At 39.9% G+C, this 144,179-nt stretch overlaps 1 protein-coding gene across 1 annotated transcript; it reads right to left on the bottom strand.

Annotated features, from left to right (window-relative positions):
• Positions 1–32,575: 32,575 nt before the first annotated feature.
• On the bottom strand, positions 32,576–107,433 carry VIPR2 (vasoactive intestinal peptide receptor 2). The gene is made up of 14 exons (XM_075212106.1): positions 106,955–107,433; positions 95,826–95,928; positions 72,951–73,058; positions 71,916–72,016; positions 46,510–46,607; positions 44,058–44,184; positions 42,639–42,789; positions 41,174–41,234; positions 41,023–41,092; positions 39,381–39,472; positions 37,542–37,671; positions 37,408–37,449; positions 33,804–36,286; positions 32,576–33,743 (listed from the first exon to the last, which is right to left on the bottom strand). Exons 1-13 carry the CDS (start codon positions 107,003–107,005, stop codon positions 36,113–36,115), a joined length of 1,308 nt encoding a protein of 435 aa, XP_075068207.1. The 5' UTR covers positions 107,006–107,433; the 3' UTR covers positions 32,576–33,743; positions 33,804–36,112.
• Positions 107,434–144,179: the final 36,746 nt, after the last annotated feature.

Raw genomic sequence — 144,179 nt, 5'->3', positions numbered from 1 at the left:
AGGCTGCCTTTTGGATTTGATACATTGCTTTGCGCCGTGGACTTAGTCATTTTTGATTTGCTAGTTACGGCCCTGTCCATTATTACTAGGTGAGAAAGATTTGAATTGATTAAGTATGGACATATATAGGCCTAATTTATCGTTAGGAGCAAAGCAAAAAAACAAATGCATTTGTTCCAGGAGGAGCAAATTTGTTCCTTTTTTATGCTGAGCTCATAACTCTTAATGAGGCCCATAATTAAATTGCATCTGAAAAACAAATAAGCCTAGCACATTACCTAAAATTAATTGAGTTTATAATCTTCATGTTTGCAATCTTGGTGCCTGTTAAGCTGGGTACACACTACAGAAATTACGACCAACTTTTTATGCCGAGCGATTTTACATGCGATCGATGGTCCGATCGCTCGGTCCATGGACTGCATACACACTAGCCTTCTTTTAGACAATAAAGGGAAGAGCAGCTGTCCCATTAGCGACTTTTTACAGCCATGTTGTCGTGAGAAATGACTGTAATTTCGTACTCACTGTTGTGGATCGGTCGGAAGTTTATACACACTACACAACGGAAACGAGATTGGAACGAAAATATTTAACGGTACGACCAACCAAATGAGGCGACAATCGTCCATTTGGGCAGACTTTCGACCATCGTGTCACTGCACACACTGACCCGACTTTTGAACGAGTGGTCGTATGTCGGCTGTTTGAGCCGATTATTGGACGAAAACAGTGTAGTGTGTACCCAGCTTTAGTAAGTTCTATAAAAAAAAGTGATATTCACAGTTCTACCAAGTGTCCCTTCACTCACATTCACATCTTTTGAAGTACATGCTGTTAGGATTTTTAACCCATTTTCTATGCGTGTTGCTGTCATCTATCGCCCCCCTGGCCCACACCAACAATTTCTTGAACACTCCTCTGCATGGCTCCCTCACTTCTTATCTACTGATATCCCCACCATCATCATGGGTGATTTCAACATCCCTATTTCTAATCCACGTTCCAATGCTGCTTCCAAACTACTCTCTCTAACCTCCTCACTTGACCTCTCCCAGTGGATTGAATCTGCTACTCACAGGATGGCCACTGTCTTGATCTCTAGACTATGCTCAGTTTCTAATTTCCTTAACACTCCTTTCCCCCTCTCGGATCATCACCTTATTAGCTACGCGCTCACCCTCAGTTCTTTACCCTCCCTAGTGTCAAACTCTTTCAAGCCTCCTCGTACCCGCAGGAATATAAACGCTATTGATTTTCAACAGTTTTCCACCTCTCTCCAACACCTTCTCTCCCCAATTTCTACATTCTCCTCCCCTGATCGGGCAGTACCCCATTTTCATCAAACCGTAGCAACTGCCCTGGATCAAGTGGCTCCAGCGACACTACATACTTCGCGTAGAATTCGTTGCCAACCGTGGCACACTACAGTAACACGAACTCTACAAAAACTTTCTCGTAAAGCAGAACGTCACTGCCGTAAATCTTGTGCCTCTAATGATTTCATCACATATACTGATATCTACCACTCCTACAGAAATGCTCTGGACACTGCTAAACAAGCATACTACTGATCTCTCATCTATGCTCAGGCTACTAACCCCAAATGCCTCTTTAACACATTTAACTCTCTTCTGAATCCTCCTGCCCCAAATCCTCCAACTAACATCAGTGTACAGGATCTTGCTTCCTATTTCAAGGACAAAATTGATAAGATCAGGCTTCAAATGGTATCTCCCTTGACAAGCAATCTGCTCAATTCCTTTGTAGAACCCTCTGACACTCTCTCTTCATTTGATCCCACAAATGAAGAGGAAGTTTCTACTCTCTTCTCATCTTCCTACTCTACCTCCTGTCCTCTTGATCCCATTCCCTCACAAATTAGTAGGTCCCTGTCTCCTGTGCTCATTCCCCCTCTAACTAAAATCTGTAATCTCTCTCTTTCTACTGGTATTTTTCCATCTATATTCAAGCATGCAGTGATTACTCCTATTTTAAAAAAACAGAATTCTGACCCTAACTCTCTCATAAATTACCGCCCCATCTCCCAGCTCCCATGCCCCTCCAAGCTTCTCGAGAGAATTGCCTACACACGCCTCACACACTTTCTTACAGCAAACAACCTATTGGATCCTCTTCAGTCAGGCTTTCACTCTCAACACTCCACAGAGACTGCGCTGACCAAAGTTGTCAATGATTTGATCACAGCAAAAAATAATAACCAATACTCTCTTCTAATTCTCCTGGATCTCTCTGCTGCATTTGACACTGTTGACCACTCTCTCCTCATACAAACACTGCAATCCCTAGGTCTTGAAGGCACTGTCCTATCCTGGTTCTCATCCTACCTATCTAATCGCTCTTTCAGTGTTAATTTCTCTGGATCCACCTCTGCTCCGCTTCCTTTATCAGTTGGAGTTCCACAAGGCTCAGTCCTAGGTCCTCTGCTATTCTCTATCTACACCACTTCTCTTGTAAAAATAATAAGCTCCTTTGGATTTCAGTATCATCTCTATGCGGATGATACACAAATTTGTCTATCCTCTCCTGATCTTTCACCATCTGTGTTGTCTCGCGTTACTGACTGTCTTTCTGCCATTTCATCTTGGATGTCTTCTCGCCAACTCAAACTCAATCTTTCAAAAACTGAATTAATAATATTCCCACCCAAGAACAGAAGCTTCCTGCCTGACATTTCTATTTCTGTTGACAACATGACCATAAATCCCACCCCGCAAGCTTGTTGCCTAGGTGTAATCCTTGATTCACAACTGTTGTTTATTCCCCACATCAACTCTATATCTAAATCATGTTACATACACCTAAAGAACATTTCCAGAATATGCACATATCTGACACAAGACACTGCAAAAACATTAATTCATGCACTCATCATCTCCCGCATTGACTATTGCAATTCCCTCCTTACTGGTCTTCCCAAAGTCAGACTTGAACCCCTACAATCTATTTTGCACGCAGCGGCTAGACTGATTTTCCTTACAAACCGTTATTCCTCTGCTGAGCCACTCTGTCAGTCTCTACATTGGCTGCCTGTATTTCAACGAATCCAATATAAAATTCTTCTACTAACATACAAGGCCATCAACAAAATTGCACCGACATACATTTCCTCACTTGTTTCGAAATATCTCCCTACTCGAAACCTCCATTCTGCACAAGATCCACGTCTCTCCTCCACTCTCATCACATCCTCCCATTCTCGGTTACAGGATTTTTTTCGGGCTGCACCTACTTTGTGGAATTCCCTCCCTCGCACAGTAAGACTTTCCTCTAGTCTTCAAACCTTCAAGCGTTCACTGAAAACCCACCTCTTCAGACAAGGTTATGATATTCCTCAACCATCATCTTAATTTCCCTAAATTACCCTATTGCCATCCTCTACACTGCTAATGCAAGACAGCAACCTTCTGACCAACATTGCAACACACACAGCCCACTCAGTACTTTTACCTTTGCAGTCTGGCTGGTCCATTGTGCAATATGATGTAGCACATGCCCTTGTGTTTCTAACTCCCATTGTCCTATAGATTGTAAGCTTTCGAGCAGGGTTCTCTTACCTCTTTGTCTGTATGTATTACCCAGTATTGTATTATTAATGTTTGTTCCCAATTGTAAAGCGCTACGGAATTTGCTGGCGCAATATAAATAAATGTTGATGATGATGATAGTGTCTCACTATGATGGGTATATTTTTGGTAGAATAGAGAATACACCAGTAAAATGTTTTTGATCATTTACAAATGTCACTGAGAGACACTACAATGCCTGTGTAATAAATTTACACTTATTTAATAAAACATGGTACCAATTAGACTATCAAGCTGCCAATACAAACCAATGAGAACTTAGGCAGAGTGAAATGTCTGTTGTTATTTCCTTTTCAAACCTATGTACTGGTTACTGTTGGCTATACTTCACATGAACTTCCCTCCTGTCTAATAAGAGCAGAGCTGCGGACACAGCAATACTTAACATTGCAAACCTGTGGTAATATTTTTAATGACATTCTTATAAAAATGGACTGAAATCAAAATTCTTAGTGACACATGTTCTGGTTTTCCTCAAGGTTTATTTATTATTTTTTATGTAGCAAAGACTATATTATGCAGCACTGTAAATAGAAAATGTAGCCGTTCACATAAGTCCTTCCCCATTGAACTTTACAATTTAAATTCCCAGATAAGGACCTGGTTGGAATCAAACTCATGACCCCAGTACTGTGAAGACATACTTTGCATCTTCTAGTCATCAAACACACAAAAAGTGACTCATGAAATAAAGCCAGTTCCATAAATCTTCATTTAGCAAGGTTCAATCTTCTCTGCTCCTCCCTTCTCTACTCCTCAGCCAGGACAAATTGTTGCACCCCTCCCAGACATCACCATTTTGCTGATTTATTTGCTTCCCTGCTAAACCAAGTGCAACTGCACAAAAGTAGATGTGTGATTCTCTAGAATGTAAGTTCTCATGGTCAGGGTCCTCTCTACCTATTCTCTCAAGTCTGTCCATTGTCCATCTCCCTCATATTTCTTGCCATGTCTTTTGCTACATTCTGTATGAGTATCCACAGTGTTACTCACACCCATCTGTGCTAATTATGTTGACATGCTTGTATTTGTGATTTTGCTTACTGTATTAGTTTTGTCATATCTGTATTTGTATGATTGTCTAGCACTGATTAATCTGTGGCGCCTTATAAATAAATAAATAAAAATAATAATAATTTCATACGAGAGCATTTACACTGCTAGGTTACATCCACAAGACAAATGAGTATCATACTTCATTCAGATTCATAGGAGAGCACTGTGAGAAGATAAATGGATTATGGACAAGAGAACACAAACAATGACAAACATAGAATCTAGGTCTTATAACATGATTATTTTTATACAGTAATCTCTAATATTTACATTTAACAAATGCAAAGCGGAAATAACAATATAAGAGAAAATATTAGAGAAAAGCATCACATTTTGCAGTTTCCCAGGACATATGGGGTCAAATCCATTCTTATTTTTCATTACAATGTTAGCTGCCCTTTAAAATGTATCTGCATATGAAAATACGTTGAAAAAAGTTCTTTAGAGAGGTAAGTACACTAATATTCTGCAGATGAATAATACAGCAAGTAAAAAGGCCACTATGCTAAATGGGAACAATTTCCTATAAGAAACAATCTAAGAAGGAAAACAATATACTTGCTCTAATTTCAATCAATAAACTTTCACTGTAGAGTAGAATTTCCCAAATGACCAAAATATCTCAATAAGCAGTCTCCCAGGACATATTATATTTATATAGAATACATACAATAGACCTTCAAAAATATAATACGTGTGTGTGTATATATATATATATATACCGTTTGCTCCTGAGGAAGTCTTGCTGTGATCAAGACGAAACGCGTCGAGCCTTGCTGTGGATCAGCTGTGTTCCTTGAACTATATGTGAGTTCAGTGTTTATCTTTTTATTAAAATTTATATATACATTACATTCTATTCTCCTCCATTTTATTATACCGCCGTTGGAGGAGTGTGGTTCTCTATAGGAATATGGCTGTCTCCAAGGAAACATCTCCTGACTGTTACCTTTGAGGTTATTCGATTTTCAGCTATCTGGTACGCATATGATTTTTTATTCACACATAGATGTGGTGTTGCTTCTTTCTGGCTAGAATATATGCACCCGGGCTAACATTGGATATAACATATTTCAAGTTGCTGTGGTGTTTTCAAGACTCACGTGGTGTATTACCTTTAACACTACAATATTACGCTATGTTTGCCTTTTTCCACATTTCTTTATTGCTCCTGAGTTGAGATCCAGAGCTACAGTGCTCAAAGAAGATCCACTCGTTTCTATAGTTTTACAGATCAAATATGACGGTACGCATATATATACATATTTCCGTCCATTATCATCCTGGTATTACACTATGAGGCGCCCTGCCTGTGCTTTGTTTCAGTGATATATATATATATATATATATATATAAAAAAAGATTTTATATTTTGACACGGGCACACTTCAGTTGATGCACACACAATCACCTTCTTGATTGTTACTTTGCTTTTATGTCAGGATGGCAAAGTAATTCATAACATAAAGTTGCCACACACTTTCATATGACCCTAATGCTAAAGTAACAGAGACCAGCTCCCTAGACACCGGCCACTGTCTGGCATCCGTCACATTGATAAAAAGAAAAAGACAGGTTTAAATAGTTTACACTCCTCCCACAGCCCTTACTTAATGGTGAGATGACACTATCACTTTGCCTTTCAAAGGGAGTTATTTACAGGTGTTCTGTTTGATTGCAGACCCACCCTGCCAGTCTACTGCTAGCTGGGAAAAATATGCCTTTTTAAACCACTCCAAAATATGTAAGTTACATCAAACTCTTTGCTATTATTTTGTCGCACATATGTCATTCACCTGTATCTTTTTAAACTAAGTGCACTACTGTACACATATGTAACTCTGCTTACAACCTTGCAATACAGTTGTTGCATGTCACCTATATCAATGTTGGAACATTTAGATAACTATAATAACAGAGACTGCATCACTTACTTTTAGAAACCTTGCTTTTCCTTTTAGTTTCTGTCAAATTTCCATATTGTACCTTTCATGTAGTCATGGGAAAAATAAATGCTCAATTAACTAATGAGACCGATTTTTTTTATTCTACGCTTGAATTTAACAAGTCATATGAATGTATAATGCTATGTTCCTGCCAAGTCCATCACTAGCGTTCCAATACATTCTATTACTGTCGACAAAAAAATGATGCACTTTCTGAGTTTCCCTCCCAAACAAAGGTTTGCTTTGATAATGAGAGACTTTCCAATCTAAACCAGCCTGGACTTAATTACCAAAATTATTTTACAGCTAGACACTCACAGTGATTAAATAAAAAATGGCCTAATGTTTGTTTATCAGGTATTAACATGGCAAATTAAGCAATGTCTGTATTTTAAATAAAATAAACAGCTGATCTCTGAGTCAGCCAAAGTGCAGTCACTGCCCAGTTACTTACACAGGTGGTTACAAATTTCATTATAAACACGGAACATTATATTGCAAACGTAAACTCTAATTGCTGAAAGTTTCCTTGATTGCATTTGGCAGCAATTGCTAAAATGTAATCAATTTTTATTCAAGTTACAAGAGTTTTGTTTTCTATAAATATTCAGTAAATCACAATAGATTAATCTACTCTGTCTTTATAATTGCATTAATGCTTATGTTTGCATTAATTCAAATGATTTAAATCTGCCTTTCTGTTTACTTTGCCAATGTAATGCAAAATATGACATCCTGATTTTATCGAAACAGTAAAACAGTTTAAAACTGTAGAGTAAATGCTTTGTTTTATCCCCAACATAGCTCAACACAGGAGTGTATGTGGATGTCCTCAAAAATAAAAAACAACAATAGTGTAGTATATTCAAGTAAACACATATGGATAACGTAGGGATAGAGGAGACAGTTGTGTTTCTCTAAGTACATGAGATTAGCGCCATATTGCTATATCTGTTTTTTAGTTTTGTATGTTATTTAGAGGGTATCCTGGTGGAACCCCTATTGATATATGCATTGGCTGCAAATCCGTTGTGTGCGGCTAGTTACTTCCATATTTATCTATTTGCACAGCTCAACACAGGTATTATTTAACAAGACAATGGAGATATTTTTGAAAACTGTTGCACTGGAAGAGGGTCCTGTAGTTCTGTAGAGCTCATGAATATAGGTGTCTAATTGGTTACTATGGATTACATTGCTATTTTCCTGAGCATCAGTTTTCATTAACGTGCCTCTATAGCTACAGATGTCATTCCTCAGTGCTATATATATATATATATATATATATATATATATATCTAATATATAAATGCTTAGTGGCGTCTGTGTGTGTGTGTGAAAAAAAACAACCAAGTTGCAGCGCCACCTGCTGGGCAGAGTTATACACTGACCTACTAAATTCTTAGTGTGTGTGGGAAAAAAAATTCAAAAAGGGCTGAAATTTGGTAGGGCTCAAACTCATTTTCGTGAGGTAATTTTACCTCATGAACACACATGTGTAGAGGCGTGCGTTAGTGTGTGTGTGTGTGTGTGGAAAAAACTATTTTCTCAGAAAGGGCTCATTCAATTGACCTGAAATTTGGTATACTGACATTATTTGACAAAAAAATTAGAATAGTCAAGTCAGTTAACTTCCATCATCCCCCCTTCCCCCCATGGGAGGGGTAGTAAAGGCTAAATTTACGAGTTGAGGGGTCAAACTCATTTTCGTGAGGTAATTTTACCTCATGAACACACAATAAAAAGGCCGCTTGCGTCGGGAAGTAACGCTCTTCCCCTGAGGAGGCCTGGGCTAGGCCCAAATGCATGACAAGAACCTTTTTAAGACCTTAAGTAGCTTGATTTTACTAGAATGCATGAGTATCATGCACGGGTTAACTATATATATATATATATATATATATATATATATATAAATATACATGAGCCAAATGTCAATAAATATGGCACTCAGTTCGAGATTGTGCAGAAACAGTTCAGTAATAGTTCACACCAGAACACCTCCTTCGTACAAAGCTGCAGCCTCCCTTCAAACTTCAGGAGGTGAAACCAATAAGCAAATCTATAAAACAATACAGAGGGGAAAGGCGCATATGGTGTAGTATTTTAAAGGAGTATAGGTCCCAATTCAAGATGAGTGCATATGTGTGCCAGATAAATACTTGAACGTGTGCTCATCAGTACAAGATGCCTGGGTAATTCTGATGCCAGTATATGGATCCACTCCAGCCTTGTATGCTCATATAAAGGGAGGAAAAAAACAAAATAGTGCAGTACCGAAAAACAGTTATAACCAGTATGAACCCAGACACTTGGTATTGTGCGTACCACAATGTATAGGAAAGCACTTATCTGTATTATTTGCTTTATACAGCCGGAGCTCTCTTTCACTCCATCAACAGGTTCGGGACAAGCAGGCAAGGAAAAAAGTCCCATATAGTGTAGTCTTTTCAAACACAGTGCACATTTATTGACAAGGTAAACATGCACACTCACAATAAAATATATAAAATAGAGCTTATCTGTAATCCAAGTCCAATCCTTATTTCCACTTCAGTAGGCTCAGATGTCATAGGATTCTGATGATGATAATAAGCTATACAATGTAAGGAGCATATATATATATATATATATATATATATATATATATATATATATATATATATATATATATATTCCATAGTTGTTCAACAAGCGAACAGACCAGCACCAGCAATAAGAAAAATATAACATTTAATAGGAAAAAATAGAAAGCTACATCACAATAGTATGCTTTATGTGTTTATTGTGGCACAGGCACCCTTCTGGTGATGCACACATGAACAACTTCTTGCTTTCTAAATTGCTTTTATTATCAGGATGGCAAAATAATTGATAATGCAAAGTTCCACACACTTTCTTGTACCCTAATGCTAAATTAACAGAGACCAGCTCCCTAGACACCAGCCAACTTATTCGACATCAGTCGAAGCATATAATGAACAATTCAAGTTTTTATACTTTACAATCCTCCCACACCCTACCTTGATGGACAGGTGACACTTCCACTTGGCCTTTATAGAGGAGTTCTGCTTGATGAGCCTCAGTACGGACACACCCTGTTAGCTGCTTTTAGGTGTAGAAAATTGTACCTCTAAACCACTTCAAAATATGTAAGTTAAATCACACTCTTTACTATTATTTTGTCACACACATGTCCTCCACCTGTTTCTTGTTCACCTAGATGCACTACTGTACAAATGCGTAACTGTTTGCAGCCTTGCCCAGCAGGCTGTCAGCTAGATGCTTAACCCCTCCCTTAGCTCTCTTAGAAGCCTGTGGTAAGCCACTCCCTTTTTCACTATATATATATATATATATATATATATATATATATATATATATATATATATATATATATATATATATATATATATATTGTAACAAAACCGCACCCTTCTCATGGTACTTTTGTCACCTTCTGTTGCAAGACCACCCAGCAGATATCAGCAACACGAAAACCTCTTGTTTTAAATGAAATGTATTTATTGTTGGCATCACAATAAATAACACTTCTTCTGTCAGGATGACACCAGCAAGCATTCCCTTTTGCTTGCACCTCCTGGTGACCCTACAGCTACCTAAACATAGCCCAGCTCACTACTGACTGGCCAACTAGTTCAGCGTCAGTCACCTCTGACAAGAGCACAACTCCAGGTTAAATACACAGGTCTCCTCCCACAGGCTTGGATGACTGACAGGCGACACTCCCACCTTGTCTTTAAAGGAAGTCTCCTCAGGTGCTCTGTAACGCCTAATCAGCACAGCCACCCCAATCAGCTTTGCTGCTAGCTGTGGACACAAACACGTTAAAGCATGTAAGTAGTTCACATTTTACATTTATTTAATCACATGTCTCAGACCTGTACATAACTTAATGTAAGCAGAGTGCTAGACCTGTATATAACTTGGTCTGCAGCCTTTTACCTGCAGACTGTTAGCTCCACAGCTAATTCTACTCTGAGAGGCCTGTGGCAAACCACTCCCATTGCCACAATATGTATATGTATATATTGTACAGTGGTCGAAGGGGAAATTTAGAAGTGACGGTATGGAAATGTAGATGTGGAAAAATGCAATGGAATTGGACAGTTTTACAAGGAAGGCAGTATGAGAAGTGGTAGTATGACATATCACTGTATATCAACTTAAATATATATATATCTTTAGAAAATTATTTATTTACAGATTTGTGATCCTTCCTAGAAATGAATGATAGAAATATCTAGTGATAATGATATTGTTTACTATATGAGGTTTATTTTGTTACTTACAGGCTTGATATATAGATTTGAAACAAACTAATTGGTTTATCAGAGGACCTTATGATCACTTAGGGTATATTTACTAATCTGCGGGTTTGAAAAAGTGGAGATGTTGCCTATAGCAACCAATCACATTCAAGTTATCATTTGTTTAGTATATTCTACAAAATGACAGCTAAAATCTAACTGGTTGCTATAGGCAACATCTCCACCTTTTCAAACCCTCAGTTTAGTAAATATACCCCTTGGAGTTAATGGTGACTTCTATACCGATGGTCTGATACTAAGAAATGTAACATCATGCTATTGACTCAGAAAATTTTACTGATTTTAATACTTTTCAGATATTGCTTATATTTTTTATATTCATGTTATATGCAAGCGTTATTGAATTCCACTTATAAATTCAAACTCATTGCAATTTCAAACAATTAAAGAGCAGGGTAACTTCCACCCTGGGCTATTTATTAGTGATCTTCTGAACATACACACAGCATTGAAAAATTCAGCTCAGACGGACGAAACTCATCAGCAAATCATGACAGAGAACCAGTTGTGATGCTACATATACCTTGCTCAGTGCATGTTCTAATTTTGCGAAAATACAGACATATGGAGCATGAGTACAAGCTGCTTGATTTAGAAGCTGCAGGTATCTATCATAGCTTCGTTATCTGAATTTCAATTAGAGTACTCCAGTAATATTAAGCATTTTGGTGTTGTGATTTGAAAGTTTAAGACACCGTTTCAAGTTACTGGTCACAGATCTTTGTATATCTCTGGGACTCATATGTCACTTATGTATTTTGGAGAGTTATACAGTTTTTGGAGAGTTATGCAGTTGTTTTGTTATACATTCCTTTGAAAAAATATTATATGTTTGTTCTTGTGACCATGGAGGTAGAGTTGTGGTGTTTTATCTTTGCATGTATCATTTTAATTTTTAATTCTTATGTTGACTATATATAATTAAAGCCAATTCTTTGAAATTTCTTACTCTGCAACATGTGAATATATTTATAGGCTTTGGTATGTATCTATTTGAGTGTTGTCACTTTTGCATCACATTCTAGACTAAATCCAGAGCTGTGATCTTAGGTATTTTTTGGTTTAGTCAGCTTATGATAACAATGCCTCTCTTTCACAATGTATCTTGGCTGAATTTCCTTCCTCCTCTGCTTCTGGAAAACTCTTTTGCTTTCATGCTGTATGGACTCTGTTGGGATTATCCGCCAGCTCGGAGTATCATGGGTTTGGTGGGTTTTTTTGTTTCAAGCTTGCTGCTAAACAAAGATCCAGGACACTTGTTTTACATGTTTGCAGAAGTTGTGGCGGCAGCTAATACTACCAAGAAAGTAGCAGCGATCACCATATTAAGAGAAGAGATGGCAACAGCAATGGTATTTGACAGGTGTGACAGGATGGACTGCTTATATCACCCTGCTGTTGTTGCTGGGAACCATCATCATCATCAGTTACTTATATAGCGCCACTAATTCAGCAGCGCTGAACAGAGAACTCATTCACATCAATCCCTGCCCCATTGGAGCTTACAGTCTAAATTCCCTAACATACACATACACACACACTAAAGTAAGCTGGGATTGCTTTCATCATCATCATCATCACCATTTATTTATATAGCGCCACTGATTCCGCAGCGCTGTACAGAGAACTCATTCACATCATACTTTGCCACTGTTCACTTTCTTTATCCCAAATGTGCCCTCTAACCGCAGTAGGAGGAGCTTAAGCTGTTGCCACCACTGGACTACTTAGCGGCATCCAGAACCATGTTCTTCTGGGTAACTGTCGCTGCTAGTGTGCCCCCTTGCTGGTATACCTGGGCTGGTACCCCTGACCTCCTGCTTTTAGATTAGGGAGGCTGTGGATGGTACCCCTGGCCTATCACATTGGCCAGAGCTGCAGGTAGCGGGCAAAACATTGGTACTGGAAACCTGGGTCCAAACCTCAGAACAGCCAGAAACAAATTAGATTTGGGTCCAATCTGTAGGTCAGCAGGGAAGAAGTTGTCAAAGCAGGATCTTGTGTTTATTAGCTCATGTGTCCTGATGAGGACAGTTAATACTGGTTTAAAGTACCAGTGATCAGAGGGTCAGACGGAACAATAATACATTTCATTTCAAATCAGTTTTCTTTTTATACAGTTTTTGGAGGCTAGTTTGGCAGGAAGTTAGCCGTCCTCCTGTCCCTTTAACCAATCTGGACTGATTAATGCAGCCTACATGGGAATCAGCCCAGAGAGGTTAACCTTTTTACATAGAGGCTAGTGACAGGGGGGAGTGTGCTTCCTCCCTGTCTACGAGCTGCCAGGGAAAGGTGGGCTCAGCCTACTCTCCTGCCTGGTGCCTGTCTGTCTGGGGTGAGAGATTTATCTTTTAAATCTGCCGGCTAAACTTTCTTCCAGGGACCCTGCTCTGGGATCTGGCTCTGCCCCCTGGCCGAAAATAGTACCAGGGGAGAGCAGCCAGTTCCCGGGGCAGCAGTCCGTACTCTGTTGCTAGTTGAAGCTCTTTGAGCTCCAGCAAGTGACTTAGCTTTCCCCAGGAGGCGCTGCACCTCCTGGATCTACTTGCATCCGGCAGCTACTGAAGATGGCTGACGGGTGGTGAAGGATCCAGGGCCGCTCCTGCAGCCCCCGATGGACCGAGGTGAGTGTATTTTATATATTATATACATATACCCATTTCATTTTATACATTTACAGGCACATTTTACATTTAAGCTACACATAGTCACACTCCCGGTGCCAAGCGCCAGGAGTTAACACATTCATTGCTGTGCACTGGTTCTTTACCGGCACTGCAGCGCCTACACATATCCATTTTTCATTAAATACATTTAACCGCTCACTTACATAGGTGCCAGGGTTTAACCCCTTATATGCTGCAGCGCTGGGTACTACCCACCCAGTGCTGCAGCACACAGTTCAAAACACATTTTTATTTTAATTAAATACACATTTATACACAGACCGCCAAGCGCTGGTGATTTAACCCCTCCGGTGCTGGGTATTAACCCTCCCAGCGCCTGAGACCATTACGGCAGTCAGTATTCGGGACTCGGACACAACTGGGTTCAGTAGTTGAAATGTAATGCTAGTCCAGTACATCTGACAAATCAGTGGTGTGCAACAGGGAGCTTAATGGCCTCCAGCATCCTGTCGAGCCTTCAGCTGAGGCTCACCAGACGGCTTCTCACAATATTATTGGGAGAATTAGGCATGTGCTGCCAACTTTCACATCACGTGACCTTCTCTGCACAACACAGGAAGGTCACAATGCATAATGGAGGAGGAGAAAGGGTAGTGTACTCACACTCCTTCCTTTGTTCTAAATAGTGTGATAACTTTTCTTGGCACCACCTTGTAATTTCCCATTGCCTTTGCAAATTTATAACTGTTTTATATTTTTGAGAAGTTGATTATGTGGGAGATAAGGCACAGAGCTGATCTAAAGTGCAGCTATCTAACTGCCTTACACGTGCAACATAAACTAGTCTTGATAAAAATTCAGAAAAAGCTTATTCATTTTGTTATACCATTTTCATGTTTATTATGTTACATAATAAAATATGGGCTGTTCTGAACTTCAGTGCATTTACCTAGTACAAAAAATGGCCCTTCCTCTCCCAGGATGCCACCAAAACTATCATCCACGCACTCATCATCTCCCGCCTTGATTATTGCAACCTCCTTCTTACCGGCCTCCCCCATTCCCATCTCGCCCCCCTCCGCTCTATACTCAATGCGGCTGCAAGACTCATCTTACTTTCTCGCCGCTCCTCGTCTGCCTCCCCTCTCTGCCTTGCCCTACACTGGCTCCCCATTCCTTACAGAATCCTTTTCAAACTCCTGACCGTCACTTACAAGGCTCTCTCTCAGTCTACTGCTCCCTATATCTCTAACCTCCTCTCTATTCACACCCCTGCCCGCTCCCTGCGCTCGGCCAATGACCGTCGCCTCTCCTCCACTCTGATCACCTCTTCCCACTCCAGAATCCAAGACTTCTCCCGTGCTGCCCCCCTTCACTGGAACAACCTCCCTCGCTCCATCTGTCTTTCTCCCAATCTGTCCTCCTTCAAGAGGGCACTCAAAACTTACCTGTTCCTAAAGGCTTACCAACCTTCCACCTAACCTCTCCTCCACCTGTTCTTCCCCTCTCTCCTCCCGCCCCCCTGTTCTCTCCCCACTTACTTCAACTTGCTCCCTGTGTGCCTGAGATCTGTCTACCCTCCCTTAGGATGTAAGCTCATTTGAGCAGGGGCCTCTTCCCTCTGTTCTCCATACCTGCTCTTCTGCTCCGTCTTTGCTGCATTAGCCTGCCTGGAGTATCTGAAGTTTTGGTATTTTTTGTTAACCGTTTGTAATGTGTCATCTTGTTTAGTCTACTGTTTGTGCTGTGTACGGCGCTGCGGAACTCTTGTGGCGCCTAATAAATAAAGGATAATAATAATAATAATAATAATAATAATTAACTGACTACATTGTGAAGTAGAATTATATTTAGCGTATGAAATCATTTGTACAAAAAGTTGATTGATGCATTTTCCAAGGTTCTGGCAGGAGGGTTGCTTCAGTGGCTGAAATAAATGGGGAATTTCAAGCTGAAGCAAGTCCAAGTCATTCCTAGCCAATGACGGAGGCATGTAACTTAATGTAAGCAGATGAATGTGTCTAGTGATAAGCTCACACGCAGTCCTATGCTAACCTCCTCAGCATGGAAGGTAAGGTATTGTCAGGGATGAGACCCAAGCGAACATGAGAATAACATACAAATACCTCTCGGATAGCATTTTTGTCAGAATCTAACCCAACTGCTCAGTTTCACAGTAATGCTAAACACTGCGCCACCATAATGACAATTATTTAATAGTTTAATGTTTTTCACAATGAAGACAAAATGACCATGCAAACATTTATTTAAAGAGCAAGTAAAGGCACTATTCAACATTAATATATATGGAAGCATGGCTGGTACTGATGTACTATGCACCCTTGTTAAGGCTGCAGCTGGTAATCCCCCCACCCTACAGGCAGTGAGGGTGTCACCATAACATAGAATGAGTCTTAGCCTCCACCCAATAACCTCCCTCTTCATTAAGTCCAGAAATTCACTAACACTGGGTCTCCCCTTCATGCTGCGTTGTTCTGCTCCCAACTCTCCCTGTGCTTAGTACAAAGACCTGCCTGAATGGCACTATCCCCAACATCAGAACTATGATATATACGTACGTACGTACGTACGTACGAATGCATGTGTGTGGACACTTGTCCTTCAAACCCCACCACACTTTCCTGTAATTCACCCTGCCCTGCCATACCAACCTCCCCTCAATTAATTCCTCCACCACAGCCCTCTCACTTGTCTTGGGTACCATATAAAAAAAATGGGGACAATCTTTAATCAGTATTAAGATGTTCAAACAACTTTTAGGAAATACACTGATTACATACAACTGATTGTAAAAAGAGTACATAATTATTACTTCACCTGTGATGTAGGACAAAATAAGACATACATATCTCACACAAGGAACTGCCAAAACTTTAATTCATGCACTCATCTTCTCCCGCATCGACTATTGTAATTCCCTCCTTACTGGTCTTCCTAAAATCAGACTCGAGACTCTACAATCTATTTTGCATGCAGCGGCTAGATTGATTTTCCTTGCAAATCATTCTGTCAGTCTCTACATTGGTTGCCTGTTTTTCAAAGAATCCAATATAAAATTCTCCTACTAACATACAAGGCCATCAACAAAATTGCACCGACAAACATCACCTCACTTGTCTCAAAATATCTCCCAACTCAACACCTTCGGTCTGCACAAGCTCTGCATATCTCTTCGACTCTCATCCCTTCCTCCCATTCTAGGTTACAGGACTTTTTTCGGGCTGCACCCACTTTATGGAATTCACTGCCTCGCACCACAAATTGATTCAATTCAATAAATCTGTGACCTTTCTCCGCCAAGCGGCCAAGTGTTCTCTGAAAACCCACCTCTTCAGACAAGCTTATAATATTCCTCTACCATCCTCTTAATCTCCTTAGGTTACCCTATTACCACCCTCTACACAGCTAACACAGGACAACAACCCTCTGCCCAACATAGTTGTGTGTCTGAGCATACAGCCCACTAAATGCTTTGTAACCTTTGCATTCTAGCTGGACAACTATTCAATATGATGTAGCACTTACCCTTATGTAACAAACCATTTTCCCATAGATTGTAAGCTTGCGAGCAGGGCCCTCTTACCTCTTTGTATGTATTTATTACCCAATATTGTTTTATTACTCTTTGTTTGCCAATTGTAAAGCGCTACGGAATTTGCTGGCGCTATATAAATAAATGTTAATGATGATGAAGACTCAACGATAGTTGTTGATTGCATTCATTGATTAATGCAGTTAATAACAGAAGTCTACCCAAAAATTTTTTGGACAGCTGTTTTGGTTAAGTTGACTGATTCTTAAGTTTTTTGGTGCGCTGAATCCAAAAATGACAGCCGTTTTGTCCTGAGACGTCAGGTTTTCTAACAAATGGGTGGTCATCGTTTAAAAAAAAGCTCTTAACGCAAATATTTTATTTACATGAAAAATATTAACTCATTTGCACATGTAACGACAAAATTAACACCACACTCAAGTAGATTGCTTGTGAAATCGTCTTTTTTTAAACTCTTAACTTCTTTTTGAGCTTTTCCTCTTGTAGGTGGCTTCCGGAAGATCCCTGTACAACATCCAGCAGTAGTCAGCCATCATCGTAACACTCCATTTCCCTTGATACCTTCTTTCCATTTCTTTTATATCTTGAAGGAAACGTTCTCCCTGCTCTTCACTCACTGCTCCCAAATTTTCAGGAAAATAGTCAAGGTGTGAGTTGAGAAAATGGACTTTTAAGCTCGTGGAGCAACCAAGCTTGTGGAACGCTTTCAACATTGTTTCCACCATTTTCTTGTAATTTGAGTCCTTTTGGTTTCCCAAAAAGTTTTTTTATGACCACAGTAAAGGCAACCCACGCTTCTTTTTGAGTTGGAGTCATTGAACTGACGAAGTCTTTGTCGGATATGAGTTTTCTAATATCCGGGCCAACAAAAACCCCCTCTTTCAGTTTTGCCTCCGTTAAACCTGGAAACTTGGATCCCAAGTACTTGAAGCATTCGCTATCTTTGGGAAGTACCTTAAAAAAATTGCTTCATTAATCCTAATTTTATATGGAGTGGTGGTAATAAAACCTTCTCAGGGGGTATCAATGTATCTCTGAGAACATTCTTTTCACCAACAACTAGACTTCTTGGTAGCCAATTTTTTTGCTTCCAATGATTTTGCCGGTCTATACTGTCCCATAAACATAGAAAATAAGGGTATTTGGTGTACCCAGCCTGTTGTCCCAGCAGTATACACAATACTTTTAAATCCCCACATACCAACCAGTTTTGGTTTCTGCAGTTTCTGCTGCTTTTTCACCTTGAACTCTCCACAAATGAAACTGAAACTGTCAGGCGAATTTACACACTTTCTTGGAGGCATTGCACTAATTTTGAACCACACAGACAATAGCAGGATGACGACTGAAATGAAATACAAGATTGTGGAGGAATCAGAGAACAAGTTAATGCATGAAAGAACATATCCGGGCAGGCCCTAGCAAGCACACTCAACAATGCAGTGATCACTATCAGGACCAATAAACATGTATTTTCATGTTTTTGGGAGCACTGGCAGTGAAAATAAATTTGTTTTTCCGTGTTCAGTTTTTTCCCCAAGTATGATGAATTTGAAATTTAGCGGTTTCCAGCTACCTGTTTGACCAAAGCACATTTGACATCCCAGGAAAAAACGGTGGTCATTTTCGAATTCAGTGCACCAAAAAATATAAGAATCAGATAAAATTATGAAAACAGCTTTTTGGTTGCAGACCTGTGTAATTTGGATTCAATACTACTAAAAAAACTGTTAGATGGCTTAAAAGTTAAAGAGGGATGAATTGTTAATTCTTGTAATGCTATATGTTCAGTAAGCGATGCATTTTCATTAACCAAATATACTCATCATCATCATCACCATTTATTTATATAGCGCCACTTATTCTCACATCAGTCCCTGCCCCATTGGGGCTTACAGTCTAAATTCCCTAACACAGACAGACACACACACACACACACACACACACACAAACACACATACAGACACACAGACTAGGGTCAATTTGTTAACAGCCAATTAACCTACCAGTATGTTTTTGAAGTGTGGGAGAAAACGGGAGCACCTGGAGGAAACCCACGCAAACACGTGGGAGAACATGCAAACTCCTCACAGATAAGGCCATGGTCGGGAATTGAACTCATGACCCCAGTGCTGTAAGGCAGAAGTGCTAACCACTACGCCACCGTGCTGCCCCCTACTCACTTTGTTTTAAACCCCACCTATCAATCTCTGGAATAAATGTTTCCTCCAAAATGTGATTTGCAAGACTAATATTTATAGGAACATTCTAGATGTTGCCCTTTTTTTAGGTACAAATTACTTTGCAATATAGATTATTCACTGTAGGTAAATCTTTATGGAAGTGATGTATTAATTGAATGAAGCTGTACAGGGCTGTTCATCTGAGTACTCATTGAAACTACACTTTTAACTATAGTTATGGACTGTTTTTACATAACTTTATGAAACTGAGGGAAGGTGGGGAATCAGTGTGTGATTTGCTATGTGATTTTAAAAATGCCATCAATTGGATTTGAAGCATCTAGTATAACACAGTGATGGTTTTAAAACTGAAGTTCATGCAAAAACGTTCATCAGGAGTGATGTCTTGTGTATTCCATAGCGCTGAGTCAAGTTTACTTGATGATGATGACGACTGTCCCATCAATGCTCTGGATGCATCTGTATGTTATATTTAAAGTTGTACCACTAGGTTTGTGTTACAACATATTTTTGCACTTCCATTTTTGTATATTACTGTGTTCTTACTTACTGTGTTTTGAACTGTCATGTGGTTTAATGTATTTTACTATCATTTAGCTAAATGACTAATATGTAGTCATTGGAATGCTTTTGTTAATATGTTCAACTTATTCCACTTCAAGAAATGCATGAATTGTATTACTTATATTGTATAATGTAGTTTTAACATTATACTACTGTTTAGCATATCGCACCCAATCCTAACCATAACACTAATACAGTAAACATAGTAAATATACCATAGTTTATAATAATACACAAATACTGGCATGGCGGAGAGCTAGCATATATAAGGAAGATGCTAACGTCATCAAAATGTAGGATACCTCCACCCGTTCCTCTCAATCATGTTTATGCCCTTTAAAAGGACATATATGCTAAATGAAACTCTGTCCTCCCAAAAGCAGTTGCTGCCTTGATCCCTAAGGTGATCTTGATGCTTTTCTAGCAAAGTTAGAGAGAATCACAGTCCAGGGGGTAAATGTATGAACATGCGGGTTCTTCAACACCCGCGTGTTCGGCGAATAAATTTCAAGCGGCGCTGCATTGTAAAAGGAAGTTTCCCTTTACAAAGCAGCGCCGCTTGAAATTTAATCGCTGAACACGTTGTTGAAGAACCCGCATGTTCATACATTTACCCCCAGATCTGGTCACAGACTTTCTGGGTAATCCACCTGTCATCTCTGTTAATTAGGGAAGCACCAGTGATCTATGTAAATATGGTGACTGAAGACACTGCTGGTGACTATAAAAAGGTCAAGGGTGCTATTCTGGACATCCTCTCACTTTACTCATAAATTGTCAGTGCTTCAGGTAAAAGTCTGTACTGCAACCAATAGACCTTGGGCCTTTGCACAACAGGCCCAAGGTCTATTGGGCCTGTTGTGACTTATAACAGCCCAGGACTCAGACTGCCATCAAGATAGAGGAAGCCATGGTCCTATATCAATTCATTAATGTACTTTCACATCTCCTGATTCGATAAGTCTCTCGACTGTGCCATGATGTGCCTGGATTAAATATAGTTGAAAGACTCTTACATTTTAGAAAGAGAAGAAAAGACATCAGTTTGCAATCAGTTAATCCTGGTAACCTGTGTCTGGTGCTTCTCAGCTAATCCTGATATCCAGTATACAGCTATTCTTGTTACCAGTATCCTGTATCTAGAACGGCTCTTCATTTTCCGGCTTCCTTTGTTTGGATCTGCTCTGCTTCGGCTGAGATCTCATTTTACCGGTGAACACTCATCTCAATTGTCGGTCTCTTTTGGTACCCATCTAGAGAACATGACCTGCGTGGTGTAGCAGTGAAGACCAACCTCCTTTCGGGGGTCCCTGATGAAAACCTTTGCCACGCTAGTCTCGGTGCCTCTGTGGTGGGTAGAGCTAAACTAGGCAGATTGTGAGAATTCTACTGTTTCTGTGTGTTCCATGACATGTAATACCTGCCTCAGAAAGAGGTGTCCTATAAAAGTGATATTAGCATTGACTGCAATGAGAATGTTTGGTCCTACCCAAATGTACATGTTTAGGTAGAAACTGGCTAGACTTTTTGTTGTTTGTCTCAAGAAGGTATCAGATATTTCACTTGATGTTTCAGAGACCAACAGTTCCTTTCTCTCCTGATGTGTTTTTGATGAGAGGGTAAACCCGAGGAAAACTGTAGGAAAAGTATTGGATGAATTGGATCTCACAAAAGATTTTAACGGGTAAGGGGGTTGAAACACAATCTGTTTATTGGGATATTTAATTGTCCAAGCACAAGGAAGCTGTCTTAATACTTTCCCTTGTGCCACTCCTCAATCTCAGGATGACTCACGGGTGAATATTTTACTTTGGTTATGGAGTTTTTCAATGGATTTTCTGATTCTCCAGAAAAAAGCAAAATGATAGTGCACAATATCATTATGCTCAAGGGATCATGGTCTGCCAAAGACCCTCTAGGCTTCCAGAAGGCAAAAAGTACTAGTAAACAAAGAGTTTCAAGAGTTATTTAGGCTAGGAGTCATTAAGAATCATTGAGTGAATGGAGTAGTCCCATGGTCCCATGGTTCTTGTCCCAAAGCCTGAAGAAAGTATCCACTTTTGGATGGACTTTTACAGAATTAACCAATTTGATGTTTACCTGATGTCATGGGTGAATGACACCTGGCTTAAGTCCACCTTGGATCGTACAAGGATATTGGCACTGTCAAGCCATGGAAGCAAAGCACAGAACTTCCTTGACACCCGCATTGTACTACCTCAGTTTGTAACAATGCCTTTTGGTCTCCATGGGCCCCCTGCTTCTTTCTATTACCTCATGGATCAGGTAGTTCATCTTCACTGAAATTGAGCGAAAGGCTTCCTTTACAACAAAATCGCTTTCTACCTGAACTATATACTGGGCAATGGAAGATGCATTGCACAAAGTCTCCCACTCCATTGCACAGGCCCAATTGCAAGGACCCCTATTGCACTCAGAGATGACCCAATGCAGAGGTACCCAGTCATTTTACACAGTGACCCCCATATTACACAGAGTACTCTACCAGTTGCTCAGGGACATTCCCTGCTTTGCAGTCATCCCACTTCCCTCATTGCACAGGGATCAACCATTGCCGAGACACACTATCCTTGCAGAGACACCATCCATCCACTTTAAACATAGGTCTGTTCCATAACACTCAAGCCCATTATCTTTTATCTTTATGTCTAGCACTTATTTTGAGCCCACGCAGAGCTTTGAGCAGCTCTATCATCATAGAGAAGCTAATAACTCTATGAGTATCGCTCGGATTATGATGCCAATAACTATAAATTATCCCAGAGTTTCTATGCAGTCATTTGTAGGTGTTGTGCAAAAGTAGACTAACATATTGCTGGGACTCTAAACACATGGTCTCACTCACCAGCTGTTAGGTTGCAAGAGAAGGGCTTGGGTAATAGTAGTCTGGTGAGTAACAGTGGATTATGACTGCTCTGCCCCAGATGCTAAGCCACTGAATAGGATACATTCTCATGAACACTGCCTTAACTCCCAAAATAACTGTCACCAGTGTAGGAGACAATACCACTTTAAAAGAAAGAAGCAAAATAACAGATTCAGAGTATCTTTTCTTTGTTATACTGTTCAATGGTTAAATTACAATGTGCCCAAACGAGTATTGTTATGGAATAGCAGTTACCAACATTTTAAAATAGTTTACAGGAACACTTTTAGCGGTGGATCAAAGCACGTGATCTGCAATACTGAATAGGAACTTGGAGCACTGCAGTCCTCATCATGATACTTTTTTTTGGATTTCAATATAAAATTTGTCTGCATTTTAAATTCAATATCAGTGTTTCAGTTTCGGTTCCGAATTTTGAGCCCACCAAGTTGAACCAAGTCATGACTTGGTTTCTCGGACCAAATCTGGATCTGAAATCGAGGAAAAATGTAATTTCCGGTAAAATGTCAGATCTCGGTTTTGGATCAATATCTTTTATATATAGCCCTCGCCCCGGTTCTCAGCTGCCTTTTTAGAAGTTATAGCATGTGGGTAGGATGTTTGCGGCAATTCTGTTCTCAGAAATAGAGGGTTGGACAGGGTGAAAGAGGCAATGTATATTGCAATAGCTGTGATTTTACTGCACACATCTTAAAAGTTTATTTACAGAGCAGCCTGCTGGAATTGTGTGCTGATCAATTGGGTGTGAGAGAGTGAAGAGTAGACAAGCAGTGGAGCCTGGTTGTAATAGTATATAAGTAAACTTATTAAGAGTGGACAAAAAATATTATTTCTTGCTTTTAAAATCAAAGTGTTTCAATCTGGATGAAATTGTGTGAGGGGCAGTATCACATCTGAGCTACTTAGTGGACAAAATACAGGGTGCTGTTTGACTTTGAGCAGCACATAACCCCTCCCCCCATTGCTTTTATAATCCCAAATGTTTTGATCTGAAAACAATTGTGTTAGAGGTAGTATCACACCTGTACTAGTAGGCGCCCAAAAGACAGGGTGCTGTGAATGACCTGGCACGGTGTGCTCTCTCTATTATGCTGAATGGGTGAGAAGGAAGATGATGACGCTACAGGCCTGCTGCTGCTGAAGGTGATACACCTACCCAATGGGCTGTCACAGTCATGTAGTCTTTTGTTTGACAAGTACCGCTTGTACACATATCTGTAGTTAAGTGGATAGTCGGTACAATGGCATTTTCTAGGGACTGAATGACTTTTTGCTTAATCTCCATGTTTAGCTCAGGAATTGCTGTTCGGAAGAAATGGAATTGAGATGGAATTTGGTAGCGTGGACACAGGATCTCAACTAATCTGCTAAATACTGATGCATTGATGGCTGCAATTGGACACCCATCTAATGCTGACATAACTGTCATGGCTTTAGTGATCTGCTGGACCAGGATGCTGGCTGTCACACTTGCCATTGCTTGTTCCATAGACAATTGTTTAAAACTATGCTTACTCTTCTTTGCACCCTTCTTTACAGAACTATCACCCCCAGCAACAGCAGCAGTAGCGGCCGTAGTGCGCAAGGATGCCTCTTCGGCGGCATCAGGGGAGTCAGTTTGCATTTTAAATTTGGATGCTGGTCTACATACTAATAACGAAGAGGTTGATGATGAAGGTGTTGACTGTGAAGATTGCATGAGGGGTCTATTCATTCTACTGCTAGTTGATGCTGGACTGTTTGTTACTATACGTGATTTTCTACCTTATGATAAACTACTTTTGTTTTGCTCCAAATTGTAAATTGCTACGAAATTTGGTGGCGCTATATAAATAAATGATGATAATGATGATTAAGGTAGGAGGTGCCTGTCTCTACTTATTGTGCCATCTACAGATGTCTTGAGAAATTGTCACGGAATTGCAGAGATGGCCACTAACCGGTATTGGCGCAACTGAACAGGGAGGCGCGGAGTCTAACGTACCCCTGGTATTCACCAGGGATCCCCGCAAGGGAGCTTGGGCTTAGCTGCAGAGGGTACGCAGGTCGTGGTTCTCCAAGACAGTCACCGGTGTAGCGACAGTAGTAGACAGGTCAAGCCAAATAGTCTTAAATACACCTCTTCACTCAATATTACATTTAAAGCTTATAGAATAAGAGTAGCATAACATTCAGCTAAACAGGAATTTTATTGTTCAGTAGGGACATTTCCAGGAACAAGTTTTTAAATCTTTGACTGTCCCTGGAAATTAGGTACAGTCGGCATCTTGTTTTTCTTTCTATATTTAGCTAATAGGTTTTTTTTATACCTAAAGGAAGTTCAGAAAGGAATTATTTGCCGTTTGCTCATAGGTTTCATCTTATATCTTACTGGTAAAATATATTTCCATGGTGAGTGTGTGAATCTCTCTACTCTGTTTGCTTTCTGAATTCAGACAAATTAAGTGCAAGAATTAATACTGAGCTTTCATATTCATTTGATGGGAAGCAGAGCTCTACAGGCTTTATAGATTAAAACATGAACTCCCCCTAAGAATGCTAATGAAATGTTTAAGGCTTTAATGGAGAAATGATGTAAATCATTGCTGGGTGCATATTTAAATAATACAGATCACTGTGTGTTAGCGGTTCCTAGTATTTCCTTGCAATTTAAAGCTTGAAATATGGAGGTTGGGGGACTTTGTACAAGTCTTTTTTTAAAGGGAATTTGTGCTTTCTTACATGTAGTCCCAAAAAGGACATTTAAATATCTAGCAGTAATTCAAGTAGTTCCTACATACATATCTGGAGCATTTATAAAAACAGTCTATATATCTGTCATATTGCCAGTTTTAAGCTAGATTCCAATGACTAATTAGTTCCCACTTGATGCACCAGTGAGTTTGTCACAGACACCATTTTTTTGTGCTGATGACTGCTGTGTGATGGACTTCCTCCACCAATAGGGGTACATTCTCATTGCCAGTTACACTGACATGTTTCTGTAACAAGGGTTCTGTGCATTGGTGGGGATTTATCACCCAGACACACTCAATTAAAAAAGCAAAAAGTGCAGACCCTGAGTGCAGCTCAGCAGCTCTCCGTGTCACTGACGTAGAACACTAATGTAGCAAGCAAGGTCAGCAACAATTAGATCAGTTTAGATAATGCTAGGAACACACCCATCAAGGAGGTATCCAGGTTAACAGTGGCTTATATTTCTTGGGACTTTTAATGCTGCTATAGCACTGTTTACATCATCACCACATGCACAAGACCACAGTACCTTGCAGGAGCAGGCTGCAAATATGCATGCCTTTACTGCAGCAAAATGAGGTCTGCAGCTGAATATCCACAACATCTCCCAGCTCAATGCCATTTAGGTAAGTGCAATTCTGACATCCCCTTCACCCTTAAACAACAAGTAAGGAGGAACCATGAAAAAACATTCAGTATTTAACTCATACTAATTTGCACCCCTTTGCACCCCTTGCATTGTAACATGATTTTGTCCAGGAGACTTAAATAAGAAGTTTCTTAAGTTAAGATCCTTAATGACTCATGCCTCTAGTTATCATTTATTTAGTACATTCTACAAAGTGACATCTAGAATCTGATTGGTTGCTATAGGCAACATCTCCACTTTTTGAAACCCAAAGTTTAGTAAATATACCCCTTACTCTTGATAGAGATTTATTCTGCTGTTTAAAACCACTCTGATCTTTCTGGCCTTGGAGAATGTCTCCCCTTAGTCATGTCCATATTTCCTATATTACTGCTTCTTTCTGCCACATGTCTCTCAGCGACAGGTATACACCTCTCTGGCATCTTACTAGTTGTAATCACCATCATTGCTGATCCCATGTGGTCAGGATCTCCAGATTGCAGTCTGGATTCTGAGTTTGTTGTAGCTGCAGCTTTACCAGCACTTTGTTCACTGGCCCCAAAGGCTTCTCTTCAGATTGCAGCTTAGTAGGATCCACTGACACAGGCTTTATTACTTTATTAGTGCTCCCAAGGTCACGTCCACCTAACTGATATCAAATGACCCTATATCTCTAACCTCCTCTCCATTCACACTCCTGCCCGCTCCCTGCGCTCGGCCAATGACTGTCACCTCTCCTCCACTCTGATCACCTCTTCCCACTCCAGAATCCAAGACTTCTCCCGTGCAGCCCCCCTTCACTGGAACGACCTCCCTCGCTCTTTTGGTATTTTTTTGTTTGTGCACTGTGGAACTCTTGTGGCGCCTAACAAATAAAGGATAATAATGATGAAACCTGGGCTGGTTACAAACACTTGCTGTTGCAAATTTTCTGGCATAGTCTGACTTTTCAGTGGTGTTTTCCTCTGTTTTCGGTGGGAGGCACAGAAGGTGAGTTTGCTGCACATTGTTTGCCCTCCTGTACTCTTTGCAGTTTTTTGTTGTGTACTTTGGTTTATCCTGGATTTGTTGCATTTCTTCTTAAGGCGGTTGTATTTCCTTTGTTTGAAGCTGTTGCATTTGCTGTTCCATTTGTTTGCTGCTAGTTTGACTTCCCAAACTGTGTCACATTCTCTTTCTTTCCTTCATCTTTACCTTTTTTGCACATGCTCTAGCGATATTCATCAAATTACCTGGCTGTGAAATAACTTAAGGTTTTGAAGGCAGATCTGTTTGGGTCTCCAGCACAGGCCCAGAAGCCTGGGGCTTGCCTGGAGAGTTTCCCCACCCAGGGTGGCCTAGCCCTGGGCTTGCATCGGACCAGCACAACCACACTTCCTATCTGGAGTTACAGGGAGGGGTTACAATGAAGCATAGTTGCCTATTCTCCCGGAATGTCCGGGAGACTCCCAAATTTCTCGGAGTCCTCCCGGAAGAGCAGGCAATTCTCCAGTATCCCGGACAGTCCTGTAAATTTAATGGTGGGGGTGACTCAGTGCCATTGTGGCCCCACCCACTGTTTTTATTGGTCAAAAATAGTGATGTCCATTTAGGGGACGGGGCTGATAGAGTGATTCTCTGAGCCCAGCCCCTACACATCCACCTGCTCCCCCCTGGACCTTCCAGGAAACAAGTTGCCTATGTTGACAAGTATGCAATGAAGGCAGTAGGAGAAGGGGCATGCCACCGTGTACAACCCCACTTCAACCACTGGATTCCTGTATATGTCATTGACATATGTTACCTGGTTACTTTCTGCGGTTTGATACTTAAAGAGAAAGGTCTTCTCAAATATGTATATGGGAAAGTATTGCTTTAATCAGCAATATTTAAGTTATTTCGCTTTAGCAATGCATCATTTTGCCTACTTATCTTCCTACAAATCCTTATTTCTTTCCCCACAGCTCTCTTATTGGCAAACAAAAATGGCTGCTGGGCACAAGCACAGTCAGTCTGCTACACAGACATTCGCTCACAGTTCTCAGCATGTCATGCGATGACAGAGCTGGAGAAGGGGGATGTCACAGTGCAGACATAGCTCAGAGAGTCATTCCAAAGCTCCTCTGCTTACTAAATCATGTGTCATGTGACTGGTTGCCACGATAGTCCAAAACCATAAGTCATTAAAAGCAGCCTTAAGAAAAAAGTCTGGAAAAATAGTAAATAACAGCAATCTTAAAGTCTGTCATATTGATTACATTAAAAAAACACAACTCATTTGTTATGGAATTGCTGGTTTAATAAATACAAGTGTGCAGTGAAATGTGTTGTTTTGATAAAAATTACCTTATCTCACATGTTTGAGTTACATTATGCTGAATAATAAAGCAACACAAGTCTTACATATTATGGATGCTACTGTTGTTGCCATTTAAGAGCAGCCTGTATAGGACACGTTTGCATTCCCTGAAATAACCTTGTTAGCCATCACTAAAAAGTCAACAACATCTTCAGACAATTCAGGAGGTTCGTTGCAAACATTGTCAACCTTTGTATAATCAGAGAAATATAAAGTACGTCTGTATTCATACCCTTGGGTTGAGAAAGATAGAGGTTAATGCGTTTAGAAAGGATGAACTATACCCATGACATCAGCCTGTTTACTGCCACTTACTGGTGATAGTCTTGTATTCAAATTTCTATAAAATCAAGGGAAATAAAATGAACGTAAATGAACATGACCTACAGACTGTGAAAGTGTGACATCAACACCAAAACCTGCCAAAGCGCCTCTGATTCTGAATACCTAGCGTGGACAGCTGAGCTGAGGACATCTAACCCTTTGTGTAACGTTACATTTTTAATTACAAACACATTGTAGATCTATTGCTGTTTCCTCCTGTTGATTAGCACAGATATAATATTGTTGCTATCCAACGTCTCAGTTATGAAGTGTCCACATGGTGGAATATCAAAATTTGTTTAGTTACAGTAAAGCTACATATGAGGAACCATATTATGCTAAGTAATCTACAAATGTATACTAATTACTATACTGTCTGCACTACTATTCTGCACTGTCTATTCTAAACACTGTCCACACACACTAACACTACATCTACCTAGGGCTTACAACTATTTTGGACATTTCATCATCAGCTATTTATATAGCGCTACTAATTCCGCAGCGCTGTACAGAGAACTCACTCACATCAGTCCCTGCCCCATTGGAGCTTACAGTCTAAACTCCCTAACATACACACACACACACACACACACACACACACACACACTGAACATTTTTATTCGAATTGTATTTTGCATACAACCTTTTAATAAAGTGTTTCACACAGCATTTACAATAGTAATATATGTCAGGAATGACATCCAGCTTGCAGAGTAAGAGAAGTTGCACTATGCAGTCATCCATACTTATGAAACAAACCAGGGATAAAGTATTATACCCATTGTCATAGGCAAGCTACATACAAGTCGTGTGGCTCACAGGAACACTTTGTCCAACCATGGTTTAAAACCTGAGAGAGGGCAAGTAATTTACTTTGCTAACTGTTGATTGCCTCTAAATTCTTGTGCTCCCCCTGATGCATTCCTGTTAAGAGAGAGAAAGCTTTGTTTTTAGCTGCAGATGAGTGTCCATTACCAATTTATGGCACAGGTTGTAAAAGCTAAAATCTCTTGGAATCTCTGTTTAAGTTTATATCATTATCCATCAATAATATCCAACAAAAGACCCATTCCATTCTTTGTGGTTCTGTGATATATCAGGACATCTCAAATGGGTGACAGGAGGCTGAGCAGTTGGGTTAAGTTTGAATGAAGTGAAATAAAAAGAAAGGAAAATATAATATTTTGTCAAATATCATGCGTATCCATATCTGATAAGTAAATGAAGGAACAGTATGACCTGTTTTAGAACTTTCTGGGAAGAAGTTAGGCCAGCATGAAGAACCCCTTAATAAAAAACTGTTTTAAAAACTTATTTGCATTTACTGTTCATGACTAAGCCCACTGTTGTGTCTATCCACAAATGCTTGAGTTCAGTATGTAGAGAATGCAGGATGAGCTTCTAATATTTGGCAACAAGACCAGCTGTCTATGGGCCTCAACACCCTTCCATTTGTTCTCTCGATACCTCTCCTCACGATGAGGAACTCTTTCTAGCAGTGACACTTCCACTGTCTACTGTACACCCACTTGGAGGCTCTGGCCTCTCTTCACCAGTAACCTCATTGCTGTTGCTTTTTATCCAGCAGGCCATGACTTTAGGCAGATACTTCATGTATGCACTAGTTATTCCAGCAGTACCGAAAGGGCAGAATTTCTTCTGTGGCACCCTGTGAGTCAAAATTTCCTTAAAGAAGGGATAAGCCTACATCATTCGTCTGAAACATTCCTCGCATCTCTGGGACAGAAAACTCAACTCATTTCTCTTCTCCCCTCTGTAGGAATATGTAGGCAAACTTGAAAGAACATCAATATCAAAATTGATTGGCTCAGCATAATCATAAATTGCCAGGACTGCAAGCATTCTGTACGTACATGCATCGCCTGAAGACTAGAGGCCCCGCGCAAATCCAAAATACGGGTGTCATATTCTAAGCGCAGATTGAGCTCAGAATATGTGCCCTAATGAATCAGTCTCCCCATCATCTTGACCAGTTCTTCCTTGCACCAGGACATTTCTGGCTTTAGAGTTACAACCATCTTAAGTTATTGTTCTCAGTTCACTACAACCCTTCCTGCTTTTTCCTAGTACTGAGCCCCTAAGTATCTGGGAGATGGGGACTTGAGTTACTGTCTTTCAAAATAGGTCTGTCATCGGATGCTGGTTGACCTCGCCTGAGGGAATACCACATTTTCCCATAACTTTCTCCCTTTGGTGTTGCAGATCTTGGCAAGGTCCACCAGGGGTTGATTGGGGGAACTCCTGCTCGCCTCTTGACAAATGTCTTGTGACAACCCACACAAACATACTCACACCAGGAAACTGGATGAACCACTTGAGTCATAATCTGATCATTTCTGGCTGAAGTATAACAAGTTTGATCACTGATAAGCTTATAGTGGTCGTGTCCCGGCTGTTGCCAGGGTGTGCGCTCATTAATTATTCTGTCTCCTGTGTGCCCAAAGGGGCTGTGTGTATTCTGCCCCGTGATTGGTCCATGTCTGTATTTAAGGCAGGGAGGGCTTAGCCTCCCTTTCAGTTATAGCATTTGGTGCCTTTCATTAGCTGACCAGCTCTCTGTTCTTGTGGATTTCTGTCTGCCTCTGATTGATACCTGTTGTGACATTTGGCTTGTTTCTTGACCCTGCTTGCTTGCTGCTTGCCCCTAACCTTTTGGCTCTGTCTTCTGGTTTTTTCCTTGTCTGCTGCCAGCCCTGACCTGACCCACAACATCTAGTCTGATCCTGGTTATCCGTGTGCTGTGTCGCTTGTCTACCTGCCTTCTACCTCCAAGCTACTGGTTCCAGTTCATAAGCTTTTGCTACGTTTGAGTAAAGTCCTGAGGGCATCCAAGTACCTGCTAGTGCATCCAACTCTATGGGAAAGGCAGCTACTATGGATAAAGACTTCTTCCGCTAGTTCTCAAAGCTTATGCTAGGTAAGCCATAACACCCTCAATACCTTATTAATTATCCCAACACTGCTTTAAGTAAACAGTGGGCAAAGTAAAAGATTTCATTAGTTGGGCCCATTGGTATGAGCTAACGAGAAGGGTAACTAGTGTTATCTCTGGTTTTAAAGTTTGTGGTAGGCTCAGATTTAGGGCTTGGGCTAATACTAGGGCTATGTAACAGGTTGAGGTTCATGTTACTAATTTTGTTATTTGACTTAGACACCACTTTTATCAATCAACCTCGATTTTGAAACAAAGGGTCCCTTGTCTTACTAGGAGTCCAGGTGGGTGAGACACAAGTCCTTTTATACCCACTGTTATCAAGACCCCATTGCTAGGAAGTGTAATATCAGGCCCTGTCATGGGTCCCAGGGTAACTGATCTTTTACCCTTTTGTTTCAATATAATTTAAACCTTAAAAAAAGTACATCTTGGACTTAGTTAAGTGTACAAAGTGATAAAGGTCTGTGGCCTTGGTGGTAAAACTACTTTTACAGGATGGTACTTCTCAATAAAGTTAACAGGATGTAACTTGAATTATCGGTAAACTTAGTGCAGTCAATCTCAGATGGGTACAATTCCTCTTTTGTGCTTGACTAGGACTCTTCCTATTTTTTGTACTGATTCATCCCTTGTTTTTCGTCCTCCCACAGGTTAGTAGATTGGGAATTTAGAAAGACGAGAGAGCTGAAAATATCCAATATCTTCATTTATTAATCTGATGGATAGCCAAATCCTGAATTGCACTTGCTGTCCTTATAGAAGGAACATGAGGATACTAGAAAAAACACTAGAAAAAAATCAACATGTACTAAAAATACTCTATTTGTATTGGACTCTCTACCTTGATACATCCCTGGCAGAGGAATGTTGTACTTGCTTCTGATTTTACAAGTTTACAAAGTAATTGCAGAAGCTGAATATTTTACATATCAATTTATTAAAAACAGAACAGGTTTTTATAAGTTCTTAATCATTCCAAAAGACCCCTATGTTGTCAGAAACTTGTAAACACTCTTTAAGAAAAAAATACTTATTATTACAACACAAACAATAATAAAAGGCATATTTACAAAATGCTGATTGACTGTCATTTAGATAAGCACACAATAATGTTGATAGAAATCAATTAGTAGCTAATTGCATTTACCTGCAAACACAAATCTGGATTTGATATGTTACTTCCCTAATGATTTTCTTTTCTTAATTGAATATTAAAAGAGAAGTGTCAACGCTTCCTTGTTGGATTTACATTAAGTATAAGTATTGTTCAAAAAGAACCTGTCACCTTTTTATTCATGTATACATTATTTTATAAATAATTTTTCTCTTTTGTTTCAGCTCAAATGAAACATCTTGATAGCAATTACTTCTTATACTTCTTATAAATCTTGCTATCTTAGATCCAAAGAGGGGATTTGTGCTTATCACTGTTACAAAGTAACCTAGTAGCAGTAAGCATGCATGATAGCTTGATGACACAAGCCTTAGGTGCTTCAATACTTATTGGAAACATCCAACTTTTGAGTCATTAGGATAATGGTGCATACAAGGTACTGAGGCAATTGTCTCCAAGATAATTAATGTTGGCCACTCATTATTGACACCAATAAATGGTAAATTAGACCTAATATTGCTGCATGTATGGTTAAAAATTAAGTGCAATTCTGGAAAATCGTCCAATCGAAATTGATCTGATTATTTTCAGGCATGGCCATGCATCCATTTAAATAATTAATTCTGTCTACTGAAGTGTGCAACCACCTTTCAAACGTAGTAGTAGGTTCCAGGGGCAAACGCAGGATTTTTAAGGAGGGGTGTCCTCCCCCCCCCCCCCAAAAAAAAGAAAGAGCGAGAGCGAGCTGCTGCGCATGCGGCCACGCTCCATTTTGGCGATGCTGTACTGTACAGCAGCCGCGGCGCTGTCAAAGAAGGGTCCGCGGCAGTGCTGTATTGCAGTACAATACAGCACCGCCATGGACGCTTCTTAGACAGCGTCGCGGCTGCTGTACAGTACACTGCTGCAGTGTTTAGCTCCAGTTGGTCTGCGGAGGGGAGGGGTTTCTGGAGAACCAGAAACCCCCCCTGCGTGTGCCCCTGGGTTCAATGTGAGCTTTTGTACGGAACAAGTGGATCTGTCTAACTTGGCCACCCACCTGTAAGTCTAAGTATAAATGGATCCTGCTGCTCAAGCCCTTGGACTGAGTGATAAGCTTGGTCCATGTGTTGCAAACATTTATTAGTAGAATACAAAATATTACTTTAATAAGGTCATTCGCATAAGAGGGGGGATATTTATTTATGTGATGGACCTCACAGGTCCTCTTTAAGACCAAGTAACCACTCCCCAATTGCTTGCAGCCTCCAACACTATCATGTAATCATTGCTATTCCAGTAGATACAATTGTTGTTGGATACAATACAACAAACATCCAGGGGAAAAACCTTGGTGTAATATATTTTGTAAATGACCTCACAGTCTGTGTAATGCATGAAGCAATCAAACCCTTAGGAAACATGAATACATTTATTTTCTTTATGTATGAAATGCTTCTTTTCTTATTGGTAATAGTATACTCTGGCCAAGCAGTCAGATCTTAGCTATTAATGTGTGTAGCCAAATTTGAAAAATCCAGGTGCTCGCTGCTTAAGCCGAATGGTCAGATCCGAAGAGGCACCATCAGCACAGTCAGATGATTGCCACATACACAATACCTTCAGATCTGATCATTATTACACCAGATTTCACTTCTGATAGATCCTGATGAAATATTTGTTCTGGGATCTAACAGAAGTGAAGAAAGTAGACAAGTATGGTTACTACTTTTGCCATAGACAAGTTGATACCCCAAACGGGATGTAAAGAAACTATTGTATGGTAATTTGATAGTACTTGATTGAGTGCTATTTTTCCAGCTTCTACATCCTCAGACTATGCTATGTCTTAATACATTAAACAATACTTTGCTTTGATTGTCCTTTTAATGATAGACATGGTTGACTATCCGGTCATCGTATAAATGATTACCACCGGGTTGAGGTACCTACATTCAAGGCCTATGTATACTGTTTGATTCAGTGGCCCTGAAAAGTATACACTCCAGGCTATAAAAGCTAAGTGTACAGTGTGACTTTTTACACATCAAGGCAATACTTTTTGCTTTCTAACTGTAAAATACTATGCTGTCAATATATTTTATTCAAATGCAGAGGTATCTGTTTAGATTTTGCTCATGTAAATAGATGCTGATACTGTATTTTATCTACCAAGTTAGAAGAAAGGTGCAGAATCGTGGGCTGTACTATGCAGTTGGTAGCCATGGCGCAGGCATCTGTTCACATACAGGGAAAACGTGAAGAAACTGGTTACAGATCAGATTACAGGTAGTGCAGTGTGAAATTGAACTGTCGGACCCTCCACCATCATCGTACAAGCACATGCAGCCTATGATACAAATGTAACAATTATCTTTTAGTTTGGAAAATTAAAGCTGAATATTGGAAGATGCACATTGTACAGTAGATCCACAATCTCGAAAGCTTCAGATATCACCAAATAAATGCATGCAAGGCTGGCTGGCACACCTAAGTATTTCAGACAACAGAAAGTGATATTTGGGGGTAAATGTATCAAGCTGAGAGTTTTTCGGCGGGTTTGAAAAACCAATCAGATTTTAGCTATCATTTATTTAGTGCATTCTACAAAATGACAGCTAGAATCTGATTGGTTGCTATAGGCAACATCTTCACTTTTCAAACCCGCTGGAAAACTCTCAGCTTGATACATTTACCCCTTGCCCTTTTAGTGTGAATAAAATTGCTGGGTAACAAAACTATATTATTAATATGACAAACTTCAACTAATACTGTACACATTCCCACATCTCAAAAATTATAATAATAAAATCAGTTTAATTGCTAGCTATAGATATTTTTGATAAATTTGTTTCAATAAATGTTACCCAAATTTCCATAACATATATTATTTACCAATTTTCATAAGAGTCAATACAAAATAACATACTTTAATACTCAAATAACTGAATATGTTCCACAAAATGTAAATAAGATACGCTATTATAATAAATTAGATGAAAATAAATGGATGGTAGAAAAAAGCCTATAGAGCGGTAAGTGCAACTTGAAGTTCCAAAGTTCATATAAAAGTCCATTGGTCATCGGAGCTGAAATAAACCAGTCGCTGTATCTATGATACCACTTTTAGCTGCGCATAATTTTTAATAGTCCTTAAAGTAGCCATTTTTATTGTCCTGTATTTGCTTGCAGGAGTTAAATGACTGAAGTTTCAGTTTGCATAATAGAGGGTGCCCTTGAATTTCGGTGAAACTGAGGTGCACTTTCTGATCCGTTCCGTGAAATAGACAGACTGTGTAGTCGATAGTCATGGCTCAGGTATTGGTTCAGATACAGGCTCCTCCATTTTCTTTTTAACTCCCCTTGGACCTGATAGGCGAACAGAAATCACAGAATTTTGGTGTGGTAACACAAATATAGTGGCTTTATTATAGAGAAAACATGGTTTGTAAACGTTTTCTCACTGATTTGATCCACGTTTTCATGATTCGTCTGTGCAGATGCTTTACATGATATGCTACAAATGTCAGGCTGAGACTAAAATGAACAAATTGTGACAGTAGAACCATATCCTTACATAAATACAATGTTTACGTTTTACCATAGTTGTCTAAATTTTTGGGAGCTCTCCCGGACTCCCAGGAGAGCACGGCAACCTCCCGGATCCCGCCCGCTTTGTTGGTGAAGTTGGTAGGGGCGGGGCTAATCACGTCATCATACCCCCTGGTGCTATAATAGAACAAAATTGATATTGTATAGTAGAGGGCTGTGCCTAATTACGTGATTAGCATGCACACGGGCCCAAGGCAAGGCTGTAAAATGCTGTAATTTCAGCATATGGATAATATTTAAAGCTGCACTACCAAGTAGTAAAAGTTGATAGGGCCGGATTAAGGGGATGAAGGCCCCTGGGCTAAGGGGGCCTCCATTCCCCCGTGATCCGAGCCGCCCCTCCGGTGATCCGAGCCGCCCCCAAGCGACTTACTTCCTTCCCCAGCGTGCTGTATGCTCTTTACTGAGGAGATCTCGTGAGAGTGAGACTCATGAGATCTCCTCAGTAAGGTAATACAGCGCGTCAGGGAAGGACCATAGTGAAAGTGCTCAGCAGCATTGATCGCGCCGGGGGCGCCCCCGCCCCCGACCGATCAATAATGCTGCTGAGCACTTTCAAGGACCCCTGGATGCCTGAGGCCCCTGGGCTGTAGCCCAGTTAGCCCTATGGTTAATCCGGCCATGTTGATAGTGCAGGGGCTCCTACCTCCATAGCCTTATCCCGGGGCGAGATCATGTTGTTGTGCATATCCCCAAAGGCAGATGCCTAATATTCATTTGCAGGTAAAAATACAGATGGAACGCATCTCACAATGGGCATACACTGCGTTTAGGGGGACACCTGATCATGCCATATGTCCCAAATCAACGTACTTCATCTGTACCTGTTTATAAGCTCAACCATTTTTATTTTTTAGTGTCAAATATAAATAACTTACTTCTGTGTTCAAAAAGCAGTACAGAATCGCCACCACCAGTCCCTATAAGAAAAAAATATAATCATTTCCAAATGTTACATATATAGAGACAAATCATAGAAATCCCAAATATTTCTTTATTAATATCTATTTACCTGAAATGATCCAATGCAAAGTTCAAACCATATCTGACATTCCCTAAAACTGGGCATCTGGAAAACGGCGAACACCATATAGTGAACTCCAAACAACGGTATAAGCAAAAGGGTAGATTTTGTGAGTCTCCTGTTATAAAGCAAAGGTAACATATTAAAAGTGAGATTAATTAGCTTGATGAAGCTGAAATGAGTTGGCAGCAAACTGCTGCATCGCTCTGTCAGGATAGATAATAGATTTGCACATAGAAACCCTGGGTAATAGTAGTAACAAACTTTATGCTGAAATTATTGGTAGTTTATCCACATACCATTTATTAAAGCATATTTTGGCTTTGGATGATTATAATCTCAGCAGTATTATAGGGGCTGAGAGTGGTGCTGAGATGCGGTTGAGCAGGTCATGTGATCATCAATGCTGCCCAGACATAAGCCTAATTCACCCTTCCATATGTTGGTATAATAAGACAATTGCAGGGTCATTACCATACAGCCAATCACAGTTTTCCACTAGTGAGGTATTATTATATGGTATATGCCACATAGGGAATTTTCTTTAAAGTGTACTCAAAACAGTGTTGCATAATTATGCTACTACAACCCGATACTTCAAATGGGGATTCTGCTGAAATTGCCTGTTGAAACCTCAGAAACTCTTTCTTGCTGCCATTTGAATGATACATTGTGAATAACTGATCTTCCTTAGGAACATCTGTAACCATGAAAACAATGTGCATTGCACTTCTTCACTGGAGGTTCCTTCCCACTGTCTGTATTCATTTACTTTGCTAGGCGTTCATAAGAGTTATAGCCTGTCTTATGGACTTGCAATCACCAGCTTAACAAGCCAGCTTCTGCTTTATTTTGAGTCCTTTTAATTGACATTTGATACATTGTAAATAAGACATGGGGTGCAGTTTATGTTTTAATCCCACTTCAATTATTTACCCACATTTTTTAGTTATGTTCATGACTCTTGTCATTGTTGTCTTTAACAAATGTAATGTAATAATTGTGTTTTATTATAATAATAAAGCTTTTTTTTTTATTTTAAAGGAATATCATGTGGGAATTTCTTTTCCATTTGTCCACCATTACATCTACCTGTATATATTGTCTAAAGCAGCATACAGTTTTAGGCATGTTCCTATATTTAATTAAGTAGGGGTACAAAATATTATTGTGTACCTGTCACCTACAGACAGTGTAGTCAACCACTTTGGGGTTGAACCAATATCTATCCCAGCAGTTCACTAAGAACCAGTGGTATTCTGAAATTTGATGCACAATAAGTCAATTCCTGCAGGGCGACCTCAGTGCCTCACAAGTTTTAGCACAATTTTTAAAGCCGAGTTGTTCAACAGTTGTTAACTCTGCTCCAGCCTCATGACCTGTGAAAAAGAGCAGAGAGTGTCTCGGTAGGATGACTTGACATTGCGTGGCCCCTTGCGGTGGCAGCAGTTCAGCCACAAAATGCCAGGTAAACTATGGAGCATAGCCAGCATTCAGCACATAATGCCCCTTTACACCCAGCTACAGTCAGCAACAACTTACTGAGATAATCTATGTGCTTATCTGTATGAATTGCACAATATCACTTAATCAGTATCAGGATATCCCAAAGGAAAAAAATAAAGGAAATTTAAATCCGGACCTGAGTAATGGGGATTAGCAGGGAAAGAGCAATTACATTTTGACTTTAGATGCAAAATGTTAATTTTGATATGTAACACCCGGAAAAGATAAAATAATTAAATAGGAGTCGGTCATTGAAATAAATATGCAATTTACATTCAAAGCAAAATGGATATTTTGATTGTAGACAGTAATAATACCTACTTAAACTGTGACTGGTCATTGCCCCCTACATCAGGAGATCTTAGCTTTTGAAGAAGGATTCGAATTATATTAATAAATAAGCAGAAGTTTACCTGTAAAGGAGCACAAAGTGTGTTTGCATTAATACACAGTCCTACAAGTATTGCATAAAACCTTGTTTAAAGAGCACGTAAAGACATAAATATATACTAATCTAACATCCACATAATAAAATAAATCATGGGTTTTATATTAAATGCTTTACAGCCAGACCCAGACTTCCATTAGGCAACCAAGGGGTAGATTTACTAATCATTTATCTAATATCTACTATCATTTATCTAGTACATTGTAAAACATGATAGCTAGAATCTGATTGGTTGCTATGGGAAACACCACCACTTTTCCTTTTAGAGGGTTTAGTAAAGCTAACCCCAAGACTCTTGGACTCTTGCCTAGGGCCCAGTGAGCATTGAGGGGCCTGGATTACTATAACCCAGTATCTATCCTAGAGCCCAATGGAGCCTTAATCAGGCTGTCTGCTCTTTATTACAGAGAAAAGCTGACATTGCTTAGGTGCACGTTGCTTCTGCCATCACTCATGGGTAGTATAGATGCCAGGTTCAGGGCCGGATTAGGGGAATGGAGGCCCCTGGGCTAAGGGTGCTGTGAGCCCCCCCTCCCCCAAGCACTTACCTCCTTCCGTTGGTCTGTCACTCCCTGTAGTGCTTCCGCGTCACACAGTAAGCTCCTTACTGAGGAGATCTCTTGAGAGTGAGACTATGACTCATAGTCTCACTCCCATGAGATCTCCTCAGTAAGGAGATTACTGCATGCCGTGGAAGGACTACAGTGACAGCAGGCAGCTAACAGCATAACATTTGCTGTTAGCTGCCTGCCTTTTTCCATGACAGTCAGAGTCGGGGGGGTGGACACCCCCGACCTGATGAATGCCGGCGGGTTCCCCAGATGCCGGAGGCCCCTGGGCTCTAGCCCAGTGAGACCTCTGGTAAATCTGGCCCTGGCCAGGTTTGTAAGTTATAACTCTTTGTGCAGGTCCCAGATTGGAAGATCCATACAAAGGGGCATAGCCACTGATACCACAGCCAGCTTATTGGATACAATGTTGTATTCACCTTCAGATTTTTGTTCTGCACCAGATCCAGTTAGGACAGTGTCTTAAAGGTGTGGGGGGTGGATTCAGCTACCTGTAATGGAGGGGAGGGATGGGCTTGCTTAATGCTACTTTAATTGTTGGGTATGCATCCAACAGAAATGTAATTGCTGCTCCCATCCAATTCCATGCATCGTTATTAACCTGCAGACAGCACCCTGTGACTGTAGCTTGAATAGATCTACTCATAGAGATCTTTGGGAATCACACTGTCAGTATCCACTGTTATCAGTAACCATGGTCTGGTCTGTATTACCAGGAATCACTTGGCAGGAATGAGAATATATAAAAGATCTGGAAAGGACTGTGGAATATGTGTGATGCACTTTAAAAAGAATCACATTCTTAATAATAATATTAAATTATGAGAAATCACACGTTCCAATTTTACCTTGATCATAAATATTTTCTATAGATCTCAATTGATTAAAACAAATTAAATAAATATGCAGGTTATGGAAAGGAATGTTAAAGTGAAAGTTTACTCACAATGATGGAAATAATAATCGGTATTTTTATAACCCACCAAGGAACACTGTGCTCATTGGTATCCCAGCATCTACAACACAAAACATATATTAAATGTACAAGATAAATAAAGGAACAAATAATCAGATTAATAAAACCATATTCTACTTACCCAGTATCCTCTAAATAAATTCTTGTCACTAGCCACACAATAATGCATATAGTAGGAACGCCTTAATGAAAAGAAAGAATTCATGGGATTTATTGTCTACATTTTTATGCTTGGCTAAAGTCATTTTTACATTTTAGACAAATTTCATTTTAATTTATTTAATCTATATTAAATGCACACACGCATGCATGTTATTGTAGGCAAAAGTTTAGATACCCCTGGTGAATTTTTTTTTTTTAAAAGAATATCTGAGCGACTGCTAAGATAAATATAGCGAGCAACATATATGAAGTATTTTGTAACAAACATGAAGAACATATGCGTCCCACTGCGGGACAGACTTAAAGGCTGAAGCTTCAAACTCTTATGAGTAAAAAAAAAAATCTCTCTCTCTCTCTCTCCACAAAATGTAATAATTGCCTACGAGGACTGAAAATCTGGACTAATGTAAGATAAGATATTTGCAGGTGGATAAATAGGTTTTAAATGGAAATGGCCAAACTTCAATGAACCCCTTAATTACAGCCTGGGAATAGTAACATATCTGTGAATAATTGTGTTTGGTTCAGGGCCACAGGAAATCCCCTGGCTGATCTAGGTGGATTAGTTGAGGCTTTGGATGAGGTAAACACCAGCACTAATATAAGATGATATTCAATGCAGTTTACACTGAATCAATAGCTGAAACCAAATTGAGTTCATCAGACTTGGGGGGAAAAAGTGAATATAAAATATATATATATATATATATATATATATATATATATATATATAATCTCCCCCCCCAGCAATGTTTGTTTGAGAGACAATGATACCATAAACCTACACATATTAACTGCATAAAATATTATAATACCTATCGCTATATATTTTTTCCATACATTAAATGGTCATTAGGGCAGACAGCCGGTTGTTCATTTATTGGAATGCCACCACTGTGTGTGTGTGTGTGTATATATATATATATATATATATATATATATATATATATATAAGAATTCTTTCAGTAAAGTGCTAGCCACACACACATTAGGTTGGCCACACCCACTTAGATGGGGGGCGCTGGTGCCCTGTCTCGCACAGGGCACCAAAATTTCTAGTTACGGCACTGACTATAGCTGTCTTTGGTTAGACAGGGGTGGAACAGTGTATTGCCGGGTCTCATAGCAAAATTAAGATAGGGGCCGTGGTGCCGATCTTGCCTTTCGGACGCCCCACTCTCAAAAGAGCAGAGCGAGTTTCTCTTCTGAGAAAGCGTGGTCTATAGCTAGAATATATGTATGTAGAATAGGAAATGTAATTATTACATTTTAAACTAGTCAGATATAAATAATTAAATAATCACAATCTAACATACAAAATAAACTATTTACAAAATAATGTTGCGCTAATTGCAAACTAACGTTGGATGTGGATATCCCCTTTAGTAGATGTTGCGAGGAAAGAAAAAGTGAGAATGTCTTACCCCATCCAATCAGCAGATATATTGTAAAATGTCTGTTCGGAGAAAATATGACCACAAGAAGTGTGTGTAGGTAAAGTCCTTCAACCAATAACCAGTAGAAGTTTGCTGTTACACAGTAATGGAAAAATGCTAAAATAATCTTACAGCCAATCTGTAAGAAAAAGACACAAAATACACTGTTTTAATATCTCAGATATCAGCATCATAATTTTGGTTTTAAATGTTCTTCATGCAATAGAAAAGATTGATGAATAATCACAATCATCTATCTTTCTATCTATAGAACATCTCTCTCTCTCTCTCTCTCTCTCTCTCTCATATCTATTTATCTCTCTCTCTCATAGCTATGTATCTATCTCAGTGCTTCCCAAGCTCAGTCCTCCGGGACCCCTAACATTGCATGTTTTTCTCTCTGCTCAAGCACAGGTGGATTCATTACTGACTGACACATTGTAACAGATCCACAGGTGGTATAATTGTTTCACTTGTGACATGGAAAACCTGCACTGTTAGGGGCCCCTGAGGACTGGGTTTGGGATACACTGATCTATCTCTCTTTGTCATATCTATCTATCTATCATGAAAGAATTTATCCTATCAACACCAAGCCCCATATATCACTATTTTTGCATGGTTCATGCAGTGTTATTAAACTACTAAACTGAACATATTACATAGCATATTTCCACTGGTGAATGTAAAAACGAGCATTACAGAGATAGAACCTCCCAGCAGCATCAACATGTTTTGCAATGCATCCAGCAGCCTTGAGAGCAGCGGGACATAAAGGCCAAAAAGGTTGTCCCAGGGTAGGAAGTGATCCAATCAAGTGACGCTCACATCCTACCCTGGGACGACCCCTTCGACCAGCTGTCCTGCATCTCTTCATTATCCCAGCTGCATTGCAATATATGTAGTGATGTGAGGTGTTGCTAAGTCCTAACAAAGATGTCCATCAATAGCGAAGGTTTAGCTTTTAATCATATGAGAATAAGCGAGTTAATTAGTGACTTCACATTGACAACTCTAATGGTGTTGGTGTCCACTCATCTTGCATCCTAACACATTGGGCCTGAGTCATTAAGGAGAGCAAGGCAAAAAAAGTAGTAAGTTTGATCCTGGACAAACCATGTTGCAATGCAAGGGGTGCAAATTAGTTCATTATTTTATATCTAAGGACAATACTGGCTTCTTTTTCATGTAGCACACAAATAATTGATAGCTTTATTTTTACACTGAAATTTAAACTTGATCTAGGACATGCCCTACCCCAACTGTAAATCTGCCTCCACATTTTAAATTTACCTCTACCTCCAATGCAACATGGTTTTGCCAAGGTGCAAACTTACTCCTTTTTTTCTTTGCTCTCCTTAATGACTCAGGCCTATTATGTCATAACATGGTAGAAAATCTACTAACCAGAGAGTCTGGACAGGAATAATAACTTGAGTAAAGTAAATCATCCTTCACTAATACGGAGATAGCTTTCAAAATGAAAGAGAGGAACAAATTCAGATGGATGTAGTTCCTTGTACAGTGAAGTTTTCTAGATTGAAAAAAGAGGAAATAATCAAACAATCACACTGAATGACATCTATATATTCTAGGTTCCTCATTGTTAAAGCATTAAAGCACGTTGTACAATTCCACAGGCTGCAGCTGCACCTGCAGTGGTATATCTACTCATAAGTAAGGGTGTATCAAGTTATTCATAAACGAAGCACTTGCCTATATGTCTGATATTTCTGTGTTATTGCAGATTTCTCATAGTGAATGTTGCTGAAACTTCTACCAACAACTAATTTTACCTAACTTTGTCCCTGAGTAACCTAATAGTACAAAAGTGTGATGATTATTTAAATTCTTTTCTAAAGTTATGAAAAATGCAAATGCCTCCTGTGAAAAGTAATTGCCCACTTTGCCTGGTTACACCACTTTAGTAGCAGTAACTGCAAGCAGACATTTCTTTAACAAATAGTCTGTCTCTCTCTGTGAAGGGATTGTAGCCTACTCTCCCTTGCAGAACTGCTTTAACTCAGTGACATTGGTTTGATTTTTGAGCATGTACTGCTTATTTCATGTCCTGCTGCAACATCTCAGTGGGTTTTAAGTCTGAACATCGACTAGGGCATTCTAATACTCTGGTATTTCTGCTCTTAAACCATTCTGATGTAGACTGTTGTGTTTCAGATCATTGTCTTGCTGCATGACTCAGCTGAACTTCAGCTTATGGATGGGTGACCTGACATTCTCCTGTAGAATCCTCTAATACAAACAGAACAGAATTAATGGCTTCTTCAGTGTTTGCGAGTCGACCAGACACATCAAAGCATGACCAAACCATGACACTACCACCGCCATGCACTACTGGTAGTATTAATTTCTTATAGTAAAATGCAGTATTAGCGTTTCAATAAGCATAACAGAGTCATTAACAGACATGTTACATTTATGACTCAAAGGTCCATAGAATATTTTTTCCAGAATTCTTGAGGATTTTCTTTCTTGCTACTCTACCATGCATCCAGTTTTTACCTAGCATCGTTCTGATGGTGGAGTCATGAACACTGGTCATAGCCAAAATAAGTGATATGATCTTCTAGGGATCATCATAACTTCATGGACAGTTTCACACTTGTTTTTGAAGACATATTAGCAGTACGGAAACCATTGGGGAGATTGACTTCTACCCCAAACTTTCTCCATTTATACATTAGGGCTCTGAATGAGAGTTGGTGGAGCTTCAGACCTTTGGAAATTGTTTGTGGCCCTTTTCAGCCTGATAGACATATTACAAGTTTGATTGGAGTCTTTTAGAGACTTCTTCTGAAGATAACACGAGGTGTCTCTAGAACCTGAACATTGACAGCTTCACTTTGATTGTAAGGGCCAAAGATAGTCATATTTCTTTAGAAGGGCTGATAGTAGATTAAAGTATCCAAACAGCTCCCCACGATTAGCATCACAATTGAGGGGGACAATAACTTATTCATAACTGAAGATTAAAATTTGGTTACAATGCAGACCAAAAAAATTAAAAATAAAAGCACCATATTGTGGTGTTATTTTTCTCTCAAACTCTACTCTTTATATTACTGTTATCCAGGAAAACACCAAGTTTACTATGAAAAATATATAATAATGCAAAAATTCAGACAAGGGGTAATTACTTTTTTTATGGCCTGTATATTTTAAAATATGAGTTGCTCAGTTGGAAAAAGAATTAAAAGCTGTTCTAAACTTATCCGCTCAGATTGTTGTTGTTCAGATGGTGTAAAATATTTAATTGTTAACTTGCCTACGGTTATTACCTCTCGGCATGTCTGTCTCTTCTCAACCTTGAAGGACATGAAAGATAATTTGCTGCAAACTAATGTTTCCCACACAACAGGAATAGTTATTTCATAACAGTGTGTACATAGCAATGTGGAAAAGAAACTTAAGTCATCTTGTAGTTTGATTGAAAAACTATTTTTGTGTTTCTCCAACAAAATGTATTAAAATTCTCTAATGATCTATCACATTGGTAAATTTATTTAATTGAATTAAGTCATTTATTTTTTTAAATTATTTAATTGAATTAATTCATTTTTTTTTAAATTATTTAATATGATTCTCTTTCTAATAATGTGTGATGAATATATTTCTAAAAATATATTTTCTAGCGAATGCATTTGCTAAAGTCAGATTCTGGACACAATGTGAAAATCAGGGTCACATTCCTTTTGCAGTAATTCACAGTAATTGGCAAAATTTTACTGCTATATGAATTTTTGCAGTCAAACCACTTATTTCAATTTAAAAACCGAGGGAGAGTAGAATAAATATGATAGGATAGATATGAAAATATAAAACATGTTTGGACACTTACCTAAATAAACAAAGAATTGCACTTCCTATTGTGAGAGCTATAAGTGAGGCACTGTGACCAAATGTGTAGATCGCCTTGACTATTACGTAGAAAGAAAGCTGTAAATACAATGAAACTGACGTTGCATTTAAATGTACAGTATAAATGGGCCGAAATTCAAATAAAAGATAGCAGAAACATAGAAATTTTTTAAACTGAATTGTTGTTTAAGCAATATAAAACAGTTATACATGGAAACTACAGTCATCTGATTTTATTATATTAACAATTTAACTGAAAGCATTCAAAAAGGGTAGAGACCATTTAAAAGGGGGTTTCTGTCAAAGTACTATTACTCGGAGGGAGGAAATGTATTAAACTTTTTAAATAAAGGGGAAACCCTGTCTAAAGGAACACTAAACCCCAAAACAGAACATTTCACATAGGATCATTAAGGTAAAATACATTGTTCAGTGTTAACTTGATATTACACTGCAGCTATATTAAACAGTAAAATAGTATATACCTGAGGAAGGGGACACCAGGGGCTGGTTGGCAAATTTTAGCCTGGGGCAAGACTCAAGCAGCCTATTAGAAACATTTTAAAGGAAAAAAATACAGTGACCCAAGCCCAAGGTAGCCCACTATGGGACTGGGCCACGGGCAGATTCCCCCTTGTCCCCTCATCCAAGCCCTGAAGACCCCCCCCCACCCCTCAATATATTTTATCCTCACTTTTCCTAAATAAATAATAATAATAAAAAAATAGCTTATACATATTTCTCCTGGATCATCTATGAATTGTGTTAGTTCTTTACATGAACTCCTAGGTACTACTATTTATAAGCAATTATTGCATTATTTATACATCTCTATAAGTATTTCCGAATGGTCCCCACCCACAAATTAAATATTCCTGAGCTTTTATATGCTCCTCATCAATTTTATTGGAAAAAATTCATTCAAGTCAATATGGAAAATTTATTAACTTAAAGTAGTGTTAAACTTTTTACCAAACATTACCAAGAACTGTGTGGCTCCTCAGATCAGGAGAAAACCATTACTTTCAGTGAAGCTCCTTAACATGCTGAGAAACATGATTTAGCAGTGATAACAGATTTTTTTAATGGGAAAATTAATTTTATATCTGAGTAATTCAGTCATTTTTGACACTGTACCATTCACAAAAATGATAATTTTTCACCAAGTAAAGGCATATGAAAAGTCAACACTCTTTCAGAACTTTATAAATATGCTCCTTATTTTTCAATCAATATTACATTGTTATAAATGGAATCTATTGGTTTTTAATTGTACTGTAATCTATTACAAAATATCAAGGGTGAGATTGGACCACACACATTTCAACTTGAGCCTCTGAGATTTGGGGGTAAATTTATCAAGCTGCGAGTTTCCGGCTGGTTTGAAAAGTGGAGGTGTTTCCTATAGCAACCAATCAGATTCTAGGTGTCAATTGCTTTGTACATTCTACGAAATGATAGCTAGAATCTAATTGGTTGCTATAGGCAACATCTCCACTTTTCAAACCAGCCGAAAACTTGCAGCTTGATAAATTTATCCCCTGGAGCTCGTTTTTAATTAAATTAATATTTCTGTGCATAATGTATGCTATGATGTTGCATATAACAAAGCATAGTGATGTTGATGTCCAGGTATAGAAAATAGAAAGTGGCAAAATGTCACTCCGTTTCAATTTTATATATATATATATATACAAAAATATGCTTTTAGGGCATTCCGTGACTCATATGGGTACTGTAAGATCAGTAACAATGGGGCTTATTTTATGTAAGTTCTCTGCATATGATGGAATGATGATGATCTGAAAATTATGCTTTTATTTCTTATTGCTACATACAAAACATAGTGATATTAATTTTTCATATGTTTAGGCGACTTCCAGTTGATTATATAAAATTATGTAAATATTTTCTGTTCTAATGGGAAAAAGAAGCAGAAGATTTATTTTCTGGAGAATTGAAGGGTTGTTACTTCTGTGTTTGTTATTGCAATGCACCAAACATTTAAAATGCATCAATCTTCATTATAAATGAATCAGGCATTCTCGGGTACTCAATAACACCTATTAGACAAAAGTTTATTTTAGAGTGATTGGACGGACCTTCTTTATCATTCTTTATCATTATATGTATATTTTGTGCTTTAGAATTGCAGCTACAATTTATTTATTTGAAAAAGCACTTCAAATACTGTCAAAAGGAAAAAATAAAGTTTGATATCGAACTGCAGCCTCATAAAGACAAACCAGTCACCTCAATAGTTTCCATAACAGTCCCACTCTGTGGCTCATATCTGTCTACTTCTCCCGGCAACTAAATAAATCTTACATTAATTCTAAGAGTTGTCTAACCTTCTTGAAAACCACTCTCTACATGCAAAACACATGATGCTGTTTTGCTCACCCCAGCTCAGATTTGATGAAAAGCCACATACGCCCAGGAATATCATGAACAGTACACTGTCCCTTATTTAATAATCTTAGCATTTTTTTTTATTATGTATAATGGCAGCATTAAAAGCAATAATCATTTATAATTACGGACAGAAAACATTTACTTTTTTATACTGCTGGGGCATGTAGGAGCTTCTTGTATGCCATTTAGCTCTGAGGAAGGGGGCAGCAAAAGCAGCTTAGAGTGGCAAAAAGGTTAATCCTGGCGTATGCTCGCACAGTAATGCCACTTATTTGTCCAGTCTACCACCAGAACCTTCCACTCATAACTATTTTCTAAATACCTCGGCCTGTGGAATTAATTACAGCTTAGTAATATTTTTTACTCAAACAACTTACCCCATGCCATTGAAATTGGCTGCCCAGTGCCATTTTTGCTTCAATATTTAATGTTTTCCAAATCCATCCAGTGGAAGGCCCAGAACAGGCTCCCTGGGTCAAAGTTCTGGCCAGCGTATACCAACAGGAAGTCCGACCAGGGCCTCAACCCCATAGTATGTTTTCTAGGATCCAATGTTACCAGTTTTCACAAAAATACATCCAGTGGAAGGCTCAGAACAGGCTTCCCCAGTCAAAGTTCTGCCCAGCGTACACCAACGGGTGGACCAACCAGGACCCTAACCCCCTAAAAACCTGTCCAGGATCCATTTGGACCAGCTTGCGTTGGTTTTATCCCAATCGGTGCAGAGTTGTCGAAGATATTCACCTACAAACAAACAAACTTCTTTTGTATATATAATTGTTATCCAAATCCATCCAGTGGAAGGCTCAGAACAGGCTCCCCGAGTCAAAATTCTGCTCCGTATACACCAACAGGCGGTCCAACTGGTTCCTGAATCCTCCTAAAACCTGGCAAGGATCCAACTAGATCACCTCATGCTGGTTTCTTCCCAATTGATGCACGGGTGTCCGAATACATAACCGGACAGACAAACAAACCAAATCCATTCAGTGGAAGGCCCAGAACTTGCTCCCTGGGTCAAAGTTCTGGACAGCGTACACCAAAGGGAGGTCCGACAAGGACCTCAACCACTTAGTATGTTTTCTGGGATCCAATGTTACCAGTCCGTGAGGTTTTCATCCAAATCCATTTGGTGGAAGGCACAGAACAGGCTCTACACATACCTATTGCTTCAGATGCATTAGGCGTGCCCCAGGGGTTTATCCATACCTCAACTCAACGTGATCATGCCCGATGCCCCTTTGGTCCCAATTTCCAGAGCTCTAAAGTTGGGAGTTATGGAGGTGTAAGATACTGCCACAATAATTACACACAGAGCTATAATTTCACTGCAGGCAAAACTGCAACTGGGATTCACATAAGTCCCTACAAAAAGTATTTATTGGGCCATAATAATAAAACAAAAACACACATGTATACATAGGCTAAGTATTAGCTCTGTTACAGATATTTTTTAAAGATGGAATTTCAATTTAATAACATTTAGACCATTGTCCAGTTGAGAATGAATATTGTCTTTCCAGTGGGAATTAAGAATATACGTGAACATACAGTACACATCATGATTATTCAAAAGATGCCTTAAGGAACACCTGTCTCCTTTTGCTTATTTACATCCAGGGGCTGTCTGGGCTGGGGAGCAGGGGGGGAATTTGCCTCCCTGGCCAGTCCCAAATTGGGTTTCCTTGGGCTGGGTCACTGGGCTACTTGCATTTGTTTCCTTTAATGTGTCCCTAATAGGATCTTGGCATAAAATTTGACAGCCAGTCCCTGTTTACATCAGCTTTCCTATGGGTGAACCTATTACAAGACACTGCATGAATCCTTTCTAGGTTAAAATGTCAGAGTAGATGTTAACAAGGTTACCTATAATTTCACATATCAGTATAGACCATACTTGCCAACTCTGCCGAAATGTCCAGGAGACTCCTGAAATCCATGTCGGTCTCCCAGACTCCCGGGAGAGCAGGTAAGTCTTCTGCATCCCGCAATTCCCCTGCCAAAATAACGCGATTCACAAAATGACGCGATTGACCACGCCTCACCCCCTCCCACCCTTTAGCCACACCCCTCTCCCGGTCTGCACTGCCTGAAAGTAGGTGAGTATGGTATAGACCAGTGGTACACAGACTCTAAGTGCATCCATGTATCTAGCTCAGCATGTAGACTGTCATTGACGAGTTGCTGACAAAGATTTATCAACATAGGCATTATTAATGTTGCAGGCAGACTTCATAGAGCAGGCCTGGGCAACCTGTGGCTCTCCTGGTGTTGTCAAACTACAAGCCCCAGAATGCTTTGCCAGTATATAGTAACTGGCAGGGCATGAGACTTGTAGTTCCATAACACCTGAAGAGCCACAGGTCGGCCAGCTCTGTCATAAAGCATCTCAATAAACATGATTGGAGCTTGGCGTTTACACTGCTACAGTACATGTAAGCATATAGAATAAATATCCGGACACAGAAAGGGCCTGTGTGCCATTAGCCTAATGCCTATAATGGTATGGAAAATTTTACATATATTTATTTGTGAAAGTTACAAGATGGCTTTTTGTTATGGATATACTAATGCTTTAAATGTAGTGCCCTTTTAAGATGAATATATGAGTAATATAAAGAAATAATTGATGGGGTATGTGATTCTTTTATTTATAGACCAAAAAACTGCTTTCCCTCTTCCAAGATCTGAGCTTTCGAAGTACGAACAGTAATCAGCAATGTTATTATTAGAAAAGAATCTCTATATTTATTTCAGTACATTCTTAGAAGGGCAGAAATGCATTTAGGGCACTAGCTGCCCCTGAAAAAACATTTCTCACAGAAGAATGATTACAGCAAGCTTACCATACACTTTCATATTGAACTTCTGTATTCATTGCTTAACGCCGTAATTAAACAAGCTCGGCGCCTCGTCTTGTCAAGTGTTTATAAAGTGTAATTAGGCTCCATTAGATTCTTTATTTTTCTCGTATGAATAAACATTATATGAAATCCCCCTCATTTATCTGTGACAAAATATAATTTTCTTCTCATGTGTCACTTACAGTCACTTTGCACAATGATAGCAAAAGAAAGAAAAAAAGGAACGCTTATATTCGTGGTCCATGAATAAGGTAATAGTGACACAGTATAATTTGATTATTTGATGATGTGACACAACTCTTACTCTTGTGAAGCTATAATTGGAGTATGGCTGAGGGTGAGGAACTAACAAAAGTTAATACAATAGTCATGTAAACTGTTCTAGTAGGAACCCTCTACACTGTTTAGAGTCTATAGGGGCAGTGTTTACTAGTGACATGTCAAGGACAAAATTGTGATTTGCAGTAAACCATAATTAAACAAAAAAAGCAAATAAAAATAACAACACAATTTCTATGCTGCCCTTAAGAATACAAACAATGGAGGAGAGATAGCAGTGCACGATGGGGCAGTTACCTATTTAGGGTGTATTCCCTCACAATGTACACAGCTAATTCAACTAAATATAGTCCTGAACCTAATGTATACGCTTTAATCACTTAATCATGTGCTTATGCGAATATATGCTCCCATTAACCCTTGCTCCTCTCCTAATTGTCCAGTCTAGTGTCGGGACCTAATGGTAAAACTCCCTATAGTGAACATACAGTAGGTGTATGTACTCTGGCACTATGGAGAAGGATTAGTCTTTCACAACAGCACTTGTAATTGTATATAAACTATATAAGTATGAAAAATAAAGTGTATCAAAGCCTTAATCACTGTATATAGCCCTGGAGATAGATAGACAGTGATAGACGATCCAGATAACCATCACAATCTTGGGAGATGAGACCCCACTAGTCACTCATTGGCTAATCATTAGTAGTGTGTCTAACTGTAAGCCAAGAGTTCTATTCTAGGTTAAAAGCAGGAATATCCTCTTCTGGCATGTTTGTTTCAATGTGGATTACTATCAATAAGTAGTAATTGTGCAAAACCACGATATAAATGCATTAAATCTAGCATGTGCCAGGCAACATGATTTATGCACATCTGGCCACAAACTAATGCAGCCATGTGAGATATAACTAGCACTGGCACTAGATGGTACCAGTTAATGTTGTCAGGAAATGAGTGCACACACTGATAGATCCTGCAGGGACAAACGCAGGATTTGTAGAGGGGGTTTCCACACCACGCCGCCAGTGGGCGTGACCAGCATGCATGGGGGTGTGGCTATAATTTTAGACAGTGCTTGGCTTCTCTCCAACTGTTCCTATCCCCATAATATACATAGGCAATGCTGCGTGCACTACTGTTAGGCGCATACAGCTCTCCCTTTTCAAGCAGAGCTGTGTGAAGCGGGAGCAGGGTCCAGCCACCTCAATTATACAGTGCCCAAAGCTTGGATGGGGGGTTTCCAGGCACTAGGAAACACCCCCTCGGTTTGCCTATGTCTTGGTCATCGTTCAACCATATGTTCTGCTTGTCATGATTGATACTAATAAGATATTGATAGGTCATTTTGGGATCGCATATACATTAATTGGTGACCAATTCTAAGTCTAAGACAAATAAATTGTTTGCCGAATCTCTGTGTGTTTGTGCAGCTTTAGACTAGTAGACAGCAGATAATGTCATATATGAAGGGGGAAACAAAGCAAAGATGCATATCTAACTTGGCTGGGAACACTCTACCAAAATGTTCTGCTGATGTGTTATCTCGATTTTACCAACGACTGATTAAAAAAAAATTCCCGATCAGCATGCCGATTCATATGTACACACTACACATATTTAACAAGGTTTATATTCAGATCTGTGCTTTTCATCTGTCATAACCATCGACTAAAAAGATCATGACTCTGTAAACTCTATGGAGATCTTGATTGTGAGTGCATACACACTGCAGATTTGGAACAACATCATTCCATTGGTGAACAAGATTTTTAGTCCCGCTTAAAAATCAAATGAAGCGATATGATGTGCTTTGGAATGATAATCGCTCATTGTTGCAGTGTACTCACTAATGCAATATTGGCCCGAACCTTAGTGTTTGAGTGTGAGGGTGTCTGTCATGTGTACACTTTTGTGCCTGGCTACATTGAGCATGTTTACTAAACAGGTGTAGATCTGCAATTAGGCGGGGTACAGACTACAGGTTTTTCAGCCAATTATCGTGCCAATCACACGATAAACAACCGTTTGGCCCAATATCACATTAGTGTGTACGTTCCAACAATGAACGATTATCATTTTAAAGCACATCTTATCATTTGATTTGATTTTTAAACCAAACTAAAAATCTCGTTCAATGATTGAACAATGTCATTCCAATCCTTCAGTGTGTGTGCATTCACGACCGGTAGTGTCCATAAATCTCTATGGAGTGTGCATAGGTTATAATAGATGAAGAGCACAGATCTTGTACACAAGAATCGGCATGCTGATCAGGACTTTTTTTTTTTTAGTTGTTAGTAAAATCTTTAATGATATCGCATCAGGAAAATTTTATGTAGTGTGTACCCTGCCTAACACATAGCAACCAAGCAAATATTTGTTTTCATTGTCAAATTTCCACTACATAGATAAAGGAGGATTGGCTGACTCAAGTTTCTGCACATTTGAGCAATGTTAGTAAATTATAAAGTGTTCTAATTGATTGTTATTATTACAACAGGGAGAGGTATGAGAATTTGCAGTAATGTTCCTTTCTGTGCTCTTCGCATAATGGATTAGATATATATTTATTTCAGGTTTTAAGGACAATGCACTTTGCTTTTCATTCATAAAATTACACATCATTAAATAAATTACAGAATTGCCCTAAAACAAACAACTTAATCTAAATATTGATCGTACATGTTAATTAGTTTCCACTACATCAGCAGTAGCATAAGTGAAACACATATCTTACGTGAAGCTAGTTTGCTGTAGATGTTTTATAGTGCTCTATAATTAACATTATCCAGAATAGCCTTATTAACTTTAATTCAATAATGCATTTTTGTAGAGTAAAAGTAAAATAGATGTTGGGAACCAGATAGAAGTGATTAAATACACATGACAGAGAATATGTAACAAGCATAAAGAGCAGTAAATGCACACTTATTATATACCAGGGTTTATCTATTAATATTTATTATTGTGCTAAATAATATTGGCAAAAAAATTAAGTATTGATAATTAATTAAAAGTATTGTACATTAATGTATAACCCTTCTAGCTCGGCACCAGCACCCCCTGTTTTGTTTGGTGGACCTCAATGACTCCCCACCTAGGAGAGGAGGGCACTGTCATCAAGATCTGGGTTAGAGAACTAGACTTCTGCTTAGCATATAAATAGCGAATGTGGTTCCTGAATGGATAGAAGTTGGTACTACCTGTTTAAGAGCTGTTTCTCCTCCACATTTGTTAGGATGGGTAGTGTCCTGCAGTGATGACAACGCTCATCCCTACAGACTGTCAGTGCTGCATTACCAATGACTGCATTACAGCAATGCCAGGGGTCGGATGGGGGGGCATCTTCATGTAGAACAGGTGGGAGGTACGGGAAAAAGCATGACTAACTACCAATGGTTGTACAAAGGCATTCAACCCCGTAAAATCTGCAGCATGGTATTTGATTAACCTTAGAAAGCTATCTGTGGAGATGGTGAGATGTGAGTGTCTTCCATCATCCCTGAATGTGGAAGGAGTAGAGAAGGAGAGTGCACAGAAATCACCTACAGCTCTATGTACCTGAATAAAGTTCCTCACACATGCTTCAGTTTGTTTGTTTGCCATTATTGACAGACTAGGTCAGGGGTTAAATGTATCAAGTTGAGAGTTTTCCGGCGGGTTTGAAAAACCAATCAGATTCTAGCTTTTATTTATTTAGTACATTCTAAAAAAGGATAGCTACAATCTGATTGGTTGCTATAGGCAACATCTCCACTTTTTAAACCCGCCGGAAAACACTCAGCTTGATACCTTTACCCCCAAGTGTCAGTACTTTTGTATAGCAATATAACCCCACAAATATGTAGACTTTGAATATCATGAGACCACACACACAGTATTATGGTTGGTCAATTTGATCAACTCTTGTTGGTGGTAGTTGAGTAACGTTGAGTAAACTCTGATGTATACTTGTATATTGTCACATTCTAAAAACAGACACTGCATACCAGTAATCTTTTAAAACCCACTGGGCTGATGGGAAGAAATGCTAGAGAAGAACTACTGCAGACAGGTATCCAGTTGTCCTGTGAGAGCTTCAGCATTTGCCTTGTATTAGAATAACTTAAAATTAATATTTTCCTGGAAACAAGACTTGTGGCACAGCCTTATTATCTGAATGAATATAATTGTTAAGTTTCATTTAATTATGGCTAGGGTACCTATTTCATTCATTCTTTTAAACTGGAGACAAGCAGGAAGTTAAGTGGGTGGAGTTAGAACAGCCTGTACCCAATCAGAGTATTTGAATGTTAACAGTAGAACAGCATATGTCAGCTTCGCAAACGACATGTCTGTGTGTAGGCAAGTTTGAAGGGGGAAAGGTTACGCCAGCATGTAGCCAAGCAGAGTGTCTAAACAACAGCACAGAGAAGTGATGTAAAGCTCTTTTCTAACGGATGCTGGAAAATTGTTCTGTCAAGTGCACCTCTATATGAAACTTTCATAAATTCAGCTTATTATCATTCTTCATCTCCATTTGCCACGTTGTACCCTAATTTGAAGTGGACGTAAGTGAAACCATCATCACATCTTTAGAATACTCACAGCAACTCACAGTACCACAAGAGATAAATAGTTTTTCTTGTAGGAAGCCATGGCCTGTCCACTCATGTCACTAAGGCGGCCTTTATATGGAGTCATAACATTGAAATAAGGACCCCATAATTGTGAAATGAAAAACTGGGCCTCCCGTGTGAACTCAAGTTTGCTTAGTTTGTGAAATCCATTCAATACTTCCATTTGGTTGGAGATCCTGTTAATTTTGGTGTTTCAGGTGTCTGATTTAGGGGTAAACAACCATTGTAAGGTAAATAATTTGTGTCAGAAAATGGGGTCAGTTCTGAGAAAATGAGTATACATAGGAGCACTACACCCTAAGGTAACTTTCTAAAACTATTGGAAAATAAAATACAATGGGTGCATTTAAAACAAATTTTATTTTGTATATTTAAGAAAATTTTAAATGTGAAAGAGCATAAAAATGTACTAAATTATGCCATGTAACATCTCATTACTAGAGGCATTGTTAATAAAAAAAGATCTGGGTTTTGAAAAGTGAAGGTGACCTCTATTTTGTTTAAGCAGAGACATACCAGTTCACATTAAGAGATTCCTGGCAGGGAGCCCGGATCTGAGGCTACACTTGTCACTTTAAGTCACTGCATAAAAATCAGTTGTTAACTTATGAGAAATATCACACTTACAAACTTACATATACAAACTGACATATGCAAACTTACATACATACATTAATTTACATATACAAATTTACATACATAAACAAATTTACACACATACACAAACTTGTATATATAAACATACATACATACATTGACAAGTTTACATACATAAATCTAACTAAATATACAAACTTATATATATAAATAAACAAAAACAAGGCTACATAAGCAAACTTACACATATACAGAAACATACATAATCTGGCAAACACAAAATTGCATATATAGATAAACTTGCATACATGTATAAACAAACTTACATACATAAACTTACATATGCACACTTACATACACACATATAGAAACAAATTTACATAAACAAATTTACATACATACATACACACACATACATAACTTAAATACACAAACTTATATACAGAAATTTGCATACATCCGTATACTTACATTTATAAACTTACAAACATACATAAACTTACATAGACAAACTTAAAGACCTATGCAAACAGGTGTACACCGAACTCAGCATGAACCTCTCTGGGCTTGATTAATCAAGGAAAGAAAAGCAGAAATAATGAGTAACTTTGCACTTTGGCCAAACCATGTTGCATTGGAGGGGGAGTTAAATTTAAAATGTGGGGACAGATTAATAATAGGGGTATGTCCTAGATCAACTTTAAATGTCATTGTTAAAATAAAGCTATCAAGTATTTGTGTCCTACATGAAAAACCATCCAATATTTCCCTTATGTGCAAAATAAACTAATTTGCACCCCTTGCATTGTAACATGGTTTTACCAAGGTTCAAAGTTACTCATTTTTTTGCTTTCTTTTCCTTAATGAATCACTGTGTTTAAGGAAACAAGGGGTTAAGATAAAAGGAAATAGAAAGATGTATACCTTGCATTCCTACTTTCCCCTGTTGAGCTATGTTCTTGTGGTACACTATGCAGTTATCAGACACTTGCCAGGAGAAAAGAAAACCTCACTCAACTCAGAAACCATGCTTGGTTTTACTTTAGCAGTGTAGTCTCAGTTAGAAAACGATATTATTATTCTTACACTTTTGAAGTAATTATTCCAACAAATGGCTTAGAGGTACATTGTGCAATCATTTTCAATTTCAGATAAAAATTTAGTTTCAACCTCTAATGCATTATAGAGTACAATAGATTACTTTAGTGGATAATTTTATACCTAAAAGCTAAATGTTTTAAAGCCTATCCACCCTCTTTAAAGCACAATTAAAGCCATGTCTTTTATGATATGTATTGTTGTTTTTATTAGTGTTATCTAAGCTAGGGTGTATTAAATCATTTTTAAACTAGAAGTAAAAAGTTCTAAAAAGTTTTCCCCAGTCGATTCTCTCTCCTCCTGTTTATGATTTATTGAGAAATATAGGGCCCAATTCATTAAGGAGCGTAACTGGCGATTTGTTGTGTATAATGTCCACAATTACTCTGCGCATGCCCATAACCGGACCATACGCCACAGGAAGCAGCAGCTTTCAATTTATCTTTGAGCATGAAGTACACTTATTATACATATTCAGGGGCAGAACAGGGAGCGGAATGGCCGTATGCCTGTAGTCAATGTACAGTAAGGGTGTGCCAAGCTCAAGCATACACAGCAACATATAAATATAATACATATGAGATATATATATATATATATATATATATATATATATATATATATATATATATATATACACACACACATACATACATAATTACTTATCATTTGGTGCCAATATCTCATATTAACAGTACTGGGATCCAGCTGATAAATGTTATACCACACAGTAGTGCCCCAGTTCACACCATGCCTCATAATTGTGCCCCCAATTCATGTCATGCCTCATAGTTGTGCCCACAATTTATATCATGCCATATAGTTGTGCCCTCAATTCATATCATGCCTCATAGTTGTGCCCACATATGATATGAATTGTGCCCCCAATTCATGTCATGCCTCATAGTTGTGCCCACAATTTATATCATGCCACATAGTTGTGCCCTCAATTCATGTCATGCCTCATAGTTGTGCCCACAATTTATATCATGCCACATAGTTGTGCCCCCAATTCATATCTTGACACATAGTTGTCCCCCCCTAGTCATAGTATGCCACATAGTTGTCCCCCCTAGTCATAGTATGCCACATAGTTGTCCCCCCTAGTCATAGTATGCCACAGTTGCCTCCCACCATATTCATAGTATGCCCCAGTTGTCTTCCCCATATTCATAGTATGCCCCAGTTGTCCCCCCTAGTCATAGTATATCACAGTTGTCCCCCCCTTGTCATAGTATGCCCCAGTTGTCCCCCCTAGTCACAGTATGCCACACTGTGTCCCCCCTAGTCACAGTATGCCACAGTTGTCCCCCCTAGTCACAGTATGCCACAGTTGTCCCCCCTAGTCATAGTATGCCACAGTTGTCCCCCCTAGTCATAGTATGCCACAGTTGTCCTCCCTAGTCATAGTATGCCACAGTTGTCCTCCCTAGTCATAGTATGCCACAGTTGTCCTCCCTAGTCATAGTATGCCCCAGTTGTCCTCCCTAGTCATAGTATGCCACAGTTGTCCTCCCTAGTCATAGTATGCCACAGTTGTCCTCCCTAGTCATAGTATGCCACAGTTGTCCTCCCTAGTCATAGTATGCCACAGTTGTCCTCCCTAGTCATAGTATGCCACAGTTGCCCCCCTATTGATAGTATGCCACAGTTGCCCCCTCATATTCATAGTATGCCACAGTTGTCCCCCTAGTCATAGTATGCCACAGTTGTCCTCCCTAGTCATAGTATGCCACAGTTGCCCCCCTATTGATAGTATGCCACAGTTGTCCCCCTAGTCATAGTATGCCACAGTTGTCCTCCCTAGTCATAGTATGCCACAGTTGCCCCCTCATATTCATAGTATGCCACAGTTGTCCTCCCTAGTCATAGTATGCAACAGTTGTCCTCCCTAGTCATAGTATGCCACAGTTGCCCCCTCATATTCATAGTATGCCACATGGATGTGCCCCTAAAGTTTTAGTGCCACTCCTACTTAACTTTTGGAGACACGCATCTTCCTTTCCAAAAACCCGAGAGCTACTTCAGTAAAGCAGCCGATGACGGTCGAAGCGGAACTTCTGCGCATGCGCAGAAGCTCTGTTTTCTGGCCATCATTGGCTGCTTTAGTGAGACAGCTCCAGCGCCGGCGTGTCACATCTGGCATGCATGCCGGGTGTTGCCGACCCCTGCTTTAGATGTAGTTTTAATGTCATAGTTCACATTTCACACTTAAATACAGTACTACTGCAACAAATGTCTAAAGTTAGTATTGTATTTAAATGATTTCTATGAGTCTTGAGAACTATAAAAAGAGTACAGGGTGGGAAGTTTGTGCCCTAATATCCTCCGTATGAAGTGACATGAATTCAAATTTTGGCTAAAATTGGAACTAGGATCTTTGCACTGATACAGACAATTGTACAGACTCATTAATCAAAACTATTTCAACATACTTTGTGTCAGTTTGTCATTCTTTGTACTAGTATTAATTGTAATCTAGATAACCCAATATATGAGTGGAAATAGGGAATTGAGCATGCTCCCATAGTTACACATTAAGGGCCTCATTCATCAAGGGTCACAAAGAGAAAGTGATGTGCGTTTTTTTTAAATGCACATACATCTGTATACTTAAGTCTCTGTTTTTGACTGGTCGGGGAGTTATGTTTTGGATTATTTTGGTCGCTGTAAACACTTTCGGTGTTTACAGCATCGTTAAACTGACTACCAGCGGTACATCGGGCATATGCATATCCATATTCAACAAGGACTGGATCTGAAGATACGTCATTTAATGAATACGTCATCACTAGTAATTGGCACTTACACCGGACTTGTAGCTGGTGCAAGTGCGATGAGCCCAAAATCCTGAACCGACCGCCACCCATTCTCCTCCCTGTTCTACCCATTAAATTGTAGGTTGTAGTAAGCTTTGCACTCAAGATGTATTGGAAGTTTCCACATTCACTGGCATATGGTCTGGTTCCAGGCATGCACAGAGTGATTTTACGCAAAATATGGCATGTATTGGCATTTACGCTCCGTAATGAATCACAGCCTAAATGTTATTGAAGGATGTAACGCTTGTGATTTTTTGCTAGTGAAACTCTGTTGGAGCCGACAGAAATTTAGCTCAGGGGATAAAACACTACTGGGAAATACAACTCGATCAAAATCAGTGGTATCTGACAATTAAGCAATAGTTTTATACAAGCTATTACAAAAAGTTTTGCCTAATGCGCAATGAGAAGCCTGCAACTCACTAGTATAGATATATGCAAAAAAATAGTGTAAACCAGTTTACTTAATAGAAAGGAAATACAACAGAGACAGAGATGGAAGAACCACACTTGCATACTTTTTGACATAATCTGTTGCTTGGAGAAGGCTAGAAGGGATGCTCCATTTTATCTTTAATAGACTGATCACCAAAAACTGACAAGTTTTAAAATCATTCCATTATATTTTAAACTTTGTACCGTGCTCAAACCCCCTTTCTCCATGGCACCACTGAAATAGTTGTGCTGGCATGCTAATCTGTTTTATAACTGATTTATTGCCATATTGTGTAGCAAAAAATATCCCATAAACCCCATCAGGAACATAATGGAAATGTGTCATTGCTTGAACTAAATATGTCATAGTATTGTATAATTTTCTGCACATCTCCATATGAAACATTTATGTTTTATGAATTTCTTGAATAGATACATTATCCCTATAGGTTCCTTATGGGGACTGTGTATGTCATTGACACATTATTGTGTTACTTTCAGAGGTTCCTTTAAGGAATATATGTAAACAGATTGAAACAGATATAATTCTGCATGGCAAAATGGATTTTGGGCAATCTTTTAGGATCTGTGGAGCTCTTAACTGAGCAATAAAAAAAGATTGATTACTCCATACACTGCAGGATACAGTGTCTCCACCTTCCACTGTCTATCCTTATTACAGTCACACCACCGGTAGCTGCACAGAAATTCCAGTTGCCAATGGTGCTTCAATATTGGTGGATGATAATGCTTTTGCATTATAGTAGTCACACACTTTCCCCACTAACAGCTACAATGATTATTCCACTACTTTATATATCAATTGTTTCCCAAACTCTCTACCATTTGTTTCATGGCATTGTTATTTATTTGCATCATGATCTCTTCAATGTACAGCACTATGTAATATGTTATAATTAAATAATAATAATAATAATAATAATAATAATAATAATGATGATAATGAAAATGGTGAAGTATTTGTCAAGATATTATACAGAAAGAAAAGTTCTACTAAATATATATATTTATTGTTTCCGTGTAATGCCCCAACTGTATAGCCCAGTCTAGAATCAGCCACCCACATCAGCTCTGATCTATCTTTCGTTCAAACATTTGCTGTATTCTGAACTTACATGTGAATGAGTCACCATTTCCCTTTCTTCCCTCGACCCCACAGTGTTTGCCAGCCTGCTACAGACACTGTTATTCATGGTTACTGCAGTAACATCATTGTTTAGGGAAAATGTAACAAGTCATAAATACGTTTTCACTTTCATTCTTGAAAGGGGTTTGGAAAGTAAACATGTTAATGAGTTGTCTGTACTGGGTTCAGATTATCTGCATTTTGTTTTGGTAATGAGTTCAACGCTAACAGTCACTTGTTCCCATCAGATATTTTTGCATAATTTTAGGTAGAACCAATGTTAGATAGATTTAATAATTGCAATAATAATAATAATAATAATAATAATAATAAAAAATGCAATGCATTTATTCATTTACTCATACACTGCTACCTATGTGCGGGGACAGATGTTGTTCAGGATTCCCAGTTGTTTAGGATACATACAAATGGCAATTTGTTGCTACTTTGATCTAAAGCAGCCAAATTGGTCCTCCAAATTGCTGTGTGCATATGCAGCTTGAAAATAATTGACTCATCTCTACGTGCTTGATTGATCAAGTAAGTCAAATGACCACTGGCATAAATAAGAAAACCATGATAGGATAAAGAAACATTGGACAACCATTCCATCCTGAGAGAATAAAAATCGGTGACACTAATGTAATTATTATTATTATCATCATCATTATCATCATCATCATCATTTATATATCACCACCAATTCCGCAGCATTGTACAGAGAACACACTCAAATCAGTCCCTTGGAGCTTACGTCTAAACTTCCTAACATACACACACACAGACTGGGAAAGACTAAGGTCAATTTGCTAACAGTCAATTAACCTACTAGTATGTTTTTGGAGTGTGGGAGGAAACCCTCTCAAACTCAACACAGATAAGACTATGGTTGGAAATCAAACTCATGACCCCAGTACTGTGAGGCAGAAGTGCTAACCACTAACCCACCATGCTGCCCATAATTATCATGCAACAATTATCTTAAACTTTTATTACTGCATTGCTTTCTATGTCGTTTTTATAGAATAACCAATATTTCAATAAATCATGGTTAATAAAAATTTGTCAAACATTTTGGTGATTTTCCATTTTTGATCATGATTAAAAAAAGTTGTTGACAAAACTCACTTGTGTAAATTATATATTGAATAATGCACTCTCTACTGTAAATTATACTAAATGTCACAAGAGTTCCAAGACCATTTAAAAGCACAAAGATGCAGCCTGTGTGCTTTTATGCAGGCCATGGCTCTCAGATAATCTTTTTTTCCTGATGAAGACTGATTACCTAGCAGACGAAACGCGTTGAGGAGTGTCTGAGGACTTTTATTATTGTCTGGATATCGTGGTACTAGCGTGGTGGGAGTGCCGTGGAGACTCATTTACAACTGACTGAAATCCATCTATATGTCTCTGAATGCATCCCAGATGAGTACCAAAAGATACCATTATATGCTTTTTATATGTGCTTTTATGTAAGTGTATTACTTACCGTTTATTAGTAAAATTCTGATTTATACAGTATTATACTATTTGATTTTTTTATTGCTCCTATGACGCTGAGGTTCCAGTCTTAACGAGATAATTCATTTGGATGAGTGACGTCACTGGCAACATCTCTGCAGCGTTGGAGACATCGCTTTATTATATACATCTACCTTCTAGTTCTACTATCTGGTACGCAGATATATGGTTATTGGTGATCTTTTTGTGGCATTGGATACAGTGTGTTGTCACGTGTGTATATCTCTAATCACCATTCCGGTTTCATCTTTTATATTGGAGAGTTGTACCAATTCTTCAGTGTGCATCTGATTTATCACACCATATCTTCTCTCACATTATTACTCATTAGTATTGTGGTAATACACTATGTGGGGCCGTGTTTCCTTTATTCCTTTATAGATTCTCCAGACTTACCATCTGTTTTGGAACTGGCTGCCTCCTGTACATTGGACTCTGTGTAAATTAATTCTGTTCAGTGACTTTATATATAGAATTGGGTTACGCGCCCCCTTGTTTGTGGTATCTGTTGTTTGTATATATATATATATATATATATATATATATATATATATATATATGTTTATTGTAGCATAATCAGGGGAATATGTACTATCTCCACAGGGAAGATGCGGTGAACAGCAGCAGTAAACCACACAAGTCCAGAGGTTACAGGATAACAGCCACAGCTAGTTTATTCACCAGCTTGCAAACAAAACAGGAAACAAAATCCTGGCCATCTGGCTACTAGCTAATACATTTAGCAAGACTCTCTCTCAGGTGTTGGACCTTGTGTCCAAGCACGCAGTCAACATATTATTTGCTCACCACAGCAGAGTGTCTCAGGAGGCAACTTACCTCCTTCCCAGGTCTGAGACACTGATTGCCTATTCTAGCTCCTTTTTCACAGGCACCTCACAGGTGCATCTCTTGATCAGTCTCTTTTGAGACTGGCAGGCCAGAAGACCGAGACTGGGCCTTATGTATGGAGCCCACCCTTCTCTTTTTCCATAAATAACACCAGGGCCCCTTACCATGGTTTGCCACCACATGGAAACAATCTGGGGGGAAGCTTTTCCCACACATCTACATTCTCTTTGGTATTTTAAAGTACACAATTCAGGAAGCCTGGGACACATACCTCTCCCATTTAGCCACCTTTCAATGACTCTGTCACAATATATATACATATTATATATATATTAACCCCATGGCTAAATAATTTCAAGATAAGTAGCTAGACCTGCAATATCCAAATATCAAAACAATAGTGGCTAGGCATCTGTCCAGCTCATAATATCTAAAAGAGATCCACCTCCTGTAGCACCGTCATAACAAAAGTAGAAATTCTCCATCCATACCAAATCTTTTCATATTTAGTAGTCAAATTACGACTAGTATATATAAACCATTCTTGTCCTACAGTATCATTATCTGTACAGCGCTGCGGAATTAGTGGTGCTGTATAAATAAATGGTAATAATAATAATAATAGTAATAATAATAATAATAATTAACAAGATCTAGCCAGTCTTTTAGAATAAGGCTTTCTGGATCCATCCACTTCCTGGCAATGATCCCTTTTGCCAACATAAACAGGGTAGTGATAAGTAGCTTAATAAGTTTGTGTGTCCTCAGCTAGACCCAGGCCAAACAAGCATAATCTTGGATTGATGGAGGGTACTCCCACGTGCAGCTGAAACACACATTTTCCCACCTCCTGCCAGAAGGAGGATACCACTGGGCAGATCCATATCACATGCCAAAAATCACCTTTCATACTGCTACATTGGGACAATTAACTATATGTTTCTTACTGAATTTGGAGAGTCTGGAGGGAGTGAGCTAGGACCTATGTAAGAAGAAAAATTGAATTTGGCAATATCTGGTAGAGGCACTAATTTGATATGAACTTTCCAACACACTATTCCAAGCTTTATTACTAATCTCCCCTGGGTCAGCTTCCCATTTGTGTCGCAATTTCTAAATACCATCCTCGCCCTCTTTTTTAAAAAGAATTGAATATATATAGGAGACTTGATGTCTTGTGTTCAGCCTCTTTAAATGCACCCGTAGAGGGTCTTCAAGGAGATCCGGGCTGGTTCCCCTGAACTGCAAAGCCAAAGCGTGTCTAAGTTGTTGTTATCTATAGAAATAACTTCCAGGTAGTTTGTACCATCCTTGAAGTTGTTCAAAAGAGCGTAATATCCCATCTATATATAATTGTCCAAGGTGGAGGATGCCATATTAGCTCCAGCTTCAGCTTCCCCTAGCTGTACCAACATACATCTCTTCTCTTGTCTCAAAATATCTCCCAACTCGGCAACTCCGTTCTGCAAAAGATCTGCGTCTCTCATCCACCCTCATTACATCCTCCCATTCCCGGGTACAGGACTTTTTTTCGGGCTGCACCCACTCTATGGAACTCTCTCCCTCGCACAATAAGACTCTCCTCTGGTCTACAAATTTTCAAGCGTTCTCTGAAAACCTACCTATTCAGACAAGCTTATAATATTCCTCAACCACCCTCTTAACCTCACTACCCTTAGCCTGTTAGTGCCTGTTACACAATTTCACACAAGACAACTACCCCCTGACCAACATTGTTGTGTGACAGGATCATTTAGCTTATGAGTCACTTTTACCTTTGCAGTCTGGCTGGGCCAAGATGCAAAATGTATACTTAACCTCATGTGTCAATCTCCCATTGTCCCATAGATTGTAAGCTTGTGAGCAGGGCCTTCTCACCTTTTTGTCTGTTTTACCCAGTTTGTTTATTAGTTTATTATGTTTGTCCCCAATTGTAAAGCGCTACGGAATATGTTGGCGCTATATAAATAAATGATGATGATGATGATCTTTACTAGGTCACCAAAATCTGAATTATACCATAATGGGATATTAGAGTCATAACCAGAGTTACTTATAATTTTAAGTGAAGTCCACCAAATCTTTAGATTTACATATTTAAATCTCCATTCTTTGTTTACCTTACTATGACCTTCTTTTCTTCTGTCTTCTTCTGTTCTGTCTTCATCTCTTCTGTCTTCATCTCTTCTGTCTTCATCTCTTATGTCTTCTTCTGTTCTATCTTCTTCTGTTCTGTCTTCTTTTCATGTAGCGACTCCTCTCTGCACGGTTCCTCACTGACAGCGTTGGGACATGATGATGACATTACACCTTACAGTCAGTGAGAAGGAAGGAGCAGCTCTCCCATGGATACAGGAGGGGGAGAAAGACACTGACCGCCCGGTCAGACTCTACCTCGAACTGTTGCTGTGTACCGACCCCTGTCCTAGGCACTGAATTTCTGTGTAGTGTGCGGGGCGCCATCTAGATCTTGGTGAACCACCTGGCTGCCTTTGTCGATCATACCTTTTAGCAGCACTGATCATCAAAATGTAACAACAATTATGCAAATATTAGTTTACAAAAAAGTATGTCCATTAATGTGCAGTATATAAACTTTTTTCAGTAAGTTTAAGTACAATTGAAACAGAAGTAGGATTTTGTCAAATATACACAAAGTAGTGAATATCATGTGAAATCGAAATAAATATACATAAATAAACATCAATAATTTACTAAAAATTAAAAGCAGTAATGATTAAATCTAAGCGATATTCATATTACATATCTGTAAAGATACATCATCTCATAAGATTATGTTGTACTAAAACCATAGCAACCAACCAGCAATTAGCTTTTATCTGACTAGTGCAGGTCAAACAATGAAAACTAGAGTCTGTTTGGTTGCTATGATTTTAGTGTTTATGTGCTTCTTAGCAATGATAATTCCATACCTACTAACGGTCTCAATTGCAGCGGGGCAGTCTTGAGTCACAGAACCCAAAAGAGCATAAGGGCAAGCAGGTTAGTGTGTTGGGTCCCACCAAAATAAAGGTGTGATTGGCCAGAATGGATCATGTTTATGTGAAATGGGGGCTGTGTATTGCACATATCGGGCAGGGCTATTTTTGTCCTGGCTTTATTTGGGTAAATGTTGGTTATGAGCAACCATCTCTGTCTTTTTTCACCTATTTCTTAACCAACTGTACTTTATACAATAGAAATTAAACATTTATGAAAAACAATAGTATGTTTTTGTTTTTCCGTTAAATAGACAACTTTACAATGCACCTTCAATACAGCTATTGTGAGGGACAGTCAAGCAAAGATATAAAAATAGAGATTTTGCATTTATTCAGTTTGACCTCATAACCTGATAAATGAGTCACATCTAAGAAATATAGAAAGAGAAATGATCTGATTATGCACTATTTCCTTATAAACTGTAATGCTAAGAGACATCTTTATTAATGCTAATTTTACCTCCCAAATCCTCTATTTCAGTAGCTAACATCCTCCCACATAAAATTTATACTGCAGATTTGACCAGATTATTAAATTCAGTTTTCTAAATTGTATTTATCATTACATGTGATTAGGTGATTTATGGATGCTGTAGATCATTTGTTTCTATTAAGTAATTCAATTTGTGCATTATTTATCGTGTTCTATATCGTATTTATCAATATAAAAATAAATCATCGGTTTAAAATGTTGCTCTGAGTCACAAGGTCAAACACAAAACAATCAACAAAGACACAGTCAAAGCTCCGCAAATACAGTACTTTATGTTAGTTTCAATAATAATCTTACAAGGGTATTCAATTGTTAGCGCTAATGGGAAAAAACGAGGGCTCAAAAAATATTACCGTTTATACGGTAATATTGCACGTGAAAAGCGTTAATACGGTAGTTTACTCGCGGAATTTCCGTATTAGCACTAAGATTTTTTGAGTGCTCGTTTTTCCCCGTTAACGCTAACAATTGAATACCCCCCTAGTCATCTACAAAAATTACTCTCACTGGTAAATGTATCTATCTCTCGTGAGTACTAGAAAGAGAAATATATTGTAGGTATTGGCAGTCTAATCATGTATATGATCTTGTACTAAATATAAAAGTTAATTTTATGTTATCTCTATACTTTCAATAGTATATGTTCATTTGAAGAAAAATTATACTGTCATAATGTAGGAATATTTGTTACTGAACTGGATAGCAAAATAAAAGTATAATAAGTGAACATACATAGGAATTTTACACTAAAGAATTCCAGCACCCATTAGAAAAACAGTCACATGGGAATCATTACCAGGCATACTTGGGAATTAGGATTTTTCTCAAAAGGTTTTTTCCTCCTTTAAAGCACTATGCCCAAAATATACTAAACAGCACTTAAAAATTACACTGTGGTCCTGCACTAAAATATCCTCCTTTTGGGACTGGGTTAGGGATCTCATCTCCTCCCTCCTTCAGTGTCCTGTCCAGAAAGACCCGTGGTCCTCTCTCCTCTGCTGTCCCCTGACTCATGATGACAGACAATCCGCAAAATTAATTTCCCACATCCTTGCTACAGAGTGGCGCAGGCTTAACCCCCCACTATGTTGGCCATACACTTCTATATCTGGTTTATTGCCCAGAGATCACACATCATTTACACGATAAGGACAATAAATTCCACCAGATTTGGGCTCCCTGGGGTTACTTGTAACCCCTTCATCTCCCTCTAAGTGTGCCCCCACTGGTCTCCATTGGTGAGCGGCTCTTTTGTTGCCTGATCCTCAGAGTTGTGCCCAGGCGCGGGCTGGCAAATCTCAGCCTGGGGGGCGCACAGGCGGCCGCATCACATGACACGCGATGCGGCCGCATCATTGATTACGTGGCCGCATCGCCTGTCATGTGATGCGGCCACTTGTGCCCTGACGCGGCCGCACTCTGCCTCATATTCTTGGAAAATGTTCTAGTTTGAGCAATAAGTGCAACAATACTGTTTTTTCTCTCTTGTGATAATATGGTTTTTTTTCTGCTGGAATGTTTTATTCCATGTTGCTGGAGATGGTATACTTTCAACGATATACTTTTTGCACACTCCTAGTACTCTTTAGAAGGTAGAATACATTTCTAGGTGGATTTCAATCAGCGTAAAAATGTATTCAGGCAAACAAAGTAACAAATGTAGTAAAGACAGTCCCAATGTCCCATTGTTTTCGTGACTATTTTATGATGCTAAACCGAGAGGTATTTTATTTCAAACGAATGAAGGTAGAGGTCCTACGGTAGTAGAAGGCTGAACTTTGCAGCAATGTTTTACTATCTCCCCCATTAGCATTTTCAATTGTACACAAGTAGGTTAGATTAATTTTCCAGGAGCAGCTCCAAAATCCGTATTGAGGGCCTGCACTTATGGATCCGCTGGGCGATCAAATAGGAGAATTCATACTTATAAGAACATCTGTGCGCCGGGATGGTTTGCACATTAGCAAATGAGTTATGAAGGCGTCCTATTGTGATTAAATTGTTAACCCCAGCTGGGCTGGACTCAGTCTCAGGCTAAAGATGACATAACACCTCTGTCAGGTGTTACCACTAACCTCCATTACTGAGGATACATGCAGGGAATCACCAATCAACCGGCCACTATAAGAACCTGCTCAGTCCACTCCTCAGTGTCAGAGCATCAATTGTGTCCAACATCGATACTCCCACTCCAGGACTATACTATGGAGTATAGCAGCTATTCAAAGTATAGTAGCAACTCCTGTGTCCAGTCTCCCTGATAGCAGCACACCCATACCCACATTTCCATCTGCTGATGCCGCCTCCACTGTGGGCATCCCTAGTAAGGCGCTAGGCCCCCACAGATATGCTTGACACCCGCTCACCATGGTGATGTTCCTGCTCAAAATAATGAGCTGGAACAAATCTCCCAATGTTCTGAGAGTTGGGACAAACATACTGACTGGTGCCCTAAATTGGGACATTGTCAATGTCAAAATGTTCTATATTGTGATGTTATCTATGATTTATTACATACATCAGAAAGATATCAGCACCATAATGTAATGGAGTGCGATCTCCATTTCAGTACATATATACATGAAAATACCAACATTTTCCTCTGTACTATATATATATATATATATATATATATATATATATATATATACATACAAGTTAACCCGTTCATGATACTCATGCATTCTAGTCAAATCAAGCTACTTAAGGTCTTAAAAAGTTTCTTGTCATGCATTTGGGCCTAGCCCAGGCCTCCTCAGGGGAAGAGCGTTACTTCCTGACGCAAGCGCCCTTTTTAATGTGTGTTCATGAGGTAAAATTACCTCACGAAAATGAGTTTGAGCCCTCAACTCGTAAATTTAGCCTTTACTACCCCTCCCACGGGGGGAAGGGGGGATGATGGAAGTTAACTGACTTCACTATTCTAATTTTTTGTCAAATAATGTCAGTATACCAAATTTCAGGTCAATTGGATGAGCCCTTTCTGAGAAAATAGTTTTTTCCACACACACACATGCACACACACTAACACACTCCGCTATACTTTTACTTTTATATATTAGATAATGCTAAGAATTTAGTAGGTCAGTGTATAACTCCGCCCAGCAGGTGGCGCTGCAGCTTGTTTTTTTTTTTTCACACACAGACTAACACACGCCGCTAGGCTTATATATATTAGATATATATATATATATACATACAATCACTTTTTTATGTCATTGAAAACAACGAAACCCTACCTTATGAACTTGGGTTACATTTTCATTGTGTCCACAAGCATCAACAATGTCTGGATATGGATCTGTCCACCCATTCACTGTGCAGGTTCTACTAATATTTCCTGTACAAAGAATGTTTAGTCTTTTAGGTTTCACTCTTCCATAGTTCAGAAAATACAATGTTATATATAGTTCTCTTGGCTTAGGTTTTTCAAATCACGTTTAACTTAAATTGATGTGTTTTTGTATATTTTATATTATTATAATAGACAGCTAGCGATATAAATATGATGCAGGTGTGTGCTAGTGTTCTATTTTTTTTCACATACTGTAAACAAATAAGGCTGTTTGCTTGGTGTTTAATATAAGAATAATAAAGGGCAAAAGTAGAGAACTTTGCTATCTCCAAACAACTGTAAAAGTTGTTTTGGGGATAAAATGTACAGGACACAATGAGATGACCTTTTAGACTGTAGAAAATACTGGGCAGGCTCCAATCACAAGTTAATGACCAATGAGTGACAATGCAAACTACAACCTAAAAGAGACTTTGCTGCGTGTCCCATTTAAACAAACACTTTCGTCAATCTGTAAAATCAAAGAACCCAACACAGTGGCTAAAATTGAACAGAACACTTGTTAATTTCCCCCTATAAAAATATCAAGAGCAGCAACCACAAGGGAGATTGACAATGAATGTGAAGAATATGCTTATTATTGCCTTCTTTATATTGGCTAGCTACCACATGGGAGCTATTCATTATTTAACCCCCAACTCCGCAGTTAACCGTTGACTAACTTACTCTTCACTGTTCATTGCTTAGTATTACAAACTGATACATTTTATTGCAATGAAATAATGTTTATATATAATGCTTATCCATTGACCGCATAGTCTAAGGATATGGTATGCGAAGCTGTCTTACGGTTCTGTGCTTTGCATCAAACAGTATAAGCTCTTATATGTGGTCAGTGAACTAAATGTAACATCTAAGCAGATTATAACAGATGAGGATTCTAGACTCTCAATATAAATTCACAGTACGTGTCACTTACCATGCTTGCTGAAGAAATGTCTCAGCACTGAAGGGCATGTCTGAGTGACTGTTTCTCCAAATGTAGCTTCGTCCCAGCATGTTATATTATCCCACACTCCCAAACAGCCTAACAAAATAAAAGACAAGGGCAATAATTAGTGATATTGAATTTATTAATAGACCACTACATAGATTCATGCTATTGAGTTTATGCACACTGAAATATAGGTGAAATATTGCATATTTAGGGGGATTGCCTGTGTATATCTTGTATTTGTCTAATTATAAGTTCATGTGGTGTAAACTCTACAGTCACAATTTTTTAGGCTACATTTTCAGCTTAAATGGCTAACTTTCAATTCATAAACTAAAGCATTCAAATGTCTATCAGTGGCTTGTTAATCTCTAATTGCTGCCTGTACTCTACAGCAGGAATGTGTTAAAAAGGGACAAACGAATTATGCTACCTGGTAACAAATATAAAACTGAGTGTTGCTGTTTAATACATGGGAATGAGATGAGGGAGATTGGTGGGGAGAGTGTTACTCAGTTCTGTGTCATGCATTTCATATTGTCATACTCATCCCAAAATGTTCTGTTCTATAAATAGTCACATTTAAGCATCCCAGTTATCAGTCATACTAGAGACAAGCAAATGTCCAATGTTAGACTAAATAAGAATCTAAGGAAGGTGTTGCAGGAACAGTAATCCACGCAAAAATCAAAATATTTTGCTGAGAGTTTTATAAATGTATATAGTACTGCATAGACAAAAATTGTAATAGTACATTACGTGTATCATGGAAATGTAAACACAAAATTAATATAAGTACAATGGGGAAGGGGCAGATTATTATTATTATTAATTTAAAAAATATTCTAAAAGTGACCAAGTGGTAGGTGTGGCCATATTGGCAGTAGGCAGGGTCAGATGAACAGGAGGCGGGCCATGCGGGTGTCACCATACAGCCAAATGTGGGAGTAACCAACATGCAAGGACTGTAGCCTTCACTTTAGAAAGTGTTTGGCCATTCTACAACCATTTCCCTTGCAAACACACTGGCAAGGCTGCTTGCACCACTGTTAGGTTCATGTGGCTCACCCTTCAAGCAGAGCAGTGTATAGTGGGATATACCTCCCTCCCCTCTATTGTCAGGAGAGAATCCTGTGTGCATAGCCCCTGCACACTACAGCAATCAACAATCCCCTCCCAGATTACAGCAATACTCTGCCAATTCTCAACATTAACATGCTATATCAACCCCACACTACAGTACTACCACCACCCCTCGCCCCACACACTCGCCCTATACCACCTCTCTCCCTGCACTCTGCCCCAATACCACTCCTCTCCATACACACTGCACCAATACCATTCCTTTGTTCACACACTGCAACAATACCACCCCAGTGCTCACATAATGCTCCGATACTACCACTCTGCCCAAACACTACACTAAAACCACCCCTCTGTCCGCACACTGCACCAATACTACCACTCTGCCAGTACATTGCACCAATGCCATCCCTCTGCCCACACACTGCACCAATACCACCACTCTGCCCACACACTGCAACAATACCACCACTCTGTCCACACACTGCACCAATACCACCACTCTGTCCACACACTGCACCAATACCAGCCCACTGCCCACACACTGCCCTAATACCATCCTTCTGCCCACAAACTGCACTAATACCACTCCTCTGCCCACACACTGCACTAATACCATCTCTCTGCCCACACACTGCACTAATACCATTCTTCTGCCCACACACTGCACTAATACCACTCCTCTGCCCACACACTGCACTAATACAACCCCTCTGCCCACACACTGCACTAATACCATCCCTCTGCCCACATACACAGTATATACATATATACGTATGTATATTAGAGATGAGCAGTTCGGATTGGATGAAATTCGACAAGATCCGACGTTTCTGGGCATATTTGATATTCAGCGACCGCATGTAGAACATTGTGGAATGTTGTGGAAAATTTCATCTGCCATGCCATCGACTAAAGCAAGCTCGTTAGATAAATTTTTTTAGTGTAAGGTGCAAGAGATAAAAATGTTGAAACACTACACACACACTAAATTTTAAACATTACAAAGCATGCATCATGGAGATTGAAAAGGTAGTAACAATCAGATGTCATTAGATAGACAGAGGCATCAGTAAATATGTAGACAAGTAGATACACAATTGTAAAGAACTATGGAATTTGCTGTCGCTATATAAATAAATGATGATGCTGATAGATGAAGGTGGCCTGCACCCGTCCTGCAAAAATTTAAAACAGACTACGCACACAATACTTTTTTAATGGCCAGAGCATTCATCGGTAGCCAAGAGCAGGGCTTTCATACTTTGTTTTACTTATATGCTCTGTGCCATAATGCTGCCCTTCTGAATAAAACCAGGAGACTTGTATATATTTATGGGGAGGGAGGACTGAAGAATCATTACCAAAGGGGTAGCTTCGTGCAACCACATGGTAAAGGGGACTGCCCAAGACTTGCAGCGGAGGTGGTCCCCAAGACCCATGTATATAAATATGGAATGCATATAAATAATACATTTATATGTATATGTTCTATTAGTGAAATGTAAGAAATATGCAAAACCAGTGCTTTTTTTTTGTTATAGAACTCACCGGACCGGAGTTCCAGCACCGTTTTTCAACGAAGTTTTAAAAGTAACTTATGAACATTTGATGTTTGGTCCACGTGGACTTGAATCGCCCTGTCGAACGTAGCAGGTGCATGCGGGCTGCCTGTGTATCGAGTCCGATGCATACGTACTTTGTCCGCGCTGGTTGTGATGGCACTGCTCGGCTTGTGGTGCTGCTCAGCTTGTGATTGGTTGTGTGGTCGAGCGCTGATAGCTTAATGCGGGCGGCGACCGTTATGTTTCGTGTGTGTGTGTGTGGGTGTGTGTGTACAGTGATTGACTACGTAATGTGAGTTCTGGCACCTTTTTCTAACAAAAAAAGTACTGTGTAAAACAGACAGTTCAGATAGGCCAATAGTTGCCCTTCCCACACATGTAAGTATGTACAATACTCACATTTGGTTGCCCAAAACATGTATTGACAATGCAATTGAAAGTCCACAGTCTGAGAAATTAAGAAAACATATTGTGGCACTGACAAAGAATACATATAGAGATGGAGATATGATGCTTGATGATTTACACTAAGTCATGGAGTTAGGGAACCGTATATACAGATTATTTTTTTTAGAATTGAATGGGAGAAAGCAAATGCAATGATGGCAAAATGACAAAATCCTTCATTAAGACAACTCGCTGGGGACAAGACTCGATGCAGCCACCTATTAGGAATATTTAAAAGAAGGAAAAACAAATACAGGTGGCCCAGTCACCAAAACCACATCCAAAACTAAAACATGGGGGGCAATGCGCACCTCTAATATATATAAATAGATATATATACACACACACATTAAGGTCCAAGTCCCTACTTTTTCATTATCATAAAAGAGTAATCTGCTGATAAAATTAACAATCTTATCATAAATAGAAAACTGACTTTAACATAGCTTTGATAGCCGATAATTGGTCTGAGAAAGAGAGCCACATCTTTCCATAATGGGGGCAGCTCTCATCCATAATGATCATTAATTCAGTTATATATTATGATGCTTCATCATTTTATCAGTAGGCAACTGTCTAACTGAGTTTTGTAATATTGTACCCATTCTCTCTTCCCCACTTATTCTCCCCTCTGCCTTGGTGTATGAATTGGGGCTTCAGTATTTTTTGTTATAATATTGATACTTGCACTATGATATTTATTAAGTTATACTTATGGGCATGATTCATTAAGGAAAGGAAAGCAAAAAGAAAAGAGTAACTTTGCACCTTGGCAAAACCATGTTGCATTGGAGGGGGAGGTAAATGTAAAATGTAGGGACAGATTTATAGTTGGGGTAGAGCATGTCCTAGATCAACTTTAAAATTCAATTTAAAAATAATGCTATCAAGTATTTGCGTGCTACATGAAAAACAGACAGTATTTAACTTATGTGCAAAATAATAAACTAATTTGCACCCTTTGCATTGCAACATGTTTTTGTCTAGGATCAAATGTACTCCTTTTTTTTCTTTGCTCTTCTTAATGAATCAGGCTATACATGTTTAATATCTTAGTACTATATTAATAAATCTGCTCCTGTGTAGAGCAGATCGAGTGTTATTAAGAGACCACATGTCTCCTATTCCCAGCAGCTTTGCTGAACTAAACACAGGTGTGTATTAGAGATGCTCAGGCTCGGTTCCTTGGAAACCGAACACACCCGAACTTAGGGGATCCGAGTACCAAGCCGAGTCAGCTCAGAACTTTTGCGCTTTTTCGGATTCGAAAACGAGGCAAAACGTCATTGTGACATCGTTGGATCTCGGATCTCGCGAGTTTTAAAATCTATAAATACTGCCCTCCATGGCGATCTAGCGCCATTTGAGAGAGGGATACAGAAGTGGTAGCATAGAGTGTAGAGCAGTTGGACAGGCAAAGTTAGAGAATTGAAAGAGGAGGGTGGTAGCAGTGTTAAAGAAAGTAATCAGTGACAATCAGGAGAGCTCCGTAGCTCCAGTGATAAATTTAATTGCAGAAAAATACAAATACTAGTGCTGCTGGCAGGGTTGGTGTAATTCAGCAGTCCAATTCGACTGTGTTATATAGGTAACACACAAAAAGGAGAGCTGCTTTGGTAATTCTCATTGCATAAAAGTAAAAGAACTAGTACTGTCAGGGTTGGTATAATTCTGCAGTAAAATTCTACAGTGCTATATAGGTAACACAAAAAGGAGAGCTGCGTTGCTAATTGTCATTGCTGAAATACAAATACTAGTCCTTGCAGGCTTTTCTTCTGAATTGCACCAAAAAGTGTATGGTGTTATATACACCCAAAGACAAGCGCTCCATTGCTCCATTGCTAATTGTCATTGCTGAAATACAAATACTAGTCCTTGCAGACTTTTCTTCTGAATTTGCAGGCAAATTCTACTGCGTCATATAGGTATCAGACAAAGAGGAGTGCTTCATTGCTAAGAGTCATTGCTGAAATAGAAATTATAGGGCTGGCTGGCTTGGTCTAAATCTGCAGTTACATTTTACTGTACCATAGCTCACTCAGAAACAGGAGAGGTGACAGGGTTCAGTGCTCAAACAGAAATTGTTATAATAAGGCTGTCAGTGTTCTTCAAAGTCTCCAGTGACATTGTATTATGCCATAGCTCATGCAGAAACAGGAAGGGTGACATGGTTGTTGTCACTCTCCAGTCTCAGTAATGATGATACTAATCCATCTACCTCATGTGCTAAAGCCTATGTTCAAGTGCATAGTGGTTTTAAGTCAGGGAAACAAAAATGTAAATAAAAAGCTTGTACCTTTTTAAAGAAAAAAAAACCTCTCTAAAAAAGGTGAAAGTTTACTGTAGAAAAGCATAAAATTGCCAAGATACCATTCTACCCAAAATATTACCAGGCATTACAGCATCCTAGATCTACAATTGCAATTTAGTTAGCGGATTTGCTTAGTTTAATTTCATCCTTCAATTTCTCTAGCTGCTTCTCAAAAAGTATAATTAAGGCAATCACTTGACTCAAGCTAACCGTGTCTGCACTCTCTTCAGAGGTGACTGCTTCGCTGGACTAAAGTACATTCCCCCTCAAATTCTAGTCTTCTTGCAGCTGCTGCATTCTCCTACATGCTGTTGCAGAATCCCGAAAATGCCCCTTAAATTTTCGGGACGCAGACAGCATCTCCTACATGTCATTGTCATTTTTTAAAAAGTTCGGTACCACCAAGTTGATTGTGTAAGCAAAACAGGAAATGTGATGGAATTCCCCCCACTGTAATGCTCTAACAATATTGGTGGCGTTAGCAGAAATCACATATCCTCAGGAGAGTCCAAGCAGTATTAGCCATGTTGCAATGACATCCCTTAGTTTTTGTAACAGATTGTCAGCTGTATGCCTCTTAGTGAAGCCGCTGATACACAGAGTAGCCTACTTCTGAAAAATGTGACGTTCTTGGGTACATGCTGCTGCTGTTCCTGCTTGTGAATGCGAATCACCAACCCAGTGGGCTGTCACAGTCATATAATCTTTAGTTCGCCCAATTCCGCTTGTCCCCATATATGTGGTTAAGTTTACAGTGAGTAGAATGGCATTTTGTAGGCCAATTACATTTTTAGGAACCTTCTGGTAGAGGTGAGGAATAGCTTTTCTAGTAAAATGGTGTTGTGATTGAATTTGGTAACGGGAACATAAGACCTCAAGTAATTGTCTAACACCAGCTGCATTAATAGTGGATATTATACGCAGCTCTAATACTAGCATAGTCCCCATGGCGTCTGTGATCCTGTCTGGGTGACAACTTTCTTACTTTCTTCCTTTAGCAAAGGATTGTTTAACAGTCAATTGTTATAAACTACTGGTAGTCTTCTTCTGGGTTGAAGATCCACCCGCAGCAGCGAGACCAACGCTCAATAATTCTTCAGAGGAATCATGGTTAGTGGAGGAGCCATCTAGCCTTAGTAGCTTGGATGCAGGACTAACTCACTTGTGAGGATATTAATGAGGAAGGTTTTGGGGGTATAGATTGCAGGAGCTGGGATCTAGATAAGAGAAGGGAGGTAGATGATGCTGGACTGCTTGTTGTTATTTTTTTAACATAAGTTTCTGATTTTCCAAACAGCTTTCCATGAACTCGCTTCAAATGCCGTAACATGGATGAGGATCCTAGATGGTTAAGGTCCCTACCTCTACTAAGTGTGGCTTTACAAACGTTACAAGTGGTTAGACAACTGTTGTCAGGATTTGTGTACAAATAATTGCACACATAAGAGGTGGATTTTTGGTCTTAGGCCCAGGCATGACAAAGGCCTTTTTCTTATCACTGGCAAGAACTGCTGCAATCTTTGTTTGAAAGTGTATGAAAATAATATTGTGACATGTGAGGTGGTCAAAATTCACTGCAAATGATTTTAAATTAGTGTTAGTGAGGTGAATAATAATGTAGGATCAAAAAACTAGCAACATTATGTGATTTTAGCATATTTTAGCAATTTTTCTAAAAAAAATACAGATCCAAAACCAAAACACGAGGGTGATTTTGCCAAAACCAAAACCAAAACACGAAGCTAATCCAGATCCAAAACCAAAACCAAAACCACTTCACGGGGGTCAGTGAGCATCTCTAGTGTGTATATACATGATAGTGTTACAATGAAGCCAGTAGGAAAAGTATACCAGCCCCACTTCCATCACTGTGTGTGTGTGTGTGTGTGTGTGTGTATATATATATATATATATATATATATATATATATATATATATATATATGTCTACATATAGATATATACATAGTTGCCTACTCTCCCAGAATGTCCGGGAGACTCCCAAACTTCCATGGAGAACAGGGCAACCTCCCTCATCCTGTCCTCTTCGTCTGTGAAGTGGGTGGGGGCCCGGCTAAATGTGTCATAGTGCCACCCCCTGTTGTAATAGGACGGAATTGGTATGCTGTAGCAGAGGTGCACGGCCTAAAGATGCGATTCACATGGCCACGCCTCCAGGACTCACCATGGAGATCTCCCCTCCCAGACGGGCCAGACAAGAGATCTCCAAAGTAGGTAAGTATGGACATCTATCTATCTATACATATCTCTATATCTATCTATTTATCTATCTCATACTTGCCAACTCTCCTGGAATGTCCGGGAGACTCCCGTAATCCGGGTAGCTCTCCCACATAATGCAATTTGCTAGCCAAAATAACTCGGTGAATCGCGTCATTTTGACCCCACCCCCCGCAACAAAATGCCGATCCCCTCCAAGGACAGGGCCAAAATGACATAATTGCCCCATGCCCCGCCCCCTCCTGCCCACCAGCCATGCTCTCTTTCCGGGACCTCCTGAACTTCACTATGTAAAAGTCGTTAAGTATGATCTATATATATATATATATATATATATATATATATATATATATGTATATATACACATTACTTTTGCCCATGGCGCTCTGTGTACTTAGGGAAGCCCGTACTGAATTGCTCTAGGCTCGCTGTGGGGGCGGTTCTCAGGCAGTCTGCAGACCATGAACTGGAAACCGTCAAGTAAATCCCTCCATTCAGCTGTTGCAGCTAGTGACACCACTTCCTGCTCATCCAGGGCCAGAGCTAGGTAAATAAACTAGCAGCAAAGCTGCACAATGACACAGACATCCAGTGTCTATTTCTGAGACTTCAATTGCAGTTGAAGATGTCGTGTAGTCACAGGGCTGGATTAAGGGAATGGAGGCCCCTGGGCTAAGGGCGCCTCCATTCCCCCGTGAGGCCCCCAATGTGAGCCACCAACCACCCCCCGTCCCCCGTGAGGGCCCCCCCCCCCCAAGCACTTACCTGTCACTGCAGTCCTCCGTCCCCGGCGTGCTGTAAGCTCCTTACTGAGGAGATCTCGCGAGATTTCACTCGCGACATCTCCTCAGTAAGCAGAGTACTGAGCGCCGGGGACGGAGGACTGCACTGACAGTACTCAGCAGCATTGATCGGGCTGGGGGCGTCCCCGCCCTCGGACCAATCAATAATTCTGCTGAGGACTTTGAAGGGCCTCCTGGATGCCCGAGGCCCCTGGGCTATAGCCCAGTTAGACCTCGGGTTAATCCGGCCCTGTGTAGTCATAAACTGTGGCTAGTAGCTTGAGTGTAAGTAACTTTAAGTGTAATAAATCATGCTGACTTCCCTCTGTGAATATGGAAAGAGGGAGATAAATAAGCAGCAAGACTACATGGGGACAAAGGTGTTCAGCATTTCTATGAAAGGCACCTATTGCAGCTGAAAAATAATGAATGTATCCCTAGTAGAATTATTCAATCTTTGTAAATTTACTATTTAGAGCGTCTTCTAAATGTATTTGTTTTCTTTTAACTTATATTCATCATTGAATCATATCTTAATTGGACTAAAACATATTAGGACAGTTAGGTCCTTCTAGGATTGCATGCATCTACAATGTGATTTAATATTATGTTGTGCTTTATGATTAAATTAAATTATTAGTGATTGAACATTTTCTATGTAGATCAGTCTTGTCTTTATTTTCTAGCGTCTAGAGTGTAGGGGACCATTTTGTGATCAGTTTTATGTAATATAATCAATTTGCCTGTATTTTATGCTAATAATTTGCATTTGCTATAGTGATTCATGGAGGTATTCATTTTTTTATATATATTCTTATTATGGTATTTTCATACAATTAATTGTTGACCTTTAGCACTGTATTATATATCTTTTCTCTTTCTGTGCACACTATGAGGGGAGAGAACACTGACCACAAAGAAAGGATAGTACATAAGATACAGCAGGAATTAGAGGAAACATGTAAGGTGTATGGGACAAGTGTACACAGATGGGATAACCTTGTATTTAATATGTATTTGCCTTAGTGTTAAAAAGCTTCTCATAAATTCCTAGAAGCTACAGCCCCCCCCAGCTATTCACTTTCATATTACGTATCGTCACTTCGACCACTGTATATCTCTCTATCTCTATCTACTTATCTACCTCATACTTGCCAACTCTCCCGGAATGTCCGGGAGACTCCCGCATTTTGTGAGAGTCTCCCGGACTCCCGGGCGAGTGTGGCAATCTCCCGAATTCTGCCCACTTCACTAGGAAGTGCCCCACTTCCTAGTGAAGTGGGCAGAATTAGATCCCAAACGCCGCGATTCCCGGTGAATCGCGGCGTTTGGCCCCGCCCCCGCTGTCAAATGACGCAATTTGCGTCATGACGTCACAGGGGGCGGGGCCGAAATGACGCGATTTCGGCCACCCCGCCCCTTCACGCCCCCCTCCACTGGCTGGCTCCCGGAAGGGAGCTGAAGAAAGTAGGTAAGTATGATCTACCTATTTATCTATTTTGCTTGCTCTAACTGCACACCTTGCTGACTTGCCCACCCTGACATATCTGAATAAAAGTTCAGGATAATTGGTTCAGCAAAACTATGTAACGTCTGTCTGCTGTGCTTATAATGGAAGGGGGTGGGGCATGGTGAATTACATCATTTTGGCCCTGCCCCAGTGACACAATGATGCAAAAGCATTATTTTGTCGCGGGGTGGAGCAAAATGTCATGATTCACAGCAAATTGCATCATGGAGGCTACCATCTTAGTTGGTTAGCACTTCTGCCTCACAGCGCTGGGGTCATGAGTTCAATTCCCGACCTTCACTTCTGTGTGGAGTTTGTATGTTTTACTTGTGTTTGCGTGGGTTTCCTTCGGGTGCTCCGGTTCCTCCCACACTCCAAAACAAAACATACTGGTAGGTTAATTGGCTGCTATCAAAATTGACCCTAGTCTCTGTGTGTGTGTGTGTGTGTGTGTGTGTTAGGGAATTTAGACTGTAAGCCCCAATGGGGCAGGGACTGATGTGAGTTTTCTGTACAGTGCTGCGGAATCAGTGGCGCTATATAAATAAATGATGATGATGATCTTGCCATCTGGGACATCTCCCTGACATCCCAAAAGAGTTGGCAAATATGATATATTATAGTTACATATATGGATATATGTAGATAGAGAAACACATGCACACATTATATATATAATCTCCATTATATTTGTAAGACAATATTTTCAACCTGTATTGGGCTCCAGTCCACATCACACAGGTAGTGGACAAAAAAGGTGAACAGTATTCTCCCTGCACTATGAGCTGCTCAGCATTTAAAGGGTTCCCAAACCCACTTACCCCTGTTGAGCTAATGGCCACATATGCTGTCATCTCCGCTACCACTGCTCCACAGCACAGGATCAATCAGCACAATGAAGGATATTCTTACTTGCCTTTCTTTTACTCCATATTATATAATGGGATATTGACATTTTTATGCCAATTCAACCTCTTCTTGTGCTTATCAGTAAACAATGTGCGAGGTCTAGTTATCTTCACAATAAAATGCCACATTTATAGAATATACAATATTTATTTGATTTGTATTTATCTTCTGTTCATTCAATGCATTTTGTTAATTGATAAAAATAAACTATTAACGTCTATCTTTGAAAGCATTCTTACTTTGCAGCATTTTTCTCACCTAAAACCTTTGCACAGTGCTGTATGCAGGGCCGGATTAACCATAGGGCTAACTGGGCTACAGCCCAGGGGCCTCGGGCATCCAGGGGCCCTTGAAAGTGCTCAGCAGCAGTATTGATCGGTCGGGGGCGGGGGCGCCCCCAGCGCGATCAGTGCTGCTGAGCACTTTCACTGCGGTCCTTCCCCGGCATGCTGTAGTCTCCTTACTGAGGAGATCTCGTGAGTCTCACTGTCACGAGATCTCCTCAGTAAAGAGCGTACAGCGCGCCGGGGAAGGACTGCAATGCCAGGAGGAGGTAAGTGCCTTGGGGGCGGCTCGGATCACGGGGGGGGGGGGGCCCTCACGGGGGAATGGAGGCCCCCTTAGCCCAGGGGCCTCCATTCCCTTAATCCAGCCCCGGCTGTATGAAATGTATATATTTGTACTAAATCAGCTTCATCTATTAAAAAGTGGGATCTATCCTGTCTAAAGAGAATGACTTTAAAAGTCTATTTCTTAAGAAACAAATAATGTGGTAATATGTAATTCCTTAATATAAAGGATTGCACAATATGTTCTGAAACATAAACACAGTACTGCAATAATAAGACACAGCAGCAAGCTTTATTTATTTGTTTGGCTAAATTACTGTTCATATTTCCCTGAGGGCATTCACAAAACAACAATTTTGCACTTCAGCAGGTGAGCAATTACTTTAAGGCTTCTTGTGGACAAAATTGGTGAATGAAATCTATCATTATGTACAGGCTTGGAATCCAATAGACACAAAGTCTAACTGCAGGAGGTAAATAAATAAATACAATTTTGAGATCTTCTTTTGAAGAGAAAATTGATGCTGTTGACCTAGTAGAGATCATATCCCAGCAGGTGGCTCACATCCTTATTTCTTTATCGTTATCATTCATCTCTACACTGTTCAAGTTCTTTGCAGAGTCAAAAATTAAAGAGGGTTCCACCTTCAGATAACTTTTATGTAATGGCTTGTACACGTGCTCCTCCAACTTTTCCTAAATACATGACTTTATCATTCTGGTTTCTATGGGGAGATTCAATTCCCTGCATTGTTCTTTAGAACAACATGGGGTGCGCATCATTACCGCTACTACGGTAATTGATGCGCATTATTACCGTTAGTACGGTAATTTCAACAATGATAGAAATCCATGTTGAAATCCCCGTACTAACAGAAAATGATGCACACCCCATGTAGTTCTAAAGAACAATACAGGGAATTAAATCACCACCTGTGACTTTATATTATTGCTTATTTCTGATGTCCTGCAATATGATACAATACATTATTATTGTATCCAATGCAGAATGTGTTTTTTTTTGACAGGACAACAAATCCACATCAATCTGCCTGATGCTATAATGGCAATGCAATTTATACAGCAAATAGGCAAGTATAACGTGATGTACTAAAAGTTGTCTGAAGGTGAAAAACACTTAAAACTGCTCAACTGAACTTAAAACTATTCCGGATCCGCCACATATTATTCATAATAATAGGGCACCATTTTTGTGTACATTATGGTGTCATGAAGTGGAGTTATAAGCAAACAGGTTTTGACACTTTGAGATCTTCTACAAATATTGTTGGCTAAGGCTGGGTACACACCACAGTGTTTTCACCCGATTATCGGGCCAATCACACAATAAGCGACCGTTTGGCCCGATATCGCATTGGTGTGTACGCTCCAATGATGAACGAATATCATTCCAAAGCACATTGTATTGTTTCATCTGATTTCTAAACCGAACTAAAAATGTTGTTCAGTGATGGAAAGAAGTTATTCCAATTCTGCAGTGTGTACGCACTCAGGACCTGCAACGTCCATAGATCTCTATAGAGTGTGCAGAGTCACAAACTTTTCAGCCGATGGTTATGACAGATGAAAAGCACAGATCTGAAGGTAAAATGTGCTTAGTCTGTACACATGAATCTGCATGCCGATCGGGACTTTTTTTTTTTCTGTCGTTGGTAATATCATTAGAGGAGTCCCATCGGGATAAATTTTCTGTAGTGTGTACCCAGCCTTACATGATAGTACAAGTTTATTGTGAGAAATAAAGTTTAGTACAATTATCAGACAAAAAAAAAACAATTGGAAGAACAGGTGCTGATGTTAACAACAGATACTGAACATTAACATCCAGCATTTAAAATAAGGGGAATAGTACTGTCTGTTTATACATAAAGAATAAAAATGTATACAGCTAAGCCCTGAACAAGAGAGGTTGTACTGGCATCATTGTAATTTTTCTACTTTCAGAATAACTTGCGATTTTGGAGGTTACTTATGATGGTGAAAAAAGTGCGGTCATCGCCGTCTAAATTATGTTTTGTGATGTCATGTGCCTATTTTATTTATGTGACGTGTGTGGATGTGTGCATCAAGATGGCAACGAGCACAGGGGGTGTAAAGATCTTCTGATGGGAGGAGCTGAATGATAGAGAACAGCCTCACCTAACCTATTACACATATATGAAACCAATCCTTCATTTTTAATATGCTTATGTTGCAATCTTTTCATACACTTAATTGTAACCTATATACAGTATGAAGCATACCTCCCAACTGTCCTGATTTCAGTGGGACAGACCAAATTGTAGGGCTCTGTCCCGCGGGTGGGAATATTGGGGGAAGGGAAGTATTTAAAGGACAGCCTAAGCGCCCCTCTGGGAGGGAGTGATCACACCCCTGTTGCGGTGTGCCTGCGACCCCCACTGTGACGTGACTATGTACTACATGATATGATTATAATATGACATAAACCAGGTGAATGAGCTGTTGAAGGAGGGAGGCAGAGGGTGGGACTGAAGTGGTCTCATTGCTTTCAGAGGTGCTCCAGGGTCCATATGAGGTTGAATATTTGTTTTTCTAACTGCAGAGGATAGTTATCCTATATGAAAAGTAAAACCTATAATCAAGCACCAAAACAAGGGGCTTACTTTCACTTTACTGTGTCTGTACCTTGTTTCCCACAAAACATGGAATAAAGAACTGGTAATTTTATAGCCCTGTTTGATGTTCCCCAGATCCATAGGGTGCTGAGAAGGGAATAATATCCCATTACTTGATGGTTGAGCTTACCCCAAGTTCTTAACATGTGTTATATTGTTCATTGGTCTAGATTTTATATGTTACAGTGTTCCCTATTCGGCCTACAGTTCACTCTTATATTATACTTTTGAAAGAACATGACAGTGTTTCTATGTGGACCACTCTGTGATAAGATGTTACATTCTGTCAACTTGTGGTATGTTAATTATCTGTAACCATTGTGTTTAAATCTATGTCATTTCTGAAAGAGACCTGTATCGTTAATGTTGATTAAATCTGGCCAGGTGGGTGTCAGAAGTAATATAGGTCTATTGTTTAATCACTGGGACTTAATTAATTTTTGCAGATTGTGTGGGTTTGATGTTATATTTATTTGATTATGTTCTCAGTGAGCCCTATTGTCTGGGAACATATAGAATAAACATAGGTCTATGCTGGTCCAGACATCAAGGCTCCAAACCATTTGCTATAGGAAAAATCACTATGGGGACAGTCGTCTGTTTAGACGGCTGTGTGAGACAGGGAGCTATCCCTTGGTACTATAGCAAACTAAATACACTGATTCTACCTACTGCGTGCTATCGTGGACTGTGTGAGTAAGAGAACTACCTAAGGGGTTGGTGTCTCACCTGGTTATTGTTAAGTATGTTTGTACAAAGTATTGTTATTGTTTTGCATTATATTTTTGTATTTTGCAATAAAAGATACTCTTGTATCTTTCCCATCCACCTTACCTGTGTGATGTGTGAACCTAGGCGTTGGGGTATATAGTATGAGCTATGGCTCTAGTACTCCATGGTGGTACACCAAAGCTGTGCAACCCACGAGGGAGCAATTGGCCTTAGATAGTCAGAAAGCATATTGCATGTTGTCAACTGGTTTCTCATGCCCATTTACAAAAGACCATTTCTCTCCATTGTCGAGACACTGATGTAAAATGCTGTAGGATAATTGGGGAAAGAGGCAGGAGATTACAGGGGCTTTTAAAAGGGCGGATTATAGAGCCAGGACCAGAACACTACATCTGGTGACTTTAGATACACACACAAAAGATGGTATAATTTTAGTGTTTATTGAGGCTGACAATATCCAAGCAATCAAGAATCTGGTCAGGAACTGAAAGGGTTACAATGACAGCATAACAGCTACTAAAATAAGACAGTAGAGCATGATGTCTAATCCATTTTGTAGCTATAAGACACAACACTTGATAAACTACAATCATTTAGATTAAGCAATGACAGAAGGATTATTTAAAACTCCTGTGGGACAGATTTAAAAAGTGGAGGGTTATATGATAGAACAATCAGTATTTGCCAGCAATATGGTATAAATCATGGAATCTGTCATCTAAAAGTTATCCTCCAACTTCACTTTTAGAAGTGGAACTAAGGAAAAAATTAGACACAATTGTGTACTTTCATCTTCCTAATAAGTGTCTGGTGTGGGTGGTATAAATTTTAACAGAACAAATGTATTTGTTCTTATTAGACACTCTTCACACATATTCTTCCAAAAGCAAATGCTAAGATTATTCCCTGATTAAGAAATGCATACCACATGGACTTCCTGCAGGGAAATACTATAGCGGTTTGCCAAGAAGGTGACCTTAGTGTGTCTTTCTCAGGACCAAATGGCAAAGTACAATTCAATCATGATAATCAATTGCAAAGATGACTGAATAAGATGCTAATGCTTTAAAAATGTAATCACTAACAATAAATATTATACTCTTAATTTATTGTTGGGGAATAACAGAAATTGCACATTTTGCACTATATTAGGTCAAGTTACATGCACATTACCCACATCTATATAATACAGATATTCTAAGAGTCATCTTTCTATGCAATCTTCCTATCATCTTCTTATCATAGAAAGGAAACCTCGTAAGGCAGCACACATTTCTTAGAAAGTCCATTAAGCAAACCACCCGTTCGTGGAAATTGCTATATGGACACAAATCTATCATAACTTAACCACATAGTATTACAAATCAGAACAAAATGCTGACTTTTATCTGATTTCAGTAAACGCTTTGTGGTAGACAAATGTACAGCAAATAGGTGTATCACTATATAAAATTAACAAGGGCACCATAGCAGAAATCCTATATATTGGAGATACACATAACATATTGCAGGGGCAATGGCACTTATAGGAGGATGGGCAGAGATGTAATTTGAACAAAGCATAAGATGACCAAAAGTTTTCAATCTCTTGCATCAGTGAGTACACACAAGATCGTGTGACCTCAATTACACATTTTGGATATTATTCATTAAGGAACATAAATGCCAATATGTGCCATATTTTGTGTAAAACCGCTCTGTGCAAGCCCAGAACGGGACTATACGCCAGTGAAAGCAGCAACATCCAGGGGAGGGGACTGGGCGTATGCACATAGTCAATGTACACTGAGGCCGTGCCAAGCTTGAGCGCATGCAGCAACGTCCGAATCAAGCTTTAGGCATTTCAAACGTACGTGTTTCTCTGTCATATCACTTGCACCAGCTACAGGGCGGGTGGCAGTGCATGCTAGGACATGTGTTTGCAATCAGGAGCAACTGTAAAAATGTGTTTTATGTACAGTAGACCTTAATAATATCCTATTAAATGTATTTTATGGGGGAGAAGAATGAATAAAGTTATTAATAACTATACTATTAACATGTTACATTAATTTAATTTTTTTTGTGCATTCTGCTGGGACATTATTTTCCACATTGTTCTGTACAGCGCTGTGGAACTAGTGGTGCTATATAAATAACTGCTGATGTTGATGATGATGTATTGGATGTATCTGTTACGAGCTACCTGCTAGCCGCAACGTGTCGTGTCCCACCTGAGGCCATCTTGCTTTGTCCCCGGTTGTTGCCAAGGCAGCCAAGACGCTACTTCCTCCTCATATTCCGGCTGCCTAGGCAACCAGGACGCTCCTGCTACAGGCCGTCGGGACATGCGATTGAGATGATGTGAGTAAGGATAGATTCTCTTTTGTGAACTTTTATTTAGGATAAATGTGCAAATATAGCTCCTATCCTATGTTTAGTCATTTGCTACATCTCTAGAAAAATGTGTAGCAAAATATTTTTTTATTTTTAATATTATTATTTCAGTACCGTATTAGTCAGAAAAATCTATGTCAAGTTAAATAATTTTGTGTCAAAAAAAGACAAAAGTATTATAGGAGTGATACCTTTATTGGCTAACCCAAAAAAATATTATTATATATATAAAAAAAGTTTTTTTGTAAAGGTTTTTGTAAAGTTGCCTGATGCAGGGGCCTCTGTGCTCTGAAAGCTAGCACATATAATATAATAATATTTTTTTTGTTTAGCCCAGTGGTTCCCAAACTTTTGCAGTTCGCGGCACCCTTAGAGTCTTCAAAAATTTTTCAAGGCACCCCTCCAAAATAATTACCGAGCAGTCCCGTTTTATAAGTAGTCAAAAAGACGTAATAAATATTTAGGTCAGAACAAAAATACTTATTTAGTTGTATACAAAAAGAATACACATAAATCCAAGGGAAAAGAATTTATTTATGTATATTTTTTTCAATTATATTTCTGTCAAAGAATAATTTACAGCTAACACACTCAGTGCCCCCTGCATCCACACACTCAGTGCCCCCTGCATCCACACACTCAGTGCCCCCTGCATCCACATACTCAGTGCCCCCTGCATCCACACACTCAGTGCCCCCTGCATCCACACACTCAGTGCCCCCTGCATCCACACACACCGTGCCCCCCTGCATCCACACACTCAGTGCCCCCTGCATCCACACACTCAGTGCCCCCTGCATCCACACACTCAGTGCCCCCTGCATCCACACACTCAGTGCCCCCTGCATCCACACACTCAGTGCCCCCTGCATCCACACACACCGTGCCCCCCTGCATCCACACACACCGTGCCCCCCTGCATCCACACACACCGTGCCCCCCTGCATCCACACACACCGTGCCCCCTGCATCCACACACACCGTGCCCCCTGCATCCACACACACCGTGCCCCCCTGCATCCACACACACCGTGCCCCCTGCATCCACACAGACCGTGCCCCCTGCTTCCACACACTCAGTGCCCCCTGCATCCACACACACCGTGCCCCCGGCATCCATACACTGTGTCCCCTGCATCCACACACTCAGTGCCCCCTGCATCCACACACACCGTGCCCCCTGCATCCACACACTCAGTGCCCCCTGCATCCACACACACCGTGCCCCCGGCATCCATACACTGTGTCCCCTGCATCCACACACTCAGTGCCCCCTGCATCCACACACACCGTGCCCCCTGCATCCACACACCGAGCCCCCTGCATCCACACACTCAGTGCCCTCTGCATCCACACCCACCGTACCCCCTGCATCCACACACTCAGTGTCCCCTGCATCCACACACTCATCCACACACTCCGTGCCCCCTACATCCACACACACACTGTGCCCCCTGCATCCACACACTGTGCCCCCTGCATCCACACACTGTGTCCCCTGCATCCACACACTCAGTGCCCCCTGCATCCACACACTCAGTGCCCCCTGCATCCACACACACCGTGCCCCCTGCATCCACACACTCAGTGCCCCCTGCATCCACACACACCGTGCCCCCTGCATCCACACACTCAGAGCCCCCTGCATCCACACACTCAGTGCCCTCTGCATCCACACACACCGTACCCCCTGCATCCACACACTCAGTGTCCCCTGCATCCACACACTCAGTGCCCCCTGCATCCACACACTCAGAGCCCCCTGCATCCACACACTCAGAGCCCCCTGCATCCACACACTCAGTGCCCTCTGCATCCACACACTCAGTGCCCTCTGCATCCACACACACTGTACCCCCTGCATCCACACTCAGTGTCCCCTGCATCCACACACTCATCCACACACACCGTACCCCCTGCATCCACACACTCAGTGTCCCCTGCATCCACACACACCGTGCCCCCTGCATCCACACACTCAGTGCCCCCTGCATCCACACACACCGTGCCCCCGGCATCCATACACTGTGTCCCCTGCATCCACACACTCAGTGCCCCCTGCATCCACACACACCGTGCCCCCTGCATCCACACACCGAGCCCCCTGCATCCACACACTCAGTGCCCTCTGCATCCACACCCACCGTACCCCCTGCATCCACACACTCAGTGTCCCCTGCATCCACACACTCAGTGTCCCCTGCATCCACACACTCATCCACACACTCCGTGCCCCCTACATCCACACACACACTGTGCCCCCTGCATCCACACACTGTGCCCCCTGCATCCACACACTGTGTCCCCTGCATCCACACACTCAGTGCCCCCTGCATCCACACACTCAGTGCCCCCTGCATCCACACACACCGTGCCCCCCTGCATCCACACACACCGTGCCCCCTGCATCCACACACTCAGTGCCCCCTGCATCCACACACACCGTGCCCCCTGCATCCACACACTCAGAGCCCCCTGCATCCACACACTCAGTGCCCTCTGCATCCACACACACCGTACCCCCTGCATCCACACACTCAGTGTCCCCTGCATCCACACACTCAGTGCCCCCTGCATCCACACACTCAGAGCCCCCTGCATCCACACACTCAGAGCCCCCTGCATCCACACACTCAGAGCCCCCTGCATCCACACACTCAGTGCCCTCTGCATCCACACACTCAGTGCCCTCTGCATCCACACACACTGTACCCCCTGCATCCACACTCAGTGTCCCCTGCATCCACACACTCATCCACACACACCGTACCCCCTGCATCCACACACTCAGTGTCCCCTGCATCCACACACTCATCCACACACCCACTGTGCCCCCACGCTCTGCCCCCTCTGCCTCTGCCCGCTCTGTCCCCTCAGCCTGTGCCCCTCACTGTGCCCTCAGCCTCTGCCCGCTCTGTCCCCATAGCCTCTGCCCGCTCTGTCCCCTCAGCCTCTGCCCCTCGCTGTGCCCTCAGCCTCTGCCTGCTCTGTCCCCTCAGCCTCTGCCCATCACTGTGCCCTCAGCCTCTGCCCATCGCTGTGCCCTCAGCCTCTGCCCATCGCTCTGCCCTCAGCCTCTGCCCGCTCTGTCCCCTCAGCATCTGCCCGCTCTGTCCCCTCAGCATCTGCCCCTCGCTGTGCCCTCAGCCTCTGCCCATCACTGTGCCCTCAGCCTCTGCCCGCTCTGTCCCCTCAGCATCTGCCCGCTCTGTCCCCTCAGCATCTGCCCCTCGCTGTGCCCCCGCCGTGGATAGGAAGAAACGTGACGTCATGCCCGGCATTCAGTGAGAAACGAGGAAGGAGGAGGATGCTGGGTCCCGGGCGCCGCCGGATTGGTAAGTAGTTGTTTTTCTTTTTCCCTCCTCTTCTTCCTGTCCACGGCACCCCTGTGACAGCGCCGCGGCACCCCTGGGAGCCGCGGCGCACAGTTTGGGAACCTAAGGTTTAGCCCAGTGGTTCCCAAACTTTTGCAGTTCGCGGCACCCTTAGAGTCTCCAAATTTTTTCAAGGCAACCCTCCAAAATAATTATTGAGCAGTCCTGTTTTAGAAGTAGTTGGGTCAAAAAAATGTAACAAGTATTTAGGTCAGGACAGAAATACTTATTTAGTTGTATGCAAAAATGCCCCCTCTGCATCCAGACACTCTGCCCTCAGGTACTCTGCCCCCTCTGCATCCAGACACTCTGCCCTTAGGTACTCTGCCCCCTCTGCATCCAGACACACTGCCCCCTCTGCATCCAGACACTCTGCCCCCTCTGCATCCAGACACACTTCCCCCTCTGCATACAGACACACTGCCCCTTCTGTCACGCTGTCCCCCCTCCTCTGCTCTCTGTCACGCTGTCCTCCCTCCTCTGCCCTCTCTCATGATGTCCCCCTCCTCTGCCATCTCTCACGATGTCCCCCCTTCTCTGCCCTCTCTCACGATGTCCCCCCCTCCTCCGCCCTCTCTCATGATGTCCCCCTCCTCTGCCATCTCTCACGATGCCCCCCCTTCTCTGCCCTCTCTCATGATGTCCCCCCCTCCTCTGCCCTCTCTCACAATGTCTCCCCCTCCTCTGCACTCTGTTACACTGTCCCCTCCTCTGCCCTCTCTCACGCTGTCCCCTCCTCTGCCCTCTCTCATGCTGTCCCCTCCTCTGCCCTCTCTCACGCTGTCCCCCCCTCTGCCCTTTCTCACACTGTCCCCCCTCTGCCCTCTCTCACGCTGTCCTCCTCCTCTGCCCCTCTCATGCTGTGTCCCCCTCCACTGCCCCTCTCACGCTGTGTCCCCCTCCACTGCCCCTCTCACGCTGTGTCCCCCTCCACTACCCCTCTCACGATGTCCCCCCACCACTGCCCCTCTCACAATGTCCCCCTCCTCTGCCCCGCTGTCACCCTCCTTTGCCCCTCTGTCTGCCCCTCTGTCTGCCCCTCTGTCACCCTCCTTTGCCCCTCTGTCTGCCCGCTGTCACCCTCCTCTGCCCTGCTGTCTGCCCCGCTGTCACCCTCCTTTGCCCCTGTGTCTGCCCCGCTGTCTGCCCGCTGTCTGCCCCTCTGTCTGCCCCACTGTCACCCTCCTTTGCCCCTCTGTCTGCCCCGCTGTCTGCTCTGCTGTCTGCCCACTGTCTGCCCCGCTGTCACCCTTCTTTGCCCCGCTGTCTGCCCCGCTGTCTGCCTGCTGTCTTCCTGCTGTCTGCCCCTCTGTCACCCTCCTTTGCCCCTCTGTCTGCCCCGCTGTCTGCCCCGCTGTCTGCCCCTCTGTCTGCCCCGCTGTCACCCTCCTTTGGCCCTCTGTCTGCCCCGCTGTCTGCCCCTCTGTCTGCCCCGCTGTCACCCTCCTTTGCCCCTCTGTCTGCCCGCTGTCACCCTCCTCTGCCCCGCTGTCTGCCCCGCTGTCACCCTCCTTTGCCCCTCTGTCTGCCCGCTGTCTGCCCCTCTGTTTGCCCCGCTGTCACCCTCCTTTGCCCCTCTGTCTGCCCCGCTGTCTGCCCGCTGTCTGCCCGCTGTCTGCCCCTCTGTCTGCCCGCTGTCTGCCCCTCTGTCTGCCCCGCTGTCACCCTCCTTTGCCCCTCTGTCTGCCCCGCTGTCTGCCTGCTGTCTGCCCCTTTGTCTGCCCCGCTGTCACCCTCCTTTGCCCCTCTGTCTGCCCCGCTGTCTGCCCCTCTGTCTGCCTGCTGTCTGCCCGCTGTCTGCCCCTCTGTCTGCCCCGCTGTCACCCTCCTTTGCCCCTCTGTCTGCCCCTCTGTCTGCCCCGCTGTCTTCCCCGCTGTCTGCCCGCTGTCACGCTCCCTCTCACTCCTCTGCCGCGAGCCAGCTTTAGGAAAAAACAAAGAGCACATAAACTTACCAATACGCGCGGCGCCGGGACCCAGCAGACTCCTCTCTCCCGCAGATGTTACTGACGTCGATTTTCAGTGACAGCTGCGGGAGAGAGGAGGCTGCTGGTTCCCGGCGCCGCGCGGATTGGTAAGTTTATGTGCTCTTTGTTTTTTCCTATAGCTGGCTCACGGCACCCCAGTGACAGCGCCGCGGCACCCCTGGGAGCCGCGGCGCACACTTTGGGAACTGCCGGTTTAGCGAATAAAGGTATCACTCCTATAATCCTGCTTCTAAAAGTGTCGCTTTATCGGATGGGGGGGATCATCATAATCAGAAAGGTAAACAGAAAATCATAACATTATGGCAATACACACTTACCTCTAAATCCAGCAGGTGGTTGTCGGTTCAGTTTAGACATACATTTTCTCTCCTCGTCTTTGATTTCCAGTTTCAGTTTGCATTCTGGATGAAACCCATTTACCTTAGAAAAGTAAATGAAAGTAAAAGTTGATTTTTGGTACTATATGTAAAGAACATAATTAGCAAATGAATTGCAACATCCCCATACCTGAGCAAACCTCACCCATTATTTTATCTTTGTAACACACAATATTGTAAGGTGTACACAAAGGCGTTAATTTGCTGCGTTCAGTGTGTGTTTGAGAGATGCATGTGGAATGTATACAAAATAGAACAATATGATCCCAATGCAGCTTTCATAATCCTGCCAACGTGAAAATATTTTTCATAGTGAGATTGCCAAGAATATCTTGGTGGGTTAAATTAGTGTGGAGATTGAAGCACGTCGCCAACAATGTACTTTACAGCACATGTGTGAAATGAATGTATTAAATTAGCGACAACTCTTAAATGATCATGCCATTAGAAGAAAAATTATATACACAGTGCACCACACATTACAAAATGAATCTGTTAATGCACCAACGTGTGACTAGCATGCTGCCAAAATTTTACATTAGCTTGTTAAAGCAAAATTAAACTACACTGCTTACATTGTTGTGGAAAAATATATAGTTGACATGTGTTGTTTGGGGAGATAATATGTACTTATTGCAACACAGAGGTAAACATTTAGCAACTGTGCTAGGGGGAAAAAATGTACTTTCTTTTTTAGCATGCTGAAAATGTAAATTTTTACTGCATAAAAGAAATCATTAAGATGACTACCTTTCTGACAAGAGTTATAGTAAATAAGGTTTGTACTTTAAGCAGCTGCCGGGTCCTCGCATTGCCCCCTTAATACTGTCAATGTGAATGTCGCCATTTTAAGTGACGAGAATTAGACTGACGGCATTTTATGGTAGCCATCAGGTAGCCAATATTGTTTCATAATCCATATATGAGAAATGTGGTATATTAATGTTAATTTAAAGTGGCAATGTCTGGACCCCGCAGGCTAAGTGTTTAAACAGTTAGCCTGCGGGGTCCAGACATTGACGCTTTAAATTAACATTAATGTACGGCGCACTGACGTGAAAGCTGCCTTATCAGAATGACTGCCTGTCTGCATGCGCTGCTGTCGGAAAGCTGGATCTTTGGTTTTCAGGTAAGTCTCTTTATATTGGATTTGTTTTTTGCTGTAATCAGAATTTTTGTGTAGGTGTGAAGCCTGTTGGGGTTCTCGTCACCGTTAAGACGATTGCCACTGTATTGTATAGCTCAAATACCTCTATATAACTTACAGATCTTGTCTTGGGGTCTTAGCTGTTCCTCCCATTGCCTGCATATGGTGATACCTCCTATTTCAGCTTTAGAGATGGATCTGCCTCTTCCTCTCCAGTATGCTCTATTCTTCAGTGTTTTTAGTAAACACAGGGCAACTGAAGTTCCCCCTCATCGCATTTGGGATTATGGCATAAAACTTCATCCATGCAAAATTCCTTCTTGTGGTTGGGTTTATCCATTATCTACTGTGGAAACTTAAGCCATGACGGAATATATTCAAAAAAATTTGGGCTCTTGTTTTATTAGGAAATTATCATTACGCTCAGGAGCTGGCTTTTTCTTTGTCAAGAAAAAAGGCAGTGGGCTGCATCCTTGCATCGCTTACCATGGCTAAAACATCATTACTGGGAAAAATAAATATCCTTTACTTTTGATTTCTGAACTCGTCAATCATGTAAAAGGAGCTACAATTTATTATAAGTTGGACTTCTGAGGAGCATACAATTTTATTCGTATCAAGATAGGGGATGAATGGAAAACACTTTTAATACCTGTGATGACCACTTTGCATAACTAGTAATGTCATTTTGCCTGGGCAATGTCCCAGCAGTATTTCAAAGTTTTATTAATGAGATTTATTTTATATGACCTTTATCATTTTATGGTAGTGTATTTGGATGATATACTCATTTTTTCTTAAGATCTAAAGACTCCTAGTGAGCATTTTGAAGCAGTTCTTACTCGACTCAGGTCACCCAATTTATTTTATTAACTGGAGAAATGTGTCTTCGAAAAACATCAACTATGTTTTTCGGCAATATTATTTCAGATGCTGGATTTTGAATGGACCCCGATAAACTTAAAGCCTTAACCTTACAGTTTTAAAACTACCAAACAGTTTTTGGGTTTCGTTAATTATTATGATCTGTTTAAAACAGGATATTCTACCTTGGTTGCTTCCATCACAGCCCTGACAAGAAAGACTGCCAACTCTAGATGCAGTGGAAGCTTATAAACTTAAAATGTCCTTTTCTTGTACTCCAATTTTGCAACAACCTATTATTTAACGTCCTTTTATTCCTTGAGGTGGATGCATTTTCCTATGGAAATGGAGCAATTCTGTGTCAGCGTGCCTCTTCTGGGATGCTTCCTCTGTGTGGCTTTTTCTCTCGCAAATTCTTACCTGCAGAGAGGAATTATGGAATTGCAGACAAGGACTTGTGGCGCAAGTTCCAGTGACCATTTATACAGACCATAAAAACCTTCTCTATTTAGAGTCTGCACAGTGTTTAAACCCTTGTCAGGCAAGATAAGCATTATTCTTTTCTTCTTTCAGTTTTTTTCTTATCTATTGCCAGGTTCTAAAAACAAGAAGGCTGATGCTCTTTCACAATCTTTTGATTTCTCAGATATGGAATCTTCAGTGACAGATAAGTTCATCTTGGATCCTAAATGTATTCTAGCAGTTACTCCTTCCTTGTCCTTCGATGACCACCTGGCAAAATCATCATTTTACTCAAAATACATCCAAAGCTGCTACATTGGACCCATGCTTCTCACTTTTCTGGACACGCATTTATTAAAAAAACTTGGAACTAATGGTGGTCATCTCTGCGTCTGTATGTAGAGAGATTTGTTTCTGCATGATCAATCTGTACCCTGCACAGGGTTCCTCATCAAAAACCTTTCGGTCTACTTATTCCCTTCCTGTCCCCAGATGGTTCATGGACACATTTACCAATAAATTTTATCAATGGTTCACCTCTGTCTAGCGGCTGTACTGTTATTTGGGTAATTACGGTTAGTTTTTCTAGGGCAGCTCATTTTGTGACCCTCAAAAGCTTACCTTCCACTTCCACTTTGGCTTCCCTATTTATAAAAGAGGTTTTTTTGTTTACATTGACTCCCCCAAGAAATTGTGTCTGATTGTGGAACCCAAATCATATCTGAAATTTGGAGAGCTTTTAGTAATAACATAGGCATTAAGTTATTTTTTTCTTCTGCTTCTAACCACCTCAATCCAGCGGGTTAACTGAGACAACTAATCGAACGTGAAAGATCTCTAAGATTGTATGTCTTGGGCAACCAAAACAACTGGGTGGAACTACTTCCATAAGGAGAGTCTGCCCACAATAACCATTTTCATGACACGCTCTCTAACTTCTGATTTTTTGTACTTACAAAAATTCTTTTACCCACCTTGACCAATGTTCCATCTTCAATGTTCTAATGTGTTCATGTCTCCCTTTTAATAAATTCTCTACTTTCAACAAACCTCCACCTCCAATTTTAATACAAAATTAACAGGAATATGAAATTAAAGAAATTTTTGATTATCACATCTCCAAAGGCACTTTATAGTTTCTTGCTGACTGGGAAGGCTATTGCCTAGAATAACGCTCCTGGGTTAAAGCGGCTGATGTACATGCTCCTCGCCTTTTGAAGCTTTTTCATAAAAAAAAATCCCGGACAAACCTTTTTTGGGTGTTCTGTGTCCACCCTTATGGGGGTGGGGGGTACTGTCATGTACACTGACCTTACCTTTTCCTTGGTCTAGGTCCAGTGATGCCATTCACGATCACACCCGCTGTATACAGTGAGTGCACAGCTCTTCTGGCTTGTCATGACTGTAGTCATGTGATCGCAGATCTAGGGGCAGGCTTTTCAACATTGAAATAGGAATGCATGGACATAACACAATGACAAATCAATTACATTGCTTGTTTAATATTACCCTAAGCAGTACTATACTGCCTTTAAATGTACAAGTGATCACAAGAATAACATATCATTGAAGGTATTGCAGTAATATGTAACCTGATGTATCAAAAATTTGTATCATAATTGAGCTTGTGAGAAGAAATAAATTCAGATTTGCCAAATTACTCTGTCCACTACTGTGTATTATTACCAAATATTATCTATTATTACATAAGCCACACCTCCAAACATTGCAATATTTGGATTGGGGCAGTGGTCGCATCACAATGTGGTGCTAGGGCATCCTTATTGCCTTTGGAGTGATAGGATCCCGACCCCCTCCCTCCAATGAATAAACATGCACCAGTGGCAGGTGATAGCAGCACGCAGGGCCATCTTTTCCATTGGGCACGATGGGCAGCTGCCCGGGGGCCCCACGGGCAAGGGGGCCCCATAGGCACGGCTCTTAATGAGAATAAATAATCCTGCAAAAGAAAAAAACCTGCAAAAAAAACCTTCAAGGGTCACTGAGCAAGTACATCTATCTATCTCTACAGTATATATCTATATCTATATCTGTATCTGTATACATCTATATATCTATATCTAGGGGCCCCGGTGCACTGCTTTGCCCGGGGGCCCATAATGTTGTTAAGATGGCCCTGGCAGCACCCACTCAATATGCAGAGCAGCAATGAGTGGAACACCCTTAATAACATTCCCAGCACTCTGGACAAATGTCCTAGATGTGTGAAGTAGGGCAAGACAACTGGAAGATATATATAAGCTCAACTATAAATTTTATAAATTGCACATGAAAACCAGTTCCAATATTTTATTGTAAGACTAAAAGCACATAGGGACTACTCCCACTCCAGGAAGCCCAATGAAGTGTGAGAAAGAAGCAAATGACACACTGGAGTTGCATGTGGAAAAGCAGCCACCACAAAACATGTGAAGGCACCTGTAGCAGGTCCAAGTGAAAACCCTGTGGGGAGAAGGACTTAAAGACTTTGGTTTCTCTATTGCTGTAGTATCTCCCAGTTTGCTAACCCTACTGCGGTATTGCAGTGTTGCACTGCTAATGCAATTGTGGCAAAAAGAGTCTTGTGGGAAGTGCATATGGCTAGGGTATTTCTCAACTGCAGAGTTGGCAAGGAAGTCAGGATCATAGTCATGGGTGACCTCTCAACAGATGTAATCTTGGCAAATAAATTTGGCTTTGAGATGAATACAGAGTTAATTGTTCTTATCACTAGGAGTTAAGATCCATACTGCAGTCTCTAGGAGGAACTGCACTGGCTTTAGCCAAGCCCAAGGAGCCACTCAAGCTGTTAGACCAGCTATGTTGCCCAGCCAGACACTTATCTCTGGAGAGACAATGCTCCCTAGTAGCACAGAAAATGCTGTTTCAACCTAGCCTGTAGGATTACCTGGTTATGCCCTTGCCCTTAGTAGGAAGACAGCTCCAGTTGTAAGTACTAATGAACACAGACCTGTGAAGCATGATCAAGGTGACAACCCCCCCCAGTAGAATGACTCGACCTATCAGCAAGTGAGGGCTGTATAATTGAGCTCTGGGACGTTCATCTTTCTGATCAATCTCTGAAAGACATGAGGCGTCAAGCTAGTACTGACTTTTCAGGGATGAAAGGGGGAGTGTGACCTAGCATAAGGGGTTAAGGTACAGAGTAGCCATGAGGGTAGAAGGGGAATGGTGTTTCCACAATGCTCAACTATTGTCACAAAATCCCTCTGGCAAAAAACAGTAGAGAACCTGAACACTGAAACACCTGACATAGAACTGTTTCTAGCTCTAAGTATCAGATGATTTTTGAACCTTTTGAGAGAACTGTGTCTCATGCCAGTGGCTTTATCTCCTCAGTGCGTGCACTATCCTCTGGTCCTGGTGTTACAACTCTGTCTGTCATTTGTACCTAGCAGCAGTACCTCATACCACCAGAGGTCCTGCTGTTCTGCTCCTGAACTCTGCAACATACCTGAAGGAGTTAATCTTCTTGCGTGAGGATTAATTAGAACTGCACCTGTCACACTGCTTTTAATACCTGCCTCAAGCTGTGCTCTGTGCAGTTCATCCCGTTTGTTCCTGGCTGTACTACCTGGTCCTGTTCTTTTGTTATATACCTGCTGGACTGACCTTCTGTGTATGACCCCTGCCTGTTTCTTGGACCTTGCCTGAGACCCCGAATCATTTACCTGTACTTTGGACCACGCTGTTTTGCCTGTTGCCCTGATCTTTTTGCCTGACTTCTGGACCTCGCTTATTTGCCTCATCTCAACCTGGCTATTTGGATTTATTGTCTGATCACTGCTTGATCCCTGGACTCTGTCTGTTCTCCTGGACAGCCTTGTGCCTTTTGGACTGGGGTAAAACGTATTATATCAGTACCTGCCAGTGTTACTATACAGTCTCTTTAGAAAACCTGTTCAAACCTGTGGATCTGAGTCATCTTTTGTTTGTGTATTCACTTTAATAAAGACACTTTGCTTTACATTTTTGTTGCTATTAGTAAATACACTGGGATTCATAACATCTGGCCAGTAAACAGGAACCTTTTCAACTGGTGGTAGTGAGCATAGTAGTTCCTCTCCAGAGAGATTCTAAGTTAGCAGGAAACACAGCTTATGAGAGAATGGGTCCAATTTCAAACAGCAATGTGTGGAATAAGTCCACTTTGCACTGCCCCCTACCATCTACAAACTAATGGACAATGTTAACAGTTCAATGGGACTTTGAAGCAGATCCTAAGGTCATTTGTGATTTTGAAGAGGGAACCAGGAGCAAAATCTGTCAATCTCTTATATGCTTTTTGGGAGGTGCCACAGCAATCTGCTAGCTTGTCTCCCTTTGAATTGCTATTTGACTGCATAGTCCAGGGATCCCTCAACCTGTGGCAGGAGATTTGGTGAAGTGATGCTGGATACACAGGATAATTCTATGGTGATATATAATGCATCTTATAGACTTGTGAGAGAGGCTTAGGGTGCTTATGCAGGCTAACCTACTAAAAGTGCAGACCAAGCAGAAAACTTTGTATGGTCAATATGCCCAAACTAGAGTTTTTCAGGTATGACAGAAGGTGCTGCTTCTGATGCTCCCATCAGAACAAGCTCCAGGCTGTCAAGGCCACAATGTACATGATCTTAAGGTGCCTGAGTGAATCTAAACATGCTAAAGGCATACCACAAGTGAGTATAGTCAGTAGCAGCTGTTTGTAGCTTACCAATGGAGGAATCTGGTAGTGATCCACTGCCTGACCTCCTTGTAGAGGTGAGGAAATGATGCAAAATGTGGTGTAAAGTTTTGCCGGGGCAAATAGGTCAGGGTCACGTAGAAAGAGCAGCTGGCATCAGTGCTGCAGTCCTCTGATGAGCTGTTCAGTAAGAAACCAGGGAAAATTTTCTACATTGCTACTCAGGGCTTGATCCTGTGAGAAACCTGTTATTGTTGTGTTCCTGTGACCAACAGATTAAAAATACACACTTTAAGCCCTGCATAGAGCCCACATCCTGCATTATTGCTTTGCCAGCAGCCCTAACCCAATATAAGCGGTCAACAAGGATTCAGCCACAAAAATCAGCCAGGAGGTAATGCAGCAGATACACATTAACCAAGATGCACAATTAGCTCCATGTGCCAGTGAAGGAGCCTGCTGGTTGCAGCTATTGGCGTCCTAAAAACAACACCACATTTGTGTGCAGTTGACTCTAACAATTAGTAAGTGGTTGGTTTGGTCAAACTGTGCCGATGGGAGCAGTCAGTGACAACATGAAACGCCCAAAAAGAGTGGTAGCGGAGTGAGCCCATCCCCTCAAAATATTTATATTTATTTGGGCAACAACATAGTTTTGCAGACAATGCTTATTGCAGATGCTTCCTCTTAGCTCCTAGACAGTTCACTTAATGCAGGGGGATATACAACCCTTTTAACTAAGTGTTAACATGAGGGAGATGCAGATCAGCTGTAGTGCTGAAGGTTTTCCAGCTGCACAAATATTCAAAGTCAATTTTATTAATTGTGCAATTACTTCCCACACACATTTGTAGCGAGTACAGGAAGCGGTGGATGCTGGCAGTTATTTTGTTATGCTACTTTGCTTGTGTAGAGGCATCCCGAAAATTGTGTGTGATTTATATCCCTTAATGCAGAGGTTCTTATTCTGGATCACAGACCGCAAAAGATTAAGTAACTGAGTCACCCTCAGAATAGGTTCAGTGTTGAAATAAAGAAGTTCTTTAGACAAATTTATGACCCAACCCCCATAAAAGACTGTTGTGTTTTCTTTACTATATATATATATATATATATATATATATATATATATATATATATATATATATATATACACTGATCCAGCACCAATTGATTGGTGCTGGATCATGTCATGGTGCGTGCAGTCATCTCTTAGGTCCTAGCCTACATGGGAACAGATCTGGCAGGTCTGCAGATCTAAGTTGCAGCTGCATATCTGATTTTAAATGCCTGACCAGGCTACACTGGGTGTAACTCATATCAGCCCATCTGGTATTAACTTTGATAAGTGTAGATAAAGTTAGATTATTGAGGGCAAATATAAATTTGGTGCATTTGGTTTTGTCTCACTTTTATAATTTTATTCATGCTAGTTAATCAGCCAGTATATTTTGAGATGTAGCATTGAGATGTCCATGAGTGTTTTTCTGCATGCCTCTTTGGGTTTTATTTACTAGCAAAGATCTAATGTGTAGCAACCCATATAGCAACAAATAGCAGCTTTGGTCAATCTACTACAAGTTAGATAAGGAATATAAGTTTATAATTGGTTGCTATGAGAAACTGCATGTTTGGATGTTATTAAACATCCCTCTTTATGGCTTGCTCTTAGTAAATATATGCTCTGTTATGTACATAAACTATGTCTAGATGTAGCAGGACAAAGTGTTTTTGCACTCAAATTCAATATGTTAAGCAGCACTGCTGCTGCCATATAGAACATATTGTGTAACCACCAGTTTATCCATTTATTAGGCAGCCAATCAGAAATGAAGTTGAGTGCACATAGAAAAGGAGAAAATTTACATCAGTAGGAACATTGTGTGTTCATTGTTATAGTTGCATCCCCCAAACCTACGTCCAAGGCATCTGCCACTTCTGCCTATCCTTAGCTTCGCCTGTGCTGGATGATAAATGTATTACAAGATTTATTTATACATTTTTCTGCAGCACTACGCATATACTTATTCTGGTACAGTTTCCATGAGCAATCAGGCTTGCAATCTAGTCTTTGATAGGGAGCAAAAGTGACTTGTCCATTGACAAGAATCTGACACTGAGAATCAATCTATGTTCTGTTAATCGGGCAGTAATCATAACCACTGAGTCAGTCCTCTGCTCCAATGGAAAGAACTACAATAAATGCTGGGAACTAAAATAAAAGAATGTCAGATTTCTTCAATGTTAACACATCTACCTCCATTCAGTGCAGTACACTGTATTAAGTGTTGTACAGATCTGTGTCTATGAATTGCAAAACTGTATGGATAACGTCTGTAGCATACATACAATAATTCTTCAATATAGTAATGAAAACATGAGGATTCCCTAAAATGTTACATTTTACATTTGTTTTATTTAAAAAATAAGTTGTATTTTAAATACAGGACTTGTTTTTCTTCATATAAATAATGCTATTACTCTTGCAGTCTAAATTAAACTAAACATTTGTGTAACCCTTGCACTACATTTAAAATGTTAGTATTCGTAATACGAATACTAACATATGGTATGACTCCTTCATGTGTGTGTAAGAAATCAGAATACAGTCATGTGGGTATAAACTGACACAAAGGGGAATTTCAACTGACAATTTTTTCCCTATCTGAATTATTCTATATTTATCCAACAAGTCATACTCTACGTGCGCATATATATATATATATATATATATATATATATATATATATATATATATATATATATACTTTCAGTGCAAGATTCTCTAGATGTAAGCAAATAGACAACAGGAGGTACTACACTTCAATTCATGCTGTGGACTTAAATGCATTTTAGTGGGAAATGTATTCCTTTTCTAGGAAGCTAAGAGTAAAACTATTTTGTTAATACTAGTGTCTGCTATTTTGTTAATACTAGTACTATTAGAATTAGAATTGTATAAATCTTGTATAAAAGTTAATTGAACAGAACATTAAGCAGAACCAACTATAAAGACAGGTATTATAAAACCACCTTAACAGCATAGTATTGCAATAGCAAAATGTTAATAACAATGAGACATAAAATAAAATAATAACAATAAAGAAAAACATAATGCAAGACATATGTATGGTCACGTTCGTTGAAGTGCAACATCGCCCTCTACAGTAGCCTTGGCAAGCTGTGCCAAAGGTACACACAGATACAACTTTCATTTCCAACACATTTATTAAACTAAAGGTTAATTACTTTTTCCGCTGGTTTTCTCATATATACATAAAATATATTTACAAAATATTAAGTTAATATATTAAGTTGGTCTCTAGGCAAACAAAAATGAAATAGAAATGAAAACAAGAAAATGTGACGCTTATTTTTGTGATGGACTTTCCATTACGCATTAGTTATGTTTATGTGATAATAAAAGGTTAAACAATGTGCTAATTTGTTTATATTTATACACTAAATTTACAATATAACAAATACTGCTGAAAATAAAACATAGAAGTTGTAAGGCTTACAAGCCATGTGATAGCATCAAAAACATATTGGTGTTTTTGTAACTTATTGCCACTAATTAATGTGTTTGGTTTGGAATGTCATGACAAGACATCTTGCTGAGGAAAGTAAAACATTAGAACCTCTCCACATCTCAGGACCATTCACAAGAATACACCAGCACTAAAACACTTCTTCAACTTTTAGCCAGCTTTATAAATTGAAATTAAAATGACCATATATCTACAAAACACCCACCCTCTGTGAAAGGCAGAGTAATATCTGCCATCTACTTTACTTCCACATTGAAATGGTAAAAATATCCCTGAAGACAAGAGACAAAAGCTTCGTGTGCAGAACTTATTCAAGGCAACATTCCCAACAGATTTACACAAACCAGATACTCACGAAAAGCAGGAGAGGAAAAGTTAAAATGAGCACGGATGATATAGTCTTCATCGTACAGAGTAATTCAGGTTACAAAGATTCCTGGGTGGTCATTCCAATACATTAGATCCAAAAACATGTGGCCAAATCTTGTTTTTATTCTATATTTCAATCTATTGATGGGTTTAATCAAGAAGCAAAGTAAAGCTTTTTGTCCGCAAGGTAAAAAAAAAATAAAGGTTAAAAAGTTAAATAAGAATAGGAATAAAGTCTTCTTAGAACAAGAGGGAAGATTTCACAAACACCAATCAGTCAGATCCTGTGTAGTAAGTCTGTCTGTGAGTTAAGCTGTACCAGCACCTTTGCAGATACAAATTCTGACCTGCTGAATAGAGGCAGCACATGTAACAACCAACTCCCCTCTCTATACTCCAGAGATGTTGATTCAGAGCACTGTTGCACTTAGTAACTCAAGTTGAAACATTACAGCAGCTTCTGTATAAGAAGAAATCCTAACAGGCAGTAAGTGATTTCATATTCTAATGCATTACATATTCTAATGCCTGAGTGGGCAGGAACAGGATCAGAGCGAATAAAAAAATGATGATTGAGTATTAAATAAGCAAAACCTCACTGCTGAGTGGAGATTACTGTTCATTTTCTGTGCCACAAAATTGGGGTCCTGTTTTATCATTTCTAAGTTACAGTTGTATTTGTCATCATTTTAATTATAATAGGATGCAAATCAGGAAATACAATGTACAGAACTGAATGAGTATTCTTTGGAACAATATATAGTATTTTAATTCATATATAAAAAACCCAAAAAAAACATTTCATACAATGTATATTTTTGTGCCTTTTTCCTTTTTCCTTGTAACCTTATATTATATTGTATACTTACTCTATCTGCATCATTGTAGAAGTGAATTATTTATAAGTCCGCAACTTTAAAGCAACAATCCCAAGTAACGTTTTTTTAAATAGCAAGTTAAGTAACCTTTAGCACATACGTGTCATTTCTCTTACAAATCTTTATCTTCTTATGAAGCACTCTCTGGAGAGTAGACAAGTATGGCTGGCAGTCACATACACACAGACTCGCAGCTCTTAGCATATCATGTGATGGAGGAGGGGGGTGAAGGAAGGTGAGGATCTTATAGTGCAAAGAGCAGATTGAGCAGAATGTGCCATGTGACTGTGGTTGTTATGGTAGTCAGTAGTAGGACACTATGGAATGCTGTAAAATTATAAATCACTAATATCAGCCTGAAGAAGCAAACCAAGGAAAAATGGTAATATTCTTCTTATAGCCTGCCACAGGGATTTATGTTTAAAAACAAAGCATCAGCAAGACATTGCCTAGAACAAGACATAGAAAGGTTTAGATAGGGAGGAGCCCAGTGTTTGTTTTTTTTACAATTTAAGTAAAAGTTTTTTTAAAAACACAATGTTATTTCTAGTTATGTTTAAATCAACTGAAAGTTGTATATCCTGTAAACATGGGGCAATGTCTTAAAAAATAAAACGTCAAGTTTGTTTGCCTAAATTTCATAGATTTGGAATCACTGTGTGGCACTTCCATTGTGTCTTCTCTCAAGAGCTTTGTACAACGGTCAGGTCACACCTGATGATGTTTTTTTACTCATGGGGTCTGCAAGAGACACTCTGAGCTATATAGCTAATTAATGATAGAACTGCTGTTTGGCTGTACACTGAAATATGGCTACTGCCAAGTCATTGGGGCTGAGGGAGAAAGCTACATAGATAAATACTCCAGATTTATAATGTAGGAACATTTGTTGTAGCAACAAAACTGTAAAAAGAAGACTTTGTACTATATGTCATTTATAGAACATAGATACATTTATTATACATTGAGCTCAAGTATAATAATAATGTTACCGATGGTCTTAATATAGCTTGCTGAGCTTGCCCACTTACCTAGGTATTATAGTAAGACTTCAACCATAAAAAGAGCTTTCAGAGTTCCAAATAGTTTTAGAAGCTGGAAAAGTTTGCTATCCTTCAAGTCACGATGAAGAAACCAATTAAACAGGTTTTTTTTTCTACAGTAAGCCATAGTTGCCAACTCTCCCGGAATGTCCGGGAGACTCCCGAACATTCGGGTCAGTCTCACGGACTCCCGGGAGAGCTGGCAAGTCTCCCGCATCCCGCTAATGCCACCTCTAAATGACGCGATTCACCACTAAATGACGCGATTCGGTTTGCCGTGCCCCTCCCCCTCACACACTCCAGTCACGCCCATCTCCCGGAAACAGATTCGAGAAAGTAGGTAGGTATGAAGTGAGCAAAACTATAAAATATTAATTTGATAATTGTTATAATGTGACATTAATACTACACTGGTAGATTTAGCTATCAAAAATAAAAGAAGTTAGATAGTAGAGTAAGAAAAGTGCGGTTAAGGGTTTTATATGCTTTAATTCAACCAGTGACCAAAAGTCACATGCAATCAAGACTAGTGATCAGTGATCACTATACTAGAGTCCTATTGAACAGTCGAGAGTATGTCCACATTTGAAAGGCTTTAAATATGTGCGAATGCTAAACATTTGTGAAAACCTTTATGTTTTGCTCCTTACTTGCACACTTATTACATGTCAACTGTGCGCAATAACACAATACCACCAGATAAAGAAAATCCTTTTAAACTTCAAATATGCCTTTGTATCCTTGTCATCGAAAAAAGAAGATGGCTGAATATTAGAGTATATTTAAGTTGCACTAATAGCATGGAAAACAAACGGGGAAGGTGTAGAAAGCACGAGATTCCTATTAACACATGTATTACCTGTATGCATACGCAATGCATATATGTTCATATAACATAAAAAGTATAATCACTCAAGTATGGCACCAAAATAAAGTGCAATGGAAAACAATTGGGAAAATGGGCAATACTTGGTAACCAAACAATTGTGTAAATTTGTTCATCAGTCTGGTCATTAATATGTGAAAGTCCTTAGGTCACAAATTAGTTAATTTCAATATTTTTTTTTTATACACACTGTCCAAAAAAAGATAGTGGTAGGTTAATTGGCTTGGGATGAATTTAACCTGTATGTGTGGTAGAAAATTTAGACTGTAAGCTCCACTGCTGCAAGGACTGATGTGGGTGATTAAAAGTTCTTTCTAAAGCACTGTGTAATAAGTTGATGCTATATTAAGGATAATAATAATAATAGTAATAATACATAGATTAAATTACTTTTAAGACACGTATATATCCAATTCAAGGGCTAATTGGAATTTACTGTAGCTTTGTATAACATCACATGTGGAGTCCAGGCATTCTGAGATTAGACTAAAAGCAGGAATGTGAGGCAATACCAGCAAATGTACATAAAGAAGTCAAGGTTTCTTTTAGGTCAGTTCCAGAGATTAGTCAGACAGCAATAAGAAAATTCTACTAAGTACATAATCAAGCTGTGCTCTGAAGGGAACGGAAGAGAAAAACAAGCAACAGACAGACGATAATCAAAATACTTTTATACATGTAGAATGAGCAAAAATGGGATTAATTACTTTTTTTTAAAAATCCATTGGCGATGACGCCAATTCTCACACAAAAATAGCTTAAGATTTTTCTATAGTTTTTAAGAGGATAAATACATAATGATCTTTCCATGTTATGATGAGGGGTTTTGTGACTTTGCCAAAGTTCTGTAATGGGGTAAGTAAGCATCAGGAGGATTTACGACCTGGAATAAATGGCATTTAATTGAGAGGAAGTAACTAATGGTTATTTAATTATTTTATTTTTGCTACAGAATTTGCAAATATTGTTAAATTAGTGATTGAAGCACATATTATTTTAACAAAGGATATTATGCTTTTTTGGGGAGGTTTAATTTGCCACTACATTTGAAATACGTATTAAATGAAAGCTATCATAAGTGACAGAACATGCAATGTTTACAAATTACATCAATTATTATTAATATTATTTTATTATTAGTAATAATGTTAGTTGGTTGTAGTGAGTGAAGTTTGAGCATTAAGGGGATGTGTCTTCAAACTTTCAGTAAGATTTTTTTCTAGAGAACTGTGTTAAAAACAAAAAGACTTTAAGATATACAATTCACATGCACAGCGCACTGTCTGTAGATCAGGAATCCAAACCTCCCTCGTTTGCTGTGTGTCTACATCCAGAGCTCCAGCGCATGCAAACATTACATAGTGTCATTGGCATAAGTATATATTGTCAGTACATAACTATGGAGGAAGAAAGATTTAGAAAAGTTAAATGTTAGTATAATAGTAATTAATATTTCCTTGAACAAATACCCAGAGTGATGTATATTTAATGTTTGACAAATTTAATTTGCAATTAATGGTGATAAATACACTTTAGTGTTTTTTTTTATGTTTTCACACTAGATCCATAATGTCCCTTACAGGGTGCGCATGCAGGATTTTAAAAGGGGGGACGCTTCTTTGACAGCGCCGCGGCTGCTGTACAATACAGTGCCGCTCTGTAGGGGCACTGTTTAGCCCCCGATCTTCGCGGAGGGGAGGGCTTCCTGGAGAACCTGAAACCCCCCCCCCTCCCCCTGCGTGCGCCCCTGCCTTATTTTGTATTCTAGTTACTTATCTGATCGTAAAGGAGGAAGTGGGGGGGATTTTTTTTGTTAAAACAAATAATTAAATGGAAAACTCCATAAAAGTGAGCAACAAATTTATGTACATTGAAAACAAAAATGTTGTGACCTCGCAAACAAGGAAAAATTACACAGCTATCACACTCTCCATCAATATTCTTTTTAAAGTAATAAAATCATGTGGTGTATGTAGTTCCTGTCACTGTATGTATATTCGGTGGAAGGATACACTGGATCTTATTTTGTGCCTTATATAGTTGGTGTATGAATCTAGCTTCTGTGTAATGTGTTTCCTGAATTTCTGTAGAAGTGCTCAGTAACCAATGTGTCTTGGTCACTGAGAAAACTTTTATTGAAGTCACAGATTTAACAAAACCTAACTGAAGAAATAGTGTAAAAGGATATTTGTGTCAATGTATATAGATTTGTTTATTTACAGAAAGCTGTTGACATTCTTCTGCATGAGTCCAGTAGTCATAGAAAATACATTACAGCAGAGAGTTTGCAAAGTATCATTACTAAAAATGGACATTGTAACACATATCTCTCTGTGAGAATGGAATACACATTGAGAATCAAATAAATCCAGCTTGCAAGTACGTAGTGGCAGCGGTGCACTTAGCAGTGCAGATACAAGATTTTCTTTTGCAAAGCAAAATTATTGAAATTAAATAAAGGGGAAGATAGGGCACATTTTTAGGGGTGAGCACACATCCGTTTATTTCTCTGTAAAAGGACTTCAATCAGGGGTGGGCTGGACCGGGGGGCAACGGGCACCCGGGCCGCTCAGTCTAACGGCTGGCCGCCTCCCCCCGTCCACCCCCGTGGATGCAATTTTTTTTTAATAGTGCCGGCGGCCGCATCACGTGATGCCGCGTCTGCGCACAGGACAGGTGGCCGCATCGCGTGTCATGTGCGCCCCCCGGGCTGATACCTGCCAGCCCGCGCCTGACTTCAATCTTGCACAAGGTTAGAGCTCTGGTGGCATTTGAGTCATCATCATATACTTTTAATGGGATCCATTTTACACCTCCATGATGCATTTCAGCAGGGAACCAATAGATTAATATGTCCCACCACTACTAAATGAATACCACCCACCCTCAACATTAAATGAATACCTAGACTCCACCCCCATCACAGCAAGAGCCCTGCCTCCCTCCCACACTTACCTTCTTTTTCCAGATCTATAGCTATCAGAGGCAAGTGCTTCTGGACCACGTCATGTGGTGTCTGTACCATGTGTGTTATGCTATAGTGCAGGACTTAATGGTGGAGAAGGACAGGGGACGGAATGGATCTGTAGATCAGCGGTACCAGAGCGGCCGGTCCCAAGGGAGGCACCAAGATGTTAATCCAATTGGGGCAGAGGAGGGGGGTTTCCGACACCTGGAAATGCCCCTTAAGTGTGTGCCTGCCAGAGGAATAACTACCATGGTAACTTGGATTGCAGCTGCTGTAGGGAACTTTTCTGGGGGTTCCTGCCTCCACTGCCAAAGCCTCATGCAGCAGCAATGAGGCCCCAGTCACATACCTCCCAACAGTCCGGATTTAGGCAGGACAGTCCCAATTTGAAGACTCTGTTCCGCCCGATTGGGACAGCCTAGTCCTGATTAGGGGGGTATTGCGTGGTCACTGCTGTTGGGCATACCAGTGCAGCGGTGAACAGGCTGATGCCCATGCCTGTCACAGGATTCCTTGCCCATCATAGGAGTCAAACTCCATAACTAGCACTAGTACTTGACAGCCTGGGCTAGTTATCACTAAAACAGGGAGGGGGGGGGGAGCAATGAGCAAGGTGTACCCCTTCTAAAGTGCAAACCAGCATTAGTCAGGTTAGAGAGGCTGAGTCGGTATATTATGTTTTAATCAGAAAATATTGCAGCATGATTGCTTTCTATATTTGGCTGCATTTAATTTGCATGATTTGCAATTGTGTAACTCACAAACTATTTTGCGTTTGTAATATACTTACCACAACCATGTGTTTTAATAATGGAATGTGACAGAGCTAAAAATAACAAACTCCCAAAAAACCTTTTCACCTCTCCTGGAATCTCCCACACTAGCTCTCACCTTCTGCTGATTTACTGTCAGTTTTCAGAGGCAGAAAATGGAATGTGTTATTCACAGCTTGTAGCTATTTCTTCTTATGTCATAGCAAACTTCATGTTTTACCTCCTGCTCCCTATTAACCATCACATTTCATCCACTCTTAACTTCACACTGTGTTTCCCTCACTCATTACATCTGTCCTCATCAGAATTCCTCACTTACATTGCCCTTGCATTGCACTGTCCAGGTATCTGTCTATTGTATCTCAAATCTACTCACTTCTTTCTTGCTCAATGAGTCAGCAGCCGTCAATCTCTCTAGTATTGAATAATTTGCAGCTCTAAATGCAGTCAAGACTATCAATGTTTATGTTTTCTGTAATGCATTGAAAACCAGGTAGTTATTAATGGCGTTTTTAAAAAGCTCTTTGAAAAGGTTGCATGCCATAAAGACAATCAGCACTGTGTACTGATACACAGGTTACATGCATTTACCATGCAAATCAGCAGGCATCTGTCTAGTCTGCATATACCATATTGCATGTATTTAATCACCTTTTCTAAACAGATTATTGATTTTCTCACCTGTGGTGGAGTCATTGTATTAACTGTCAGTGCTATTTTCTCCAGAAACACAGAGGAAGCCACTGGATTTACAATTCACCCCTTAAGGAGCATTGGTGTAGGATACCTTTCAACCATCCTTATTCTTGTCAGGACCTTTGTACTGAAGGGAGGTGTGTTGTGTTCACGGAGATGAGTGGCCACATGCACCTGCCACTGGTATGTGCAGCATTGCAGGGGTATTTTAGGGAAGATTGGCTGTGAGCTATTGCTTCAGAAGTGCTCGTAACCATCAGGGCAGCTGCCGAGAGAGGGGGGGTACTAATTGCCCTTTCCGGGCCCTCACTGCTTACGTTTTTTTTTTGTTTGTTTTTTTTAAACTAATTTTTTTGTCTTTTTTGTTTTTGCGTGGGGAAGGGTGGGGGCGCCGGCGCCGCGATCACATCAGGTCGGGTGTGACGTCATGACGTCACGCCCGACATTCAGTGAGAAGCGGGTGCAGAAAGGACCCGGCAAGAAGCAAGAAGACAGAAGCAAGAAGACAGAAGAACAAAAAAGAAAAGAGATGAAAGAAGCCAATACAGCGGTAAGTAAAGGAACGGAGGCAAGGGGAGGAAAGTAGTAAGACACAGTTAGATGACGAAGAAGTGGGGCGGGGGGGAGGAATAGTGTGATGAAGTGGGGGAGGGGCACAGTGAGATGAAGAAGTGGGGGGAGAGAGACACAGTGAGATGAGGAAGGGGGTGAGCAGCATGGCACAGTGTGATGAAGAAGTGGAGGGAGCCATATGGCATAATGTGATGAAGAAGGGGGAAGCAGCATGGCACAGTGATGAAGAGGAGGCAGGAGAGCAACATGGCACAGAGGGATGAAGGGGGGAAGCATGGAAGCATTGCACAGTGTAATGAATGGAGCCAGGTGAAGAGGGGAAAAGAAGCATGGAGGACACGTGATGGCACAGAGGGTTGTGGCAATGAGGTCTCTTTATTAAATGTGACAATGAATTATTTAATGGCAGTGATGGTTGTGGAAAATATGTATATATTTATGAAATGTAAATACTATTAATTTATTGCTGGGGCTGTTTTGAGGAAGGGAAATAGGTTTATTTATTAAATGGGAATACTATTATTTTAATGTGTGGGCTGGAGGAAGGCCGAATTATTAATCATGGACGCTATTGATTTAACGCCGGGGCTGGTTAGGAGTTTCTAAATGTACCCATTTTTTTTCCATATAGGGCACCCAACATTCCAAGACCCAGACAAGCTGCAACTAAAGAAACCAGCAGTCACAGGTGGTGAAAGTGACAAGAACAGGTAGGAGAGAGCAGGATAGTCTGTGAAATGTCGTGAGATGTCACATGTCTGTGAACTCTTTATGTATACACACATATACTACACTATGGTGCTAGATGTCCTTCATGCCAATGGTGTACACAGCAATGCAGGTTTTTTTCTGTAGGAGGGTGGCCTAGCGCTTTTCACCTGCTAACCATGCCCAAATGATGCATGACCACCCCCAGTGTAGCCTCTATTTTGTGCACCTAACAAGTCTATGGGTTATATTTATTAAACTGCAGGTTTAAAAAAGAAGCCTTGCCTATAGCAACCAATCAGATTCAAGCTGTCATTTTATAGAATGTACTAAATAAATGATAACTAGAATCTGATGGGTTGCTATAGGCAACATCTCTTTTTCAAACCTGCAGTTCAGTAAATATATCCCTATGTCTGTGTCTAAGTCTATGGGTACACAAGTTCCTCAGAAATACATATATGAACAATATACGTATAATATATTACGTCCATCTGCCCAGCTCAGGCCGTGTCACAAGTGCCAAACTGTGCCTCAGGGTTTTGAAGAGGATTTTGGTGACACCATCATTCTAGAAAGCAAAATGTGCGCAGATCATGGCATTGAATGAGTAGCTGTTTTCTTACGTGAAGGTTCTAATTTAAAAAAAATAAGCTTAAAAATAAGATTTCTGAGAATAAAGGGTTTTTTTTAAAATAGAAATTTGTTCAATTTATATTTGACGTTTCTAAATAATTTGTTCAAAAATTACATTTTATAATACAGTTTTGTAAAAAATAATGTGAAGAAATAATTGTTTCCTAATTTTCAGTACCCCTTATGAAAAGTGATTTAAAGGCTCCCATTCACTGAAATCAGGAGAGTTATATTAACATTGGATGGATTCTTATTTTAATGGAGTAGCGTAGTGAAAAACGGTGTAAAGATGGTAAATAATTGTGGGGCAACAGATATAAAAGTACAAAGTGGTATAAGTGGTGACCAGGCCTCCTGCAACTAAGGTAGTACTATACAGTGGCTCAGTGGTTAGCATTTCTGCTTCACAGCATTGGGATCATGAGTTTGATTCCTGACTATGGCCTTATCTGTGTAGAGTTTGTATGTTCTCCCCATGTTTGCGTGGGTTTCCTTCAGGTCCTCCACTTTCCTCCCACACTCCAAAAACATTATTAATAGGTTAATTGGCTGCTGACAAAATTAACCCCAGTCTGTGTGTGTGTTAGGAATTTAGGGCCTGATTCACTAAGGATCTTAAATTAAGAAGTATCTTATCTCAGTCTCCTGGACAAAACCATGTTACAATGCAATATACGTTAAGTACTGACAGTTTTTTTTATGTAGCACACAAATACTTGATAGCTTATTTGTACACTGAAATTTAAAGTTTATATTTGTGTGCTACATGAAAAAACAGTCAGTATTTAACTTATGTGCAAAACAGAAAACTAGTTTTCACCCCTTGCATTGTAACATGGTTTTGTCCAGGAGACTGAAATAAAATACTTCTTAATTTAAGATCCTTAATGAATCAGGCCCTTAGACTGTAAGCTCCAATGGGGCAGGGACTAATGTCAGTGAGTTCTCTAATATACACTTGACCCATTATTATTATTATTATTATTATTATTATTATTATTATTATTAAGAAGAAAACAAGCCCCACAATTTGAAGGCATTTATACTCCCTCCAGCATGTTAATCCTCCTGAAATTAGAGACATTAACACAATGACGACTTTAACAAAATCCTAATAGTATAGCAAAAATAAAAATAATAGTCTGCAGCAAATCAGCAACATACAACACAAACGCCTACTTTAGTCATTTTTATTTGAATCTCTATCCACTGTTGACTGGCCACAAGTGGTACCGCAGCAATTCCGCAGCAGATATTTTTTCTTTTTCAATAAAATCTTTTAAATTGAATTTCAGGCTTCTCAAGATAGGCAAAATAATTAATCAGGTTTTTTTGAGTTTAGACAATTTTAATGACTCACAATTAGCCCCAAAACAAAATACAATGTTACAGATCTAATTATGACAAAGAAAGGTTGGCTACAAAATGACAGGTTGTTATTTAATGGTGTATACATCGAGGCAAGGGCGAGCTTGGCCGGGGGCACGGGGGCATCAGTCTGACCGCTGTTTGGGCTGCCCCCCCCCCCCCCCCGGATGCAATATTACATGAATATTACCGGCGGCCGAATCACATGACACTCGATGCGGCTGTGTCACGAATGACGTGGCCGCATCGCTTGTCATGTGATGCGGCCGCCTGTGCGCCCCCGGGCTGAAATTTGTCAGCCCGCGCCTGAATCGAGGTAAATATAGAGCATAGAGTGTTGTATTTCCAATCTTATCTCCATACTTCCTCTCCTTGGTCGCTTTGCATGGCTGGTGACATGACCGAAGGAGGAATCAGGCTGACCTAGGGCGCACACATGGTAATCTGATGAAAAACTTGCTGAGGAGCCCTCTCCCCTCCTTCATGTGCCAAAAGCTTTGTAATGTGTAATATGTAAATATTATACATAGAGCAGCACCATATGTAATAACACACATGTAGCCCTTTGCTACCAGAAGAAAAAAAACCACACAAATTCCCCCAGCATACTGCTTCCAGTCAGTAAGAAAGACAAATTAAAACTGCCTCCTTTTTGTAAATAAAATAAATGCAGAAGTCTGAGTTATACACATTTTTATAGATATATGATATAAGCCATCCATCACTTCATGGTACTTCTGTTAGTAGAATGGCTGGAATGCTAAACCTTGAAGGTATTAATGAGTTTTACAATTGAGAGCAAACTTACTAGTTCTCATGCTCAATACAACTGAAAGTGGCTCATTTTACAGCAGATGCTATAAACATTGTGACAGGTGTAAGCTAGGTGGCGCTAGTGTTCATACGGTGGAGGATGGGATCATACCTAACGACTGAAGAAGTCATCACACACATCTGGATCTTATTAGAGCTCATCAGAGAACGCAGTGTGGAGCTTTGCTTTCTACAGGAGGCCGGCAAGAGAAGGGTTGTTGAGAAGGTTGGGAACACATAGGCCATCTGTGCACTGAGAGAGCTGGATTCTGCCAGAGGAGCTCAGGAGAGCCCTGTATTACAGAGAACCAAGACTGCGACAGTGGCCTGTTGGAGACAGGAGGGTGTCCTGTCATTGCACAGCTGGACCCATGCTAAGTGATTACAGCAACCAGCTGAGGAGGGAATTAATATATTCACACAGTAGCAAAAGTTGTACATGGCAAATCCCAAACTATGCAATCACATTGTCTCCAGTTTATTGGGCCAGTCATGCAAGCTATATATCATCATCACCATTTATTTAAATAGTGCCACTAATTCCGCAGCTCTGTACAGAGAACTCACTCACATCAGTCCCTGCCCCATTGGGGCTTACAGTCTAAATTCCCTTACACAAACACAGACAGACACACAGACTAGGGTCAATTTGTTAGCATCCAATTAACCTACCAGTATGTTTTTGGAGTGTGAGAAGAAACCGGAGCACCCGGAGGAAACCCACGCAAACACGGGGAGAACATACAAACTCCTCACAGATAAGGCCATGGTCGAGAATTGACTCATGACCCCAGTGCTGTAAGGCAGAAGTGCTAACCACTATGCCACCGTGCTGCCCATACAATATGTCTAACTCAACTTGATTCACATGTTCAAAATTGGACTAAAATCTTTATGTGAAAGTTGACAGGAATTTGTAAATCCCAGTTGTCATGGGAACATCAGATTTTATCACTATTCATTGTGGAGAAAGGCTAACCAGGGGAAAACTGTAACAAGGGCTTATTATTACTAATTTATTTTCACTGCACTTGTAGTTACAATGCTAAACAAGTACACCATTGATTATTTAGCACTTTCAATCACAAAGACAGAATTTAGTATTAATCTTTGGTTAGGGGCAGTGAAGGACTGTAACCTGAACTCACCAGGTGATTCAACTAACAAGAAGCACTGTGTTCAACTGAGACTTGATAGACTGCTGAGGGGAGCTTGGCAGATATTAGAGTGAAAGCAAATTGTTATTTCCTTATTAACTTCATTATAAGGATTTTTGAACTCAGATAAGAGTAAAATTCCCAAATCCCCCCCCCCCCATACATCCCCAACTCAGAACCATGTTGTTCGAGAGATACTCAATACTCAATTGCCCGTGCCCCACCACAACTGCTAAAGGTGCTGCTGATACATGGTGGAAGTTAGAATCTATACAACAAGATATCCTGTTTATCAAGATGCACTTATGAAATAAAGATTCAAACTGTTACAACAGGAAGATGGGAGCATAAGAAAAGAAGCAGAACTCAATCCTGCTCCAGGACTCCTTCCACTCAATACAATATTCTGTGATTCCAAAATTCTCATCTAAATGCAGTCACCTGGGCTTAATTAATATCTTGAAAAAAAATGATTAACAAATTCATCCCATATAACTGCAATGTAAATGAAGTGTGAGGTTCAGGAACAGAGCACTTTCTACTGGGTGGCAGGGGTCATGGTTAATGGTCCGATAACTATCAGGGCGTTAGGGCACATGACCACTACTTGGCCCAGTACCTTATGCATTTGTGAACTGCTTTATGATACTAAAGTCTATCTTGTGAGCTTGTGATCTACCACCGAGCAGTTCAGCTCCTCGCAGGAAGGGTCTGTTATCGTTAAGTCACAGACTATAAAGTGATTTTTGATTTTCTGGTGTTGGGAAAGACTATTACTCAGTTTGTTTGCTGTAGCAACTTCTGCCCATTGCTAGTCAACACCAGAGATTATCAAATTTTAACTAAATCAAATTCAGTTGTATTTCACTAACCCAATGGCCATGACATTGTTCACGGTAGAATCGTCAATAGGCAATAATTAAATTTGTGGTTCGAAAAATTGCAGCTCATGACCGCCATTCGCAGTTCTTGCTCACAGTTCTCCTTTGCATTTGTCTTTGCCATTCACAGTATTCTTTTGTAGCTTGTCAATCTCGTTATCAGGTGCAACGTTAGAGCTCGATCAACACCATTCAAGTTTTTCTTTTCACAGTGTGCTTTAAAGTTAGTTTAATTTAAGTTTTTTAAATCAAACTTTGAACAATATCAGGCATATTCAATTAGGTGTGGGCATCGCAAATGTAATCCGTGGCACCACAATAAGACATATTTTCGTTTGCACCCCATAGAGTTGCAAAGGAAAATCCACGTTATTGTGGTCCCGTATTACCCTCGGTAATGCGCACTTCACACGTTACCGCAATTCCCTCACCTAATTGAATGTGCCCCAATGTTTGACGTTCACTGTTTGAGGGTCGCCATCAATAATTGCAAAAATATATTGGGTTTAGTTTAAAAGTGTGTAGAATTTTTCAAATTTAGCTTAATTTGCTTTAATCGATCTGAAATTCAAGAAACTCTGATTTCCAAACTGATTTGTCAAGAAACAATTTGTGTGCTATTCAGTATGCAACAAACTCGCTGAACTTTTTTCTTTACAAATACTTACATCTGTGAAACTTTATCTGCCTGTAACCCAGCTGACATTTTAACAAGTTGCTCAGTTCTGATACTGAAAGGTGATGTTTTTTGCAACCAGAAAAGATAATGGCAATAATGAACTCCCTATTATCATCATCATCATCACCATTTATTTATACAGCGCCACTGATTCCGCAGCGCTGTACAGAGAACTCATTCACATCAGTCCCTGCCCCATTGGGGCTTACAGTCTAAATTCCCTAACACACACACAGACAGAAAGAGAGAGAGAGAGAGACTAGGGTCAATTTTTGATAGCAGACAATTAACCAACTAGTATGTTTTTGGAGTGTGGGAGGAAACCGGAGCACCCGGAAGAAACCCACGCAAACACAAGGAGAACATACAAACTCCTCACAGATAAGGCCATGGTCGGGAATTGAACTCATGACCCCAGCGCTGTGAGGCAGAAGTGCTAACCACTCAGCCACCTACTATAAAATACAAGGATATGAGAAATCACCTAAGAGTTCTGAGACCCTAGAAAAGCACAAGGCCACAGACCTAGTACTTTTACACAGTTCATGAACCTCAAAGGTGACTTCCAACATGTTAACATCTATTTTGTTTTCATTTCTTTATTTTACAGTTAGGAGGTAAATTATTCGATCGAACCCACAAGGTTCAATTTCAAAACAAAACAAGTTGCTTGTATCAGTTGATTCTCAAATACAGGCATCATTTACCTTTACTGACAGTTATGCATTCCATCATGGAACAGTCAGAATAAGTCATATGATACAAGTGTAGTCACCATTATTCATATATAAGTTATATTTTACAGGTCTGTCATCACTGTGCACCAAATATAAGGATAGATTTTAGATGGCCTAGTTGGTCACAATGGAGGCACTAGTTCAGTGATGGGCAAACTTTTTCAGGAGCGGGCCAAATAAAAAAGAAAAACTTTAGGGGGGCCAATATAATTTATTAAAAAACTCAAATATCGAAATATATAATACAAATTTTTTGAATGGGACGGGAGGGTGTTATATAGCAGTGTTACCTCTATAAGTGCAGCGATCGTACAGACACAGCACTTATTTCAGCAGGTTGTTGCAGATCCGTCTTTCTGGTGAGCCACTAACTGACAACACAGCAGCCAATCGAAATCCGCCTTAGTATATGGCCCAGCCCATCTCTTCTCACATGACTTTCAGCCATTAGGGGGCGGGCAGGTGTTTGAGTGATTGACATAAGAAGTGTCCTTTTAGGAAGGAGGATGAAGTGTAATGGAGGAAATAGCTGGGAAGGCATAAAAATGAAGGTTCTGACACACAGGGTCGGCCCTAATAATTTTATGCATATTTTAATGAAATTTTTTAAAATATTGGCGGGCCTGATAGAACCTCTAAGTGGGCCGGATCTGGCCTGCGGGCCGTAGTTTGCCCATCACTGCACTAGTTATTGAGGAGGGTTTAGCAGAGCTAGCGCAAATCAGGTATATACTGTATAAAGAGTACCTACAGGAGCAGTTCCTAGTTTATCATGTAAATTGTGTGTGGTGGAATGCCTACAGAAAATGTAGCATAAGTCTACCCATATGCAGAGCCGTACAAATCTCCACATGGTACGAGCTCTGCGTTAGCAGATATTGTGCCTGGCTTACGACAAGTCATCATCATCAACATTATTGACTATCTGTGCCTGGACCATAGAAGGTGCAAAAGACACGCATATGCGTGTTTGTACAAGTCTTCATGAGACCAGAGCCGTAACTTAGAATTCTAGCACCTGGGGCAAGAAAGACAAATGCCACCCCCCTAGCCCTCAATTTTAACCAAATCAATCTAAAATATTCCTAAATTGTGCCCCCCTTTAGTGTTGCGCCCTGGGCGGTCGCCCCCTGTCGCACAGCCCTAGTTACGGCCCTGCATGAGACCCGTTTACTGTACTCGGTCAACATTAGTTTGCCCCTTACCTCCCCTGTCACGCAGATTCATGTGAAAGCTGGGCTAACGTCCAGAACCACGTCAGTCTGCATAGGCGCATTAGTTTGCGCCCACTTTCTATTTGTGCAAACTGGCATACTTCTCACACCAGCTTCATCATCTTATAACCATAATGCACAAGGATAAGGATTACTCTGCAGAATCAATTTAATATGCCTTGCCAAACTGCATTGATTTCACAGCAACTGTTTTATATTTGACACATGTTTATTCTTTGTGCTGTAACTAAGATTTTTGGACAACTCTCTTTCAGATAAGTGACATGATTTTCATTTTGAGATAACTATATTGTTGAATAAATAATTGTTTGATAATATAGAGTATAGCTATTATTTCATACTTAATGTCCAAAGCAGGTAACATTTTTCCTCATCTGTATGCTCAGACTGAAATTATACAATATAAACACAGGACAGTGTAAATTTCATTTTTTTTTGTTCTCTGGGTTTGAGAATCATTAGAACATTCATGAAGATACATCTATTGTGCACAGTAGGTCATCTGCCGGACACTAACACAGACAGACAATTCTCAGTGAACTTTACATGGCCCAACTAAAACTGTCGAATTTCAAGCCTGCAGCAAAGTTCAATAAGGAAGGTGACAAGTTGCAATAATAATTATAGGAATGAATGGCTAATACATGTTGATGTGCTATAAATATAAATGGAACATGCACAGAGGCAGTTTTACTAATCAATACAGAAAAAGTGGCGTGATGTAATTGTGGCATGTTTTAGGTTGTGGCACTGCTTTAACTATAGGCACCATATTTAATGTATATTACAATAACAGTTGTGATGGTAATTACCAAATCTGTTTGCACTAGTCAAATCTTAACATTGTGGCTTAAAATATAGTAAACTAAACCCAAAACTAGATTTATGTTTTTGAGTACATTCTTCTTTAAAGAGGCTGTTATTACCCTCCGTGTTGCAAATAGGGGAGAGGTTCTTACCCAGGATCCCCCCACCCTACAAGGTATCTGTAGTCAAAAGCCACCTAATGAAAAATTTCACTGCAGACTGAAACCACCCAGTTCTCTTCAATAGAGGTGAATCAGTGGTGAGTTGTAATGGAGAGATTTGGGAGCTAGCCTGGTCCCAAAGCTGTAAGTGGGTCCAAATTTTTCAAATTTAACAAGAGTGCTGCGATATAATCTAGATAAAAGATTAAGGGAGCTTGGGATCAGGGGCTTTTGGTATAATCCAATGAATCTGAGGAAATGCATTCTGCCATTTATTGCAAAATACCTGGCGTAGAAGGCTGTGTATAATGTATATTGTATTTCAATTTAAACCCAAGGCTCATGGTAGTTTTAATCCACCACTTGAGATAAGAAAATGTTGGCAACCGAATCGGGCCTTAAATTGTTCCCAGTCCTAATCTAACCATACTATACAACAGTTTTGAACAGCATTGCCCCAGATCTATTCATAGTCTATAAATTCTGAGAAATCTGAAATACAGTGCACAATGAAATTCCAAAGAATGGTGAAGCGAAAGCAAAACACAAAGACTGTATTATTACTGAATAGAAGAGTCCTGTTCAGCTTTATTGAAGACTAGACAGATTTAACCAAAATCTATGTAAAAGTTCCCATACCTTGAGAGAATTTGGAATTCAGTTTTTACAGTACATTACCTTTGCCTCATATTTGAGTACAGGAGCCAAGAGTGTCAAAACCAATATGACTGTAGCGGGCTACCTTGGAGTGAAACATGATTTCAGAAATTGAGCCATGAATGATTAAAAAAGGAAGCACAGGAAGCCCAACTATAGAGAAACGAGGGAAAGGGATTTCTCAAAATGCTCCTCCACATTTGATACATTTTTTTAGATCCGATCCTGACTAAGGATATTCTGGTCATTTTAACGGAAAGGATGTATCCGATAAGTCTATTTTGATGTTTAGGGACATCTGAAATAGGTAGGGGTAGCAAATTAAATTTCAGATTTGGCAGCACCCTGACAGTGGTGATAGAAAATATTGTGTAATTTAGCTGGGACACTGTACCACCTAAACCGTATTTTTAGTTGATGCTGATGTTTATTGGGGACATAGATACCCGTTTCCTAATGTCTAATGTTCAGAATTAAGTCCTCCCTAATGTGATTCCTTATAGCTGTTCAGTGATATTAGTAACACACTATAGAGATTCGAAATGACCCCTTTATCTGAGTGGTCATTAAAGCAAAGTTATTCCAATGGGGCATATATCTCTTAGTGAGATGATTCCTAAAACTATGATAGAAGTGACTGGTCTGTAGGTACTGGTGGAACTGCCCTATTGAAATCACAGGTCAGAACTGAAGAGCTGCAAAAGGCAGAAAGGTACCTAAGTTTGTAATATTTTAGATATCTTATGTTCATACTTAAGCATTTGGGGGCCAGGCAGAAACAGCTGGTTGTCTAATAGACAGATTAACGGAGAGGTTGTGGGATAAGGCTTAATACTATGCAGCAGCATGTCCAAAATGATATGAATAATGTGGTGGGGGCAAGTTTGGACAATTCTCAATATCATGTGAAGCCAGTAGAAAATGTGCGAGAGGGTTGTAGCCAGAGCCGCTGATTGGATATCAACCTTTTGCTCCTGGAGGAGAGTGCCTCTGGAGGAGAGTGCCTCTGGAGGAGAGTGTCTCTGGAGGAGAGTGCCTCTGGAGGAGAGTGTCTCTGGAGGAGAGTGCCTCTGGAGGAGAGTGTCTCTGGAGGAGAGTGCCTCTGGAGGAGAGTGCCTTTGCACACACTTCGTGAGATGTCATAATTTTTAATTTATTTGTGAAAGTCAGGGCTGCCGAGGCCTCTTGCCTCATTGACCTCTTCAGGATGCGGGGTTGAAGGTGATATTTTCTTACCGACCAGACAAATTGCATCACCAACTTTTGGAGGAAGGTGAAAGTCATGGGGGGGACTGTTATTGGCAATTTAGAAGATTTACAGCAGCCTTGGCAGAGTATTCATCCATGTCCCTCCTAATGCAGGCCAAAAAGGGTTGATAATTAGCTTGGAGAGAATAAATTGCAGGTAAATACTTAGGTATTTAATCTCAGTGGTTTGCCACTTGAACGGAAAGTTGAGCTCTACAACCCTTTTAGTCTGTGAAGGAATGAAGATATATAAAATTTCTCTCTTGTTCATGTTGATTTTGTAAGCGGATCGGGATGAAAACTACCATATCATATAAAACACAATAGGGATATTAATTAATTAATTATTAGTTAATAATTATTTTATAATCTGTTCTGGGTTATATATTAATTGGTCCTTAGGGTCTTAAATATGGGAGATAGATCCCGGGTTTGCTATTGCCAGATGTTATGTTTTTGTTAGGAGGGAACCTGCTTTCCACTTTTATTATAAAAGTGTTGTTAGAGCAACTTAAGGGATTTGGCTGATGTTTAAAAAACAACAACTTTTGTTAGATAAAATGACAGAGGAAAGACTAATGCATCTATTACTTAATAATAGTATGGGAAGCACTGTGGCTTAGTGGTTAGCACTTCTGCCTCACAGCACTGGGGTCATGTATTCGATTCCTGACCATGGCCTTTTCTGATTGGAGTTTGTATGTTCTCCCTGTGTTTGCGTGGGTTTCCTCCGGGTCCTCTCACATTCCAAAAACATACTAGTAGGTTAATTGGCTGCTATCAAATTGACTTAAGTCTCTCTCTCTCTGTCTGTGTGTATACTAGGGAATTTAGACTGTAAGCTTCAATGGTGCAGGGACTGATGTACTCTGTACAGCACTGCAGAATTAGTGGCGCTATAAAAATAGTGGAAGATGATGATATACTCACTATAGAGCCAAATCTCTGCCAGGGTTCTGGGATAACTTCCACTTCCAGCAAATATATTCCTTGCCCGAATTGGATTATTATGCGAGTTTGATCTCTGTCAAACATTCATGCAGGTAATCAGTCCAGGTGGAGCCCCATGCTATATCTTCAGCAGCATTTTGCTTTTTCTGAGCCAAACAGGTTTACCCCATCTGTAATGATGTAACTCAGCCATACTGACGCCTCCTAGGAATGTCCATAATCAGGCCCGGCGCTCCCATTAGGCAAGGTTAGGCACTTGCCTAGAGGGTGCCACAGAATTCTAAAAGACTTTAAAACTGTGCGGCGACCGCTGACCATACCTGTGACGGCCGCCGCACAGCATTCAGATGCACGGGGAGGGGGGAAGAGGCTATTTTGTCACCACCGCCGCCTCTCTGCTCCGTCTCCTCCCCTCCACTTACTAGTGTCAGTGAGTGGAGGGGAGGAGAGGGAGCAGAGAGGCGGCGGTGGTGAGACAAGGTAAGGAGAGGAGGGAGGAGGAAGGAAGGCGGCGATTTTTGCGGGGGGGAGGAGGGGGCGGCGATTTTTGCGAGGGGGGGGGGGCGCTTTTTTAAAAATGCCTAGGGTGCCGTGGACCCTAGCACCGGCCCTGTCCATAATAGGACAGATAACAGGGCTCACTTACATAGATTGACACCACTTGAAATCAGCCAGGGTAGCAAATTTATATATCCAACTATTTTGGTCTCATGGTTACTGATCATATATATTATATTATACATTTACTTTAAAGTAAAATGAATGTTAACATAATCTGCAGAATAACATGTTTGCATTACAATTGCAAATGTATATAAATGAGTTAAATAATATTTCACTATATAATAGGGGTAAGTGCAGGATTTTAACAGAGCAGATTTCACCCGTATTTCCACCCCATTTCACCGTACTAATTCATATCCTTTGTCTGTGCATATGCCAAAATCATGCATCATATTATATCCCTAACCTTGGCTATGAAAATGCTATTCTCATATTGTAAAAGTACGAAACGTTCTTAGGTTGCAGAAGTACTGAAGTTATAAGTACCTTTCACAGTATAAGTTCCTTTCATCTAAGTGATCTTATGCAAGAAGACATACATAAAGGGTAGCAGGAGAGTCCTCTCTCAAGTGATACGGCTATCTACTACTTTTATAAACCGTCACAGGCAGTTGTAATTTATTTTGATTTCAGTGGTGCAAGTCAAACTATAGGAAACAAGCATTTGTTTCCTTTACATTTATTCAGCTAATATGTGTTAATTAACTTTAGTCTATATATATAATGTATATATTGAAGCATATATATATACTCTATTTATAATTCCCAGAGTGTACCCCCACTGACACTGGTAGTGCTGGCGAGATCTGTCAGCACTGGTTGACCCAAGTCATCCTAGCGTTTCAAGCAGCTAGGAGGAGAGTGTCTAGTAAATGTGTACCCTTACTTGATTGGCTGCAGCTTCTGTCCAATCTGCAGCAGCATTCACACGGTACATATTAAGCAGAAGTATGAATCTCATGTCCAGTCTTCACTGACAGTTTTGACAGCTCACCCTTCTTCTAGCAGTCTGCTCAAGCACTGTGATCCAGTAATGATGGAGGTGACAGGGTGGTGGACCACAGGAGGTACCTGGGGAGGGTGCATCTATTCTGATTAAACATTGGAAGTAGATGCAAGATTACACTTGTTGAAACAAAATTTTAACACAAACAACACTTTGGCAACACTGTTTTGTTCTGTAAACATTAGGCATTGGAAATAGAACCTGCAACTCTCTTATGTAACCAGTATTATCAGATAGTCAGGCATTAATGATTAGCAGACTCTTTCAGTAACTTCATATCATGTAATTATCATATTTTGTCTATAAGTGATATTGTTACTAAGGAGAACATATTTTTTTTTTACTGCACCTGTGTTTATGCATTGGGATATAGCCAGCACATTTTATTTTAACTGTGGACTGTGTTTAGCTCTAAAAATTTAGAAACATTACATAGAAAAACAAGGTCTGGCAACAAATAACAAGTCTGAGATAATACAATTGACCAGAACCTGCCGTAACCAAAACAGTTTACTGGCATCTCCTCATGGGGAGAATTAACACTTGCAACTTTCAAATTCTAATACTGGTAGAATTCTGATCTCCTGTGATAAAATATGGTAAAATGGGTGTGGAATTATTATTGAAAAATTATATTTTAACAATTATTAGGCTACTTCGTAGGGTGTATGAACATATGCTAATTACTGGGTGATGCAATACAGTTCCCTGGGGCAGTCAATATCTAAAATTATCTTCTGGTGGCAGCAGTTACTATTGTCTAAAAAAAAAGTGTTGTACTAGTATATATGGGGTGCTTTAATCTGCTTGCTTTAATATGACAATCATATATCCTGTTATTTCTTCTGTTAGATGAATGAGCAACATAAGGGAGATACTGGTGTCCCAGGGACTATTGAAAACATGCACAGACCTGCCAAATCACTGTTTCCTGTAAGAACCCCAGCCTCTGATGCTTCAAATGGTCTGCGGTCGGGTTTGGCACACCTACCAGATGGAGCATATCACCAGCATCTTCAGGGGCTCATCCGTATCTTTCTACAAAATTTGGTCCCCTTGGGTTTCCTATCATAATCAACCTCTGCTCGGATTCTGACCGAGGACGAACCTGTGACAGGATTCCCAACCTAGAACATCTCTACATCAAACTTGCCAACTCGCCCTGAATGCCAGGGAGACTCCCTGAAATAGGTGTGATCTCCCTCACTCCCTGAAGAGTCTGGCATTCTCCCTGATGCTAAACCAGTACAAGACCTGGTTGGCTTCGCCATCTGTGGCATGATTCACAGTTCAGAAATTGTGTCCTATGTCCATGTATTGATGCCTATGGAGGTGGCCAATTTCATGGAGACCAAGATTTAATCAAAGACTGACAGGCAAGACAACATGACTTCAGTAATGGAGACAGAAATGTAAAAGACACTTCAGTCTCTATAGATTCATTAGATGCTTTTCTTTAACGCATAGTTGCCTACTCTCCCGGAATATCTGGGAGATTCCCGCATTTCTCCAGCGGGAGAGCAGGGCAACCTCCTGGTTCTCACCCCCACAATAGATAAGTGGTGGGGGCGGTGCTTAATGACACAAATATCGTGTCATCTTAGCCAAAATGATGCGTTTCGACAATCCTCGCCCCCACACACCCACCTCCTCTGGGATCTCCCTGAAGCCAACGAGGAAAAGTTGGCAAGTATGCTCTACATTTTCATCTCATGAACTTTTTTTCCTTCACCCCTCACCTACTTCCTCTTTCCTTCCCCCCTTCAATCTTGAAGTTTTCCTCTCCACCCTATAGCTCCTTCCTGGTTAAAACGTTAAAAGCATAACATTGTTAGGGTACAAGACCAGCACTCAGCTGTCATTGGTGAGTGTCTATTTCTGATATGGTATAACACGCTTTGGAATGCTACATGCCCCATATTTGTTCACATGTTATTGCTGGACTTCTCTTGAATTTTTGTATTTTTGTATTCTTATGTACTTTATGTTGTTATTAGTAAAAAGTATTTAAAAAAGAAAAAAAAAGAAAACATGCACAGCCTGAGCAGACACATGACTCCTCACAATAGGCAAGATAATTGTGGATGCGAAACACAAGGGAATAATAATCTGTAATATGCCCTTGTCTCTTATCCATTCTACCAGTAGAAAAATAGTATTTAGCACAGGTGGATTTAATCTTAACATTAAGTTACTTCTTGAGAACCTGAATTTATTTATACAGTTTGGGCCTCATTTTTTAGTTGGGAGAAAAGCAAATAAAAGGAGCAAATTTACACTTTTCCAAAACCATGTTGCATTAGAGGGGAAGGTAAATAAAATGTAGGGACATATTTATAGTTGGGATACGGCATGTCATAGATCAACTTTAAAGTCAGTGTAAAAATAAAACTATCAAGTATTTGTGAGTTACATGAATAAACAGCCAGTATTTTCCTTGCGAGCAAAAAAATAAGTCAATTTGTACCCCTTGCATTGTAACATGGTTTGTCCAGGTGCAAATGTGCTCCTTTTCTTTGCTTTGCTCCTAACTCAAAATCAAGTGTATTGGGTATATATGTGAAGATCTATCTGTACTTTCTACTTGTAATGTTTATTTGCATTTATTGAAGTTTGTTGCATGTGTTGGAAATGTAAAAATAACACAAAAAGTGGATTGTAAATAATTTTTTGAACTGCAAATAAATTCTGATAGGTGGAATTAGTAACAATGGTGCAAATCTAAGTGAGTGTTCCTTTACACACTTTTCATTAGCACATTGTTATTGTATTTTAGAATATGGAATATTGGGTGGGCTGTAATTGTACACAAGCTATTTCTGAAGTAAACACATTAACACATTAGTGAATTGAATGTACACCTGTCACATACATATAGTAAAGGCTAGACAGTTTGTGGGCTGTGCCAATATTCATGAGTATGCATGCTATGAATTTATTAGCAACCAGGGGAGAATGCTAGATATGAAACAGAAGACGATCTTTCCATAAATTATTATCCATAAAACTTGAATTTAAAACCTTCGTAGGAGGTCCTGGTGATGAAAATTGCTGACAATGATCCATAGTTGCCAACCTTTAAAGACTGGCCTCTGGGAGTCTCGGAGTAGAGGTGGATGTGAGGGGGCGTGGCTCCGCAAATCGCACCATTTTTGCCCTGCCCCCTGTAACGTCATTTTAATATGGGGGGAGGGCCAAAATGGTGCGATTCCCGGAAAATCGCATCATGGAGGCTTGAAATCTGCCCACCATTTCACTAGGAAGTGGGCAGATGTGGGAGAATTGCCAGCTCTCCCGGGAGTCTGGGAGACCTACCCGGAATTCGGGAGTCTCCCGTGCATTTCGGGAGAGTTGGCAAGTATGCAATAATCCTTAGCCTGGGGACTTTGATAAATAGAAAAATCCCTATATCTGGCAAAAAGTCAAATTTTTGTTGGATCTAGGTTTTTTCGTCTATTGAAAACTAAACCTCAAAGTTGAAAATATTATTTATAGCTATAAAGCAGAGAGTAAAGATTCTTTTGCCCCTTGTGACTTGCTGTAAAATGATGCAGTGTTCCCAATAAAGGAGACCAGGCTTAACTGCAGGACAGCAGTGCAACATTAGCAAAAGGTACGAGCGAATTATGAGCCAAAAAATTATGGTTTGCCCTATGCAGGGTCAGACCTATAGTAGGACACTTTCAAATTAGGGGGACATCCACCAATACTGTCAGAGCAGTTAATTTATTAATTTCCTGCTGTTATTTCTTTGCAGTTTTTCGGAGGGACAGATTTTGCAACTTTACTACAGTGAACGGTAGAGAACTGATAAAATGCATTAATACAATAGCTGCCTCCACAATGTGTGTGCTTCAGGTTAAGGTTAAAGAGCTGTAAAGGAAGGCCAAAAAATCAATTATAGAAATAAGTGACTAATCAAAATTACACACCTTTGAGACCTTATTAATTTACGTCAAATAAATGATGTAAAAATCCATATTGAGGTCACACTGTATATTTTAAACAGCTGCTTTTGATTATCTCTCCAAATTGAGGTCTACATTGTCTAAGCTCCTTAGAGTGAGCAGGTGCTTACTATGAAAGGCTAATTGAAGATGTTATCCCATGCCACTGTCATGTGTAAGAGTGGCACTTTGTTCACCGGCAGTTGAAACAAATAATTGCTAGAATTCTCCACTGTGATTTTCCCCATAAGAACTTAATTTTAAAATGACTGTTATGAGATTGTATCATCTTTTTATAGATGCTAGTTCTGAAATTCTAATCCTGTGTAATTATTTTTTTCACAGTTTTTATTTTGAATCACCTTCAGTATTAGATAGTTTAAATATGCATAGTTGTTATCATGTTAAAATGTATTTCAGAGGCACTTTGCTGCTAATCCTTTACATTCATGCAGATTATGTGCAATACTGTCTTGGTGGATCTTGGAGCACTACAATCCCCATCATGTCATTTTTATTGAATGTGATGTTAGGGTAGTTTGTTTTAATTTAAAATCATTCTTTGCTAAAAATATTATCTTTTAAAGCATGAAAAATAAGAATACATGGTAAGATTCTGATATAACATGAATGAAAAGAGAAATGTGCATATTTAAATAATGGGCAGGGGTTTTAGGGACTGCCACTTTAAGGGTCCCAATCTTGTTAATAACTAATCTGTACTTAAATGGAATTGTGTTCACTCCACACAACTCCTCTCTTCCACCTGTGCAACTTTCTGACCCTCGGTAGCTGCAGCAAACCTATTTAATCTAGGTACATTTGTGCAAATCAAGTAGACCAAAAGCATTCATGTGCCCTTTGTAAATGACCACTACAGCCTTTTAACAATTAGAGAGTACACTGACTAAAGGTAAAACACTCGGGCCTAATTCATTAAGGAAAGTAAGGTAAAAAAATGAGTATGTTTTCTCCTGGACAAAACCATGTTACAATACAAGGGGTGCAAATTAGTTTTTTATATTTTGCACATAAGTTAAATACTGTCTGTTTTTTCATGTAGCACACAAATACTTGATAGCTTTATTTTTACACTAAAATTTAAAGTTGATCTAGGACATGCCTTACCCCAACTATGAATTTGCCATCATATTTTAAATTTACACCCCCCTCCAATGCACCATAGTTTTGCCATGGTACAAAGTTACTCACTTTTTTGCATTACATTCCTTAGTGAATCAGGCTCTCTTACTTTTACTCAGAGCACTCTCTTTTCAAACTAAATTGATACGTCAGCTAAAATCTCCAATTCACAAGTACATAAGTTAAACACAACAGAAATATCTGTTTATCTTTTGAAGGGCTGCAGCAGAAAAGTTAATACTTTGCAAATTATATTATTTATTATTTGAGGATATGGATTGCAATGGAAATATGTAAACTTGCTCTTATATCCAGATGGGCCTTTTGTTTTCTTTATTAAAAATGTTACAGGCTTTTTTTCATAATGCCATGTCCAGATGTAGAAAATGAACCAGTCCTCATTGTTTACTGCTGAGCCTGGTGTTTTCTAAAGCAAAATATAAAAATGTACATAGACGTTGTGACAACGTAGACTTACAAGGTTTGTGACACCTTTTTTGGCTTCATAGTAGGTGCTCATATAGTCTATATAATTGTTGTTTTATGTATGTTCATGGTACCCTAGAAGACCTAGGAAGAACTCTTACAGAAAGCTCATCGTAGGCTGCGGCAGTCCTAGGGCAATGGAACTGGCCTAAAGGAAGTTGACACTTCCTATTTGTAATGCTGCCGCCCCACTTCTGTATGGACACCCTAATCCTGTGTGCAGTTTTTATCTGTGTGGACCTAATTGAAACCAAGTGGAATAAAAGCAGATTATGTAACCCCTTATGTGTCCTGATGTAGGATGCACATGTCCTTCCTCAATTAAATAGAGTGCCTTTTATAAGTTTCTTATCAGCATTGTGGAAGCATCGTGTCACTTCACATTAGCTAACAAAAACATATTTGTGAACGTGGCCTTTAAGGGATCTAATCACAACATTTAATGCAAGGGTTCAGATTCCTTAAATTTGGAAGGCAGAACTTAAGGGAAAGTATAAACATTTCATTATCTCCTCTGTTTTGTTGCATCCACACATGTGAGTTTAACTCCACTATCTTATTAAAAGCCAAATAGAACTAAAAAGTAAACTGTCAAACCAAACAAGACTGCAAATACAAACATTACACTCCGATTGTTTGTGATAATACAGCATGTTCCTTAAGCTTTCACAGATGGCAAGACCTGATAAACACTTGTGATGCTACATCAACATCAACCTTAAAGGCAAATTTCAGTTTATAAAAATTCCCTTGGATGCTTCTTTTGCACAAAGGGTCCCTTGATGAAATTGTGCCTCCAAAGTGGTGAACCTGATTTAATGAGGATGTCACAACAGAGCCTAATGTGGGGCATGGCTCCTGCTGCTTTAGCTTGCTGACATAGTTACATGTTAAAGACCCAGTAAGGATAGCTACTGCTCTAGGACTTGGCATTTGTTTATTATAAAGGATTAATGCAGTGACCTGACACAACGCTACAATGTGGCCTGCTTTGCACATTGGGTCCTCCATTGTTATAAATGTGGAAAAAATAGATTTACTACATGCACACATTTGGTAAATAGATCAATAGAGTTTGTGCACAAGGACAGAACATATAAGATCAAAGGGTTTATTAAGTGTAACACCTGCTATGTCATTTATATACTAAGATGTAGTTGTAACATTGTAACATGATTTATGTAGGGAGAACGAGAAGACCATTAAAAATGAGATTTTTGGAACACAGAAGAAATATTTTGAATAAGAAAATGAATCATAGTGTTTCTAGACATTTTAATCTGGTTCATAATGGAGAAATTAAAGATCTATCAGTTTGTGGAGTAGAATACATCAAATATACTCTGAGAGGTGGGGATCGGTATAAAAGGTTATGTACACAAGAAGTGTTTTGGATTCAACAGTTAAACACATTGAATCCAGTAGGATTAAATAACATCCTTTCATAAGATAAGAATTTTTGGGATTTGGTTAATAATCTTTGGTCCACTGGGGACCTATTTACAACTTGTCCTAATTGTTGTTTTAGTCCCACTCCAGAATATTGCTGTTCACCTATGGATGTTGGTAGTATAACAAATACACACAGTTATAGGTATTCAGTGGTTGTATATAGGTTTTTATATTTTTATTTTCCTTGTTAATTTCATTCGGGGAACATACCCCCTAATGGGACTAATAATTTTTCATGTAAGCGATTTGGCTTCAGAATTTTTAGTTTTTAGTTTTTAATTTTATGATATTGGTTAAACTCATATTTATTATTATGTTGAACAAAAATAGTTATCTCTCATTTGAAACAAATATATTAGAATAAAACTAATGGAAATAGTGTGGAGAATTCTTAATTCTAATTAACAAATATACTTAGGAATTATATGTATTTATATATATTTTCTGAATCCACATATATTGATTAATAAGACATATAAAGATAAAGATTGGTTATATTTGAATATTGAAATATGTGATTGGTTACGTATACATTCGCTGTGTATACATATATATTTAAGTATTTTCTGATATCGGACATTTATAAATATAAAGATGAAGGAACAATCAGTATTTAAATGAGTTGAATGTATGCAGACATCTGGCTTCCTAATTCCTAATTAATAGCGGATCACTATGTCCGGTTATAAAAGAAGACCAATCTCTAACGTGACCTCATACATCCTCTGATGAAATCACCTGTGTGTGAAGAAACGGGTCAAGAAGGAACAGGCATAAAAATCTTACCACATGCTGCCTAATGGATAATTGAGATACAAGTTCTCTCAGCGACAGTTCACACCAGATTATATTCGGACCGAATCTAAAGACCAGTCCCACGTCCTCTAGACATTCTCACTGTTGGAACAGCCAAGCGCTGTATCAGACATAGGATCGAGGATATACAGAACCTGATATCATCTGGTCCTATCACATGGACTAGGCAAGTAACACTGACCAAATTACAAGTGTTGCACAAAGAATCAGACCGTGAACAATTGACGTTTAACCGCTTCCTCTGAGGGGATTACCGTCCAGGCTCAACACACGGACCAGGAAAGTATCATTGACTATTTTATCTTTTGTTGCATTTGAATTATATTGCTAAGTCATTGGATACATTCTATATGTCTAGTCCGCTACATGATACATAACATTCCGTTCCTGGACTGTACCCTACTTCACCGAGTGAGAAGAAGGATCTGTGACTGTTGCAAATATTACTCATATAATCTATCCAAAAGTATAAGTCTATTCCGGACAAACGTTTATACTTACAGATTGTTATTATCTGAAATTTACGCTATATCCTTGGTTGGGAATCATATGACAGGAATGTTCTTTTATATTACTGCCAACACAAACAGACTATTTTGTCTTTTTTAATATGGATGTCAATCTGATACATATTGTGAAGGCTTTTATTGTACACTTACTCTATGTGGTAATATTTATCAGTGCACTGATTCTAAAATGTTTAATTGTTTCTAATAAATATTGGGTTTTTTCTATACATCGATATTGCGGATTCAGTCATTGGATGATATCCAATATTCCAGCGTTGATTTTGTGTTTTTCGTCCATTGTTGATGCCTTATTTCATCAAGGGTCATACCAGCATAGGGACTTACACTATTCAGACAATGGGGGAGGGAAACTAATGTTTAAAAGGGGACAGATACTCAAGCCAAATTCCATTATATAACTGGTTGGCCCAGCAGCACTCAGCAGCCCTAGAAGAGGAAATGACATGACCGAATATGTAATTTCATTATCTCACATCCACTAATGTGGTGCTGATTTCTGCCAGGTATGCCCCACTGCTGCTGAACTTCCCTTTGAATATACCAGGATATAGCCTTTAACTCGGAATTGGTAATCCTGGGTGTTCTTTTTTCCATTTCATTGCATTTCTATGGACCATTCACTACATATATATATATGTATATTTATATATTGTGACCGGGTAGGGGGGCCCGATAGATACTGTTTATAGCAGCAAAGAGATTTCACACAAGTCCAAAGGTCCCATGCAACTTGGCCAGTTTTATTCAGTATAAAAACAAAAGAAAACTCCTCCCCTCAAAAAAAAAATATTACTGTCCGGAACTAACTAAACACTGGTCACTCCTAACTAACAAACTAAGATAAAACAAAATGAAATTCAGCACAGTTACTTACTGGCAGATATCAGAGACTCTGCAGCCCCTGACTGAGCTGCCCTACAGCCTTTTACTAGCACCACTCAGTAGCAACTCCTGATTACCAGCACAATCACTGGTAACTTGGAATACCCGGTTCATGGGCCTAATGAATGGAGCCCAGCCTCACTCTTCATCCATAATCCCAGGACCCTTTTCCAGCTTTTCAACAGGCCTATAGCACTTCAGCAGCTTACACACAATACACATTATCCTGGGGTTTTAAAAGAGGTAGGTTGGGAATCTAGGTGAAATATACCTGCCATTGCACACTAATACAGTGACTTTGTCACAGGGCCGTCTTTCCCATTGGGCACAATGGGCAGCTGCCCGGGGGCCCTGCAGCCCAGGGGGGCCTGTTGGAGGCAGCACAAAAAAAAAACCCTGAAAAAAAAGAAAGAAAATACTTACCTTGCGGTCAGCTGGCGATCCGGCTCCCTCCATGGTCTCCTCCTCCGTGCGGCGCTCGCAGTGCAGGTTGGGCGTGACGTCATCACGCCCGCCCCACATCCATTGCGGAGCACGATGAAGGAGGAGACCATGGAGGGAGCCGGAACACCAGCTGACCGCGAGGTAAGTATTTTCTTTCTTTTTTTTCAGGGTTTTATTTGTGCTGCCTCCAACAGGCCCCCCTGGGCTGCACTGCCCATATATATAGTCACTTTTTTTTTTTATATATAGGGGCCCTGGTGCACTGCTTTGCCCGGGGGCCCAAAATGTTGTTACGAGGGCCCTGCTTTGTCATTATATATATATATATATATATATATATATATATATCACATCTGATGGTTGAAGAAGAAAAACATATATACACCATTAAATAGTCCATCCTCTATATTCTGTTGTCTGCAAGAAGTTATAATTTTGTGTTTATTGAGTTTATAAGTTTTGTTGTATTCCTTGATAATTTCTACATCACAACTTCCTATGATGTCCTTCACTGTCTGAATATTTGTTCTGGAAGTTACACAATTATTCTAGGACCCACCATCCCCATGTATTAGAAAGATATTCCAGTGACTTGCGTTATTAATCATCGTGTCACTTTTCAGCTAAGAAGACCTGTAAATATTTACCCCATCTCAATAATGGTGTATATTGCAGTGTGCACACTAGCAGACTTAAAGAGAGCAACTTTTGCTACAGATCAAAATCTGTATATAGAATTCCCACAGATATTTATTACACTTCAAATTGTTTTATTGAAGCAAAAGCATCTTAGTTTATATTCCTCTCATTCTATGTAAGATTCTGTCACACATAATTTGATTTATTGCAGAACAGACTTTACTAGGCAGAGACAACATTACTAGGAGTGTTCATTTTAAAAGCAGCTCACATGAAAGGGGAAAAAATGACTTCTCCTTCTCTATGAAATTTGTTCACGTTAAGTTTTGTACATATTTCTTAAAAGAAAATGCACATTACATAAGAATATAGTTTATTCTCATTTTCTTTTCTTATGAATGTTTATTAAACATTTGGCAGGGGAGCTGGTAATGGTGGATGGAGGGCATTTTACCCCTCAGCCACTGACTGCTATTTTAACAACACAGATAGGAGCTGTTGACAGTGTCATAAGAATAGGGGTAATAATCTAGGGCAAAATGGACCTGGAGGTGTAGTTGAGATTGCCTCAGGGCAGGCATTAGGTAGGCAGACTAAAGATAGGGAGCAATGTTCAAAGAGCGCTCAGAAAATGATGTGGTGTTTGTGTGCGATCGGAGTCTGTTGTCATTGTTAGAGGATGTGAAGGAGGCCCCATCTTATATTTGGCACTGGGTGTTTCTCTACGCCAGTGATTCCCAAACTCAGTCCTCAGGTACCCCTAGCAGTGCATGATTTCCATATCTCCTTGCTGGAATATTCATTACTAACTGACACATTGTAACAGATCCACAGGTGGTATAATTATATATGTGTTAATTATTAATGTGTTTACATACATAGACCATGCACTTTGGTGGAAATCTAGGATACTTACATAGACCATGCACTTTGGTGGGAATCTAGGATACTTACATAAACCATGCACTTTGGTGAAAATCTAGGATACTTACATAGACCATGCACTTTGGTGGAAATATAGGACACTTACATAAACCATGCACTTTGGTGGGAATCTAGGATAGTTACATAAACCATGCACTTTGGTGGGAATCTAGGATACTTACATAGATCATGCATTTTTGGTAGAAATCTAGGATACTTACATAGACCATGCACTTTGGTGGGAATCTAGGATACTTACATAAGCCATACACTTTGGTAGAAATCTAGGATACTTACATAGACCATGCACTTTGGTGGAAATATAGGACACTTACATAAACCATGCACTTTGGTGGGAATCTAGGATAGTTACATAGACCATGCACTTTGGTGGGAATCTAGGATACTTACATAAACCATGCACTTTGGTGGGAATCTAGGATACTTACATAGACCATGCACTTTGGTGGAAATATAGGACACTTACATAAACCATGCACTTTGGTGGGAATCTAGGATAGTTACATAAACCATGCACTTTGGTGGGAATCTAGGATACTTACATAGATCATGCATTTTTGGTAGAAATCTAGGATACTTACATAGACCATGCACTTTGGTGGGAATCTAGGATACTTACATAAGCCATACACTTTGGTAGAAATCTAGGATACTTACATAGACCATGCACTTTGGTGGAAATCTATGATACTTACATAAACCATGCACTTTGGTGAAAATCTAGGATACTTACATAGACCATGCACTTTGGTGGAAATATAGGACACTTACATAAACCATGCACTTTGGTGGGAATCTAGGATAGTTACATAAACCATGCACTTTGGTGGGAATCTAGGATACTTACATAGATCATGCATTTTTGGTAGAAATCTAGGATACTTACATAGACCATGCACTTTGGTGGGAATCTAGGATACTTACATAAGCCATACACTTTGGTAGAAATCTAGGATACTTACATAGACCATGCACTTTGGTGGAAATCTATGATACTTACATAAACCATGCACTTTGGTGAAAATCTAGGATACTTACATAGACCATGCACTTTGGTGGAAATATAGGACACTTACAAAAACCATGCACTTTGGTGGGAATCTAGGATAGTTACATAAACCATGCACTTTGGTGGGAATCTAGGATACTTACATAGATCATGCATTTTTGGTAGAAATCTAGGATACTTACATAGACCATGCACTTTGGTGGGAATCTAGGATACTTACATAAGCCATACACTTTGGTAGAAATCTAGGATACTTACATAGACCATGCACTTTGGTGGAAATCTATGATACTTACATAAATCATGCACTTTGGTGGGAATCTAAGATACTTACATAGACCATGCACTTTGGTGAAAATCTAGGATACTTACATAAGCCATGCACTTTGGTGGAAATCTAAGATACTTACATAGACCATGGCCTTTGGTAGAAATCTAGGATACTTACATAAGCCATGCACTTTGGTGGAAATCTAAGATACTTACATAAACCATGCAATTTGGTGGAAATATAGGACACTTACATAAACCATGCACTTTGGTGGGAATCTAGGATACTTACATAGATCATGCATTTTTGGTAGAAATCTAGGATACTTACATAGACCATGCACTTTGGTGGGAATCTAGCATACTTACATAAACCATGCACTTTGGTGGAAATCTAGGATACTTACATAGACCATGCACTTTGGTGGGAATCTAGGATACTTACATAAACCATGCACTTTGGTGAAAATCTAGGATACTTACATAGACCATGCACTTTGGTGGAAATATAGGACACTTACATAAACCATGCACTTTGGTGGGAATCTAGGATACTTACATAAACCATGCACTTTGGTGGGAATCTAGGATACTTACATAGATCATGCATTTTTGGTAGAAATCTAGGATACTTACATAGACCATGCACTTTGGTGGGAATCTAGGATACTTACATAAGCCATGCACTTTGGTAGAAATCTAGGATACTTACATAGACCATGCACTTTGGTGGAAATCTATGATACTTACATAAACCATGCACTTTGGTGGGAATCTAAGATACTTACATAGACCATGCACTTTGGTGGAAATATGAGACACTTACATAAACCATGCACTTTGGTGGGAATCTAGGATACTTACATAAACCATGCACTTTGGTGGGAATCTAGGATACTTACATAGATCATGCATTTTTGGTAGAAATCTAGGATACTTACATAGACCATGCACTTTGGTGGGAATCTAGGATACTTACATAAACCATGCACTTTGGTAGAAATCTAGGATACTTACATAGACCATGCACTTTAGTGGAAATCTATGATACTTACATAAACCATGCACTTTGGTGGGAATCTAAGATACTTACATAGACCATGCACTTTGGTGGAAATCTAAGATACTTACATAGACCATGGCCTTTGGTAGAAATCTAGGATACTTACATAAGCCATGCACTTTGGTGGAAATCTAAGATACTTAAATAGACCATGCACTTTGGTGGAAATCTAGGATACTTACATAAACCATGCAATTTGGTGGAAATATAGGACACTTACATAAACCATGCACTTTGGTGAAAATCTAGGATACTTACATAGACCATGCACTTTGGTGGAAATATAGGACACTTACATAAACCATGCACTTTGGTGGGAATCTAGGATACTTACATAGATCATGCATTTTTGGTAGAAATCTAGGATACTTACATAGACCATGCACTTTGGTGGAAATCTATGATACTTACATAAACCATGCACTTTGGTGGGAATCTAGGATACTTACATAAGCCATGCACTTTGGTGGAAATCTAAGATACTTACATAGACCATGCACTTTGGTGGAAATCTAGGATACTTACATAGACCATGCACTTTGGTGGGAATCTAGGATACTTACATAAGCCATGCACTTTGGTAGAAATCTATGATACTTACATAGACCATGCACTTTGGTAGAAATCTAGGATACTTACATAGACCATGCACTTTGGTAGAAATCTATGATACTTACATAAGCCATGCACTTTGGTGGAAATCTAAGATACTTAAATAGACCATGCACTTTGGTGGAAATCTAGGATACTTACATAAACCATGCGCTTTGGTGGAAATATAGGACACTTACATAAACCATGCAATTTGGTGGAAATATAGGACACTTACATAAACCATGCAATTTGGTGGAAATATAGGACACTTACATAAACCATGCACTTTGGTGGGAATCTAGGATACTTACATAGATCATGCATTTTTGTTAGAAATCTAGGATACTTACATAGACCATGCACTTTGGTGGGAATCTAGGATACCTACATAGACCATGCACTTTGGTGAAAATCTAAGATACTTACATAGACCATGCACTTTGGTGGAAATCTAGGATACTTACATAAACCATGCACTTTGGTGGAAATATAGGACACTTACATAAACCATGCACTTTGGTGGGAATCTAGGATACTTACATAAACCATGCACTTTGGTGGGAATCTAGGATACTTACATAGATCATGCATTTTTGGTAGAAATCTAGGATACTTACATAGACCATGCACTTTGGTGGGAATCTAGGATACTTACATAAGCCATGCACTTTGGTGGGAATCTAGGATACTTACATAGATCATGCATTTTTGGTAGAAATCTAGGATACTCACATAGACCATGCACTTTGGTGGAAATCTATGATACTTACATAAACCATTCACTTTGGTGGGAATCTAGGATACTTACATAAGCCATGCACTTTGGTGGAAATCTAAGATACTTACATAGACCATGCACTTTGGTGGAAATCTAGGATACTTACATAGACCATGCACTTTGGTGGGAATCTAGGATACTTACATAAACCATTCACTTTGGTGGGAATCTAGGATACTTACATAAACCATGCACTTTGGTGGAAATCTAAGATACTTACATAGACCATGCACTTTGGTGGAAATCTAGGATACTTACATAGACCATGCACTTTGGTGGGAATCTAGGATACTTACATAAGCCATGCACTTTGGTAGAAATCTAGGATACTTACATAGACCATGCACTTTGGTAGAAATCTAGGATACTTACATAGACCATGCACTTTGGTAGAAATCTATGATACTTACATAAGCCATGCACTTTGGTGGAAATCTAAGATACTTACATAAACCATGCGCTTTGGTGGAAATATAGGACACTTACATAAACCATGCAATTTGGTGGAAATATAGGACACTTACATAAACCATGCACTTTGGTGGGAATCTAGGATACTTACATAAACCATGCACTTTGGTGGGAATCTAGGATACTTACATAGATCATGAATTTTTGGTAGAAATCTAGGATACTTACATAGACCATGCACTTTGGTGGGAATCTAGGATACCTACATAGACCATGCACTTTGGTGAAAATCTAAGATACTTACATAGACCATGCACTTTGGTGGAAATCTAGGATACTTACATAAACCATGCACTTTGGTGGAAATCTAAGATACT

The sequence above is a fragment of the Mixophyes fleayi genome, chromosome 5 (genome assembly GCF_038048845.1).
Source record: "Mixophyes fleayi isolate aMixFle1 chromosome 5, aMixFle1.hap1, whole genome shotgun sequence".
In the NCBI taxonomy this organism is placed as follows: Eukaryota; Metazoa; Chordata; class Amphibia; order Anura; family Limnodynastidae; genus Mixophyes; species Mixophyes fleayi.
This window is presented reverse-complemented; position numbering and strand designations above follow the sequence as displayed.

What these genes read in the sequence shown, in the direction of transcription:
- VIPR2 (XM_075212106.1), bottom strand. Translation starts at nt 107,005, where the DNA reads ATGAAGACTATATCATCCGTGCTCATTTTAACTTTTCCTCTCCTGCTT. An exon ending in ATTTATTTAGAGGATACTGG is followed by an intron (nt 41,093 to 41,173) that starts GTAAGTAGAATA and finishes TTTGTGTTGTAG; the next exon opens with ATGCTGGGATACCAATGAGC. An exon ending in AATGACCAGTCACAGTTTAA is followed by an intron (nt 37,672 to 39,380) that starts GTAGGTATTATT and finishes GCTTTATAACAG; the next exon opens with GAGACTCACAAAATCTACCC.